The 102049-nt window shown below is 38.6% G+C and overlaps 5 protein-coding genes and 1 long non-coding RNA gene across 6 annotated transcripts; 3 read left to right on the forward strand and 3 right to left on the reverse strand.

Annotated features, from left to right (window-relative positions):
* The first annotated feature begins 18959 nt into the window (after positions 1–18959).
* On the forward strand, positions 18960–46011 carry LOC145768408 (sodium/myo-inositol cotransporter-like). The gene is made up of 17 exons (XM_082579893.1): positions 18960–19043; positions 21893–21964; positions 23016–23120; positions 23361–23420; positions 23946–24050; positions 24227–24413; positions 25360–25446; positions 25715–25839; positions 26384–26519; positions 27108–27215; positions 28154–28223; positions 28408–28531; positions 29402–29530; positions 39934–40040; positions 40588–40714; positions 44065–44176; positions 45327–46011. Exons 1-17 carry the CDS (start codon positions 18960–18962, stop codon positions 45542–45544), a joined length of 1956 nt encoding a protein of 651 aa, XP_082436019.1. The 3' UTR covers positions 45545–46011.
* A 4281-nt stretch (positions 46012–50292) lies between these two features.
* Positions 50293–51962, forward strand: LOC145768164 (uncharacterized). Its single transcript, XR_014288917.1, has 4 exons — positions 50293–50458; positions 51056–51245; positions 51471–51591; positions 51876–51962. It is a non-coding gene; the product is annotated as an uncharacterized LOC145768164 (long non-coding RNA).
* Positions 51963–65557: 13595 nt separating this feature from the next.
* On the forward strand, positions 65558–74220 carry LOC145768410 (neuronal calcium sensor 1-like). Its single transcript, XM_082579896.1, has 6 exons — positions 65558–65662; positions 66857–66966; positions 67181–67313; positions 68165–68253; positions 68957–69034; positions 70429–74220. Exons 1-6 carry the CDS (start codon positions 65599–65601, stop codon positions 70525–70527), a joined length of 573 nt encoding a protein of 190 aa, XP_082436022.1. The 5' UTR covers positions 65558–65598; the 3' UTR covers positions 70528–74220.
* A 1034-nt stretch (positions 74221–75254) lies between these two features.
* LOC145768409 (growth hormone secretagogue receptor type 1-like) lies at positions 75255–89956 on the reverse strand. Its single transcript, XM_082579894.1, has 9 exons — positions 89744–89956; positions 87737–87865; positions 86169–86298; positions 83349–83477; positions 82471–82610; positions 81705–81841; positions 79658–79780; positions 76252–76387; positions 75255–75893 (listed from the first exon to the last, which is right to left on the reverse strand). The coding sequence occupies exons 1-9, from the start codon at positions 89773–89775 to the stop codon at positions 75785–75787; spliced, it is 1065 nt and encodes a 354-aa protein (XP_082436020.1). The 5' UTR covers positions 89776–89956; the 3' UTR covers positions 75255–75784.
* A 2534-nt stretch (positions 89957–92490) lies between these two features.
* Positions 92491–93756, reverse strand: LOC145768854 (uncharacterized). The gene has a single exon (XM_082580459.1). The coding sequence runs from the start codon at positions 93754–93756 to the stop codon at positions 92491–92493; it is 1266 nt and encodes a 421-aa protein (XP_082436585.1).
* Positions 93757–94089: 333 nt separating this feature from the next.
* LOC145768855 (uncharacterized) lies at positions 94090–95601 on the reverse strand. Its single transcript, XM_082580461.1, has one exon. It carries the CDS (start codon positions 95599–95601, stop codon positions 94090–94092), a length of 1512 nt encoding a protein of 503 aa, XP_082436587.1.
* Positions 95602–102049: the final 6448 nt, after the last annotated feature.

The following is a 102049-nucleotide window of genomic DNA, read 5'->3' on the forward strand; positions in this document are numbered from 1 at the left end:
GTATAAAAGAGTGACGCAAAATTAGGTCAGCGAGTCATAATCGCCCTGTTGCATTGTGCGGGGATATTTGTTATTAATTGAATAATGAATATATCCATCTGCGATCACCAGCGCTGTAAGTCTTGTTTGTAATTTTCGACGTTTATTTTAACAAAGTCTTAATCCAAAGTGCTAATTTACATCGGCTGGTATAATATTGTCGCTTTTATGTCGATTCGATGTTGTCGGACATTGAATCGTTGTTAAAAAGGAGAACTAGGTTAGTTGACGTCCAAGGAGAAAACATTTTTTGATCATATTTTGCAAAAATTATGCTTCTTTTAGTAATGTCCTTCACATCATTGAAATACTTATTTTATTACCTTGCCGTCATCGTCAACACAATCATGTCGAGCGTTGTTTTTCGTTGCTAAAAAGAATTCTAGGGGAGTGGCGAACTTCTTTAAAATCAGCCACATTGGATACACTCGTGCGAGTGTCGTTAGATGGTCCCGCAGTACTGGATTACAATCCCGATAAAGCAGTTATTACGTGGTGCAACGATTCTATTGTAGGACGTCGCCCAGACCCAGACTTCAACAACGCTAAGTAATCATTTTAGCATTGTTGCAAGTTTAATTCTATTTACTTGTGCTATCGTTATTTTTATTTTGTATTTTGGCCTCAAAGCACACAGATTTGGCCGCCGAGAAGGAGCTCCCGAAAAAAAAAACGAGTTTTAAGGCCTGTAGGCTACTGTGTTGCAAAATTTTCTGCCGTAAATATTATTTTAAGGCAAAAATGAAAGATTATTATTAGGCTAAAAGCGAATAGCAGAAATTGTTATATTGCAAAATGTGCAGTTGCTTACATGACTTTAAAAGGGCACCATTGCCCCCCTGCCCCTCCATCTGCAGAACAATTGAGGGCAGATTACAGAGTACTTTTGTATCATTCTGAGGTACGTTGGTTATCTAGAGAAGTTTTAAAACGACTGCAGCAGCTAAAAAAAAATGGAGTATCAACTCTTTTGAAAGCAAAAGGGAGTCTCCTCTTAAAATTGTTCGAGAGTAAAATTTTTCTATACGGCATGGCCTACTTAGCCGATATTTTCGGTCATATTAACAATGTTAATCGTGGCATTCAAGAACCAGGTGTGACAATAATTAAAGGGCTTAGTGCAAAAGGGAGGTATGTCAATTTTTACCAAATTTGAGTTAACCACGTCAGGAAGTTCACGAGCCTGCTGCGCGTCTTGTGCAAAAAGGCCGTATGTGTACCTTGAGAAATGAAGGAGATAGGCGAAGAAAAAAGGGGATATGTCACATAATTTTTTTATCATTTTAGCGCAAAAAAGATATATGTTTGACATACCATACACCCTTTTTGCGCTGAAATGATAAAAAAATTGTCTGACATATATCCTTACTGCAAGCAACAGATTGCAACAATTGAACATATAACCTGCAAACCCTAGCTTATCTTCCATTTAAACTTCAAGCAAAGCATTCTCGAAATGATTTGTTCTTTTATTGGAAACACTATCTCGTGCTTAATGAAGTGTTGCAAGCAGCTCATCTTTCAGCAATCCGGAATCGTTTTTATAAGTTTTGACCTACAACAAGCAATGCCTCTCTCAAAAATATCTACATCTGTTGCATTTTATTTGAGACAACTTTGGATGTATAACTTCGGAGTTTATTTGATCCGAAAATATGATGATTCGAGTAATGTGGAAGAAAACGGATTCATGCGCTCTTGGGTAGAGAAGAAGGAGGCAGAGGGTCGAACGAGATCATCTCATCTCTCTATGCTTTTATGTTAGAAGCTAAGGTACACGGTGACACGCTAATAGCTTGGTCGGATTCCTGTGAAGGTCAGCACAAATACTTCTATATGATGGCTTTCTGGCACTTTCTTGTTCAAACGGGGAGATTCAAAAAAGTTTTTCATAAATTTCCGATTGTTGGGCATAGCTATATGGACTGCGACAGAGACTTTGGTCTCATTGAGAAGCAGCTAAGAAAATATCAGCACATGTACTTGCCAGAGCATTATAGAACTGCCATACGGGACACAAAACATCAAAACGAATTCCGTGTCTATGACATGGCAAACAGTTTTTATGACTTTAAACTGCTGCCTGAACAACTGGGACTACTTAAAAGGAGCAAGAATACCTGTAAGGAAGAATTCTCCATTCAGAAAGTTAGTGTGATGTTTATCAAGGAATTCGGCACAACTTGCTATAAAAACGATTTTGAGGATGAAGAATGGAAAGCTTTGGATATTAAGCATAAAAGAAAAATTGTTGATTTCAACATTGATTCCCTTAGGTTGCACCAAAACTATTCACGTGAAACTTCCAGCAAAAAATTTGAAGATATCCAGAAGCAAATTCCTTTTGTTCCTCACCAATATCACTGGTTTTACCAGCGTCTCGTACAACGTGGTGCAGAAAACCTTGAAGAATAGGATGGCCGCACAAGATTCAAACAACTTAAACGAACTTTTTTAAAACAGCTTTAAGCAAGAAATAAATTGTCTCTTTGCTTTGTTGTTGAAATCCTGATCTTGAGTGTGACATATCTCCTTTCATTTGAATAAATTGTTGTGCAAAAAGGTGGTATGTCATTTCTTGCGCAAAGTAAAAACACGCAACTTATTTTCAAACAACAATAAACTGTACTGGCACACTTCAACAACCATTTACGAACTGACACATAACCATGAAATTTGGTATAATGCCAAGAAAAGAGCAGGGTACAACGATATACTTTAACGTTCATTTTCTCAAAAGTGCGATTTCAAATTGATTCAAATTGATGCAGCTGAAAAACTGAAAGCGTTTTTAGCCAAGTTGCCGGTTTAGAAACGCAGATTGGAAGCAGGTAATTACGCTAACTTTCCAATGTTGGAAGATCTTATCTTGATGGTGAAACTCAAAGAGAATGGACTCTTTTGATCTCTATGAGAGAAAAATTTTGCGCACACTCCAAGCCCTGCAAATCTCATTTCAACATTATTTTAATTTAGAACACCTGCCGAACGAAGTTGAAACATGGATTCGAAATCCTTTTCTTTTTGACTTGAACAACATTAGCGATGACGATCTCGGTAAAGATGACCTAATTGATTTGAAATGAAAAGAGTTATTACGCATTGAGTTTCATTCAAAAACTGTGGAAGAATTTTGGTGCTCACAACTGCAAACCTACCCATTCTTGGCAATGCAAGCGATTATTGTTTTGTTACCATTCATAACCCTTAACCTTTGCGAGGCAGGATTCTCACCTCTTGTTACAATAAAAACAACATCGAAATCGCCTGGACATTGGACGTTGAAGATGACATGCGTGTTGCATTGTCAAAAACTCAACTGCAGTTCAGTCGTTTAGTTCAGGAAAGGCAACAACAACCATCTCATTAAATTCGCTTTCGTTGAAAAAGTTTCGGCATGGCACTTTGGGTCACCTTAATATTCAAATACTGCTCACAATTCTTGAACAATCCATTCATTTTCTTATTTGAGCAACTGTTTAACGTGATATTTGCCACAGGAGTCACAGTGGCAATGCAATATGACACCGTACAGTAGTGAGTAGCATAATTATTACAATAGTCAACAGTAGCCTACTGTGATTGAACTGATTCGTGTGAAAATAAATTTCTTTGCAATAGTAAATAGTATGTTAATTGAGTTTCAAACAAAATTTAGGTAGGGGTGCGCAGAATTAATAATTTGTCTAAAGTGGTCCGTGACAACAAAAAGGTTGGGAACCACTGTTGTAGAGGCTCTTGACGCAGGGTCGGTTACCGAGATTGACAGAGTGAAGTTTTCCGATTGTTGAAGTGTTCTTGCCGGGGAATTATTCCATTCACTAGGTGCCGCTGAATGGAGAACAGTCGTAAAATGCGTTGCTCAAGCGCACACCCCGAGAGTCGAACTTGCGGCGCTTGATCTTGAGCTTTTTTTTTCTTGAGCCGGGCGCGTAACCACTGAGCTAACGGGGCGGACTGAATAGAAAGAAGGTACACTCAATTGCGCGCGCAGGATTCGTCATAATTGCTCATGGCTCTTATTTCCCTTTTAACCATTTTCTAAATTTCAACCTTGTTTCAATTGTAATTAACTGTTTTATCGATGCAGATTTTAAACCTTTTGGTTTTGTCATCTTTTCCTTTTGTTGGTGTCAAATTCGTGTGCTTATCGTTCTCTACGTGTTTGCGCCAGCAACGAAAAATAAAATTGAATTGAATTGAAACATGGTATACTGCTATTTTGCATTGAAACACTAACGATTTACCGAGTGTCAAAGTTTCGAATCAGTGATGCGTGCAAATTCTTCGTGCAAAAGTCCGCTGTGAAACCAACTGAGCTACCGAAGTGAACACCAGCGAGTTGACCATACACTAGGGTGCATCATCTGCCCCTCATTTTTTTGTTTGGTTTTCTGTAGTGGATTAAAATGTTCCTTTTCATGATTGTTGAAGATGTGCAACTTTTCAGAAGGATTCATTAACATCTAGGGGTACCACAATTGGATTAAATTATGTCATTTTTTGTTATTTTGGGGTCATTTCATGGCTACTGGTACAGTTGTGGAACCATATGTCGCAGATTTTTATGAAATTTCATATTTAGAATCTTCGTGCAATTCTGAAAAAGTGATACCAATTTTACCACAGTCGGCCCAGTACTTTTTGAGATATCGGCGATTGAAAATTGGCCTTTTTCGTGATCGCTCATGCGTAAAAATTAACTGCAAATTTTTTTGTTTGTTTTTATATCATTACAGGCCACCTAGTCGTTAGTTTCACACATGACTATTTGTGATCAGTCATGCATAACAAAACTTTGATCGCTTACAGCAAAAAACACTCTACTTTGATTTTTCTGCCACTTGGCTTAAATGAAAGGTAATTTTCTTGGCTTTCTAGCTTCCAAATACGAAGTGGGATATTTGAGTAGAAATGAGGTAGTTTGCTGTAGTAAGTGTAGCCTACCATGTATTTTTTAAAGTGAAGGAAGGATGGGTAGCACAGTTTAAACAACCGACTGAGGGGAGACGTTAAAACCAATTCCGTGACCGGATACAACGTCTTATACAACGGTTACAACGTTAAATTGGGATTCTCATGAATTAGACAAACACAAACTGAATGGGTTCCGGAAGCTCCTGCCAAAACGCACCATTTTGGCCTTAATGTGCAAAATTTAGGCAAACCAATCTTCATATCTGGTTGTCTCTTTAAACTCAGGACTGATACAACTCATTTTGTGTCACCAAAACCAATCTTCCAAAACCTCAACCACGTCAACAAAGGGCTTTCCCTCAAGAGATTATTGATTCTGTGTTGAAGTTCTATGAAGATGATGAATTTAGTAGGTTACTTACAGGTCAAAAGGATAAAGAGTCTATGGGCAAAAAATGCTATCAACAAAAAAGATTGATTTTGAAAGATTTCAACAAAAAAGATTTCATAGAAACGTTGATTGAGAAGCTGGTCTAACTTTTTCCACATAGTTATGTGTCCAAAGCACAATCAAATTATTACAAGTCCAGAAAAGAAAATTTGCAAGAAGGTGAAGTTTTGATTGCAATGGACTTTTCAGAGAATTATTCCTTTCATGTGCAAAATGAAATCCTGGGCTTTCACTGGACACACGCCCAAGCAACTGTGCATCCAGTACTTTGCTATTACAAAAACACCGAGTCTGACATGGTTGAACACTTATCCCTTTGCTTTCTATCAGACATACTGGTTCATGACGTGCAAATGGTGTATTACATTCAAATTGCAAAGTTTAAACGTCTTGTCAAATTTATCTTGTCAGGCTATGGCTGGTAGTGCCTGGTACTGGTTTTTAGCACCGTGCCAAGTCAATGCACCAACAAACGACTTACGCTTTATTGAAGTAACACCAATACAAAGAAGAAGACAAGCTGGTAGCAGAGGTAGCGCTCAAGTATTTCATGCTACACACATGGTACTTGTCTGGGGAACTTGCTCCCTTTGCCCTTTTCAGCACCAAGACACTGCCAGATGAGAAAGCAGCAATGGCAAGAGTAATACTAAAGAAAATGAAAAGTTTCAGACAGCCATTAAAAAGATTTGTAGAAGGTTTTGGAAAACCAAGGTTGATTCCAGTGTTGCCAGCCACCAAGTTGGCTGATCTAATAAATGAAGATTCCTGGTTCCTTTTTGCAGCACTAAAGCTTGACCATTGTACAAGTTTCATGGACGAAGATGTTCTTCAGTGAGACAGCTGTCCTTCATATGCAGCTTGCTGCACAGTTGTAAGGCAGGATGCAGCTGAACGGGGTGTCAAAGCTTGGATGCGACTATCTTTCATCGGCAAAGTCTGAACAGAGATTCCAAACTGTTCTGCAGACTGTTGAAGGCAGCTATCGGCAGTGTCCGAATTTATGGAAGAAGGAAATGAACAACAATGTTCAATGGATACTGATAATTAGTTGAGCAAGAAACTGTGCCTTTTGTAACTGTGTTATTTCAATTCGGAAAATACAGAATTTTGCAAATTTGGTAACACAATGTGGATTTATTGGTGTTTTGTGACCAAAACAGTGAATGTTAAAGTTTAGATAAAGTTCAGGGAATATTTTTTTGCAATAAAATTATCAAAAGGTGTGCAGTTTAGAGAGAAAAACCCTAAAATGAATGATTTAACGCTTTTGGACTAACGGTAGGCTACATATGTGTACCACAGACATGCCATCTGAAACTAGGCTTTTCGCTCGACGTTGATATGTCAAAAATTCATTCGCGATGTGGTACCCCTAGATCCAAATCATTTCGCATAAAAATTCACAGGTGTGTTTACTTCGACAAAAGGAACACTTCTGACAACTGCAGAACAAAATTTAAACAAAAAAGGGCAGATGATGCACCCTACCATACACCCAGTGCTGTATTCGTAAAAAAAGCACAGGGTATACTGTCAGATTTGCCAAAATGATAAATAATACACAACTTGCAAAATACTAATCTTTATTCTACCATAACATGAATTATCAACATCAAAATTGGACAAGAGGTACAAAATTGTTTATTTTTCTATGAATACATTCCAAACAACCTGCCGAAAGGAATCTAACTTACATCTTTATCCTCTTTACAAATTTGGAGTCTAATATCCTTAACTGATCGGTGGTTTAGCAGCCAGGATCTTACATATTTTAGGGGTAAATTGAACCACAAGTGGTTTATTGCAATTAATAAACATCAAACAGCTCACATTATCAATGAGCAAAGATGCTTTTAAACCTGTGATAATATTGTTCATTAAACTGAAACCACGTTCACATTCTGCTGTCGAACAAAGTAAAGTTGAAATAGCTGTCAAGAAAGGCTTCAACTTTTTCACTAAACTCTCTTAATCCTTGGATTGACTGTATTTCATCAATGTCAAAGCGTGTACAAATTCTTCTCACCTCTGCTTCTCCATGACGCAAATTTCCTTTTATCATTTTCGCAGGTTGCAAGTTAGCAATATCAACCAGTAGCTGACCATTGTCAGTGTTATGTATTTTAGTTTATATGCATTGAAACGATGTACTTTGTTTTTGTTTCCCCCAGGTCTTCTCTTTTGCTTTGTATTCATCCGCATCTTTTTGTTAATTGGCACTTCTCGTTTTGGGTAGGGTTGCCAGATTGGGCGCTTTTTCGCCCAATTGGGCTACTTTGGATTTCTCCAGGCGCTAAAAATTCGCGATGGGCGCGCTTTTTTGGCTGGCGCCCAATTAGGCTTCCTTTTTTTTTTAAATACAATATACCTTTTTATGTAAAAATTGTATCATGTTTAAGATTTTTACCTAATTCGTAGTTATTTCATTGAGGAGCAGCGTTTTTGGAGGCCTCGGTCAGGCAGGGTTACCAATTTGGTATAAAGACGCCAATTTTAAAAAATGTGCATGTTTAGGCTTTAATATCTGGCAATCCTGGCAACTTAAGTGATCCAGGTTTTCATGAAAATGCAGTGGACATCAGTTCAGTTTGTTTTTATTTCTGACCATCACAACGAAAAACAATATATGTCAAACATAGCAAGGGTCTAAAAAAGTAGAAGCGACAAAACACGGACGCTATACATAGTATATAATAACGTGCATGAAGCCAAAGCAGGACAATCAGTTATGGCATGGTCGCAACATCTTAATAAAGTTTTTACAAATGTAGAAAGATGAGAAAAAAAGGCTAGTGAATATTTTTTTTAACAATTTATATGAGTAAAAAAAGAAAAAAAAACAAGACAAAAAGACGGTTTCTACGTTGATCGACCTTGGTGGGTTATCAAAACTGTTGATGGGCTTGAGGGGAACACTCTTGATGCGTTAGCTCATCACGAAAAGCAATTAAACCAGTTTTTGTGTTTAGCTACCGGTACTTGTTTGTAGTTGTTTTGACAAACAGTTGAGTGAATGCATGGTTGAAAGATGTGAATCTGTCTGAAACATGTAAAGAACTGGAAAAACACTTATAATTTGGGACTGATGATCAAGCGCTCTGGAAGAATTTTGTATAATAGCCTATCTCTTTGCTTGGGCTCCATTTTAGAACCCCAAAAAAATTGGGATACGTTTGGGCTACTTTTTCCATAAGCTTGGGCTCTTTTTTATATTAACTTCTGGCAACCCTAGTTTTGGGCTTACTTAATGCAGGTTTCACACTATATCTTGGTTGTGCAATTTTATAATAAAAGAGAATTCCAGTATAACTCTGATTGAATCAGCTAAGAACACAACAGTCAGTGTCGGCATTAGCGCAAAATCTCATTTGCATTCTGCTAACAATGCTCTGAATGAATTGATTCGCGTTAATTGGCACCATTTTAGAATTCTGTATCAGAGCAATAATTCTGAACATTAAATTATCGTTTGCTGCTAAAGCCAACTGTGTATTTTCTCCCGGATTTTCCTTGAATTTCTCAATAATTCGTATTGTCCTTTTTAAACCAGAGGCTATACTATTAGTTGCTCGAAAAAGCAGAGAGTATACTGCGTATACCGCCGTATACCCTCGAATACAGCACTGCATACACCCAGTAGCCTACCCAGTAACTGGGCGTGTGGTCATTGGTCAGGTATAGGCTATAAATAGCAGTGAGGTATAGGCTATAAATAGGTTGCGAGCCAGGTGGGCAGCCTCCGCAGTCCCCCCCTGTTGTGAAAAAAACGCCGCACATTCGGGCAAAATTGAACAAATATTTGGCAAACTATGTTACATAAAAAGTTTTTGGCCTAAACTGTCTTCTTGATCCTTTTATAAAACTAATTTTAGGGGTCCGCGACCTTTCAAGGACCTTGTATAGGCCTACAACTTGAACAATCTACAGCATATTCTTGGAATATAGGCTACTGCGTTATTGGAAGTGTTTTTGTCAGAAGATTTGGGGCCGGAGAATCTCATTAGTACCGGACTCAAATTATCTTCTCCACGGGCCTGGCCCTGTGCGTCATTTAGATTTTAGTCTTTTTAGACAATAGGCTGTGTTGCTAAAGATCTAGCTGCCCTGCTAAAAGCCTTCGCTCCTGGCTTTCCTCCTTGGCTGAGACAGCATGATTTATTGCGAAATGTACAGTAGAATTTGCCTATAGAGACACCTGCAGGGACCGCGGAAAAAGTGTCACTATAAGCGAAGTGTCACTATAGACGAATGATGACGTCGTTGATAACTTCAATTTTGCAGTATCTGTGCATGCGCATCCCATGTTGGTTTAATTCAAACCCAGTCAGCAAATCAATCCTTTATGGTTCAACCTCTGCATACGGTACTTTAAATCAATGTAAAAAGATGGATTTGCTGGCTGGGAATGTTGATAAGGACAAAATATGATTCCAACTTAAACAGGAAATACACCGTAAAGTGTCCTTAAACAGAAATTTTTGAGCCCAAGGTACAGAAATGTGGTGTCACTGTAAGCAAAGTGTTCTTATACACGAAGTCACTATAGGCGAAGTCATTTCTATGCAAAACACAGGGGCGTATCCTCAATGGAAGCAAGGGAAGCATTGCTTCCCCTGTCAAAATTGAAAAAAGAGAAGCTGATATTTTTCAGTAAAACGATTTCGTAATTTCTTTACCTAAATGCGATTTAGAACGGTTTTTAACTCATGCCCCCGGTATGATTTTGAACTCGGTTTTAATTTTAAAAAAGTTGGAAGCCAACGGAAGCGAAGATTCTATATTGCTCTCGTTTTTGCAATAAGAAGAAACAAGTTTGAAAGAAAGGAAAAAAGCAGCGCAAAGTTTTCGCAATTTACGTTTCTTTTAACTAATCGCTGGAAGCGATTTAAAAATTGCTTCCAGTCGCGGGGTTGCCAGATTAACCAAATTTTGCGAATTAGTTTTTTTTTAAATAACTTTTCAAAATGCATAATAATCAATATTTCTCTAATATTGTAACCTTACCAGATGAAACCATATTCAACACTGTTCAATACATGTTCTATACTTGTTTAATACTCGTAATGTGGCGGATCAAAACTCATCCGCTACTTTTATAGGCTAACTTGCTATTTTTTTGGCTACTTTCAGAATTATTTTTGCTTCAATTTATTAAAATCCACTACAAGTTATAAAATATATATGTAAATTTTATTATTTTTGATAAAAACAGGTAAATATATCCATTTGGTCTTTTTTGTCTAATATTTTCTTTGTTTTGGCCTTTTCTTTGTATTATTTTGGCTTTAAGACTTTTTCATAGTCTGGCAACTCTGCTCTGTTGGATGTTGTGCCAGTAAGCTATGTAATGAGAAAATCTAGGGCACTGTTATGGTTATAATATCGGCCTTGTAAGCAAAAGTTTGAGCCAAATGTTGGCTTTACACTGTTATCCTGGCTGGATAGACTTTGGAATAAGACAGGATATGTGAGGTCTAAGCTAGACTTGACTTTGTAGCTGAGTTTTTGGTGTTCTCTAATTATAGTCGCATTTTTGCCCGTTCGTGTGTAAGAGCTACCTTTAATAAGTTAATAGCTGTTTATTTGCTAATAAATTTCATACAAAAATTACCCTAAAAGTGTTTCCAGAAAGCAGTATAATTCATTATTTGAGTGTAATTTTGCAAAAATTTTCCGGGGGAGCATGCCCCCGGACCCCCCTAGAAAACACGTGCCTTCGGCACGCTCTATTCCCCCACGAGTTTTATTGCTTCCCTTGCTCAACCAACCAGGATACGCCACTGGCAAAACATATGGTTTGCAAACGGACTTTGCAACAGGTGTCACTATAGGTGAAGTGTCACTATAGCCAAAGTTACTATAGGCGAATTCTACTGTATGAGCTTGCTTCGGGTCAACTTAGAATCATACTTAGCAGTTTACATAAAAGCAACTTCTTTGAATTGCCTGAACAACTCGGTTTCACATAATATGCCTACGCTTTATATAAACTGTGACAATGGTACACGACAGGAGTAAAATATGAAAAGAAATGGGTAACCCTTCGTCAAGTTAAAGAACATTTAACAAAGAAAACGAATCGTTTTCTTAAATCAATTAACGATAGTGGTAAAATAACCTAGTAGCTAGTATAGGCTACTTACGTAGGGAGTTTTATATTTTTATTAAACATTGACTAGGAGTCAGTCTTGGACAACCAGATTTTTTAGCTTTTTGAAATTATAGTTTCGGGAGAGAGTTTGCTTTTTTATACCAAAGACAGGCAAGACACAACAATACCACAGGGTTGAGCATTACAACAGTATATTTTTACATATTTACAAATAGTTTAACATTTTCGGCTTAACTTAAGCCCTCATCAGGAATCTGCAAATATTTATAAAATACAATAAATTTCAACTTCTTGAAAGTAACTATCGTAACTAACTAACTAACTATAAACAACTAACTATAAACATCAAGAAACACGCAACGATTAAAAGCAATACTGTGGAAAACATACAGACAGACGGAAAACAAATTACATTAGGAAAAAGGCAACTGCATGACTAAGTTGCAAAAGAATTTGCACCACGGGCAGTGACGTTCGGTGGCTTAAACCATTGGGAAAGCAACTTGGAAATATGCTGCAGCAAGGTAGTAGGCACAAAGGGCGTAACCGTCGGGCGAAGCCCGAAGGCGTGTTGCCGAAGGCAACACTTCCAGCGGGGGGTCTGGGGGGCCTCCCCCAGAAAATTTTGAAAAACTCTTCCAATTTGGTGCGCTCTGAGAGCATTTCCAAAACAAAATCTTCGGCCGAGGATAAAGATTTAATCAATCAATCAAACTGGGACTAGTCTAGAATGTTGGCTGCGTTTTTAGACTGAGCACAAAAACTTATTGTCAATGTCATCTGTAAGCATTTAAGACATGCATTGGACTGGTGCACTACCGGTAGTAAAGAGCAAATAATAATTAGCCTATAAATTAAGCTAGTCCATTCTTGAAGAACACAAGTAAATTTGCTCTGAACTTGTGATGTCAGTCTATTGACCCAAAAGAATTAAAAAAACACTTGTGCTGTTTCAGTAGCCTACTGGTTGGTTAATGCAGTGCTCTTCAACCTTTTTGTCCGTGGTACACCTTTTTTCAATTTTTAATAACTTCGTATACCTCACAAATAGCGATGTTTAATTGTGCACAGAAAGCAAAAAAAATATAAGTCATTAATTGTTTGTTAAAGTGATTATAGTAGTCTTGAACTGGGCACAAGAAACTACGCATGCAAAAGTGTAAAAAACGTCAAAATTGAAGTTGATTTAATGGCTAGCTTGTTGTTGCATTGTTTCGGCAAGTTGGACATAAAGTGGTGTTAGCTTTTTCTCTATTCCTCCCCGCAGAATCAATGTCAAATATCGAGTTTCGTTTGTTTGACTTGATTTCAGCAAGACTGGAAAATCCTTCTTCACACAAATAAGTGGTAGGCATCTGCACCAAGACATCAATGGCTTTTTGCGCGAGATTTTTGTATTCGGGAAATTCAAGAAGAGAAACCCAACATTCTGCTTCCAGACATTGGTCGTTATCTTCAGGAAAATACGTAGTCAAATTGTCAGCAAGTAATTCCAGGTGACCAACAATAAGGGCAGACAAGTTATCTTCAATAAAAACGTCCTCAAACTCCTAGCTAGACTCTTTCATGTATTGACTTACCGGTAATACAGAAAAGTCATTGAAGTTCCTCGACAAAGCATTCTCTTTCCAGAGTGCAATTTTCATCTTCAGCGCATTGATCTTGCTAGTTGACCGAAATATATCACCCCCTCTTCCTTGAAGTCTGATGTTCACTTGGTTCAAACGATCAAAAATCTAAGCCAAGTATGCCAATTTTGCAATCCAGAATATTTCACGAAACTTGGAAGCCCTTGGGTCTCCGTGTTCAGTGTAAAATGCCCCTAATTGTTCGCGAAGTTCAAACACACGAGAAAGAACTTTCCCTTGCGATAGCCACCGTACCTCTGTTGTGACTTCCACTATCACAGATCTAAGCTGTATACCCTTCGTATACCCTTCTCCAGCTGTATACCCTAGTTTTGATCTGGTATACACTTGGGTATACAGTATACCCGGTTGAAGAGCACTGGGTTAATGTAGCCTACCCTTTGGAATTGCAGGTTTTATTGTAGAATCTATGTTTTTTTTTGGTAAGAGAACCAGCTTTATTTTCAGCGTACTCAGTAGCCTATAGTTGCAAGCGCGCAAATCACTCTGCGTAGAGGTTGTATTCCTTTCGTCTGAAACCAAAAGCAGCCGCTATGAGATACGCATGACGTCACTGGGAAAGCACAACTAACCATACCTAGGGTTGCCAGATTTTTTTCCTCAAAATATTGAACATTTTGAAAGCGCACGACCGTATCCTGAAAGTTCTCAAAGCAGTGTGGTAGCCAGGAATTGTGAAAGGGGGGTTGACGGCCGGCGGGCCAAGCCCGCCGGCGTCTTCGTCAAAGGCGACACCCAGTGGCGGGGGGTCTGGGGAGCCTCCCCCAGAAATTTTTGAAAAATTACTTTGAATTTGGTGCATTCTGAGAGCATTTTCAACAAAAATGTGGGTATAAATATTCCTGTAAAATGGTGTTGTATTCAGGCCCGGATTTAGGGGGGGCAGGTGTCCCGGGCCCCCCAACGTTTGAAAGGCCCCCTACGTGGAAAAAATGTGATTTTATGTTATTTTTTCTTCCTTTCAGCCTTTGAAGTTTCTGCAAAATGCTGTGCAGTGCTGGATTGATGCTACTGTAGACGCAGAGGTGTTTTTTTTTTTTGCAGGGGGCCCCCTGATCTAAAAGTGCCCCGGGCCCCCCATCAGTTAAATCCGGCCTTGGTTGTATTTCTGTAAAATGGTGTTTTGGGGGGTTGTAACCCCCACCCCCCCCCCCTTGGCTACGCCACTGCGCTCATCTGTCCATATGTTACCCATAACACTGAAAATTCTCTCAACATTGGCATTAGATACAGGGATAGACAATAGACATTGCATACTGGACAAATTTTAACAATTTAGGTGAAGTTTCTTTCTGAAAGAAGTTAGTCCACTTTTCCAGCGATGATCTTAACTTATTAGCCACATCACACATGATTGAGTAGCTGACCTACACAGTCTATAAACAAACAGTTAAATGGCCAAACTTCTAGGCTGTTAGTTGCTCAGTCTAGTGGCTTTCAGTTTGTCAGCTACCTAGGCTGTACAGTGTACACTCCACTGTTGGAATTCGTGCTGGCACCAGACTCATGTGCTTTTACTCTCTAAGCAGCAGAAGTGTATAGTCACTGGTTAATCCATTGCTATTGGCTAAAATATATTGACAGAATTGTAGACAAAAATTAATTGTCAAAATAGTAAACATGTTTACTATCACTATTAACAAAATAATTTACAGTGAACATTTTCTTAAAATAGTGATTTGTTCACTAAAATAGTGAACATCTGGCAACCCTAACCATACCATAACCATAACACATCTGATTGGCTAAGCAGCTGGTGACGTTTTGCAAAACGATTGAGGATTGGATAAAACGAAGGCGTTTTTTGACATTTTTGAACTTGGGAAAGCAACTTTGAAAGTTGATTTCCCTGGAGCTTCAGTGATGGTTTCTGACAAAAGCGTTTGCGTTAATTGGCATTTATAGGCAAGACATGCGGTTTGGTGAGGACTTAGACTACTCACAAGCGTTACGAGTAATTCTAGTCACGAACACAGTAATTTTCAAGTTAAAATAGACTTGATAAAAATAAGAAGTTAAACCTAGAATTCAGTCATTATATTTTGCATGGTTTTCGCTCAGGTAAGCGCTGCTTTCCTTGCTTTCCCTCACCGATCGTCACTGACCACGGGGTATGTGATACAACTAGTGAATGTTAAGGAGAACGGAGGCGCCTCCCGCAAATAATTGTTTGTTTAAATTTGGGTTGTAGCGTTTGATTAACAGCGCTTCCTGAATTTTTGTGTCAAATTGGGATTTGCCTTTGCGTAAAATTTTAAATGAGGCAGTAGAAAATTCTCGATCTGTGCAAAAAGAACAATCCATGATATGGTCTCTAATGGCACTTTTCTTTAAGTCCCTAAAGTTAGATGAGAATTGTAATTACAGCTATTCAAGTTTTCATAAATTAGACTAGAATTAGAGCTCCTCAAGATTTCACAAATTAGATTACAATTTAAACTATAGATTTAGTTAGACGCAGTTGTCACATATTTTTCTTCTACATCATAATGCACATTGTGACGCAGACGAATTAATAAATTAATCGAGTTTTTAATGACTTCGCCGCGCGATGATATGACAGCATAGCACTTTGATCTTGATCGTTTTGTTGCATTTTTCTTGCATGAGGTTAATAAGAGCGCAGTTTCCTTTCATAAGCTGAAAAACACTGTTCGTCAAACTAGAATTTTGGCAAAACTGGAAATTAGATTACATCCAGGGGCGCCGGAACGATTTTTGACTGGGGGAGCAAGATCACGAAAAAAGGGCACTTTTGTTTACTAAAAGGCCAATTTTTTTTCAAGTTTTAAGATAAAATATAGCGATAATGATAATCCGGTATACAAAGAAGGGCACCATGCTATGTTATAATGATGTAACCTACTGTCAAGCCTTAAAGTAGTGCTTGAATGAACCACCGGTGCTACCTCCTCAATCGGCCAAGTTTGGCCGCCGGTCTCTTCTAGCCAATTATTTAATTTCGCAATAGAATAATCGTGGATTAACTGTCGAAAATATGTAGTATCAAAGAGTGACGCAAAATTAGGTCAACGCGTCATAATCGCCACTGTTACATTGTGCGGGGAATATTTGTTATTGATGGAATATATCCATCTGCTGCGATCGCCAGCGCTGTGAGTCTTGTTTGTAATTCCCGACGTATATTTTAACAAAGTCTTAATGCGAAGTGCTAATTTACATCGGCTGGCAATTTTGTCGTTTTTATGTCGATTCGATGTTGTCGGACATTGAACCGTTGTTAAAAAGGAGAACTAAGTTAGTTGACATCAATGGGGAAAACATTTTTTTTATCATATTTTGCAAAAATTATGCTTCTTTTAGTAATGTCTTTTAGTAATGTACATCATTGAAATAGCTAAAACCTCAATTGCTAAGGCAACAGGGATCAGATGTCAGTAGATGTAACAGAAAAAATATTTCGCACTTGCTAGTGCATCGTCAGTTCTGATAAAGGGCAATTAAAGCCTACAAGTAATGTTTTAATCATTAAAATACTTATTGTATTACCTTGCCATCATCGTCAACACATGTCGAACGTTGTTTTTCGTTGTTAAAAAGAATTCTAGGAGAATGGCGAACTTCTATAAAATCAGCCACATTGGATACACTCGTGCGAGTGTCGTTTGAACAGTACTGGATTACAATCCCGATAAAGCAGTTATTGCGTGGTGCAACGATTCTATTGTAGGACGTCGCCCAGGCCCAGACTTCACAACGCTAAGTGATCATTTTAGCATTGTTGCAAGTTTAACTCTATTTACTTGTGCTATCGTTATTTTTATTTTGTATTTTGGCCTCCAAACTCGCAGATTTGGCCGCCGAAAAGAAGCTCCCGGTAGGCTACGATGGCTGCCGAAAAAAAACGAGTTTTAAGGCCTGTATACTGTGTTGCAAAATTTTGTGCCGTAAATATTATTTTGAGGCAAAAATGAAAGATTATAATTAGGCTAAAAGCGAATAGCAGAAATTGTTATATTGCAAAATGTGCAGTAGCTTACATGACTTTAAAAGGGCACCATTGCCCCTCCATCTGCAGAAATTTTGAGGGCAGGGGGGGCATTCGCCCCCCCTGCCTCCCCGCTTCCGGCGCCCCTGATTACATCTACAACTAAAGTAAATAAGATTTCACTAAATTAGATTAGAATTACCGACATTTCGCTCTAAATCATCAAATTGGACAACTAAAATTATCCGAGGATACTGTCCTCCGAGGATACTTTAAAATGCTCAAATGTTCTTTTTAGCATTTTTAATTTTCTTGATTGGTTGTGTAGGCTACAACTTCAATCATATCTCGTGTAAGAAATTTTAAGATCTCGTCAAAGCTGATTATTCATTATTGAAAAAAGTTAAGTGAACAGCAAAAATTTGTGGGCTTGTCGTCGTCGTGTGAGCCTCTGGGGCCGAGGGTCTATCCTTTTACCACCCCAGATTTACGATCTTCCCGGACTACACTGGAAGGCTACTAGAGAGCAGCCAGTCTTTGGTTTCATCATCCATGACACGCAGACCTTCAACATTTGTGGGCTGAATCTAAAAAATAAATCTTTTTTGTTTTAGCTGTAAATTTTGTTGCATAGCCTGGGCCTACTGTTTAATTATATCCAAGAAGATGTAAAAATCTGTTCCAACATAAAAATGCAGTTGCACTGGCCTATACTTGCTTACGAAACATGTCCTCTTTTTGGCGATGAAAATATGGTAGGCCTAAAAATGTAAACATAAATCTCACAAAATTCTTGTTATTTGACATAAAATTGCCTGAACATGTCTAAATCAAATCAATGAAGATCTATTGTCCTATGGAAGGGTGAAGTGGATTTATTACGTTTGCTTGTTTATGACGTTAAAGTGTGAGAACCATTGTCGCTTGAGTTTTAATTGTTTGCTCACAAACCAAGTGAGATGTTTTCATGTTCGAAGTATTACGTTCCATCAAGTTTGAAGGTGGCTCTTTGAAGAACTTTTTTTGCATGTAGCCTACGATCCAGCCAACTTTGTGAATTGTCGCCTCCACGCATGGTAAATTTTTGATATGCAGGTTTTTTTAGCCCAAACAAGCTGGAGGTCAATTTATACTGTCGTTCGAAACCCCTGCTAGGTAGGCTATCTAGTTGGTTGTTGCTTAATTTTAAGCCAATAAGGCGATGATAATTCATAATAGATTTTCGTTGTGGCTAAAACAAATTATGAGTTCATTGTACCGAATAAGCCTAAATGTAGGCTGTTCACAAGGTGGATTAGCCTACGGAGTAAAGACTATAGTGCTTCAGGTCTAGAAATTACGCTTTTAAAAGATAAAACCGCCTATGGTAAACTTGTGGTACTTTTTGAAACAAAAATATTTTAAAAATTCGAAGTATTTTGTTTTATATCTAAAGCTTTTTCTGTGGTTTCGTTTTAAATAAAAAGAACTTTCGATTTGTCTTGAATTTAAAACAAAACGATGTGGTCTACCTCTAGGCTCTACCAGCTACAGACTTAGCCCACGATCCAACTGTGTCAAAATATTTCGTCGTGTATTTGTCACAATAACAAAAAAATTGTTTTTGGTTTGATTTCGAAGAAATTTGTTCGTGAAAAACTTCATTGCATTTAATAAAAAAAGTTTTTTTCAAATTCAACTGTAAAAAATCCATTTTTTTCGAATATCCCATAAGCTCATCAACTTGCGCTTTTTCAGATTTATTAACTTTTCGTATAATATTTTGTTCTAACATAAAAAATGGATGAATCTACACAGTACGAAGATTTGACAACCTCTTCGGCAACATCCCCAGTCAACATGTCAAGTAGATTGCGTTTGGATGTTTGGGACATAGTTACTGTCGTGCTTTATTTTGTACTGGTGATTGGAGTTGGACTATTTGTAAGTGTTGAAAACAACCTTTTTTTTTACTTATATAGCCTAGCTTGAAATATAGTTATGAAAAAGCCTACTTTTGTTATAAAAAAACTTTAGTTGATGGGACTCTAAAAATATCATCATCATCATCATTTCAGCTTGTGGTTGCTTACTGCTGAGAAGGCCTTCCATTTTTCTTGCCAGTCCAGTCAATCGTGTTTTTTTGTATACCGTACTAGTTTTGTTGCCAAAAAATACTCTCAAATACTTGCAAGCTGTGCATTACTGCAACTTACGCATTAAGATAGGTGCTCAATGCATCATAATTTGACATTTTCGGGCACTTGACACTTTCTGGCACATTTTGGCACCTTCTTCCGCTTGATCCAATTAGCGTGGCGTCAAACACGTTATAAAGGGTGCCCCCATGCTATCTTGTAAGCCTGTGGTGCCCCTATGCAGCTTGCGATTTGAATTCATGTCTTTTTTGGTATTTTACAAATATACTGTTAATGTTTAAAAAATGATGTGTCTAGTATTCTAGTTATATGGCAATAAAAACTTTTTCCAAATTTTTATTCTTGAAATGTTTTCTACCAACTTTAATCGAGATTTTATTGATCTTATGGTACCATCCTGTGAAAAGAATCTCATTTGTGCCCGGCCTTTGTTCAAAGTTTCAACTTCAAATTGAAACTGTAAAAAAAAACAATCATTGATTTGTGACAAGAATATAGTTCAAGCATATTCAATGGCGATTAACTTTTCAAAAATTTACAACACAAGAACCTTTGAAAATAAATTAGATTATGCTGTGTAAAATATATATTTTTTATTTATTAAACAAAACTAATCAAAGCTAAAATGTAAACATGTAAACATAAACATGTAAAATGTAAACAAAACTAAACGTTAGCTTACATTGTAGTTAAATAGAGCATCAAGTGCGTAACAGAATCGTTGGTAGGGCACTTGGGCCCTGTAATAATGATATTCACAGAGCCCCAAAACCAAAATAAATCAAGTCTAAGAAAACAAACAGGATGCCTCATAAGATAATAATTAAACAAAAAAAAAAACACGAAAATGTTGGTATGTAAGTATCGATGATTAAGGTAGTTTCTCTACCTTAGGTAGGTTGCAAGGTAGGTAGGCTGGTAGGTAGTAAGGTAGGTTGCAAGGTAGGTAGGTTGGTAGGTTGTAAGGTAGGTTGCAATACAACAAACGGATGCACGACGTTTCTTCAAGTAACCAGGTCATCCACGAAAGTTTTGTTTTTCTCAAATCTTTAATAATCTTGCAACTTGAAAAGGGTTAACAGTGATACCCTACCTTGTTGAGGTTTTTGCAAAGTCGGGTGTTTGACAAGCAAAAACAGGTCACTTCAAGTCCAATACCACCACAAAGAATAAACAAAAAGCGGAAGACTAGAAGTATGTTAATAGAGCTTTAGTAGAGATAGTAGTCTTGCTGAACTATAGAGATACGAAGCCAAGTAGCTTAATTAGATGTAACAATGTAACATACTTCAGTTTAGTATAATAACATTTATAGAAATTTGTTTTATATGAGCGTTATTATAGTAGCCTAAACTGAAATATGGTAAATCCGATTAAGATACTTGGCTTCGTATGCCTATAGTTCAACAAGTTTGTTAATCTTCAGGAAAGTTTCATTGCTTTGTTCCTTTGCAGGCAACGTATAATGAATAGTCCTATCAGCTATAATGTCAACAAGATAATATTCCAGAAGCTTTAATGCAGTCAATTGGTCAAAGATACTAAACAGGCTCTAGCGTTTGTTACGACCAGCCGATATTTGTTTAGTGCTTTGAAGAATATTGACCAAATAATAGAAATCCAAACCCTTATGTTTGCCAACTGAAAGAATATTTGCTGTTAATGCACTTAGTTTGTCTTGTCAAAGCCTTTAGCTTATTGTAAAGACTAAAGACAACTACTTGAATTTAAATATTTTCAATATCTTTTTGGATCTTTTTAAACAACCAAAATTAAATAGAGTTGAAAAACTTTCATGAAGCCTGCAAACATGTACTCGTAAAAGATCTTTTATGCAACTGACCACTCATGTTGGTGCCTTTAGTTTCTGTCTTTGTTTATGATGTTTGCACAATTGCCCACATTGCTTGCTTTCTCTGCATTGCTTGCTACCACATTGCTTGGTACCAATTTTCTACTCTCGCTAGTGCATACTGCATATCTCTTCATCATTGAATGTTTGAAATCAAGTATGGGAACCATCTTTATCTTACATGAGTTCAATAACCAAACAAACTGACAAGAATTTTTCTATGATATTATTATACAATAGCCAAATGAAACCTAACAACCAGACGGCATTTAACATAATAACATGGAAATAAACTAACAATTATAAACGTTTTCGGCCATACTCATGTTAGCTCTTTTCAAGTAACAAAAAAAATCACCTTTCTACCAAAATTATTATACAGACATTTCAATACCTTTCATCATCATGAAAGTAAAAAGATATTGTCATCAAAATCATTGTAAAGTGGCGCTCTAGTTTTGGTTTAGGTTTTGTTGTTTTAAAAATTGTTTTGTATATTGTTCATGTTTAAAATGTCTAACAAATTTAAATGTTTTTATAACTCTGTTTTTACGTTATTTTTCATCTTTCATTTTTTTAAATAATTTTTGCTTGCCGCTTGTGGAAGCCCAGTCAGCAAATCAATGCAAAAAAGTGATTGATTTGCTGGCTGGGAAGTCGTTTTATTATTTTGATAGTGCTATACTTCACAACGCCATCAAAGAAATAAAGAGACTCATAGAAGCACAAACTAGAGCAATGTTTTTCGATTAAAACTAACATGGATAATATATCCACTCCAGGCTATGTGTCGATCGAACCGAGGTACAGTGAGTGGGTATTTTCTGGCCGGGAGATCCATGCTTTGGCTTCCGGTGAGTTTACTTGTGGTGGCGATTTGGCTTGCAAGTTGTACTATTAAACTGTACTTATTATTACGTAGCATTTACTGAAGCAGATATTTCCTACTTCAAGTCTACGGAGCAGTACGAATGCTTTGATTTTTGAAAAAATAGCGATGGTCATATATTCAAACATACTTTTGAAAAACAGTCAAATTTTTTTTGAAGCTTAGTAGCCTTCACTTCTCAGGCTTGATGTTTTTTTGAAAGGGGTCACAACTATCATAATAAATAGGGTTTACAATCACTGCACTGATGCGCGTTTTTACGTCATTGTAATCTAATACATTTACGATCACGGCTATGTAAGCTACAATAAAAACAACTTTAGCTGCTATTTAATTTTAACATAGGCTATATTTACCAGCAACAGGTAGGCCTACCTTAACTTGCATTTCTAGATTTCTTTAAAAACTGACATTGAAAGTTGTCTTCAATGGTCTTCTACAAGGGTATTAAGGGTATTGGTAATCAATACAAATAAAACAACATAATGTGTAACAACGAGCTTTCTACTAATAGCAATCATCTTATTAGGCTACTTATAAAAGCCACAACTGAAGAGCTAGTAGGTCTATTGCAGGTCAATTCAATTAAATTTTGAAGCTGAATTTTACACTTCATAGCTTACATTGGTAATCATTGTGGTTGATGTGTTGAAACTGTTGTATGCCACGCGGCCTGTCCAAAAGCTTCTATGGTGTTGCGACCGTGCCATATTTTAAACTGATTGACCTGCTTTGGTATCATGCACGCTGTAAAGTCCACGTTTTGTTGCTTCTACCTTTTTCTAGACCTCTGCTATGTTTGTCATAGCCTATATTGTTTTTTTATTGTGATGGCCAGAAATCAAAACAAACTGAACTGATCTGATCTAAATGAACGTTCGAGAACAACTGAAACCTATTACTAAAACACACCTAAAGAACAGCCCTACCATGAAATAAAGGGTTTTGTTATTTTGTATCCTGTTATTGTATAGCATTTTATTTTTCTGATTTATCTAGTTTCATTGTTATCACAGGTCGGGGCGTCGTTGTTCGTGAGCAATATCGGTAGCGAGCACTTCATTGGCTTAGCTGGGTCTGGAGCTGCAATCGGGTTTGCTGTCGGGAGTTGGGAAGTAAATGTAAATCTTGCAAACTATATTTTTGCATGTTATCAAGGCCGAACTAACCCAATGGTCAAACTAAGAACGGTGGCAAGTCTGAGTAGTAGGCTAATAATGGTATAGAATTTTGAACCTACCCTAAAGTGATCTTCAAGATCAAGGTCACGCCCATTTCTGAATAGGTGGAACTGCGTAACATCTTTTACAGAAACAGAAAATGTAGCATCGAGCAATTCATATTTTTTACTATATTTTCAGGCTTTAATCGTGCTTCAATTGCTTGGATTTCTATTTGTTCCCATCTATATAACAAGTGGGGTAAGCGAGTGAGAAAATGTTCTTCAGAGAGCATTATAATATCTCTTTTGCGTAGCCTAGTGTTTACGTAGCCTATAGGCTACTAGTGAATGGTAGACTGTACCCATCCTAATGGAAAATATATGTAAGCTGTGAAATCTACAAAGGTTGAAAAATTGACATTATTAAACGTTTCGCAAGTCGCAACCACAAAATGGTGAAACAAAATACCTTTTTGAATTTTAAACAGAAATTACCAATTCCAACAAGCTGATTTACCGAATTAACACCAATAACAATAGTTACTGATAAAAATTCATTTTGCTTCGAACTCAGAACGGCGCTAGTTCTTCTTTCGTATTGGCGCGTTATAATTATTAAACTGAAATATAAGGGCATTCGTCAGTTAATTGTTGCCTGGTACCTCTGCCAATGGAGATTTAGCCTCTACACTTATACAGTATATAAATTGAATAATTTATGTACTGCAGTAAATGTAATTAAGTTGGTTTTTTAAACAGTCTCATCAATTTTTATGTTGCACAGGTAGTTACAATGCCTGAGTATCTATCCAAACGGTTTGGCGGAAAACGACTTCGAGTATCAATAGCTGTTCTGTCTCTGCTATTGTACATCTTCACAAAAGTTTCCGTAAGTTACATGAGTGATACACGAAACCTGCTTGAGAAGTTTTATTACTGCTACCTATTTTCGTGATGCCTATAATTGTGTAATTAAATACACTGTAATTACTGTGATGGTGATCAGAAATAAAAGAAAGCAATCTAACATTGACCGATTATCACTACTTTTGCGTTTTTTTTTAGGTAAACTTGTACTCGGGAGGTCTCTTCATTCAGCAGTCGCTTGGTTGGAACATATACTTGTCTATGACCGGGTTGATTGTCATCACAGCATTGCTGACAATCACTGGCGGCCTTGCTGCTGTCATATACACGGACACACTTCAAGCAATTCTCATGGTTTCAGGAGCAGCAACTCTAACTATTCTAAGTGCGATTTTACTTGGTTTAGGGCTTGGATGCATCAACAGCAGATGTTTAAAGCATTGATCAAGCTAGTCGTATGTTTAGTTAACCGAGGATCAGTTCGCACAAATTTCATCTGTGGATTATTAATCGGTGGTTCTAATCAGCTGGTTGCGTTGGTGCACAAGAAAAAAATATACCGCGGAACAAGCTGCTTGATCGGCGGATTAGATAAATCAATGAATGATCCGCTGTTCGTGCATCCAACCCTCAATGTGAGAGAAAGCTTGATAATAATTCATCTTAGAGTAGTTCGTTGTTTATGTTGTCTGAATGCGAATACGTTTTGATGAAGATAATGTGTGTAGCTTATGCTTGTATGGAGTCAAGCTCTGACGTAGAACCAAAGAGACCCATCTTCAAATCAACGATTTTGTACGAATTTTATTTGAAAATACTTCCAATTTTCCTTTCGTAACTCTTAATAATCATTCGCTATCTCCGCTTGCAGCAGATTGCGCATCAACATGGATTACTTAACAATATTCCATGTGATTTTATGAGCCGCACTGCTTCCATGCTGGCTCAAGGCAGATTGGAAGAGGGTGATATGTCACCAGATTATTACCCGATTTATACTCACTGCGTTATGCAAGAAAGAACACAATCGGTAGCCTACCCTTTTTAAAGACTTTGGTATGACCCGACCTGAAATCGAACCCAGGGCTACCAGCACCAGAGCCGAAGGCGATAACCACTGAGCCACGGGTGCTGGTAACTCTTACTGGCTTACTTACTCGTAACTCTTACCGGCTTCGAACTCACGCCTGAGACTTCACCGTCTTGGTTGTGTGGCTTGTATTTTAGATAAACTCTCGTAATTAATTTCTGTTCCAACACAATTTACTTCATTGTGGAGAAGTAGTAAAATAACTTGATTGAATACAACTTAACACTACTATGTGTTATAGGTCTCATTCAAGTTGGAGGATTTGAAGCAATGAAGGAGAAATACATGAAAGCGATTCCAAACATTACGCGTCCTGATCTCGACCCAGGTGTAGAGACTTTAAACAAATTATGTACCGTAGTTTGTTTTTGATACTTTTATGGTCCATGAGTTCATATAGTCTACACTGATTGAGTTCTTTAGTTGTTACTACCTTTCATCATTATCATCATTAAGTTCTTTCCTCTTGTCGAAGGTTGGAAGCAATAAAGCGCCAAGTTTGTTGTGAGATTTTTCTTTTGCAGTTTGCAATCAAGTTCTCACCAGTATTCAACATCATTAGTCCAATAATTTTCTACTGCGTTTCTGTTTGCTAGAATGCGGCCTGCCTTTAAATGACTCCTTTGTGATGCTGCGAGAGCCAACTGACCCGGATGTTCCTTGGCCTGGCTTTGTACTAGGACAAACATGGGCATCCATATGGTATTGGTGTACTGACCAGGTAAATCATTTGGTTGAAGTGAATTCAAAATTTGGTCGACAATCATTCAAATATCGTTTCTAGCACTAGTTGCAAAGTTCATCTGATAAAAGTAAAAGCAATAACAAACAGGTTGATTTATTGCTTCACTGACGTTTTGTGCATCATGACAATGCGCATCCTCAGAGCGAATAACATACAAATTAAAATTTACAAAGTTATATACGGCAGTGCGGTTGAAGGCAAGAAAAAATGAAACACCAAACTATTTGGGAGAACCTGCATTGCCTTGCACGTATGATTAAATTTAAGATGACCATATTCTTTTTCTATCGTTTTTAAACAGTTGACGTAAGAGCGAACCTTTCTGAATACGTTATTTCCATGATCTTTTCTAATTAAACAGAATACTGAAAAGATTGGGTGTTCATCAGGGAAATTATTGTTTCTAGCACTAGCAAATTATTAGTTCATCTGATGAAAGGGAAAGTAAAAGCAAAAACAAACAGATTGATTTATTGCTTCACTGGCGTTTTGCGCATGATGACAATGCGCATCTATACAGGTCATAGTGCAAAGGGCTTTAGCAGCAAAAAGTTTATCTCACGCTCAAGGGGCCACCATTCTTGCTGGCTTCATAAAGATCTTACCATTCTTTATCATGGTTATCCCAGGGTTGATCAGCAGAGTGTTATTTACAGGTATATTTACAAGTTTTATGATTTATAAGTCTATAAACATGTTGTTTTTTTTATATCGTAACCAGGCTTGCGTAGTTGAAGATTTAAATTGTGGCTTGAAAAGCAAGGAAGCCAATCTTTGTATCCACCTTCTAGTGGACTTCATGTCGTGTTTTGCCAAAGACACAGCCACGTGCTTTTGAGCAGTGTCGAACCGGTGTCCTTCCGAACATTGCACAGAAGCTCTCACCAGTAGGCTATGTCTTGGATTCATTTTATATTTTAGAACTATTTAAAAGTTAACCTAAATTTAAGCTATACAGTAATCGTCTGCCGAATGTGCTATTGAAAACGTTGTTGATCAGTTGTTTCGTTCTTTTAAGTTCCACTCGCGGTTCCACTAAATCTGTGTTTTCTCAACAAACCTTTTACAAAAATGAAACGTTGAATATTTAGGAAATCCTTTTCCTGTTTCTATCTGTATTATCACTAACAAAAAGAAACTGACTCGTTTCATTAAGGATTGAAGCAGTTATGCTTTGCATTGTCTATGATGGTAAAATGTTTAATCATCATTAACTTATGATTTAAACAATTGTCAACTTACAGATGAAGTTGCTTGCGTCGATCCAGCGGTATGCCAAGAAGTTTGTCAAAGTGCTTCAGGCTGCACCAACATAGCATTTCCTCGTCTTGTTTTGGGAGTCATGCCGACCGGTAGGTTTTACTGTCAACCATCTTCAAACAACTGCTATAGGACTTAGTTATGTGATAAAAAATTGGTAGTAGTAGTAGTCTAATGTTGCTCTGTGAAATAGAAATCCAAATATAGCCACAGCACAGTATTTTCTATTATAATGAAATAAATTCTCGCAAGCATTTTCGGCTATTGTACACATAGGCATTGTCAATTTTTTGAAAGTTGATTTGCATTGCATTGAAATCAGAAGTAGGCTAAATTACCCTGACACAAAGAACAAAGACACAAAAAATTTGATATTCTAAAGTCTAAATTAAAACAAGTGACTCTTTCAAAATAGCCTTATAATGTATAACTGACCATTGAACTCTTGAATTCCAAACTGACCATTGAATTCCAAACTTTAACAAGTTGAATTTCACGACTTGATTGATTAAATGTATCTTCGGACTGAGAAAGCTTCTTTGAGAGCCTAGTCCCTGCGGTTTCGCATACTTATAAAGACTTTGGACCACTGACTCATCAGACCGGTCACCGAATTTTGACAAAGTGCTGTTTACAATTGTTGGTGTGTTGTTGTCTGTGAATGCTGTCTTTATACGTCTTTACTTGTTGTTGTCTTTATCTGTCCGCTCAGCGATTACGCGCCCGACTCCAGATCAAGCGGCGCTGGTTCGACTCTTGGGGTGTGCGCTTGAGCAAAGCATTTCAGGACTGCTCTCCATTCAGCGGCACCTAGTGAATGGAAAAATTCCTTGGCAACAAGACTTCAACAATCGAAAACTTCAGTCTGTCAATCTCGGTAACCGGCTCTGCGTCAAGAGCCTCTACATTCTACAAGTATGCGAAACTATCAGGAATAACCTATCAAGGCTTTTTTAGTCCGACCGAGGATAAACATTCAAAACCAATAACCAACCAATATCTGTTGAGTTAAGTTATGTAATATTCTCAGGTGCTCGAGGCCTGATGATGTCGGTCATGATTGCTGCATTGATGAGCGACTTGGATTCCATTTTCAACAGGTTTGTTAATTCTAAATGTTTTACATTGTTTAATGTTTATGCTAGTTATGGAGTTTTAGTTTTGATCAGTCATCAAATAATTCCATAAAATTAGTCATTTACAGTACCGTAACTCCATAACTGAATCCAGTTTGTTCTGAAAGATTATTTGGTAAACTCAGTTCTTCAAACTGATTCATGATAGCTCCAGCACCATCTTCACACTTGACATCTGGAAGCGAGTCATCCGCCCCTCCTCCAGTGTCCGGGAGCTGATGATTGTCGGGAGAGTCTGGGTGTTGGTCATGGTCTGCTTGAGTATTGCTTGGGTGAGTTGACGTTCTTGCATTATCTCTTTTAGTGACGTGTTGACGAGTTGACGTGTTGACGAGTTGACGTTGTTGACGAGTTGACGTTGTTGACGAGTTGACGTTGTTGACGAGTTGACGTTGTTGACGAGTTGACGTTGTTGACGAGTTGACGTTGTTGACGAGTTGACGTTGTTGACGAGTTGACGTTGTTGACGAGTTGACGTTGTTGACGAGTTGACGTTGTTGACGAGTTGACGTTGTTGACGAGTTGACGTTGTTGACGAGTTGACGTTGTTGACGAGTTGACGTTGTTGACGAGTTGACGTTGTTGACGAGTTGACGTTGTTGACGAGTTGACGTTGTTGACGAGTTGACGTTGTTGACGAGTTGACGTTATTGACGAGTTGACGTTGTTGACGAGTTGACGTTGTTGACGAGTTGACGTTGTTGACGAGTTGACGTTGTTGACGAGTTGACGTTGTTGACGAGTTGACGTTGTTGACGAGTTGACGTTGTTGACGAGTTGACGTTGCTGTTGAGTTGACGTTGTTGACAAGTTGACGTTCTTGCATATCTCTTCTGTTCTTTTGGTCAGTTTATCACTAAATTTGATGTTTTTCAACAACCCATTCGTGTATATGAAAGCATCAAAGACTTATTATTATTATTAATAAAAGTGATCTAGTTACTGATAATGCTGCTGAATTATTCATTGTCAGATATCCGTGGTCAATCTCTGTGAAATATCTTCTACTGGTCAGACAACAACAATCTGTTTCCTTTCAACAATTTCAAAGAATCATTGTGATAACACTATTTATATACAAGAGCAAGAAAAATCACTGTTATCCATCTAGACATAGGCTACATACCTTGTTTTGTTTTCAGGTACCAGTCATGCTGCTTTTGCAAGGGGGACAACTCTTTCTGTCTATTCAGGAAGTTAGTGGGTATCTGTCACCCCCAATCACAGCCGTATTTTTGATCGGAATGTTATGGACTCGATGTAATGAAAAGGTACGTCTGCGTTCAGTACCGGTCTTAGGGTATTGCGGGCCCTGTGCGGAATATGTTTTGCGGGCCCCAAGGACAGTGATCCAATTCAGTAACGTATTTAGAAACGGGAGGGGAGTGTTGACGGCCGGCAGGCGAAGCCTGAGGGCGTGCTCGTGGAAGGCGACACCCAGTGACGGGGGGTCTGGGGGGCCTTCCCCAGAAAATTTTGAAAAATTACTTTGAATTTGGTGCATTCTGAGAGCATGTTCAACAAAAATTTGGGTATGAATATTACTGTAAAATGGTGCTGTCCGGTGGCATAGCAAAAGGATAAGATCATGTTTTCTTGGGCATTTTTCAGAAATAAAGCCAAGTCTCTATGTTTTCTTGTTGCTAATTCCTGGCTGAGATATTTGAATGTTTGGTAACTAGCTCTTTTAATGTAGTTTCATTTAAAATTAGGCAAACTTTGTTTTAGAGACATAGGTTGATCGCTTTTTTGCCAGATTATTACAGTTTTATTATTGATTAATTTTGTCCTTGGTTGATCAAAAAACGATCTTATTCCGGTAAGCCACCAAGTTTTATGCTTTAAAGTTAACCCAAAGTTTAGAAAATGTAAACAGACGCCATACATCTCGATGAGTATCAGACAAAAAGCTTTAAGACAGCGAACTTACTTCATTTCTGATATATTCAAGTTTTGTATAACGAACCACTGTAATCAGCTACCGTATATATAAAAGATCAGTGCAATTTTTCACAGCTGTGGATATTGCAGTGTTTCCATGGACTGTACGAGTTAGCTGCAGACTACTATGGATACTAAACAGCTGTAGAGCATTATAGATCCTATACCATACTAATTTAGTGTTGATTAGAAAGCACAAAAGACTGAAAGCATAATTTTCAATATCGTGACATCACACGCGTTCCAAGGGGGGGGGGGGGGGTGTAACTCCCAAACTCTCACTTGGCTACGCTACTGATCCAATTTGATTTAAGAAAATCGGTTTACTTTTACTTGGTTGCATAAATATGCATACAAAGCATGAATGAAAATACATCAAAAACACAATGCTCAACTTTCATGAAATGTGGGCATATTGTTTTATGGGAATATTTAAGCATGAAATATAACAATGCAAAAGAAACAAACCCAACCAAATGTACCTGTGCAGCAACCAGCAAGGACTCCTTATTATGCTTAAATTGGTCGGAATCGATCTGAACTCAGAAGTAGGTACCTAGATTGAAGTTGTTTGAAATGCTTGCAAAATGTCCAGCAGGTTCACTTCAGAAAAAGTTTTTACTAAAACTGCTGGCTGCCAAACTCAAAGTAACCCTACAACTGAAGATGGGCAATATTCTCTGTCAGAGTCAGTTTCTAGGCTATACAGTGGCAGAACAGCATTTAATTAAATTGTTTGCCTCATTCCTGCAAATGCAAGTTAAAACATAATCAAGCAGGCTAGAAATGGATTCGTACATGAAACTAAGCCACAACAGGCAAGACAACAAGGGGAAATTTTGAAGACGAGTGAAGGTGTTATTATTGAAGACATCATGCATCAAGTACGTAAACCATGCAATCATGCATCTTAATACTTTGCGGTGAAATACCTCATGTTATACAAACATATTGAAAAATAAATACAGCTACTCAATCCAAGAAAAAAAGCACATTGAGATGTATATCTCAATAAGTGTTCCAGACGGTTGTTCGCCTGGTCAAACGTCATGTAGAAACCGTTCGGGTCTACTGAATATTACGTCATGGAAATTCCTAAAACATGAGCCAAAATTGCACCATCGTCCGTAAGACTCGTGTCAAACCTGTTGAAACCGGTTTAAACACTGTGCCTTTGAGTTATCACAAATTTTTCTGATTCATTCTCGAAGTTGTTTGTTGGAAGTCGGTCGCACATTTAACTGGTTTATTTGGTGCTTGCTAGCTGGACAAATTCTCCGTCTTTTATCCAAGTAATCTGTATCGTAGTGACAGTTTTGAGGTGTAAGGCGTTGCACCAGTCATTTCGATAGCCGCGGGCTAATTTTACAGAAATACACTGTTTGAAAAGAAGTTCAAGTGTGTGTTTCTTCGGTCATTATATACAGACGAACGGATTCGGGAACTTTATGTTAAAATTTTCCCACGAAGAGATTATGGTTTACCGCTGTGACCATAAAAAATAAAAGACGATTTTTGTCAGTTGGTAGGTCAAGAAGAAATTAAAGCAAAAAAAAATAAAAAATAAAAGACGATTTTTGTCAGTTGGTAGGTCAAGAAGAAATTAAAGCAAGAAAAATAAACGACGAATTTGTTAGCTGGTAGGCCAAGAAGCACTTGAAGGCATAAAATTAAACGACGTGTTTGTTGTCAGCTAGTGCAGAAGAACTAATTAGAAGTACAAGAAATAATAAAAGAAGATTTGTTGGTTGGTAGTCTACACTCTTACAGAAGCAAAGAAAAGTAAAGACATTTCTTCTCAGTTTGGTACAGAAGAAAAATAACTTTGACAATCATTGGCAAGAAAGAAGATTAAAAGACAATCCATCTGTGCTTGTAGATTCAAGTGGAAGAATCCAAGCAAGTTTGTGGACTTTAGGACTTCATACTCGTACAGCTACGGTATCGTGCATTTAAATTCTTTTTTGTATTTTTACGGTCTTTGCAGTTAAGTTTTTTATAACTACTGTAGCCTAATAATTTTGTGTGTTTGTGTAACTTAATTTTTTTAATTGTTAAATTTAGCCCCAACATTTAATATGTCTACACTCGGTGGCGACAAGGACTCGACCGCCGTAGACTCGACTGAGTTTAAGCCTGATGATGTTCTTTGCGGTCGGGCAGGCCATTCTGGGGAGGGATCCAGTAACGATGAGGCTAAGTCAGTTCGAGAGGCCCGGCATCTTAGACGGGATATTTTGACTGAAATTGGGGAACTTTCTGTAGCCCTAGGTTCTTTGAGTGATAAGCAGGAACTGTTAATTTTTAGATCTAAGTTATCTACTTTAGAAGAGGAATTACGGCATTTCCATGCTCTTTTGACTAAAATCTTTAACTCTGCAATCTTGGCAGAACTTCGTGATAGGGTAGATCCCGAATTTAACTCGTTAAAAAATAACTTTGAACAAAAAGAAAGTGAGTTCTCAGATATGTTGGATGCTGACATACATCCTGAGGATAGCGCCTCAAATGTAAGCACTAGGATGTCTAGGACTTCGTCTCGGATAGTGGCACAAATTAACCTGCAGCTAAGACGAGAGGAGCTCCAGATACAAGCTGAGGCCGAAGCGAGAGCTGCTGAGGCTGCCGCGAGAGCTGAGGCCGAAGCGAGAGCTGCTGAGGCTGCCGCGAGAGCTGAGGCCATACGAACTGAGGCTGCCGCGAGAGCTGAGGCCATTCGAGCTGAGGCTGCCGCGAGAGCTGAGGCCGAAGCGAGAGCAGCTGAGGCCGCCGCGAGAGCTGCTGAGTTCGCACTCAAAGACGCTCAGTTGAGGGCTGAACAACGAAAAGAGGTAGTTTTAGCTGAATATCGATCAGAGGCGGGCTCCCGGCGTAGCTCTAAGAAGAGCTCTTCTAGGCATTCCAGAAATGAACATCAATCGCAGTTTAATTTACATAACCTTTTCCAAACGCCCGTTCAACCTGTGAGTGGACCAGGGCAATCCACACGTTTTCCAGCTGTTTCAGGAGGTCTCGGGGCCGCGGCTAAGGGTCTTCTGAATGCTGTAGAGCCAAGGTCTGCGAATTACAACCGAACTCCTCCCCCAGAGCGTACAGGTCACGGGGCCGCCATTAGTAGTAATGCTTTGCCCCCTTCACAGTTTTCTGCGCCGCTAGGTTTTGATCGCCCAGCTACACGTAATTTGGGTGGTTGTGAAAGGCGTATCGCGTCTCCTGATTTTAACGTGTGTGAGGATCGTGATCGGGCTGTGCACGTGACTGAGCCCACTCAGCCCCTTAAGGGATATTGCTTGTCTTCTCCCGCTAAATCGAGTTCTCAACAGCAGGATTGCTTTTTTGAATACCAAAATAGTAGGACGTTTTTCGATAAGGCGGCCTTGATTGGTTACGATGGTAATAATATGCCATTTATCTTCTTTAAAAATCGTGTTACGGCCTTAATGGCAGCTTCGCCCTTTAAGGGGACTTGTTTGACTTTGTTACAAGCAGCTTGTGTTAGAACAGCTGCGCAAACGATTGCTAATTTGGTTTCTGACACCCCTGGCTTGTCAGAGGAAGACAGGATAGAAATGTCGTTAGCTCGCTTGTCCCAGCGTTTTGGGGTTCGTGGAGGTCTTTTTGCAGAACCGGAAATTAGAAAGTATCGCTATGGTAGCAAATTGACTTCGACCTCTTCCAGTGATCTGAAAGAGTTTAAAGATGAATTATCGCAGTGTTTGCTTTACGCGCAAGCTTATGGTCAGCGTGATAAATTAGAAGGACGTTTTGTTTTGGATTTGGCTAAGCGACTCCCGTTTGACGCTAAGCAGCGTTATCTTGACTTTTTAGGTGATCAGTATGGTGGCACTAATGAGCCTACTTTTCAGAGTTTGTTCGATTTTGTTGTACGAGAGGAAACGCGTAAGTCGACTGATTTTAGCATTATGCTAATGGGCGATTCTGGTGAGTCGCAGCAATTTAAAAAGTTTGGCAAAGGAAAATTGCCTTCATGTCCGGTTAGGCAGACGTCCGTAAAACCCCACGATGATGTGATGTCAGGGAGTTCGCAGTACTCGACTGTTGTTGGCGCACCGCGTGGTGGTGAAGCCAGACGTAAAAACCTACCGGCATGCATTTGTTGTTCGTCACGTGGTCAAGTTGAATATCATTTTTTGTCTAATTGTAAAGAATTTTTGCGCTTGACACCTAAAGATCGGAGAGATGTCATTGTGAAAGCTGGCAAATGCTTGAATTGTTTGCGCCAGCATATGGTTAGGGATTGCGTTCATGCAAATAACTGTCGTAAGTGTGGGCCTAACAACGATAGGAAACACTATTTTCTTCTGCATGATTTTTATGTGACGTCACATGATTCTCTGGATTCTGTTGAGAAAGATGATGCTCGTGCCAGAGTTCCTGTGCGTAATGTTAAGATTGGAAATGTTAAAGCAGCCTTTAACCGCGTTACTGCTGCTCGTGTTTTGAATCCAATGACTGGCAAATCGAAGTTGGTGTATTGTCAGCATGATCCTGGTTCGCAGTTGACGTTTGTTTCGAGTGACTTGGTGTGTGAACTTGATCTTAAACCGTACGATAAAGCGTCGTTTAAAATGGATACCCTGGCTGGTCAGAAAGCTACTTGTGCTGACCTTGTCAAACTCAACATCCAGTCGTTAGAGACAGATGAACTGTTTTGTGATATAACTTCGGTGGTTAACCCAGCTTGGGCTGACGATGTTAAAACTTTACCGCATAAACAAGATTTAAATGGTTTCCGTCATTTTCATGACGTGAATATGTTTCATTTGAATGATTGTAGTACTGTAGATGTACTGATTGGCAACGACAACGCTTATTTGATGTGGGCAAAAGAAGAACGTGTTGGTGAAAATCGTAGTGAACCGCATGCTTTGCTCACTCCTCTCGGTTGGTTGGCTTGTTGTGGTAAGTCACCCTTAGAGGAAAGCGTTGCTAAAGTGTGCAGAGTGCAGACGTCTTCAGAGTCGGATGTCATCTCTGGCTTTCAGCGTAAAATTGAGTCTCGTGATATGGAAATAGCAGACCTGAATAAAGTCATTCAGGATTTGACGTTGCAAAATGAAACCTGTGAATTGTCTCGCAATGATAAGTTGGCTAGAGAACTTGTTGAACCGAATATTGAGTTGAAAGATGGTCGATTTGAGATACCTGTTCCGTTGAAGGAAGATATTGATCTACCTAACAAATTTGTGTTGGCGTCAGATAGAGTTGCTGCTTTAAGGAAGAAGGCTTTAAAACAACCTGAACTTCGTGATTTCCTTACTGACACCATGAAAGATCTTAAATCAAATGGCTATATTGAGCGTACTGGTGAAGCAGGAAATGTCAAGGGATTTGAATGGTATTTACTATACTTTGTTACGTCACAATTAAAAAAGCGCATTGTTTACGATGGCAAGTCTGAATTTCGAGGAACTTGTGTTAATGATGTAATGTTTTCGGGTCCTGACTTGTTAAACCCTCTGATAGATGTCTTGGCTAGATTTCGGCTTGGTAGATTTGGTCTCATGGCTGATGTGACTAAATGCTTCTTTCAAATAAAGTTACCTGAGTCGCAAAGGGATTTGTTTCGTATATTGTGGTTTGAAGATGATGACCTTGAAAATGGTAGGATGGTACCATTTCGTTTTTGTGTACACCCTTGGGGAATAAAGAGTAGTCCGTATATCGCTTGCTTGGCTATAAAGAAAATGATCGAGCAGAATCCCAGCAGTGCTGGTGAATTGACTCTCTGCAATATTGCAAATAATATGTACATGGATGATTTTATATTTTCGGCTGATAGCTTAGAGGAAGCTCAGCAAATCACTCATGAATCAATTGCTTTGTTTGATAGCCGTGGGTTTAAACTTGGTAAGTGGAGTGCTAACAAGGAGGCTATGATTGTCTTGTCAAATTTGGATAATGAGATGCTTTCACCTTTGATTCGTGACATTGACTTTCAGACTGAAAATATGACTTTGCCATCAGCGAAGACATTGGGTTGTGTGTGGCAAACCGAGTCTGACGAGATGCGTATCGCATGTTCCTTAAAGCCCTTAGCTAAACACACGCGCCGAAGTATGCTCAGTCAGCTTGGACAAAATTTTGATCCGCTAGGCTTTGGAGCGCCATTTTTTCTAAAAGCACGCCTTATACTTCAGCAATTGGCGATAGACAAGTTTGATTGGGTCACCGAGGTCCCTGATAGCTTTGTTAAAGAGTGGGAGTCGTGGCTTCGCTCTTTGGACCTGCTTAAGGATTTTTTGTTACCGAGATGGTATTTTGCAAACTCTGGCAGTGCCGTTCGGATCGTGAACGAACGCCCTTTGGTACCTTTGAGTGACGACCCTAGGGAATTTACTGTCATCACCCCTGCCTCACTTTTGACCCCATACTTAGACCCATACTGTGCTGTTGGGCAACCACATGATCGTGACCAACTAAGAAGGGATTATCGGTTCAATTTGTCACTTTCTCATCAGTTTTGGAGTAAATGGATCGATTTTTACTTGCCAGGTCTTCAGGGCCGGAAAAAATGGCTAAAAATGGCCGAGAATTTGGAGCCTGGTCAACTTGTAGTGGTAGGTTCTCTCCAGGACATTGGTAAACGTGGGAAGTATCAACTTGGGAGGGTGCATGAGGTAGTTCCACAAATTAGGAAAGGGAAGCCTGTGGTTCGTAGAGCTAAAGTTGCCGTCTGCAACTATGATGAGAGTACGGGGAAAGTGAAAGTAGACTATGTGTTGAGGGATATTTCGTGCCTCGCCCCCGTAAAGAACACCTAAGTGTTAGGGTTTGAGCCTGGTTTTGTCTGCGGTGGCCGACACTTGTCTGAGCCCAGAACAGTCGGTTATTATCGCAATCATTGTATATAGCATCATTTTTGCGTGTACCTAATACCTATGGTACCAATTTCATGTATCGTCGTGTTCTTATTGCTGTTCATTCTTCGCATGCCCTTTGTATTTGCGTATTAACTTAAACGTGAGTGATTCAAACAATTTGTGTATCATGTGTTTTTATTCATTGGCTCACAATTGTCGTCAATTCTTTTTTAGTTATGCCATGTCAGACTGTCATAACTAGGGGCCGCTATGTTCCAGACGGTTGTTCGCCTGGTCAAACGTCATGTAGAAACCGTTCGGGTCTACTGAATATTACGTCATGGAAATTCCTAAAACATGAGCCAAAATTGCACCATCGTCCGTAAGACTCGTGTCAAACCTGTTGAAACCGGTTTAAACATTGTGCCTTTGAGTTATCACAAATTTTTCTGATTCATTCTCGAAGTTGTTTGTTGGAAGTCGGTCGCACATTTAACTGGTTTATTTGGTGCTTGCTAGCTGGACAAATTCTCCGTCTTTTATCCAAGTAATCTGTATCGTAGTGACAGTTTTGAGGTGTAAGGCGTTGCACCAGTCATTTCGATAGCCGCGGGCTAATTTTACAGAAATACACTGTTTGAAAAGAAGTTCAAGTGTGTGTTTCTTCGGTCATTATATACAGACGAACGGATTCGGGAACTTTATGTTAAAATTTTCCCACGAAGAGATTATGGTTTACCGCTGTGACCAATAAGTTAAATATGAAGTATCATATATAACATAATAAAAAAATGAAAACCACTGCACTTGCTATTTGCATGCAACATCTAGTAGCTCAGAGTAAAGACATGTTGTAAAACAATTTTAAGGTTATGGTATAGCGCACACTAAGCATGCCATGTAGTTCATTAGGGCTATATAGTGAATGATGTAAAATACATGCAAAAATGCTATGGCCAGGGCCGTTTGAGAAAATATTTATCTGGGATTTCTTATCATCAACACCAAATTTAACTGAATAGACATTTTGTACGCACACTAGCTCTTCGAGCAAAGACTTGGCGTTTAGGTCATTTGGGTAAAAATTAGCCAGCACATCACATTTAGAGGAAATCGAGCATTTCTGCTATTGATCTAACATCATTGCAAGCAGCTGGAGTTTGAATAAGGCAAAGCTGACCTCAGAATTTAGTGGAATTAATCTGTTACCACCAGTAGTGACATCATTTAAGATGTTGTCAAAGAAGTAGATTCACTGGTGTCATTACTGCATTTACTGCAACTAGTATATTTTAAAAACTTAGAAATTGAAGAATGCTTTGTATAATTGCTCAACAACTCTTTTTTTAAATCCTTTTTTTCTTTGCTCCACTTTTACAATGATTAGGTATAGCTAATGGATAAATCACTAATGGTAGCCTACTCTATTATTGAGTTAAACAACCTTTGCTGGTACAAAAATTACATTGGTATATCATCAATCTTCTTCTTCTTGCTTATGAGGCAGCAATTCAGGTAACATCTCCCAATTGTTGCAACCAAAGCAGTGTCTTCATATATCATCAATCAATCACAGTCCGGATTATACTACTATTCAGTGAAAAAAATCCAAGCAATGAATAAGTGTACAATGTAGCCTACTGCACAAACTGTACATATCTAAATACAATAACAAGTAGCCTATATTAAGATTTAAAAATTGTTTAGGTTGGGTAGTGGGTACTACAGAGTAATCAACTTGAAATTTTCAATCCATGGAATAACAATGGCATTTTAGTATCGTACTGTACTGGAAGTAACATGTATCTAAACACAGTTGCCACAAGGCTGAAAATTTTGGTTTCTGTTGTCACTGAGCAATGTTAAACATTTGGTAGCCTACATGGCGTTTTGAAAAAACCTGGGTCCCTCAATATTAGATTTTAAAAATTACATGCATAGGGCATAATAATGATAGTTTAATACTGGAAGTAACATGCATTTAAATTTTCACAAGAGTGAAGTTTCCTGAATTCATAGAATATTAAGTGATTTGATACATGGCATTTTAAAAATCCGGGCCCTTTAAATGATTAGTTTTAAAACTACTAACATGTATTCTATTTAAATGCAATTGTCACAAAACGAAATTCTGTTGTCACACTGCCATGTTAACTATTTGGCACATGGTGAAATGTCGTGGGGGGCCTAAAAGCATGTAAAGGTGGCCCGACGCGACAATTTCAGCACTTGCCTCAACCTAAAGCCGCAACTGACTTCAAGGATACCGGTACTTGCTTGGGAATCGAATTGAATTTTTTCCATTGGACATGACAAAAATTACTGCATTTTCTGAGTAAATTGCAGGCCCCCTAATTTGCGGGCCCTGTGCGATCGCACGGTTCGCACACCCCAAAGACCGGCACTGCTGCGTTACATTAACGTCAATAAATTGCAAAAGTTTCAACTTGTTGAACAGCAATATTTCCCATAGCACATAGTCTGGGTTAAATTGATGGTAACCTACGGATCACGAGATAATTTATCTACAAAAAATAAAAGACATACGAAGCCGAGCAACGTTATCAAGTTTAACATATTCAAGTTTATTATATTTACAGAAACACAAAACTACGCAACAAATTAAACATCCAACGTTTCGACATCACAAGATGTCCTCTTCAGTCCTTCTTCAGTAAATAAATAAAACCTATCAAGTCAAATAAACGTCAACTTTCTCGTCTTTGTAAGAGTCTTTAGGATACAAGGGTACATCTTTTTACCACTCCAGGGTTCATCCTTTCACTTCCAGGACTTCACCGAGATGCCATTACAGAACAAACAGAACTTAATAGTTGAGTTTTAAAAATAACTTCAAGCTTTGCGTTTGGAATCTATTTGTCTGCTCACTTTATAACTATTTTACTTAGGGGGCTTTTTGGGGCCTAATGGCGGGGTTTGTGGTTGGAATCATACGCATGATCATCGTTTTTTCATTTCAAGGAAGTGCAGGAAATTGCGTCATCCCTGATACCAGGTGGGGTAATAAAAAAAATACTGCTTTGTTTGAAGGGTTGAACAATATGAGGGTCAAAAGAGTTGAACGTCCGCCCCGATAGCTCAATTTGTTAACGCGTGACTTTGTGAACGAAGATGCTTCGGGATCAAGAGGCGCTGGTTCGACTCTCGGAGTGTGCGCTTGGGCAACGTATTCAGGACTGCTCTCCATTCAGCGGCACCTTATGGATGGAATAATTCCTCGACAACAACACTTTAACAATCGGAAACTTCCCTTTGGCAATCTCGGTAACCAGTCCTGTATCAAAAGTCTCTACAAGTTTGCAAAACTTTTAGAAATAACTTATCAAGGCTTTGTCAGTCCGAGGATAAATTTAGAGGCTATACGTGTAGCTGCAGCATCTCTTATTTCAAACTTATCTCTGTTTTAGTTTAATTTTTATTAATTCGTCAAAGAAAAACACAAACATGTTAGACTATTGCGGAACCCAAAGCTTTTTGCTCAAGCTAACCTGAAGTTATCGATTTCAAAATTAATTTATTTTTACTTTTCATTTGTGTTGCAGACCGGAATGGTATCACATATTGATAGGGAAAGTCCACTTCATGTATTTCGCTCTCTTAATTTTTGTTATCACCATCCTTGTTGCTATAGTTGTCAGCTTGTGCACTGAGCCCCCATCAAAAGAACAGGTTTGAATACTCATTTTATCAAATGTTTGTTTACTGGGATTTCCAACAATAGACTTGATACAGAACGTTGTTTCTAATACAAAGTAGCAGTTGCTCAGATTGCGTCACAATCTAACCTACTGTTGCATGATGTATTGTTTTGACGATTTTGTTCACTCCATTTGTTTGTCATCTGGCGCTATAGAAACAAATAAATTGACTTGACTTGCTACCATGATGTAAATGTATTTTCTGTCAATGTAGGCTACAGCAGCTCTCGTTTGGCAAACATGAGCGTTGTGTGAATAATAGCGGGACGAAGTCCTTTATTCCCAAACTAAATAACCCAGTTTTAGCGTCATATATTGGCCAGAATTTCAAATTAGCTTGTTATATTAATTTGATATCAGTAATTAACATAATGTGGCCGACTACCTGGGGTATTGTGATGAGATGGTCTGTTTCAGTGCCGGTCTTAGGGTATTTCAGGCCCTGTGCGGAATATGCTTTGCGGCCCCAATGACAATGATCCAATTCAGTAGTGTAAGTAGGCATTTTGAAAGGGGAGGGGGTTGGTTTGACGGTCGGCGGGCGAAGCCTGACGGCGTGATCGCCGAAGGCGACACCCAGCGGCTGGGGGTCTCCCCCAGAAAATTGTGAAAAATTAATTTGGATTTGGGCATTCTGAGAGCATGTTCAACAAAAATTTAGGTATGAATATTACTGTAAAATGGTGCTGTCCGGTGGCATAGAAAAAGGATCATGCTTACTTTGGCATTTTTCGGAAATAAAGCTATGTCTCTATGTTGAGTCTGGATGCAACCTATTTCGTTCCCTGAAAACATCGAGAGAAATTTTGAAAGGTTTGCGGCAACTCCGATCAGCTCCTTCGGCTCTGTTGTTTTTTTTTCTCGATCTTTTTCAGGGTACGAAATAGGTTGCACCTGTTGAGTCTGTATGTTTTCTTGTTGCTAACTCCTTTGTTGAATTCGCTTGTTGAATTTTTCCATTGGAAATGACAAAATTACTGCATTTTCTGAGTAAATTGCGGGCCTCCTAATTTGCGGGCCCTGTGCGATCGCACGGTTTGCACACCCCAAAGACCGGCACTGGTCTGTTTGATGTTAGAAAGAACATTGATTCAAACAGTGGCCTTGACAGGGGGTCCAGGGAATACTTTTAAACCCCGCTCCAGATCAGTTTAGAGACCCGCAACCTTTCCACGATGCTTTGATTCTGTTTTGATTTGGGGGCTACGCTCTCATTGGCACCGGGGCCAAATTATCCTTTCAATGGCCCTGGATTCAACGCCTATACAAAGCAAAACTATCTACATGCCAACCTGACTTGCCGAAGGTTGAGGATGTCCTACGATTCAATAAAGCATACCGTTTGTGTCTTGTGAAGTTATTTAATGAGAAGCTCGATGTGGACACGAAAATTTTGTCCGTTGCTTTCCAGTATGCTTAATCTAGTGCACTGTTTCTCAAACTTTTTTAGTCCATCGCCCCCTTTTCGTTATTGAAATAAAATTTCGCCCGCCTAATTCTGTCAAGTAAAATAAACATTGATAATAATAGAGTGATAGACAAATTTAGTTTTGGGAATTTAATCAACGAAATTGACAGTAACATGAATAGCCTACATCATAATGTTCAGTGTTCAATGGGATGGATGAGCTTGGCGACTTTTACAAAGTTTTGAAATGTTTGGCGACATCTTCGTAAGATAGAGTCGAAGATCATCCCGTTTATGAACTAGCAAGCGATTCTTTGCTTTGAAATCATCAATGCCACAGCCGAAAACCCCTTTTCAACCATATATGAAGTAGGAAACGACAAAATCCACATTCTAGCTTCTTTACAGAGAAGCTCATATTTGCCAGCAACCTGGCACCAAAACAAATCGTATCGATCATTTCTGAATTTCACTCTTGACTCATCATCTGTTTGCATATCAATGAACTGCTCTTGAAGTTCCAATTCTACAGTATATCTGTAGGTTCGGTAGAAAATGGTTGTAGGCCTACCACCCAGTTTGGAACATGGAGGTCCACGAGATCTGGAAAGCGAAGTTTCATGTCTTTATGAAGCATGTCTAAATGTGAGCAGTATTTTTGCCGTTGTTCTTCTATAATAACATTCTCGCTCAAATTGGAAAACTGAGTTAAGACATTTTGACCTGCGATTTTATCTTGTTGACTCATTTTATCACAGTATTCAGTGATTCATGCAGTTCAGGACTGAGCTTACGGGCAACTAAATGCTGACGGTGAATTACACAATACACAATGTATTGCAATAAGTCCAGGAATTGCTCTTTTCATCAGTGCAATGAATCCTCGATGCTTTCCAACCATTGCCCGAGCACCATCAGTTATGCATTGTAGAATAGTCTTCAGTGGAATCCCCTTCTCTTCGTAGAAGTTTTTCACTGCATTAAAGATGCTTGATGCCCGAATATCTGTAGGAAGACTGAGCGCAAAAATCATTTCATCTTGTTCTCATATTATGAACAAGACGCACATATCCAAGCAGCAGCAGCGATACATTGTCGGTCAAGGTGGAATCATCTATTTGCAGTAGGCTAAATGGTTTGCGCGTTGGACTGTTGTTAGCGCGTTGGACTGTTATTGGTGGTTTGATAAATTCGCTCCCTTCGAGTGTTTTCGCCCCCCGATCGCCCCCTTTGATTTTTTCGCCCCCCTGGCGCTCAAAATCGCCCCCAGGGGGGCGATTTCGCCCACTTTGAGAAACGCTGAATTCTAGTGTAAGACTTCAGTCACCATTTCTTGTTTTGCTCTGCTGGGCGGCTCATGGTTGGTTGGTTTCATTGATTTTGAATCTTTATCCTCGGACTGACAAAGCCTTGATAGGTTATTCCTGGTAGTTTCGCATACTTGTAGAGGCTCTTGACCTTGGCCGGTTATCGAGATTGACAGAGTGAAGTTTTCGATTGTTGAAATGTTGTTGCCGGGGAATTATTCCATTTACTAGAAACTAGGTGCCGCTGAATGGAGAGCAGTCCTGAAATGCGTTGCTCAAGCTCACACCCCGAGAGTCGAACCAGCGCCGCGTGATTTTGAGCCGGGCACGTAATCACTGAGCTAACGGGCGGACAACCACTGAGCTAACTGGGCGGGCATGGGAGATCGCATTTCCTCTGACTGATCATCGGAGAATGAAGACTAATTAGACAAATTTTTTAGCAATGGACGTTAATTAAGTGTAAATCTATTACAACCTTGTCTAAAATGTTCACAAGGGGACCATGTTTTTCTTATACGGCGTTATAATAGATGGCACTTTTGTTGCTGCGTTGATACTATGTTGAATGTTGATGCTTCGTTGATACTATTGCATGTTTGTTAGATATGCAGAACCACTTGGTGGACAAAACATTGGAAACGTTTGAGAAGTGATCATTTGGAAAAGGAGTTGGAAGAGATGGATGAAAAAAGCACGAAAAAGAGTGATAGCTCAGGTGACCAGGCCCGGATTTAGGGGAGGGGCAGAGGGTGCAGGTGCCCCGGGCCTCCAACTTTTAAAGGGCCCCCCTACGTGGAAAAATGTCATTTTGTGTTATTTGTTTTTCTTTCAGCCTTTGAAGTTTCTGCAAAATGCTGTGCAGTTCTGGATTAATGCTGCTGCAGACGTAGAGGTAGTCTTTTTTTTAAATATTTTTGCACAGAGACCCCCCGATCTAAAAGTGCCCTGGCCCTCTCATCAGCTAAATCGGGCCCTGCAGGTGACAATCGTAACACAACGTTGTACTGTAAAGCATGCTGCAACAAAGCTAACAGGTCATGCAGCTAAACTGCAGCCAAAACATGACAATGAGTAATTTATCTGTGTCAAAAGCCTCCATTGCGTAGGCTACCTGGTCAAAATGCCCAAATTAACAGTAACTCTAAAAAATCAAGAAAAGCATTCTTACCCTTTGGATTTCACCCATTTGGCTTATTTTATTCAGAAATTACCCTAATAAGGAAATGTTATATAACAACGATAAGGAGTGGTTTAAAGAACACCAGGTTTGTCCTTCACTGTAGCAAGTTTTGACATGGATGGTTTGTTTACTGTAGGATAAGCATACGCCTATTATAGCATCAGAATTACTACCACCTAAACTATCGAAGAGATTATGAAATAGGCTATTAGACATAGCTGAGGCCCAACTTAAGCTTAGCCTAGCCCTAGGCTATATCAATAGCATCTTGTCCAGTTTTGTCGCTTCTACATTTTTTCTCTACCTCTGCTATGTTGGCAATGACACGTTGGTTGGTTTTGAATCTTTATCCCCGGACTGACAAAGCCTTGATAGGTTATTCCTGGTATAGTTTCGCATACTTGTAGAGGCTCTTGACGCAGGGCCGGTAACCGAGATTGGCAGAGTGAAGTTTTCGATTGTTGAAGTGTTGCTGCCGGGAATTATTCCATTCACTAAGTGCCACTAAATGGAGAGCAGTCGTGAAATGCGTTGCTCAAGCGCACACCTCGAGAGTCGAACAAGCGCCGCGTGATCTTGAGCCTGGCGCGTAACCGCTGAACTAACGGGACGGACAAATTTTGCTTCGCTATAATGATGAGAATAAAAAACAGCAATAGCTGAACCTCAAAACATTTACCTGCAGATGTCAGTTTTGTGGAACCGCAAAGCATGTGCAGAAGAGGTTACGATTGGTTTTGTGGGTACAATGTTACAGAAAATATTTCAGATGAAGAAAAAAAGGTCAAGCAATACAAAGCTACCAGCATCGAACAGAGCGAATCTGCCAAGCTAATGCTTCACTGTCTATTAGTCTTTATTTTGGGTGCTGGTGTTTTTATGTTGGCATATTTTACTGCTTAAAAATCTCATTGATCTCTATAGCCTACATGCCTATTGCGTAATTGCTACTAAAAATAAGAAAAAAAGTGAAATTTAAGTTTTGTTGAATTGTAGTCTTGCATGGCAGGGTGCGTATGACAGTCAAAAATCACACTAGCCTACTGCTACATCTAAAATTGTAGGCTACCAACTTCTGTATTCATCAAAGGTGTTTACACATGCAGATTAAAAAAAAATTAATTCAAAAGCAATCCATCTGGCAACCATAAAAGTAAAATCAAACCTTTTATTTAAAAATAACATCACCGGTATTTTAAAATACACACTAGGCCACAACAAATTGTGTGCAAATGATTTACACGCCACATCTTGGTTCGCATCTTCAAGCCTGTAATTGTCTTGCCAGACACAGGTGCTGCCGAATAGACTCCCGTTCAGGTACCGTGGAAACACCAGGTGGCTACGTATTCAATAACAACTTTATTGCTGCGAAATCCTAGAGTTCGATTCCTAATTGCAAATGGGCGTATGGGCAAGCAAATTCATGAAACACAAAAAGTAACTAAAAAGTAACTTATCCAGTTAATGACAATCGTATTTTTCTTCTTCTCATGAATTGCGATACCGATACAACAAACAATTAAATAACGAACAGAAAATACAAACGTTTTCACCCGTAACCTATGGCCTATAAGTTATATCTAGCCTACCAAGCATTAGCTCAGGGTTATTCAACTGGCGGACCGCGGTCCGAATCCGGACCTTCTGGGTATTGAAGGTGGACCTCGGGCTTATGGAAGAATAACCTCATTACCACATTTTAGGGCCTCTTAAACAGATTTTCATTAGGATAAAGCAGTTTTTGTGATTATCCAAAGAGCTGGGGGCTTCGCCCCCAGACCACCCAACGCTTTGCCGTCTTATCTGATGTGCGATCCACACAGCTACACTACAAAGAAACACAATACATTTTTTCCTTTTTTATTTCTTTGTTTGTGTCAGACAAAAATCCAAGTCGTGTTACATCTTTTTTTTGAATCTTTATATTCGGACTGGGAAAGCTTCTTGCAGAGCTTAATCCTGGCAGTTTCGCACCTACTTGTAGCCTAGAGGCTTTGAATCACTGACGCAGCGACGCAATTCTACGTCGCTGCGACGCAATTCTACCTTAAACATAGGTCACTGAGATTGGCAGAGTGCAGTTTCCGATTCTTGAAGTCTTGTCGCTAGTGAACTATTCCATCCATTGCATGCCGCTGAATAGAGAGCAGTTCTTAACCTATGTGAGCAGTTCTTAACGTGCGTTGCTCAAGCGCACACCCCGAGAGTCGAACCAGCGCCGCTTAATCTTGAAGCTTATTCGTTCCAGAAGTCACGCGCTAACCAACTGAGCTATCTGAAAAGTGTTTCGGTGCTCGTAGGCTACCGGTCGTTTAGTTTTCGTGGTTGCATATCAAATATTCACCGGACGGCAAAAATATTCAACTTTGTCAAAATGGACCTTTGCTAACATTGGTTGAGTAGCCCTGCATTAGCTCTGGAATAGATGACGTAGGCCGTAGTAGTAGACATTTATTTGCCGGTGGTAGGCCTGATCTGTAGGCTACCTACTTCTCACCTACTCAATTAGTTAAGCTATTGTGGTGTGCTAATATGGTAGGCCTCCCAGCAAACATTGATTGCTGGGCCAGCATTGGCTATATGCTGGGTATGTTGGCACAAGGTCGGCAATTTCGTCCAACATTTTGCCAACATTGCCAACAATACGCCAACAATGTCAATACTTCTTATTGAGCGTTGAAAAAGGTCTCAAAGATTTTATTTCAGGTTTATTTGTTTTAAACTTGAAAAATACTAACACAAACCTCTTTTCATGTGGTATTGCTGCAAAACACAGTTGTGTGATTGGTTAACATCGGTCAGAAGCATTGCCAACGTTCTGCCAATTCATAACAATTTTGGCGTTTTCTTTCAAATTATGCAAATGTATGCCATCATTTTGCGACAATTTTAAATTTTAATAATAGGCGATCAATGCTGTTATTATTTTCTGATACCGTACAAGTATATTATGAATATTTAAGACCAGCGTTGGTCAGAAGAGTAGCCAATGCTTTGCCAACAAAGTAGTTTTATTTCAGTTTGTTTATGCCAAACTGAGCAGAGATCTAGAAAAAGGTAGGAGCAACAAAACGCGAACGAGATAACGTGCTTGACCGAAACAGTTTAAAGTTTCCATTAGCCTACACGTTTCTACAAAATAAACAATTGCAACGTTGGCTATATGCTGGATGTGAGGGCACAAGGTCGGCAATTTTGTCCAACCTTGCCAACAATATGCCAACAATTTCAATACTTCTTATTAAGCGTTCAAAATGGTCTCGAAGATTTTATTTCAGGTTTATTTGTTTCAAACTTGAAAAATACTAACACAAACCTCTTTTCACGTGGTATTGCTTCAAAACACAGTTGTGTGATTGGCTAACATCGGTCAGAAGCATTGCCAACGTTCTGCCAATTCATAACAATTTCAGTGTTTTCTTTCAAATTATGCAAATGTATGCCGTCATTTTGCTACAATTTTAAATTTTAATAATAGGCTATCAATGCTGTTATTATTTTCTGATACCGTACAAGTATATTATGAATATTTAAGACCAGCGTTGGTCAGAAGAGTAGCCAATGCTTTGCCAACAAAGTATAGTTTCATTTCAGTTTGTTTATGCCAAACTGAGCAGAGGTCAAGAAAAAGGTAGGAGCAACAAAACGCGAACGAGATAACGTGCTTGACCGAAACAGTTTTACAGTTTCCATTAGCCTACACGTTTCCACAAAATAAACAATTGCAACGTTGGCTATATGCTGGATGTGAGGGCACAAGGTCGGCAATTTCGTCCAACATTGCCAACAATTTCAATACTTCTTATTAAGCGTTCAAAAAGGTCTCAAAGATTTTATTTCAGGTTTATTTGTTTTAAACTTGAAAAATACTAACACAAACCTCTTTTCACGTGGTATTGCTGCAAACCACAGTTGTGTGATTGGCTAACATCGGTCAGAAGCATTGCCAACGTTCTGCCAATTCATAACAATTTCAGTGTTTTCTTTCAAATTAAGCAAATGTATGCCATCATTTTGCTACAATTTTAAATTTTAATAATAGGCGATCAATGCTGTTATTATTTTCTGATACCGTACAAGTAGGCTATATTATGAATATTTAAGACCAGCGTTGGTCAGAAGAGTAGCCAATGCTTTGCCAACAAAGTAGTTTCATTTCAGTTTGTTTATGCCAAACTGAGCAGAGGTCTAGAAAAAGGTAGGAGCAACAAAACGCGAAAGCCATAACGTGCTTGATACCGAAACAGTTTAAAGTTTCCATCAGCCTACACGTTTCTACAAAATAAACAATTGCAACGTTGGCTATATGCTGGATGTGAGGGCACAAGGTCGGCAATTTCGTCCAACATTGCCAACAATATGCCAACAATTTCAATACTTCTTATTAAGCGTTCAAAATGGTCTCAAAGATTTTATTTCAGGTTTATTTGTTTTAAACTTGAAAAATACTAACACAAACCTTTTTCATGTGGTATTGCTGCAAAACACTGTTGTGTGATTGGCCAACCTCGGTCAGAAGCATTGCCAACGTTGTGCCAATTCATAACAATTTTGGTGTTTTCTTTCAAATTAAGCAAATGTATACCATCATTTTGCTATGATTGTAATAATAGGCTATCAATGCTGTTATTCTTTTTATGATACCGTACAAATATAACTTACCGGTACTATGAATATTTAGGACCAGCGTTTTAGTTGGTTTATGTCAAACGAAGCAGAGATCTTGAAAATGGTAGGAGCAACAAAACGCGAGCGTGATAACGTGCTTGATGCCGAAACAGTTTAAAGTTTCCATTAGCCTACACGTTTCCACAAAATAAACAATTGTAAGGTTGGTTATTATATGCTTGATGTGTTAGCACTTCATTTCAGCACTTGTTTTATAATTTAAAAATACCAATAGCCTAAATGACTCTTTCATGTGGTTTAGTAGAAAAACATAGTTTCTCCAGCATATTCTGGCACCAACAACATTATGATATTATAAATCGTTTGTTCATATTCAATTGCTTCAGATAATTTAGTGCAAGAGATGTCTTGTGATTCAGAGGGCACTTCCAGGAAGTTTACGCTTTGGCGCCACCAATATATTGTTAGCAACAGCTAACAAATAATAAAAATAAAAACGTGGTTGCAAATTCAAGTTGCCAGGTCTTCATTTTTTTTCCTGGAGTCAACAACAGCTTTATTAACTTTCACGTTTAACAATACTATAATGTGTTTTAATATTTTGTCAGGAGCAGTCATGTTGCGTCGAAATCTCTCCTCAATTTCTTGAAGCGAGATTTCACAAAACGATCGCTACTTTTACTTTCAACGATCCGGCAAATCGTTTTTTCTTCTCCCGCGTTGCATAGAACAATACTGCAGGCACAATAATTGTTGTGAAAACTCCATTATGACGTCACTACTTAAACTTTGACTGGGCAATATGACGCGTTGAAGTGAAATAGGCAACAAAGCTTTAGAATGCGGCGATGTGTTATATCAACGTGAGGAGACGCAATTTAGAAGAAGAACTTGTTTTTTTTTATGAAGGAAGACAAAGGCCACGACTTAATCCTTTGCTAAAGGGATTATGACGTCACTCGATTCACTTCGACTGTTCAAGCATGGCGGTTGTGCGCAATACACAATTACGTGGAGAGCCGAAAGCACAATGTTTATGTGAACAGCGCTAAGAGGAATTTTCGCTTCTTGCATCGAAAATATAAAAAAATCGAATTCAATTGAGATATTACGGCCGAAAGGAGTTTTAGAAATAATCAAAATGAAACTATAGGAATGACTTACTACAATGTTTATGAAAACCTGGTAAGTGAATGTCTTTTATTCATTGAACCTGAAATAATTGTGTAAAGTCGTTTTTGTCACTAGGCTACGTTTACTCAATTTAAAGAAAGTTATAAAACTCAATGACCAATGGAAAACTTTCATATGAAATATTCTCGTGACAAATTTAGTGCCAGTGCTCTTAGATGAGTGCTAAGAACATATCAGCAAAGTAGCAGAGCTTGTGATGCCCCACAACATGTGTAGGGTTTTACTCAATCTTTGATTTTGCTGCTCCGGCGGTGTTTGCCTGACTGCTTGAATGTGTTCGTATTTTTATGTCGTGTGGATAGGTTTGTGATGGTTGTAGAGTATTTGCAAATGTAGCTTTCATTGCAGTCAGCTGAATAATAATAATAATAATAATATGTTTTATTTTGCGCCCATTGCGACAACATATAGACTACAGTAGCCTACACTGCGACCTACATACGCAACACAACAGACGACTGGAATCCCAAAATAAACTTTAAACGTTGGTTGTCATTTGTAACAGTCGAAAATGTCTGTAACAAGTGCTGAAGCTTTTTAATATGATGGATGAAACCCCTGTCATTACATTCGATTTACATTTTGCAGGTCGCAAATTTAAGTCAAGTTGTTGGCAAAAATGCAAGCGATTGTATCAGTGAACTTATGTCAACTATTATTATCTAACACAACACAGTTCAAGTCATGTCGAGAACAAAGAAAGAAAAGAAAAAAAACATCGTGAAGTCTAAGCACTCGTTTGATTGTTTAAAAAAGAATCTGAAAAAAGTTGTTCTTGGTGAGTACGGATAAATGTTTCTACTACGACTAAATGATTATGTCATAACTATGCCATTTTGCTCTTTTGATTAATGTATGATGTAATTGTGAAGAGTATTGAGTAATGTATGAAAATGTTTTAGTGGTGTACTCGCATTGATGTGAACAACGAACATGGTGGTTAGTAGGCTATGTCGGCATTTATATACTGATTTAACACTTCTTTTTTTATTTTCATGATTAGACATGGTGATGGCGCACGACAAAGCTGCTGCCGTGCAGCAAATTGATGAAGAGTTTCAGAGTGATTTCGAAATTGGAAGGACATGCAATTGGTGGCCGAAAAGGGCAAAAACTAACTTTTGGTGAGCTTGTTATATGTTTGAAAGACAACAGCGAATGTGTTGCTTTAGTTGTTGAATAACTACTGTAGCCTACACGCAATTAGAATGTATTGGAACTTGATTATTGCTCTGCGTGGCGCAGAATCGAATGATAAGTTTTTTGTCACGCACGTTGGAGAGAGGGATATTACATTGATATTGCAGATTGTCAATTAACTTCGCATTATCCTGGACGACAACTGATCAAAATCCTACACTGTTGCCAAACAGCCCTCTTGAATTAAATATTTTTGTTTCATTTGCAGGAATTCAGAATGATAAAGATGTGCAATGAATCTCCATCTATCAATACGATTTGATGTGGCTTGTTTCTAATAAATGTGAAAATATACGAAGCTCGGTTGTTACTTTGCTTTGTCACAAAGGGAGTAGTGTTGCTTATAAATCCGTGTTGCTGCTGTTCTTTCGCCCAAGGATTAGCTAGGTTCAACAATAAACTTTTGGTGATGAGCGAGGTTTAGGTACAGAGACGTTTGGCAAATGTAGATGCCAATGCTGTTCAGATGTTTTATGCACCAGCTTGCTTCGCATGGCCAACCTTGGTCAAAGCGCGGGCATCACAATAGTCAATAGGTCAGAAGCAGCATCATGATGCATAAAAGTCAACCAGAATTTAGGCGCCAGATGAAGCAAAATGGTGTACAAGCCATCTTGCCAACGTTGGCCAGACACAGATGCCAACGTTGGCAAGATGAAGCAAAATGGTGCATAAAACATTTTGCCAACGTTGGCAAGATACAGAAGCCAACGTTGGCTAGATGCAGAAGTCGACGTTGGCTAAATGCAGACGCCAACGGTGGCAAGATGCAGAAGCCAACGTTGGCAAGATGCAGTAGCCAGCGTTGGCAAGATGCAGACGCCAACGCTGGCCAGATGCATCCAAATGGTGCATAAAACATTTTGCCAATGTTGGCAAGATGCAGAAGCCAACGTTGGCAAGATGCATAATCCAATGTTGGCAAGATGCAGAAGCCAACGGCGGCAAGATGCAGACGCCAACGCTGGCCAGATGCATCCAAATGGTGCATAAAACATCTTGCCAACGTTGGCGTCTGCATCTTGCCAATGTTGCGGCCAACTTCTTGCCAATGTTGCCCCAACAATCAATGTTTACTGGGCTATGTATAATTTTGGTATTGTAGTTATTCTATCATGCAGCAGTATTTTAGTACTTTGCCTCGACATGGCACATTTTTTTAATGCATTTTGAAGCTGATCAACGGTTACCGTGCTGAAATATGCAGGCTATGGTAGCCTATTTAGCAAAATCTTGAGCAAATAGATTATGCTACTAGACAGGTTTGGACAAAGTTTTGTCTGCAAAAAACGTCACATCGATACAAATAGGCTGCATGGTTTTGCGTCCGTTATTCGTTGCACACTTTGTTAGGCTACATGCCGCATTGGAATCAATGTGTTGTGGCTACACGCTCTGCAGTCTGCAGTGATGTTTTAAACCTGTAGCGGACGCTGCTTTCAGCATATCCACCCATAGGCTACACAGCCATCAGTGGGATGGCAACATTCCTGGGCGAAGTCGGCAAGGAATGATAGGACACGAGGTCGACTACGCTGCTGTATTGTTGCTAATTCAAACTCAGAAGATCAATGCTTGCTCACAACGTAATTGTTTATAGTTTTAATCTTCGATCCAGCAATACAGAAAGTAAAGGAAAACACCAGAATCAATCATTAAAGCTCCACCACCAACAACTGGATACGAAATGTTGTCGCTGCTACATTATTAACAATAAACTGATCCAAACGTCATCCTAGCAGTGCCAAAAATATAGAAACAGTAGCAACAACGAAACTGATATATTGCTTAGAATTACCAAGACTGATTTCTTGATATTAGTTTTAAGTTCTGACTTTTGACATTACATTCAACTGATTTTCATATTGAAAGAAACGACTTTTCATATCGAGCAAAGACTCAACAAACTGATTTTACATATTGCAAAACTCGACAAAAGACTGATTTTCACATAGCAAAAGACTGATAACTCTGATTTTTCATAGCGCAAAACTTAACACACCCTGATTTAGAATCATGAGCTAAACTTCGCTTGAAGAAGGTTCTAGCGTGGGTTCTAGCGTGGGATTGCGAGTTTGACATGCGATCACACAACGCAACACGACTGCAAATCTACATAACGATGAACCAAGGTAGGAATTCGACATAGTGAAGTTGACTACTGAAGTTGCATTCCCGATTACTGGATTGAATTCCCGAGACGTGCAGTTATGCGCTCAAGGCGGAGCCTTCTGGACAAATCTAGTGACGTGTACGTGTGACGTCAGAGACGACAGAGCTCTCTAGCGCTACAAACCTTTCAAGGTTTTGCCACCTTTTCCCGTTCGTTAACGTGCTGGTAGGTTTGTATCGATTTTTGTAGTTAGTATCTTTTTCGTCCCGGACGCGTTAATGACGAAAAATAAAATGATTGATTGATTGATTGATGTAGGCTACGCGCATACAAAAAATATTGACGCCGTCAGCGTAAAAGCAAACGTTCGAAAAACCATTCGCCGTATGCGTCAACGACCAACGTAACTTGTAAAAAAAGTTGGCAGCGTCAGCGCATACACTAGCGTAAACTCATTTTGTTTGCTAGGTGCCAAACATTCACACGGTATAAACCACTCGAAACAAACAAATTTTATTTTAAATCTCCACGAAGAAACACAAGCATCTGAAAGTGTTCATCTGACATTTTGCTGCGTTTTGGTTTCAATAATCAATATGTCTTTGCCCATTGAAAACATTCTTTCAACTGCAGCGCTGGAAGGTAGGCCTATTGGCTTGTTGTAGCGAAAAAAAGTTTGATAAAAAAGATCGCAGTTTCATAAAAAAAATGCAAACAACAGCTAAGACATTAAAGTATGCGTTGACGCTATACGCCAAAAAAACGCGAAAACTTTACGGCGTAGCCTCAAGCGACAACTATCCAAAAAAATGTGACCGTAGGCCTAAGCGTTAGCGTAAACAAAAAGTCTACGGCGTAGAATTTGGGGCGTATACGTACATCTCTGACGCTCTGAGCCAGTGGCGCGGGAACTATTTTTCTCTAGGGGGGGCTGAAGCTGCCGTAGTGTTGTCAGCTTCTGGGGGGCTTTGCCCCCCAGACCCCCCTTATGTGGGTGAACATTGAAAAGCTGGTACGGTAGTAAGCATTCGGTCCCCTCCTGTGTCAGAAACGACGCCAAGTCACACACTTTGTAAATTGTAACAAATGAAGAACGGCAACAAAAAAGCAGCTGTTTTCAAAATGAAAACGAACAAATTAGAAAGTGATATGAAAACGACAGTTTGTGGAAATGAGCTCTCACACGCTTCCGAAGCTTGTTTTTCGCTCAGGTGTTTTCTCTATAACCTGTGTCATAAGTTCTTTGACATCGACAGTGTTTTGGTGGACATGTATCAACGCAAGATGAGTAGCCTAAGTCTTTTGTGTCATTGAGCTTCTCAAGCATGTTTTCAGGCGTCTTAGAGCAGAAAAAGAACGTTCTGATGATGCAGCTAAAACCGGGAGGCAAAGGCAGAGCTCCACGAATTTTCGCGTTTTTTTGAAAAGATCTAGTGTTTGAGGGGTTAGTTGCGATAGTATCTCAGCAACCTTTTGAACGGAGTTTGCGGTTTTTCCACTTACAACATCGCTGAGCAAGGTAAGTTCCGTTTTTAGGCGATCTTTCTGACGGCATCGGGTAAGATGATCTCCAGTATCAGATCTTTCCTCACCGTTTACACAGCTCAGAAGGGCCTTCTCCTTGTTGGCTGCTGTAAGCAGATCCGCCTGGTCGAATCTTCGATCAAGCTCAGCTTGAACCAAATTAAGGGCTTCGGTGTATTGCCGTTTCCACGTTCTTTCTCCCGCAGACGACAAAGCATCCGATTCTTCTGTGTTTCAAAATCTTACTGGAGTTTTGCACTCTCGGGGATCCTTTGGCGTCTTTAGGTTATAGGCAGGCGTAAAGACGTTCGCTGCTTCCGTAAGCTTAGAAATGGATTCATTTTTTCTGAGATTTTTGATCCGTTTGTGGAGAATGGTGATGGATTCTAAAGCTGTAGAAGCAGAGATCTTCTTGTTTTGAAGGTATCTTGCGACGGCTTCTGCAAGCTGAAAAACTTCACCGGCCACTGCACTTAATCGAAAAATAAAGTCGCATCGTGCGTGCTTGTTTTACGAAGCCGAATATCTTTGTACGTGCGCTCCTCTCATTGCACTATCTTCTGTCATGTCGGTCAGACATTGCAACAGGGTAAGGTAGCACTTAACAACACGAGCGAGGGTAGAAGCACGAACGCACCAACGAGTAGGACAGAAACCCAGCAAATTGCAGGCAATTTAATCAGAACCAAAAAGCAACATGAATAAAGATTTACGTTTAGACTATTCACCAATTGCAACTGCAACTCTTTGAACGAAGTAGGCATCGACAATAAGCCTCACCTCCTTTACAACGTCATGTAGGCTACCTTAAATTGTCAGAACTTTCTAGGGGGGGGCTGAAGCAATAATCGAAAATTCCAGGGGGGGCTGAATTGGCTCTAGAGGGGGCTGCAGCCCCTTGAGCACCCCTACTTCCCGTGCCCCTGCTCTGAGCCATAGGCCTAAATCTTGAATCAAGACGGATTTCTCTTACGCTGAAGCGATCAGCGCTTAATATCAGTAAGCTGTAGGCTACCAGTAGGCCTAGTCTAGGCTATATAGCCTACCGATTTATACTATCCCTGTGTGGGCCCATAGTGAATTTAATTGAATTATTGTGGAATTTCTAAAACTTTGCAAGTGGCGTCTTAGAAAGTGAAGATCTTTCTTTTTTTCTTTTTAAAGATCATCATTCAGAAATAGATAAAAAATAATTTAAAAGCAAAAAATGGGTGAAGGCCTTTCAGTAATTTTCTTTGAACGTAAAAGGAGAACTCTTGAAGTCGATTTGTAGTGAAAAAGTGTTGGTGAAAAAAGTTGCTTTTGTTGAATTTGCAAAGCAGCTGCCAGAGGTGTAGCCTAAGGAGTTAGGTTTTTTAGACTCTTCCTCCACTCTGACTCAGAAGTACGCGACTCCGAATCCACTCCTGCTCCAAATATTTGGAAAATATTCACTCCAGACCTTAAACATAGGTTTTTTTATAGCCTACTACAGATAACAATTATACCTTCTTTAGGGATAGTAGATTACCGGGATTGTTAACTACATCCGCTTTTTCGTTCATCCGCAACATTAGAAGGGTAATTTTTTTTTTTTATTTACAAAATAATGTATTTTTTATGGGTTATATAAAAAGAGTGAAGTTGGTTTTGAAGTAATTTAAAGTTTTTAGTTGAAAGCAAGCCAGCAGCAAAGCGTGAAAAAAATATCAAATTGGCAATTTACCCTTCTAATGTTGGCGGAACAACGGAGTTGCTCGTCCCGGTAATCTACTGTCCCTAACCTTCTTTAACCCTTGTCATGAAAATAAAAACATATTTTTAAAAGAAAAAATCACTGAAGGTGTTGCGACCGTGCCAAATTTTTTTTCTACTCAATAACTTACTGTTGATCACAAGCACGTTTTAACGTTCGCGTTTTGTCGCTTCTACCTTTTTCTTGACCTTTGCTATGTTGACGTGTATTGTTTTGATATGATGGTCAGAAATAAAAAAACAACTGAACTGAACTGTGTAAAAAATAAAACCAAACAATTAAACAAAAATAACAGCCGCACCAAGGTAGGCTACAGCGTAAATATTTGTACACTAAAAGAATCAGCTGGAAAAAAAATCTACTCTTGCTCCAATCCGGCTTCTATTTTTGACAAAAATTTCAGACTCCGGCTTGGGTCAAATACCGAGAAACCGGCTCCTAAATACTCCAAAATCCCGGCTCATGTGGGCTACATCTGCGTCAGCTAAAGGGAAATTCATTTGGCGCCGTTTGGTAACACTGGCAGCTGGCTTATTTTTTCTTCAGTTGACAGATTGTTCTTGATGGTTGTTACCAGCTCAGTGGTCGAGTGGTTTCGCCTTCGACTGTGGTGCTGGTAGATCTGAGATCGATTCCAGGTCGGGTCAAACCGAAGACTTTAAAAACGGTACCGATTGTGTTCTATCCTGCATAGCGCAGTGAGAATGAGTCGGGTAATAATGTGATAACATCGTAAACCTGATATAAAAATAAACATGAGCCCTGTCGCTAAAAGACCTTAGCTGTTGTAGAGCGACAATAAATAAAACCATAACATTATTATTATTGATGGTTGTTGTGAGTGACAACTGGCTATTCGTGTTAGTGAATGCGGCAAGTTTTCTAAGTTCAGCAGGCCAGGTGTTTGAAAGCTAGGTCAAGGTGGCCTCACCTACTGCAAGATGGGACACTCAAAAGTAACTTCGTCAATAAATTGCCACTTGTTCATAGTTCTGTTTTAGCCTATATCTGAACTATGTGAGCATGTTGTGTTTTTCCAGTTTAATGACTACCAGTAGCTCACAAGTAATTACCATCAATTTCTGGTTTTAAACCTATGCATAGCACAGGTATGTCTATTTTTTTTACTTGAGCAGGCTATGTTTTACTGTACAGAAAGCTTTGAAGTCTTGTCATATCTTTATTTATTGGCAGTGGCTATTTGACCGGCTCCGGTCTTTGAATCTGAAACACTATTTGACCGGTCATGACGTCACTACATAAGCACTTTTTTCTTTTTCAAAGCAAAAGACGAGAAACACCGATATAAGTTCTAAATTCAACACGTTTTCTTCAACTCAGTCCGTGGCGCGTAGGTTACGTCTCCGACTGCCATTCTAGAGGGGATGAGTTTGATACTATCCGGAAGCAAATTTTTTTTTATCTAAAAAAAATGGTAATAAAACCATTTTTTAAAGAAGTATTGTATATAACTAACTTGAGGGCAAAAATGTAATTGGTCGTTCGGCAAACACGGTCACTTATAACGATCGGAAAATTACCAAGAGAAATTCTCAAATTCCAGCAAATTAAAAAAACTCTAACTTTATTACTCACATTTGAAAAGACATAAAAAAATGGGCTGTAGGCTACTCAAATTAAAAATTGACCACAAAAATGCGCTTCGGGTCAAAATTGAGATAAAAAAAAATGAAAAACAGGGATGCTTCCGGGTAGTATCGAACTCATCCCCTCTAGAATGGCAGTCGGAGACGTAACCTCCGCGCCACGGACTGAGTTGAAGAAAACGTGTTGAATTTAGAACTTATATCGGCGTTTCTCGTCTTTTGCTTTGAAAGAGAAAAAGAAAAAAGCGCTTATGTAGTGACGTCATGACCGGTCAAATAGTGTTTCAGATTCAAAGACCGGAGCCGGTCAAATAGCCACTGCCTTACTTATTTATCCAAAAGTGTAAATGTAATTTTAAACAGATGAGAAAGAAACTTGGGTTAAAGCACTCTTTTGTTACATTAGGCTACTAACTTGAAGCAGTGACAGCTATGGAAGATTTAGTTAGGTAAAGTTTTAACTAGTATATTGATATTGAATGTTTTTGTTTCTGGAAGCAACTCATTGCTTTGCAACACAAATTATCCGCCCCATTAGCTCAGTGGTTACGCGCCTGGCTCAAGATCACGCGGCTCAAGTTCGACTCTCGGGGTGTGCGCTTGAGCAATGCACATTAAGGACTGCTCGGGTGCAACCTAATTCGTACCATGAACAATTCGTACCGTCAGTTCGTACCTTGAAAAGATCGAGAGAAAAAAATTAAAAAAAGCCGAAGTCGCTAATCGCAGTTTCCGCAAGGTTAGGGTATCGGTTAGGTATCGGTAGTTAGGGTATCGGAGTATCAGTTAGGTATTGGTATCGTATCCGCAAACAAACAAACTGAAAAGTTCGAGAGAAAAAAATAGAACATCGCTGATCGCAGTTTCCGCAACATTTTAAAAGGGTTAGGGTTGATCGGGGTGCAACCTAGTTCGTACCTTGAACCATTCGTACAGTCGGTTCGTACCATGAAAAGATCGAGAGAAAAAATTAAAAAAAGCCGAAGTCGCTGATCGCAGTTTATAACACAACGCCGAAGTCGCTGATCAGAGTTTCCCCAAACAATTTGAAACAAACTCGAGGGTTAGGGTTAGCGGAAATGGCAGAAAAATGTTTGCGGAAACTGCGATCAGCGATGGTTAGGGTTAGAGCATAGATTACTCTATGGTTAGAGTTAGGGTAAGCCATGGATCACTGAATTAGATTTTTAATTCTTTTAATTAGATTTTTATTCTTATTTTTAATTTTTATTAATTTCTAATTCCGTGATCCATAGGTAAACGGAAACTGCGTTTAACGGAAACTGCGTTCAGCGAGGGTTAGGGTTAGAGCATAGATTAGATTACTCTATGGCAGGGTTGGTTGATTTAAATCAAATGATTTAAATCATTGATTTAAATCATGATTTAAATCAAACAATAAAAATCAAAAAAATCAATTAAAAAAATCAAATGATTTTTTATTTGCTAAAATAAAAATAAGTACATCAACAAACGTTTCACTGCTTCTCTGTAATACAAAAGTTATATTTAAATACTTAAGGCTATAGGCTATGCATGCTTTAAAAGGCAACTTAGTTTACTTGGCAGTTCACAAACGGTGTTGTTCACTAAACATAGTTTTTTGAGCGAGTTTTTTCCACTTTTGGTCTGGTTCAATCAGAAGTTCGAAATCGATTGGGCACTGCAAAGGCTGGCGAGCTTGTATTTATGTACAAACTTCTCAATGCAAAATAAACTGCAATTTTGTGTCATCTGAACTTTTATTGTTTTGGTATGGTACGTCGGTAACATAATTATATTACACCGGTAAACTTTCTTTGCGAAAAGTCTGGTTGTAGGCTATGCATCAGTTGAGCAAAAAAGCAAAGTGATGTGTGCTCAAACGTAAGGAAAGATCTTAGTGCAGTGAGATGACAGTCTGAGACGTACCTCAATCTCGATATGCACATTATGATTTAGTATAAAGCAACATATCACACCCATGTGCAATAGACAGGCTCGGAATGGCCCGTTTCGGTGAGTCCGATTCGGTGAGTCCGATTCGGTGAGTCTGACCCCTTAACGGGTGATTTTTTCAATTTTTTTTTTAATTATTGGGTACCGTAGCCTATTTATCATTGCCGTTTTAGGGTTAGGGGTTAGAGATTAGGGTTAGGGGTTAGAGGTTAGGAACTCACCGAATCGGACTAACCGAATCGGACTCACTGAATAGTAGCAGACCCAGACAGGCTGGCCTACAATATGATAATAACAATGATTAAACACTTGCAAAGCAAAGCCTTTCAATCAATCAAGGGGTTAAAAATAATTCTGCTATCTTACTAAAATGATCTCTTCCCCCAAGTAGACTCGACGCTTTTTTATATAGAAAAAAATCAAAAAACTCTGATTTAAATCAAAAAAATCCGATTTAAATCAAAAAAATCCGATTTTTTTGATTTTTTTATAAAAATCATGATTTTTTCCAACCCTGCTCTATGGTTAGGGTAAAGGTTAGCGGAAACTGCGGAAAAATGTTTACGGAAACTGCGATCAGCGAGGGTTAGGGTTAGAGCATAGATTACTCTATGGTTAGAATTAGGGTAGCCTAAGGGTTTGCAGAAACTGCGGAAAAATGTTTGCGGAAACTGCGATCAGCGAAGGTTAGGGTTAGAGCATAGATTACTCTATGGTTAGGGTTAGCGGAAACTGCGGAAAAATGTTTGCGGAAACTGCGATCAGCGGACTTCGGGTTTGAGCTAATTTTTCTCACGATCTTTTCAGGGGGAAAATTTTAAAATGATTGCGGAAACTGCGATCAGCGACTTTGGCTTTTTTAATTTTTTCTCTCGATCTTTTCAAGGTACGAACTGAGGGTACGAACTGTTCATGGTACGAACTAGGTTGCATCCGGGTTGATCGGAGTTACCACAACCATTTCAAAAGGGTTTAGGGTGTTTCCGCAAACAAAAAAACTGAAAAGATCGAGAGAAAAAAATAGAACAAAGCCGAAGTCGCTGATCGCAGTTTCCGTTTTTCCGCAGTTTCCGCAAACATTTTAAAATTTCTGGTAATGATCCTGAGAGTTTGCCGAAGTCACTGATCGCAGTTTCCCCAAACATTTTAAAAGGGTTAGGGTTGATCGGAGTTTCCGCAAACATTTAAAAATTTCTGGTAATGATCCTAAGAGTTTTTGTTTGTTTGCGGAAAACTTTAAAATGTTTGCGTAAACTGCGATTAGCGACTTCAGCTTTTTTAAATTTTTTCTCTCGATCTTTTCAAGGTACGAACTGACAGTACGAATTGTTCATGGTACGAATTAGGTTGCATCCGGACTGCTCTCCATTCAGCGGCACCTAGTGAATGGAATAATTCCCCTGTGTAATGGTCCAGGAGTGACGGCAGTACAAGAGTTACCAGGGTTGCCAAATATATATTTTTTTTATGAAAATAACTGAAATTTGTATGCCTCAAAAAGTTACATTGACAATTTGAAGCATTGATTAATCTTAAATGAATAGATTTGCATTAGTTTGAAAGGGGTGCAACCTAGTTCGTACCTTGAACCATTCGTACAGTCAGTTCGTACCCTGAAAAGATCGAGTGAAAAAATTAATAAAGCCGAAGTCGCTGATTGCAGTTTAATAGCACAAAGCCGAAGTCGTTGATCGTAGTTTCTCCAAACAATTTGAAACAAACTCGAGGGTTAGGGTTAGCGGAAACTGCGGAAAAATGTTTGCGAAAACTGCGATCAGCGAGGGTTAGGGTTAGAGCATAGATTACTCAATGGTTATAGTTAGGGTAAGCGGAAACTGCGGAAAAATGTTTGCGGAAACTGCGATCAGCGAGGGTTAGGGTTAGAGCATAGATTACTCTATAGTTAGGGTAAAGGTTAGCGGAAACTGCGGAAAAATGTTTGTGGAAACTGCGATCAGCGAGGGTTAGGGTTAGAGCATAGATTACTCTATGGTTAGAATTAGGGATAGCGGAAACTGCGGAAAAATGTTTGCGGAAACTGCGATCAGCGGACTTCGGTTTTAAGCTATTTTTTCTCTCGATCTTTTCAGGGGGAAATTTTTAAAATGATTGCGGAAACTGCAATCAGCGACTTCGGCTTTTTTTAATTTTTTCCCTCGATCTTTTCAAGGTACGAACTGACGGTCCGAATTGTTCATGGTACGAACTAGGTTGCATCCGTTTGAAAGCAACTACTCAATTAAACTTAGTTGTTAAATTTTTGTTTTTGCATCACTTTCAGAAGCACCAGGCAGCTCTGGTCATTTGTGGACTGATGTCATTTCTAGACTGCCGCGCAGCGGCAGCACTGTAACTTTTGGACCACAGTAACTCCTGGACCGTTACACCGGCAACAACACTTCAACAATCGGAAAACTTCACTCTACCAATCTCGGTAACCGGCCCTGCGTCAAGAGCCTCTACAAGTATGCGAAACTACCTGAACCAATCAAGGCTTTGTCAGTCTGAGGATAAAGGTTGAAAACCGACCAACAAATTCAATAATGATCATCTAGGCCAGGGGTTCCCAACCTGTGGTACGTGTACCACTAGTGGTACGCAAAGGTTTTTCAGGTGGTACACGGATAGCTTCCATTTTTTTCACTAAAACCTGGTTTCACAAATTTTTAGTTTGTTTATCTGGTTTTGCTTACATTTTTTTTTCTACGAAGCCTATACTTATTGTTACGTAACTAGTAACTACTCTTGTTGTTTGTACGTACGTACGTACGTAATTATTCTTGTTGCAAAATACAGGTCATGTCAAATGTCAACACTGAGCACAGTTGCTTTGGAAAGCCGTACAACGCTGTGGGACAGTGGGCATTAATTATGTCAAATGATTACTCTCGATGAATATCATCTACTGTTTTATAGCTTAAGCTACAAATAGTGTTCAATAATGCTAGTTGTAAGCTAAAAATAGATCGGAATAAAATGTTCAATAACAGCTACAAGGAATGTTCTCCAATAAACTTCTTGCTCAGTATGGCCTCTTCATATTCGGGTCTGCTACTATTCGGTGAGTCCGATTCGGTGAGTTCCTAACCTCTATCCCCTAACCCTAAAACGGCAATGATAATTAGGCTACGGTACCCGATAATTTAAAAAAAAAAATTGAAAAAGTCTCCCGTTAAGGGATCGGACTCACCGAAACGGGCCATTCTGTCATATTCACCACTGGCTTCCCATGCTGTTCCACAGCTACCGATACTCATTTTCCCTTCCAATGGCAGCAGGAATTGGGAATGCCAGCAGGAATTTTCAGTCATGATGAACAAAAAGTCAAAACCGACTAAATGACTTTCGATGCGCTATTAGCAAATTTACACCGCGAATCGACCAATTGGTGGACAGTAAATAAAAATCTCATTAAATTTAGTTGTGGTGCTTTAGTGTTATTTTAGTACGCCAATATTATTCTTCTGAATAAAATATGATTCGACCAAATTAGTTGTTCTGCAAGAAGTGGTACGCTTGGCAGTAGGCTACAGAGTGTCCAAGTGGTACAAGATCGTAAAAAGGTTGGGAACCCCTGATCTAGGCCCTAATGTATTTTTCACATAAACTTATAATTATTACACTATAATCGCTTTTTGATAGACTTCATGTAGGCATAGTTCACAGCATGATGCTTCTCCTGATATCAAAATCCATCATTTTTACAGTGATTAAAAGGTAGTGGTCTAACAGTCTTTGATTACCGTGTTTTGATTAGTTTTGATTTTGATTAGTAAGTGGCAGCAACAATTAGAGCTGATTGGATGGAAAGATGTCCTTTGCCTGCAGAAAAAGATCTGAAGAAGAAAGGTCAGGGGTCACATGCTTATAAAATTGACGCCATCTTTGGAATTACCGCAACAAAGTGGTTTGACCACAAATGTGTTCAGTTGGCTTCTACCTATTGTGATCCAGATTCTGTCAGTGTTGTGAAGCGGTGGAACGGAAGTGAAAAAAAAAATGTTGAGATAAACTGTTCAACAGTTGTACAGGGATACAATAAAAACATGGGAGGGTCGGGGGTTGACCTGTGTGGTCTGATATGTTAATTTCTTTATATCGCACCACTATCAAAATAAAGCGGTGGTACCGGTACTTAAAAGTTTTTATTTCATTGTGTTGACATATCAAAAGTGAATGCATGGTTGTTGTATCGGAGACATTACCAACAACTTGAAATTCCAAAAAACAGGCAACTCAGTTTGCTTAAATTTACGATAGCTATCGCATCAGCATTGATTCATGAGCATTTGATTGTGAATTCGGTAGGTTGTCCTCCCAAACAAATAGCAAACGCAAGTGCCAGTAAAAGCTCAAATTCATCTTCTGATCTTCTCTCATTGCTGAAATTCGATTTGATCAAATTACCACTGGCCTGAATGCAAACCAATCAAGCCAAAATGCAAGTTCTGCAAAATTGGTCAAAGCAGGGTTTATTCTGTGAAATGTCAAGTCTATGCTTGAGTAATGATCGAAATTGCTTTCTTTCTTACCATAGCAAATAGTTTCACAAGAAAAACTCCTAGATTGTTATTCAGTGCGCATCTGCATCTTCTACATTTAACTTTAGTTACTGAATGAGCTGGCAGAATATAATTATCGCAGTCATATTGAGCATAATGTTACTTGTCCAAATCTTCTTGCTTCTACTTTTTCCAAGTTGCATGTATTTTTTGTGAAAATAGTTACCTTACAAAAGCAGTTTGTGTTTTTTGTGATGAAAAAATAAAGGAAGATAACTAAAAATGGTAGCAAGTTTATCATATGCTTTATCGCAGCCAAAAAGCAACTTCTGTACACGTGTCTTACAAAATAAAATATTATTTTCTTGTTGTTCGTTGTTAATTGGGCCATTGGTAAAGCTACTTGTACTTAATAGCCTACGTGTATTAATGAAAGGCTTTTGGCTTGGTGTATATTTCTTTTAGGTCAAAGTCTTATATTTTTTATTTGCCTATTAGTCTTTTTACTGAAAATGGGAAACCGAAAAAGTCGACTTAATTCAGAAGTTCTAGACAGGTTGACAAAAGAGACTAAATGTAAGTGCTGTATCTTTATTAATTCATTAACACTTTTTACTGTATCCTAAATCCACCTTGATCGTTCAGTTGATAAGTTCATGACTTTAAAAACACAGAAATGGCAAGATCAAGCTACAATATATCATATGTGCAATGACGCTACATACTTCAAGGACTGCTCTCCATTCCATGAATGATAAATGAAGTAATTCTCAACAAACAAGCAATAACTTCAAACTGTAAACTTTGCTGGAACCTATGTTAATAATTTCAAAATACAGTATTACAACTACGACATGATACAAAACTTCAAGAATTAAACTTTCAATAAATCTTTCTCATTGCTAAAATAAAAAATTTTCTTTATTAACTAATATTTGTATGCAATACTACATAAAAATTTATTATTCTGGCAAATTGTATATATGATAAGGGATTGATTTTTTTCAACACTTTTACATGCATTTCCAATTCTTCTAAAAAAATTCTTTTTAAATTCAGTTTATTGATACTATTGACAAAAACAAGATATTGTTTTTAATATGATTGCTTATTTGCTATTAGCCCCCTTTATTAACTACATATGTAGCTGATTTTCAGAGGTTGGCAGTAGTGGTACTTTTGTAGCGGCGCTACAATATTGAAATATGGCATGGCCCATTTCGGAGACCCTGATTCAGAAATATCTCAATTCTGACTTTAGAAATAGCCTTTTAAGAGAAATAGCCTGTTCTGGAAATTTTGGACAAATAACCGAAAATTCTCAATGAAAAAACAGCTGTCAAACAGCTTTTGTGACATCAACGATTATAGATTCTAAGGTTAATTTCCTAACCTATAAAATAATCGTTGCTAGATATACCCACAAGATATCAGTTAATTTACATCTGCCTCATTTTAACTGTTTTGCTTGCGTGGGTATGGGGAGGTAAATACAAAAACCGCCTTCCTAAATAAACCCTACAAATCTTTAAATGAACAGAAGCCGTCGTTAATTTTCAAGAGATCACTGAATCGGTTGTCTCCAAAAAAGGCTATGTCCAAATTGGAATATTTCTAAATCAGAGTCAGTGTTATGAACATTCCATTGTAATGGACAAAATTCTGTTGATTAGTGTCGTTCGCAATAGCATTAAAAATTAATGTAGTATATACACTTGTGAGTGGGAGCCATAAAAAATGAATTTTTGTTAAAAGCTTGACTTTTTTCAGTTTCTGAAGCAGAGTTGCACCAGTGGCACAAAGGTTTTCTCCATGATTGCCCCACTGGTAAACTATCCTATGAAGAGTTTCAGGGAATTTACAAGCAGTTTTTTCCACAGGTATTTTCAAACAGGGTGGTTGATATGTTAGTTCGCATTATTTGGTTTGGAGTGATCATAAAAATTGTTTGCCTGTTTCAAAGTATAAGTGTTTCACTTAGTCTTGTCACCTGTATTTGTGTCAATTAACTTGAAAATGGTGTTGGCCTGTCTTGATGTGGGTTACTAAATGTATTTACTGAAGATCATACTAAAATCTTTTTATTTTGCTCAGGGTAATTCAGCAAAGTTTGCCAAGTTTGTGTTTGCGACATTTGATGACAATAAAGATGGAACAGTTGAATTTGAAGAGTTCATCATGGCATTGAGTGTGACATCACGCGGTACTTTGGATGAAAAGCTTAATTGTATGTATCGCTGATGAATGATAGTTCAATGCAAATTAATTGAGCAATTAAACTATTCCTCAACATTAGCATTACTGAGAAATGTGCAGAATAAATTAGTTTTTGAAGAATCAAGAAAATGAAATATCTTCTGACAGGTGTCAAACCCACAACAATGCTTGATATGAACGACTCGGTTACATGTCTTGTAATACAAACGAATTTATTTTCACACGAGTCAGTTCAATCATAAACAGTCAAATATCGATTTCAATCAGCTAGCAGCTAGATCATCTTCAGTTAAGCTTATTCAAATAGAAGTGTATATATATACCATAGAAGTATAGTTTTTGAAGAATAAGCCACTTGGTCAGTCAAATAACTTATTTGTACCAGAAGAAACAAATATGCCTCAAAAGGGCCAACCTCCACCATCCAGTTTTTAACAGACACAAATTATAAACAAAAATGGCTTTGTGCATTTTCAGAAGAAGTTGCCCTACAATCAGACACATCTTTGCAAGGCCAAATATCTTTGGATAAATTTTTAATTATGAGTTCTAATTTATCATTTTGAAAACACTGTGTTGAAATGTAGTTACACAAGCGATTTCTATAATGCAAGATTAATAAAAAGACCTGCCACAGCATTATTCTCTTTCTAAAGTGAGAAATCCATATTTTATATTATTGCTACATTTATTGATGGTTCTTTAATAAAGTGTAAATAGTTTAGTGTGCAATTTTGGGAGAGAAGTTGTTTATCCATAGAGCAAACAGATAAAATACCGGTATACTACATTCTACATATATTAATTGTATTGAATAGCATAGGCTATGTACTTTGTTGATGCTTGGCCGATATTTCCCAGGGGCTTTCCACCTGTACGACTTGGATAATGATGGATACATCACCAAAGAAGAAATGCTAAACATAGTGGAGGCTATATTTGCCATGGTGGTAAGTTGAAGTTAGTCTATCTGGTTGAAAGTATGACAAGTCTTTACGATTGCAATCAGTTAATTCAAATGCGGTGACCTTGCCACGTTAGTTTTTCTGTTTCTTGGCGCTTGTCATACACTTTCTACGTTTACTCTATGTCTCTCACGCATAAACAACATGGCATAACGAGAAGTACTGTTTGTTGAAGACATTTCATTTTTGTCGTTACTTCAAATTGTCGTCTTTGTCGTCATAATGAGTTCTAAAAAAATTAAAAATCAGCAGTATTAGTCACGTGTTTACAGACGTCGAATCGATATCATTGCATGGCAGTGACAGGGTAAGTCATTTTACTTCTCAATGATGTCTGGAATATTCCACAATGAAAACTCATCAATATTGATTTCGTTTCAAAACGTTTTTACAATGTGGAGACCAACTCACATAGAATTAATTAATAGAAATAAAGAAAGTATTTTCTATTCTCAGTTTTTTCTTTTTCTGGTTTGTAAGTGGCATAGATTGAGTAATACCACCCATCATTATTGCATATATGAATATAGGCTATATAGCACAAAGGAAAATATCGAATAAAAGTAGAAATGCATACTTGATTATTATATTAGAGCAGTCTTAATCATAAGCATGAAAGTTTGTAAACTGGTTGATTTTAGCTTTTGTAGAAAAATAAAATTCGTAAACTGTAAACTTCTTCACCCAGGGTGATGCTGTCAATTTACCTGAGGAAGAGAACACGCCTCAAAAGCGAGTGGAAAAAATATTCAAACACATGGATAAGGTATTGTATACTGTATAGTTTAATATTGCACTAGCAAACACATCTGGGGTTTGGTTATCTCTTAAGTGTTATACATTTCCTGCCTCGTTGCAGAAAAAACTTTTTAAATAAAGGCCAGGTCCAGGCTACCCCACTGGTGGGACAAACCGAAATTAAACGATGCTGTGTGTTGAACTTGTTGATTAGAATATATATATGTTATTGATTTTTTACTGCCATTTCAGTTATATACTAAAAAACTTATACCGTAGCCTACTGGAAATCTTTTGAATGTGAACTAAAAACGTGCAAATTATTTCGGCGTGGGCAATTTTTGAAGCAGAGTATGCGCCTTCCACAACGTCGATATAAATGATATAAATGACCTTTTATCAAGATAGTCAAAACTTGGTGTCCCGACACGTGGCTACCGATAGCACTCATCACACCAGTCATTCGTTTTTGGTGAGATTCGAAATAGAGTTATAACTATGACAGGGCGAGGCCAATCTAAAATCAGTCCTTTTACATTGCTTTAACATCCGCAGAGCTTAGCGCTAAAAAGAAGCAAAAGACGTTGTCGAAGTGTATCTGAATTTATTACGCTTTCACTGGACGTGATGCTCAGGTTTTTTTGTGATCTGTATCTTCATAGTCAGGGTTACTTAGGTGATGTCTTGAAGAAAATCATGTCCAGAATGCCTCTCTCTCGCAAACAACCAGTTATCGTCCTTACAAACGCTAATCAAATAAATCAGTATCGAAAAATGGCACCACTGTTGATTCAGCCTCAGACAACAAAATCCTTAGTTTTTGCATTGATTCAACGTCTGCAGACGTTCAATCAATATAAAAATGGCGGGTTTGCAGTCTGGGGCGCTACCCAGTATGCCATTACCATCATGCCGATTATAAATATCTGCCTCATGCTTGCTATGTCTTCAACCATAACGCTTATTACCGTTCTAACTTCATTCCACGTATTACCTGCCAATTGCCACATACACAGTGCTTCTGTTATAGAGAGTATATTTTCATTTGAGGTTGAGCACTGAAAAAACAGTTTTGTTTTCGAAACTTATCTTGAATCTTGTGCTTAGTTGTGGGTTTTGATTCATACTGTCCATGCGTATAGTGGTAGCCTACATCTTTGCATGATTTCTTTTGATTTAGTTTACGTCAAAATGTTTGCAGTAACAGACATTACCGAATGCTAAGGTAGATTAAAAATGAGCACAGCATAAATTATACGATGAGTAATTGAGTATTGAATGTGTGCGGCTATGCGCATGCACTAATAAATCAACTTAAATGTTATTGATTTTGCGCATACAGAAAAATAAGAATAAATACCGAAACCACTTTCGTGGCATGGATATTATACATTGTGCAATTTATAACATATATGTTTCTAGAACAAGGACGGTCGCTTGACTTTAGAAGAGTTTTTAGTCGGAGCAAAAGGGGACCCGTCAATCGTGCAAGCACTTTCCATCTACGACGGCTTAGTATAATTATTGTGACTGGTTGCAGTCGGGAACTTTCGACTTTTTTTTCCTTATACTTTTGACTTTTTGTTTCGATGCACTCTATATTCTCGTTTAATCAGTGACCAATTGCACTCAATAGCTTGCTCCCAGACAGCAAAATCCGTCATTTTTGCATTGATTGAACGTCTGCAGACATTGAATCAATGTAAAAATGATACATTTTGTTGTCGATATGATTCTGCGCAAATATAATCTCTGCTTTTAAGGTTTTAATTCCGTTTGATGTAATTTCATTTTATGCAATTATTTGATGCGCCTACACATCGAATGGAATTCTCCAGGCAGCGAAATACGTCATTTATGCATTGATTCAACGTCTGCAGACGTAATCAATCTATCGAATTAATGTAAAAATGACGGATTTTAATGTCTGGGTCCCTGGAGTAATTCTGGAATGTGTCAGTCGAGCACACAAATGTTCATTTTCGTCTACTTTTCACATGCTACCTTGTCACTGACATTATTTGTCAGATTACCTTGTCAAATGACATTATTTCAGTCTTTTTTACCAATTTAATGTCTACCGATTTGAGTCGGAGATGACGACTGATGATGATTTGACGTCTGCAAACGTTGAATCAATGTAAAAAAGGATTGAGTTTTCTGACTCGGGTTTTAGCCAGCACTTGGTTGGGTTTTCGCATTTGATTTCGTTGATGAAGCCTGCTGCCCCTTCAATGCACTTTCACTATGCTTCATTACGTAAGATTATTTTTAGATGTTTGTCTCCATCTCTTTCCATTTTGCTTCAAAGAAGCCTTTATCCCGAAACTTCAGGGTCCACCAGTTGTCTGCAACGACTCCTCCACTTCTCTCTGTCGTTGACGTGATTTTCAACATCTTTTGTATCTCTTTTAATCACTCGGATGTGAGCAGGCTGGAAGAAAAAAAATGTGAACACCAACAACTGCCGGGACACCTTTTCAGAAACGCTTCCCAGCTTTCAAAAGTTATTTTTTTGCATAGCTTCAACGTTTTCAGATGTGAAGGTTATACAAAATGGCAGTTTATGTTAGGTGGAACAGTTCAATAGCCAAGTATTTGAAAATGTGTATTTCCTAACCCGAATATCATTGCAAACATCAGGCGAGCTCGAAATTTAGTTATCCACTTGCCAGCTCTACATGAACCCATAAATACAATGTGCTGCTTTGCATGTGCGACAGAAAGGACATTTGCATCCCACTGACAACATGTTGTCTAATAGGCAAATGCACAAAACAGATAGCTTAATTCTTGAGCACGTGGCCCTTAGCGACCAATTGTCTCTTTGTATCTAATCTCCCTGTTGAGCAAATCATGAATAATTGAACTTCTCCCAGAGTCAGAAAATCGTTAAGTGTTGATGGATCTCCAGCACCCGATCAAGCGTTGTACATCAAGACAACATCAATTGACGTCAAACTAATGCAATGTGGCGATTGCTTCGAGCTTTTGGTCTTTTACATGACGCGCCTGCTATGGAGCTCATCCATTTTTAATGTTAAGTAATGGTTTGTGTTGAGACACATCATTGCACGGCGCAATCGTTCTGGACGTGTACATGTATGGTTAATTGTGTGTTGAGATACGTTTAAACAACGTCTTATGATGGTTGCTTTTCCAAATCAAAAACTCTGCTGTATATTAATGCACTGAAGGCAAAAAGTCTCCACTTTGAAGTAAGCAGTTTGTTTCCATAATGGAACGTAATTAGGAATAGGTCATGAATGGACTATGCCGCCACACGTGTAACTCAAAGCCTATTCAGTCCCTTTTACATTGATGTAACATACAAGAGACGTTGCAGATTTCTTAGCTCGGTATCAACATTATTCGGGATTTTAGGTTCGTCCACCTGACAACATGGATTCTCTGTTTGCTTACATGTTGCTAGTACTTGAGCAGCCGATGATGTATTCTTTGAAGTTGTGATGAAGAGATATATCGGTTAATATATTCCAAGATACATTCCTATTCGGTGCAAGTAGGCTAATAGATTTTTCTTCATGTTTCTTGCATCTAATCAAGATTGTACCCACCCGCAGTGTTTTTCAAGTCACGCAAAAAGAGCAACATTTCATAACTGGGTGAGACAAAAGGTTTCCCAGATAGCAAAATGACTTGATTTTGTTGTCTGTGTAATGACCCGGTTCTTTCTAGACCTAGAGGTACATTTCGGTGCAAAAAAAATCATTTCCAAAGTCCAGTGTACGGCGTATAAGAGCCAACACGATTTAAAATTTTTATTACAAAACTGTCCAGTGTACACAAGCCCAGTGTACGATGTATAAGATATAAGAACCCAACACGATTTAAAAGTTTTTATCACAAAACTTGCAATGCTTTTAGCCCACAAATTATGTACCTTTTACCCTCTTGTTGTACACCCGTGACGTATTCTGGCTTTATCAATTTATTTTGCTGAATTACGTCGATATCTTGACATATATTTTTGCATGGCAGAGCTTTTTCAGACAGAAAATTAGTCGTTTTTTACATTGATTCAACGTCTGCAGCCGTTGAATCAATGTAAAAAACGACTGATTTGATAATGAATACAAAGAGTTCAAGCAAAAACATGTCGTACTTGTTTTGTGACATTGTTCCAACGTAATTAGACGCTACATTGATGCAAAGTTTCAGACAACAAACCAGTCAACGACAATCAACTTCTTTTTGACTTCAGACTAAACTTGCAGCCAACTGTCTGCAACGTTGAATCAATGTCAAAAAGAAGTTGATTTGTTGACAGAGTCATTATTTTGTATCAAAACAACCTAACTAGAAAATCGGTCATTATATATATTGGTTCAGACGTTGAATCTAAGCGAAAAAAGCTGATTTGCTAGCTGAAAATAGCTTATATTACGATTGCCACATTTACGGTTGGTATTCAAAAAACTTATAAAAGTCAATGTCTGGATAATCAATACAGTACAATTCGAATCTTCGACCTTTTTTATTTCGTAATGGTTTTGTTGTAAAGTTTGTCAAATTAAACTACTTAGTGGTAGACATAACTGTTTTTCATTAGTGAACTAATTCCCTAATAACATTGCTATTAATTCATCGTTGCTTTTTTTGCACAACTTTACAATTCGCTGTAAATTTAATACTTTTGCATCGTTTCAACATTGTAGAGAAGTTAATCAAAAAATGTTAAATTTTACTTGTTCTCTATCAAGGTACGACTGCGCTGGTGGTGGCATACAGCTGTAACTGGGCAGAGGGTTTCAACTTTTCCCCAACCCTTTTGTGCCTCTGTATTTTTCCGAAGTTTTTTTTTTATTTCTAATACTTGCCTTGCATCCTCCTGCAGGGTTGCCCCTCAACATATCGAATATCTCTTGTTGGAATCTCCTGCTTTGGAATAAATTGTCGAATAAAGTAAATTGTGAGCTTTTCTGCGGCCAAACGTTTTGTGTATAATTGCCGTGTTTTGTGTTTCCAATGCCACTTTATGTCGTGCTTATAATTACGAATTGTCTCGTGACCATAAAGCTGCTTGATTTTAAACCAGTTTAAAAATATAGAAGTTCAACATACATTCCTATCCGAATGAATTATGCATTTTGATAATCACTGATCTGTGAAATCCATCTTTTAACAGCAACTGTTTTCACAGCCTGTCACAATCCTGTACAAAAACCGCAATAATACAAAGTTTGTTTTCCGTCTCAGTCTCGGTGGTTAGACACAAAAAGAAAAGTTTGTTGAGATATCAGCTTCAAAAGATAATTTAAGAGCGATGTGATGTGAAGTCCTGATAGCTCAGTTGGTTTTCACAATTGCTTCTTAAACCAGCAAACGTGTGACAAGCTTACTCCGCTGCGAAAGCTCGGTTGGTTAAACGTCCTACTTTGCGAACAACGATAGACAAGACCAAGAAATAATGGAAACTAGAAGAGATATTAAGTCAACGGTGTTCCTCATGCATGCCAAACAACTTTTGCTCATATCTGCTTTGTGTCATAGGTACATGGTCGAATGGTTAGAGCACTGGTACTGCTAAAAGGGTACCGGTTCGGCACCCATCACGAGTAGCCTATATGGGGATGTGTCTTTGGCAAGACACTTAATGGCATGTCTGAAGGTAGTCACAAGACGCTTTCTTGCCTTTTTGTCCACTTAATTTAAGTCTTCAGCCATGGGGCGTAAGCCTGAATAGGTTAAATTCTTCCAAGTCCGCCTAGATAGCTCAGTTTGTTAGCGCGTGACTTCATGAGCTAAGAAGCTACAAGATCAAGCGGCGCTGGTTTGAGTTTTTGGGTGTGTGCTTGAGCAAAGCATTTTAAAGACTGCTCTTCATTTAGCGACACCTAATGACAGGAATAATTTGTGACAACTCCACTTCAACAATCGAAAAAAAACTTCTCTGTCAATCTCGGTAACCAGCTCTCCGTCAAGAGCCTCTACAGACTACAAGTATGCAAATGACAGACTACAAGTATGCCTATGCGAAACTTCCAGTAATAACCTATCAAGGCTTTGACAGTCCGAGAATAAAGATTTAACACCAAAATTGATCTTCGAAGCTCGAGAACAGAGCAGATCGTTCAAATAAAAAATGAAACCGCAATGCACAGACACGAGCAAGCGTCGAAAACGTAGCCTAACTTATTAAAATAATAGGTTAGCCCATATGGACAAAAGAGAAAAACTGCAAGTGTGCTACAAACTGATTTGATCATATTCAATAGTGTATTGCACAATAATAATAGCATAATTAAAAATCAACTCAAACGTTTTCGACACGTGGGCTATGTCCTCATCAGGAATTACTTAGCCTAAATCTGCAATAAGTAATTCCTGATGAGGACACACACACACGTACGTGTCGAAAACGTTTGGGTTGATTTTTAATTATATTATAGTTCAACATGTCATCAAAAAGAAAACACGTGGTCATCTTCAGAAGATGATGACCGATGTATATTAATGTAGCTATAAGTTAGAACACCTGATTTTTTACGTTTTTATTAAAGTATAGCAAAATAAGCAAAAATTTATGCAATCACATGAAGACAATAACGAATAGGCTGCTTAAGCAATCTTATTTTCCAACTGGAGCTTATAATCTCAAACCCGAAATTTAGGTTGCTTTTCTGAAACACTTATCACAATAGATCTATCTAACGCATTGTTAGTAACCTGGGAATCGCTATTCAAGTGATGCAGTAGCCTGCATTTAGCAATCGAGCTTGCATTTGAGTAACAATAACGAAAGTTTCACTTTTCCTTATAGGCCTAACTGAGTTGACGTAGCTGTGACGTGTTTGACATCATCAACTTGCTTACATTTTGAACAAATCATCTGCATTGTCGCCTTTGTCTCTTCTCTCATCTTCCTACAAACAAAAAAATACTTTCAGATACTGCCATTACTGGTTCCTTATTTTTCGAACCGGGACTTCGGATAGGTAGCCTATTGGTGTTGTGTGTTGTAAATGAAGTCAACAGATTTGATTTGTTTTTAAAATGCGTTGCTCAAACGCACGCCCCAAGAGTCGAACCAGCTTATTACTTGATCTTTTCGCTTCTTCCCATACAAAGTCAAGCGCTTCATTCACTGGACTATCGGGGCGGAATTGATTAGTTCTAGTCACAAAATTAGCCTCTATAAAATTATTTAGTTTAGTTTTAGCTGGGCATGCATGTAGGCTACTGCGTTGATTAGGCTATTGATAATAATACTATTATTATCACCTTGACGATATGTTGTAGAATATCGGGTTGAGACACTCGCTGATCCTTAAAGTCAGATATTCACAAACGGAAAACCACCAATTAATAACAGCTTGCGATTGACTTGCAGGAACAGTAACAGCATGGAAATGGAAAGCTGAAACACAATAGCAATAGATCGATTAAGATATCAATGTTAGGTGTTTATTGTCTATCACAAAAAGCAAATTTGTCTCCATTTCTGAGAAACTGTCATTTGGATGACGCCTTCGTAGGCCTACTCGACTACTGTAGATTGACTATTCTTTGAAATATTTTAAAGACCTCTGCATTAGTGCATTGTAACGATAACTTTTTAATTTTGCACTCTTTGGGACAACATGCAATAGACGGCGAATCACAGAGGAAACACAACGTCAACAGATAGTTCCAAGCAGCAGCGAAGGGCATGCGGTCATCGAGTCTGTTCCCAACTATTTTGATGCAGGATCAAGTGTCTTACAGAATCACTCTGGAGCGGCATCTACCGGACGAACGTTGCGCGATCCCACCCACCACTCGTCCTCGCATTTGTTTTACATTGACTTGCAATCATGGCTGTGGTGTCAAACCTGAACCATCTTGTTTCAATTATGCGCAGCAACGTTGACAAGGAGGTCCGGGGAGTAGGCTACGTTTGGACCGGAGATGATTTTTGGAGGCCATAATCTTTCCAAAGGAGATCGACAACTTGAAAAAAACCACTGCGTATTCTTTCGATATTATACATTTTTTTAAATCTGTTGATTTGTGGGCCCGAGGATTTTATTTTATCATATTTACTTATTTTATTTTTATATTATTTTATTATTTATTGGTACCGCGCCCAAATTGTCGTCACAACTACCAGATTTATTCGATTTCTTTCACTTTGTTAGTTCCGTTAGCTCAGTCCGCCCCGTTAGCTCGGCCCCTTTAGCTCAGTGGTTACGCGCACGGCTCAATATCACGCCGCGCTGGTTCGACTCTCGGGGTGTGCGCTTGAGCAACTCACTTTTAGGACTGCTCTCCATTCAGCGGCACTTGGTGAATGGAATAATTCTCCGGCAACAACACTTCAACAATCGGAAAACTTCACTTTGTCAATCTCGGTAACCGACCTGCGTCAAGACCCTCTAGTCTACAAGTATGCGAAACTACCAGGAATAACCTATCAAGGCTTTGTCAGTCCTAGCAGTGGCGGCTCGTGCCATGGGGCTGCAGGGCTGCAACCCTACCTGAAAGAACGAGAAGAGGGAAAATATGCTTTCTTTTGTGTTTGTCCGACCCGGTTACTTTTTTCACTTACGAATTGCTTGTCGAAAATTAAAATATTAAAAGTTTAATTTAAATATTAATAGCGGTGTTTGACAACACCGCTATTGGGCAAACTGCTCGGTAGGCACTTTTACATCACCCACTCGTCAAAGAGTGCCTGCTTTTCAATGTGAAATTGCTTTGTGTTTTAGTCACAATTTCGACTTGTTAAAGTGGCTACCATTAAGATCCTTCTTGCACTCAGTTCAGTTGCAGAAAAAAAAATAGTATTAGCAGAGGGTGGGAATCGAACCCACGAAATCAAAATTACTACTCCTCTGCCCTAACCATTAGGCAACGGCAGGCCTGCAACCAGCAAATATTTTCGGGGGGGGCATTTAATTTTTATCAAAGAACAAACATTAAAATGATGCACTGTGACATTTTTATGTTAATGTCCACGCTATTGATAGAGTGTGTGGCACTACCAATCTACCATATTACGGTTCAGTGGTCATAACTTATGTCAATCACGTTTTTGTTTAGTACAGCATTAAAGGAAACTAGCCTTTGTAACCTTTTCTCAATTAGCTATGACTACCCAAGGAAGAAAATTACGATAATACAGTAATGTGTTCAGTCGATTACAAATAAAATACAACATCTGTAGTCTACAAATTGCATTGGCACGACTGGAGTCATAAATTAATCAATAACATATATTTACATCAACATAAACAAACAGATACATATGAATATTCATAGTACATTTCATATTGCATAGAACGCTTAAAAATTTTTCAAAAAATTTTGGGGGGGGCAAATGCCCCCAATGCCCCCCCTGGTTGCGGGCTTGGGCAACGGTGGTTGTGGTGAAGCATTCAGTTAAACTTCTTTGTATTAAAATTTTTCGATCAGAATATCACGTGTCGAGTCACATGACTGAAATCAGCTGAATCGCGAATGAACATGTCACGCATGATTGCGTACCTTTTCGACGAGTGGGTAATGTTAAAGTGCCTACCAAACTGCTCTGCAGCCCGAGATTCTGGATTTCAAGCGCTCTGATTGGCTAAAAATTATCTTTGAAGCTCCACCTCTTTTGGTATTTTACAGCAATTTTTGAATCTGTTGAGGCTGCATGAAAAACAGCCCCACCTAACCGAATAAGGGAACGTTCAAATATTACGTAACGCCTTCGAGGGGGAGGGGAGGGTTTATGCAAAACGTTACGTTAGCGTCACATTGGGGGGAGGGGGTTCAAACAAAACGTTACGTAACGCTTTCGAGTACGGAATGGTAGTTTTTTGTGCTGAATTCGTACTGAAAAAGCGTTACATGAGGGAGGGAGGATTGAAAAAAGCGTTACGTTGGCGTTACATGGGGGAGGGGGGGGGTCAAAAATTCGGAAAAAAAGCGTTACGTAATATTTGAACGTTCCCTAACTTTACAGACTTTTTAAAGTTAGTTTTTATTTCGCAGAGTAGCGATGAATCTGCAATATTTTATGGATCAACATCTAAAATAAATGCAACTTTAACTTCACACCTACTGGCAATGTTTTTAGGCTTGGTGAGAAAAAAATTTCCTATTTCAAATAATTGCTTTTTAAGAACAGGTTATAGGCTATTGGCAGAGTAGAGTCAAAGCAATTAAAAAGGCAAACGGTGAATCATTTTCCTTTCCGGAGAGCAGAGTATAAAAATAGGATTTAGGCTAGCCTAGCTTACTCTTTTTATATACCTACCGTACGTCAAAGACATGGCATTTATATCTAGCATTTGATCATTGGCCTTTTTGAATTATGTTGTCATCTGGCATCAACGTGAAGTTATACGTCAACAACTAGTAGGCTACACTCAGTAGCGCTAACAGGGAGATCTAAGAGGTGCTTTTGTATCCGGGATCGAAATTATTTAAGGTGCCCGGAACCTTGAAGGAATTAGCCTACCTCGTATACTTTGGATATAGGCCTAGTGCGTTTGTTTGATTTGGGACCTGGGGATCACATTGATACCGGCCCAAATAACCCTCTTAACAGCCCTGGCTATAGGCTACTACTGCCGCTTAACCAACTTAAAGTTTAGAATTGATGTAGCCTATTAGCCTAACACAAACTAGGCCTATTATTGAATTATAGTTTTGATCATACCCGTTCTTGGGATGTATCCGACTAAAAATGAGCCAACAATCAAAGAAAGTTGAAGGATCATTTGTCTTTCCTTGACACGTCTTTTTGCTTCAGTCGAATCAGGATTGTTCTTGAAATGTTTACCTAAAATTCAAACTATTATTTTTGTTTTCAACAATTTACGCTAACAAATAAATAGTTTCAAACCAAAGACTGTAACTTTACATCAAGAAGCAAGCATAGGCTATTTTTTAGGAGCCAGCATGTTTATGCTTTGGTGTAACAGTTAGAGAAGATGTTAAAAAGAAGAGAGAAAAGAATCCACAACCATACCTTCGAAACTCTTCAATGGTTGGCTCCTCTCTATGTTTAGCCTATGTGCTAATTTCTATTGACCCGGTGTGCTGCTTAATTTTCAGTTATCAGTTTGTGTGAGCTAGTTAAGCAAGTTTCTCAAATGTTTAGATTTGTCCATATTCTTGTTGTGATAGTGTATTATTCTTTAGTATTTCTTATAAAAATATTTTTCTTATAGGCTTGAAAAAGGGCTGTAGGCTATGACTAGCCGAAAACGTTAGCTTATTGTTTTTTTGTTTTTATAATGTTAAATTAAATGCAGTGTTGTTGCTAGGTTATGTCTGTTTATGGTTTAAAAAAGTTACCTCTCTATCCAAATTGTATTAAAAAAATAAATTATTGAAATGCTTCGGTAGTAGTGAATGATTTTTGTTAAAATGGTAAGCTAAATTTTGAATTTTTAAACTAAACCTTCCACCCCAATTTTAATTTGATAAATTTGGTTACAAACAAAGCGATCTATGGTTACATACAAAGTGTGCATCTTGATGAAAAAAAGAAAAACATTATTGCACCATAATGCCTAAAAAGTGACCAAAATAAAATTATATTGATCAAAATTTTCCGGGGGCCAAGCTCCCCTCACCCCTATCTGACTTTGCTTTTTAGGACATTACATTTTGCATTGTCTGTTTAATTTGTAAATCTTAGCTTTGTTAAAATTCTGGTCCTTCTCCAACGTTTTTCCAGATCTGCTACTGCATTGCCGGCTAGATTGTTTACTCTTTGCTGAAATGATGAATGTGAATTTTTCACAATATAAAATGAATTTGCGTCTTGGTCAAAAGAGTAGGAGCTTAATGCTTACCTACAATCCCCCTTAAACCTTCATCCTGTCAAAACCATAACTTGCAGTCTTTTAATTACTGTAGGCTATGTTAATTTATTTAGTCTGAAGTGGGGAAAAAGACTATACACACTTATGAACTTCAAAATGGTTAAACTCAAATTCAAAGTACAGTAGCACACACATCTCATAATGGCGCCCTGGTATTCTCTCTTGCTTGTTCTACCAATACTAAATTTTACACAAAAAGGTAAGGGGCCTCTCCAAACACAACGACTCCAGGCACGTGGCAGAAGCAATAATTACGAGTAAAACGTCGCCGTCCGCAGGTAGGCCATGTCACGGAGAACAAAGAAGAAACAATGCAAACTCAATACCAGCACAATTACAAATCAAGAGGGGGCAATTAAGAAACCGGAACACGGCGATAACCTAACGCTTTCTTGTCCTATTTTTAAGGGCAATTACTAAACATAGGAGCCCACTAGTAGATTTCGGGGGAGGTGGAGGCAAGATGTTGCTCACACGGCCCGGGGTAAAGGCGAGAACTTCCTATAGTAGACTGACTGGCAATACAGACAACAATAAATAAGTACCTACTTTTCAGATTTGAGGTTAGCTATAGCACAGAATAATTACAGTAGGTGAAGCTTATTTTCACAATCAATTTCCAAATTGTTGATACGATTGTAAATAAATTCTCTTGTTCCATTTTTGTCCATTAAACTTATTTTTGCAAGGTTGCCTTGTAATCCACGTTAACTTTATTCACAATTGCAATAAAGAAGACATCGTATGTAAGCTAATGCAATTGCACCAGCATTGAACAATTGAACATGTCGCAAGTCCTGAATGTTAATGAAACATCTTTTGAATAGGTTCCCTAATAAACTCATATTAAAAGCTTCAATCTTTTTTGCTTACCTCTGAGTTGTTCCCTTTCTCTTCGCAAAAGGAACAACTTTACGCCGATTCCAAGGGACAAGATGATAACCAGGATGATAGGAATGTAGAATAAGATAGAGTAAGCGATCTTGGGGTAAATTGTAAACTCAAAAATTCTGCGTGGTCAAAGAATAAGTTGATCAGCCACAATAGCAGTTTGTAGCAGTTAGCTTTGTAATTATTGTTAAGTTCATCTGTAATATGTCATTGTAAGTGTAACAATTATACTAATATGATCCTTTTGGGTCAGTTTGTATGGGTTATAGATGGGCTGTAGATGGGCTACCTAGTAATGTCATACAAAAATCCAATACAAACCAGCTAAATTTTGTTTCTGCGTTGTAGGCCATCACAGTGTGAAGAATGAAGATACCGGGCTATGTTGCTCTGTTGGCAACGTACGTCTGCGATAGTTATAGCGCTATATTGAGAAAGCTGTCTTGGAGGAAACCTAGCCTCCTGTAGTCCCAAACAGCAAAATCTGTCATTTTACATTGATTCAAGCTGCAGACGTTGAATCAATGTAAAACTGTCTGGGGTAGACTACAGGTACTTTGATATTTGAACATTTATGACTACAGAATCATGTTATCATTTATGCAGCGTAACGCTGAAGACTAAAAGCCGCTAATAGCTGCAGGAATGAATCTTGCACAATACTTTACAGTTTCATATGTTTGCTGCTGTACAATTAGTTTTTAATTTAAGGCAACACAAAACTTAAAAGATGTTTTGAGTAGACTACCGATCAACATCTAAGGAACAAGATGGCCAGTTTGATCCAAGTACGCCATTCATCCTCATCCTTTTAAACGCTCCGAACCAGATAGCATAAGGAATGAAACCGATTCCAAATGTCACAACCCAAACTATTACGATAGCTATCTGAAAAGAATGTTAATGTCAGTGTCAGTCACGTTGACAGGGGGTCCAGGGGGTACTTTTAGACTCGTGCCTGGGATGATTTTAAAGACCCTTAACCTTTTCTAAGTTGCCAGGGAACTTGAAGAAGCCATCGCGTATTTACAGGATATAGTGCGTTTTTATTAAGAATGTCTTGATTTGGAGCCCTAGAATCTCATTGGTATCGGCCCAAAATATCCTCTCAACGGCCCTGGTCATTCCATTATTGGTTACCTTATCAATTTTAAGCCCACGATTCTCATGTTGTATAAGAGTTTGAAAGTTATTTCCTACTAAAGTTGGTATGGGACAACTTAAGTCAATTGTATTCTAAGTTACCACCGCATCACATGAGGGTTTAAAGCCAATGGCCTGTCCTTTTGCTACCTCGGATCGGCGATGTCTCATTCTTTATTTCACGTGTATAAACTTGAGTCTCAAGCGACTGGCAGTAACATAGTGTTGCGGCTACAACCGCAAGGTTTTTGAGTTTACGCGCACCTAGTACAAAGTGCCCATGAAATCTTTAAACTTTTCACAAGTCTTAAGAACGTCTGCGCAACCTTTGAAGGTAGTTCACAGTAGGCTGCCGCTGTAGGTCAACATTTTAACACACTTTTAGTGTTTAATTAAAGTGGACACTTAAAATGTATTGACATACGATTAGCCACTCCTGACGTAGGCTATAGGCTATAGTACGTCACGTCACAAAAATATCACCTTAGTTCTGAAGAGAGTGAACGAGTTGAAGCGATGTGGCCAGAAGACAGAGATGAATCTAAGGAAGGCAAACATCAAGATATGTATGGCAGTGACATAAGATGTCCATAGATCGGCTCCCCAAAAGATCTGGAAAACATTCCAAGCAAAACGTTCCTGAAAGCTAATAACGTAACGTTGTACGTTCGAATGTAAGTTGGTCTAGGGGTAACAAAGTTTCTTGTTGTTAACTTAAGCAGTAAATGTCAAACTACAGGAATTCATAACTTTTTCAGGGCTACCCACGAAACAATGAAGAGTATCGATGAGAAAATAGCAATCAATTGTGCTTGTTTCTGTCAAACCTTCTCTCTTTATCATCTTTTTTTTCTACATTTTTACAAAGATTATTTACGCAAAAGTTATATAAATTTGAAGGCCTGATGGATTAAACTGGATTAAGTAATGTTACTGGTTTGATAAGTAAATATGTTGTCATGTTAGTTTTTTTTCAATGCAAGTTTACAAATCTTTAGACCAGGGGTTCTTAAACTGTGGTCCGTGAATCCCCAAGGGGTACGCGGACCAGTTTTAGGGGGTCCATGAAGGCCCAATGGAAATCTTAGTGTATAATTTTAAAAATGGAATAAATTTTTCAAAAGAAAAAAAGATTAAGTTCAAACAACTAGGATATCCTATCAAACACAAAGCCACAACTTCATGTTCTTGTTGAAGACAAACAGCAGCATTCTAAACATTAATGAAATTAAATCAAAGATATTGAAAAACACTCTGCATTTGCTATTTCTTAAATTTAATAAAACCAAATTTTAATTTTATTGCGTTATGTACAATTCTTGCTGATCAAAAAAGTTTCTCGGACTAGGCTACAAAGGGGGTCCACGCAAACCAATTTTTTTTAAGGGGTCCGCGTTAAAAAAGTCTAAGAACCCCTGCTTTAGACTATATTCATATTGAAAAGATTGAGCTACTTTTTATTGGCTTTTTATTGAAGTTGGGCTGAAGATTTAAAAATAATGTGGCGACATGGATATTAGCAATTGTTATCCAGTTATTGCTGAAATCTCAGTTTAAATTGTTGTTGAATTCAGTTAGGCTTAATATATATATTTTTTGTGCTACCCAATGTTTCAATTTGATGATTTGGGACACTGACAGGTCTATGAATGCAGATTAAAGTTAATTCAGCCTTGTTTTGCCGTTATACGTTTTGTTGCCTGTGTTTTCGTACACGGCCAAGTTGATCACTATAGAGTTATTAGACTGTACTACCTTAGAGATTGTGAGTAATTTTATATTTTTAAAAATATATACGACAAAAGATGGGCAAATTTTGAAAAATTTGGGAAAATTTCGTTCGCTCCCCCAAAATGTTTTACTCTCCCACGGTTACGCTTATTTTGTTTGCAATTCTATTAGAAAACATCTGCTGATCACTCTATAAGCGAGAAGCTTAAGGTTGCATTTAATATTTCATAGTCCCAAATTTATTTATCTTAGGTCTATAACTTACTGTATATCATATCATAATCAAATATAGTTATTACTCTCTAAAACCTCTTCAGCCGGTTTCACCCTAAAAAGGGGATCATCAGAAGATCCTTAATCGAATAGAATCATTCCTATTATTTTAAAAATAGAATCAAAAGATTCTATTTGAATAAGAACCTTCTGATGATCCCCCTGTTTGGGTGAAACAGGCTGAAGAGGTTTTATAGAGTAGGGGAAGGTGGGGCAAGCAGGGACAAAAATATTTAAATAGCCATATTTTAGGTAATTCTCAATGGATCCCGACTGTTTTTTTATACACAGGCGTGCAACAACTCATGAATGTTCCAACTCAAACTTTATCAAAAAATTCTGAGCAATGGCTGAGTTATAGCAATTTTTTATTTTTTGAAAATTGTCCCTCTTTGCCCCCCATCCGGGGCAAAGAGGGACAGTTTCTTTTTTTCCCTGAGGTTTAAATTTTTGAATATTGAGGGCTCAAAACCAAGAAATTTGTTAGAATAGATCAAAATCAAATCCTACAAATATAAGTTGTTTAATGATTATTAATAAGCTAAACCCATGGTCTAGGCTTAGGCTACAAGCATTGGAATCACTATCCAACAGCAACCAAGCCATTAAATATCCACTTCACTGCTTCAGTACATTTATTTATTCATAGGCCTAAGTATTGCCACAGGCAAGATTGACTTTGGGTCTATATTAAAACATTAATGGAAATATACATACACCTCCACTGTCCCTGCTTGCCCCATTCTGCATGTCCCTCTTTGCCCCAAGCTAGTCCATTAAGAAAAATTAACTTAGCTTGCTTTGTCTCAAACCCATGACCTAACAACACAAACCCATGTAATAACTGGCCATTGTCATTTGAAACATTTCGCCCCGTAACACTTCATAAAACTCAAAGAGTTTTGTTTCAACTTTTTAAAATTTAGGTGCAAAACCGACTATCAACAACCGCTGTCACCTCAAATCATTTTTTATAAATCAATTACATCTGGTGCCAGTCATTCAAACAAAGTTTCCGATGAAAACTTTTTATTTTTATTTTATTTTGTATTTCAGGAGAAATTTGAATGTCCCTCTTTGCCCCGCGTCCCTCTTTGCCCCACCTTCCCTAATAACTATATTTGATTATTTGCTCTGCTTGACTTCTTGCTTGGCATTGAGCACTTTTTGTAATATTAATAGTATTCATTGCTTATATGACATCATATGTATCATATCGTATTATCTCACATATGGGCTAAATTTAACCTACATATTGTTAGGCTTAAACAAGATAGATTACAGCACTCTTTTGCTCACCTTACACAAACCATCCGTCCACTGCCAGTCTTCATAGCCCCAAGTGCGTCGATACACAAAAAGAGGACTAATCAAAGCCGATATCAGATCCGATACGGACAAGCTCATCATGATGTAATAAAAGCTTGACCTAACCAGAAATTACGTTTTTTATTTATAAACTTTTCAAAACACTAGTCTGTAAATGCCATAAGCTCCTGATCTACGAGAAAGATGCACGTGTTTTGGCCGCGTTGTGCTTGGTGAGACCATCTAAGAGGCTGCTTAGTCATCACAAACGTATTGCTGATTACATATTATACACAAGGAAGCTTCCAGACGTTTTTGGTTTCACACTTCAGCTAATTTGCAATAAAACAAAGTTAGGCGAACTTTTTATTGTAAGAAACAAGATATGAATCAAATCAACGCAAAAATACTGCCAAGAAAAAAAAATTTTCGCACTATAGTTTTTAAAGTTAGGCCTACTTTAGAAGACACATGCCCAAGGAGTCGTATTAACACAAAAGCGAGTTTAATGTTGCATTGGCGGGGACTTTTTTTATTAAAACTATAATTTTTCCGTAGGCTATACAGTCGTGAAAACAATCAGTGAAGCTGATTTTACGTTGACTGTTTACGAGTTGAATGCAAATATCTATTTGGAACTTTTATTATGTTTTGTAGTAGCCTATCTATAAACTTGTGTCTTGTAGTTCAACATTTACGTGGGCTGAAAAGAAGAACATCAGTCTTTGCGTCACCTTCAAGCATGTCGTTAAATGCTCCACCAAGACACGATAGCGTGTCGTGCCAATAGAGTCTTTTCAGGTCTCTAACACATTTTGTCACATACCATCAGTAGCAAAAAACACAATAAAGCATTTTTTCCTTGATGTGCACCGGTAAGGCTGTTATTGTCTTTGATACGATACAATTTCGTTTTAGTACGCTATGATCGTAGTTTAGCCGATTAAGGTTGTAAATTAAACAAATAGGCTACACTTTATGGGGTAAACTTTAATCACATCTGTGAATAATTGAAACTACATCTCCATTTGGGGTTTGGCATAAGTTGTTATGGTCTGAGGACCGAGTTTGAGACCACAACCAGCTGGTCAGGAAAGCTACACGCACCAGTTAGCAGGTAGGCTATATGTTAGGCTACTAAAGTCGTGAAAAAGTTGGTTGGATGGTTTGAATCTTTATCTTCGGACTGACAAAGCCTTGATAGGTTTATTCCTGGTAGTTTCGCATACATTGTAGAGGCTTTTGACGCAGGGCCGGTTACCGAGATTGACAGAGTGAAGTTTTCCGATTATTGAAGTGTTGTTGCCGGGGGATTACTCCATTCACCAAGTGCCGCTGAATGGAGAGAAGTCCTTATTATGCGTTGCTCAAGCGCACACCACGAGAGTCGAACCAGCGCGGCGTGATCTTTGAGCCAGGGCGCGTAACCACTGAGTCAACGGGGCGGACTAAATCGTAAAACAAATAAACTAAATAAACAAATAAAACAAAAAATAAACAGACACACTTTTTCCAACCACTTAACGTGATTCAATAATTTTGTAAATTGACAAACTTACTTCAGTCTTGAGGATGTCAAGACCACCACTATGGTGAGAATATTTGCAACAGTTCCAAAGATGCACAATGGAAATAATGTAGCTGCTGCAAATATAGCTCCACTTTGGCTGTATGGTGTTGCAAAGGGCCTGAGACAAAACAAAGTTTAAGGTACTTGTGCTTTCTTTAAACAAATTTGTTTTGCCTTTTTCCCGTTAGATTTTGCGTTATAGCTTATAGTGGTTTTATTTTCACATGTTTGTCCTGATCAGGCATAGAGGAACCACGTGGGCATCGGCCCACCTACTTTATTTTCTGGGTGGGCCTGGCTCACCCACTTTTGAAAGCCAAATTTCATTAAAAAGGTAGCAAAAACGGCAAATCAGAGGGGGGTTCCAAAAAAAGTCTTCACTCATTTGATAGACACTACTTTGATTATCTTTGATAGCTTAATGATGAAATCCAATCTTTAAACTTTTCTGTTGAGCCCACTATTGATGGACAGCACGTGTGGGTGTGGTTGCGTGTGATTGGTGGAGCAATCTATCAACCAATATAATTATTCTCTATGGTCGCTATGGTTTAATTTAAACAATGATATCATTACATATGCATGTGCTGTATAATGCTGCAGATTATTACTCCCACGTGTGTATTGTTGCCTTCTTATTGGTGTGTACATCGCCATATTCTGTACAGCGCTATAAAGTAATTTAACAATTTTGTAAATTATTATGCCAATTAAATGAAATAAAACATAGTAACTTTAGCGGGTTTAGCATACTTTATTTCACACAAAATATAACATAATTAAAATAAAATAAACTCAAACGTTTTTGACACCTAGGTGTGTCCTCATCAGGAATTAAATCTGCAATACATAAAATGAAAAATCGTAAGATAAATTTGACTATGCACTGTAACTGTAACGACACTCTGGACCAAACGCACAAACTGAACAAATGATACGAGAATGGTTGCGAGTAAATTATGCGGTGGGAAACAGATCACATGAGGTGTAGACTACAGGCATTGGACAAACAATTAGAACACACACAAAAGGAATGATGAGCTACAGGCGAATAACTGCTGATTGAGAGATGGATTGTTACGTTTGATTCGGCTTCCATGATCTTAGTCTGAAAATCAGATCTGCCTCGAGAGATGATTTTAAATTGGTCGATTGAGACATTGCCAGTGCAGGTTTCACAAGAGGCGATGTGCTCTTTAGTTGCACTTTTAGTTGTTAGGTTTGGGTTTAAGTGCTCCCCGGCCCTTGTCAACAAATGTCTGGTTGACATACCAATGTATGTCTGGTTTGCGTCACGCAAACAACTAAATTTATACACAACATTCGAAGAAAGAGCATAAGCTATAAAAGTTTTATAGCCTACACAGGATGAATGTCACATGAAAATTTCTTTTTTATCAGTTTAGCTACGTTTTTCGCAAAACTTGTTGAATCTTTTCCTAGAAAGGGTATACTAATAAAATTATTAAAATCTACTTCTTCAGGCGTGTCTTTTGGTTCATCAGCCATGAAGGTGTTTTTAAGACTTTATTGAAAAAGTGAGAAGGATATCCATTTAAATAAAACATGTTTTTTAATTTCTTGATTTCTTTCTGAAACAACTGATCATCAGAACACACCAAACGAGCACGAGATAACAGACACAAGATTAAACCAGATTTCCATTTGCTAGGGCATAGAGCGTTATAATTTAAAAGCAAACCATTGTTGGTAGGTTTTCGCCAGATCCAGGTGTCAAAAGCATTGTGTTTAATTTCAATATCTAAAAAAGCAATGGTATCATTGGATTTTGCAAGTGTAAATTTGGTATTTTTATGTTGCAAACTAAAAAGGTTTAAAAATTTTGAGCACGATCATGGTTCAACAAAGCAAACTCTCTACCAAAGCTGTATTACACAACAAATCAACAATGCAAACTAGTTGTTATTTGTGTTTAGCCTACTGTTTTTCTGACAAATAAACTGAACTACTGCCAAGAATACAAAGTTAAACTTACATTTTCGTAGTGTTGGTTTCGATTGAGTTCATCTTGATTTCAAGGAAAGAAAACCAAATTAAGTCCTTCTAATTTAGTACTCACATTGAACCACTGAAAGCTCTTATGACTTGTGTGTCTTTTAAGACAGCAAAACGGAAATAGAGTAGGTGATGCTATTTTATTCATTTACAAACTTTTAATAACTTAGTCATCACAAACGTAGTGCTGAATAAGCATTTTACTCGACACAAGGAAGTACCCACACATTTCTGGTTTCACACTTTAGCTAATCTGTAATAAAACAAAGCCAGACGAACTTTTTATTATAAGGGGAAACAACGCCATATAGTTATAGTTAATTCAACCAGTAATACAGTTAATGCAACCAAAAAAAAAAAAAACAACTGGGAAATTTCATCTCACTAATTTTTTTCTAAAAATCCATGTCAACCATGTCAAGTCAGTCCATGTCAACGGTACTTTTAAAAAAAAATTCCTTTTCTAATTTTAGTTGTGTCGCCTGCCCATATAAAGATGATTCTCAACAATAAGACAAAATGCACTACAAAGATCACACTTCCGTTGGCATTCTCCTTTAGCCTACAGTGCTTCCCTACCAGGGCTCCTTTAACCCTCAAAGAATCCAGGTTAAGCTTTCAACAGATAAATATGAGAATAGGCATATTTGTTTATGTGGGTTAGTTTGGAGCAGTTGGTGAAGTCGTAAATTTTCTGTAAAAAGATTTTTTAGAAAAGTGTTTCTATTTCAAATAATTCTTACAAAGTAATAAATTAATATCCTACTGAAATTGTGTAATTAAACTAGAAATACAGCATGTTATTTTTGCGTAACTATTGGTCTAACGACTGAAATTTTTTATTTTGTTACATTAGTGGTCCCAACCTTTTTTGGCTGCTACCCTAATCTCCATCCTGAAGTGAGCCAATTACCCCCACGACCAATTTTCAAAAACAAAAGTGTTTATTGCTATGTATTTCAAAGAACTAACTATGACAATCAAAATGCTATACAATACTGAATACAAGATAACAATGTGTGGTAAACATTCAATGCGAAGGTTGGGCCTGGACTTCAGCCGCCAGCTTTGTGATCCTGAGCTTTGTGGTACTGAGGGCGATTCTTGCGTCGCTTTTGACATCCAGGCGATTGCGCTTCTTTGTCTTCATTCTCAAGACAGTTGAAAATCCTTGTTCACAGCGATAGGCCCTATGTTGTTGAAAAAGATGTCAGGATATTTAATGCCTATGTGTCGCTAATGTTGGTGCGTCCTGGAGTCTGCTATACCAGAAGGGTTCTAACTTCTAAGCCTTTCCCCTTGAAATCAAGTTTCAACGCTTCGTTCATTCGGAGTGATAAATTTTTCATTGGCCGGAAAGTCGTCATCATCCACCTGGCTGTCATCACATGTGAAGGGATCAGTGCACCATTGGAGACTAGCCGACTGTAACCGTGTCCAAATTCGGAAAGTAGTTGTCCATCTTCTTGGCTAGCTGGCCTAAATGGTCAGGTATGTCCTCCTTCAACGCCTCTGTCAACTCAAGTCCATTGCCTCCGAGATACATGTCAAGCGTCTGAAACTGCGCCACTGTGCCTCTTCCAATTCGCTTGTTCCACAATTTAACCGTTGCGATAACTTAAATGCTGCTGTTGTGTTGAAAATGAATTCTTAGTTCCGCCCGTGAACTCACACCCATAGATGAGAAGTATAAAACAAATGATAACTTTAATGTACAAACGATACCACCCAGTATATCGTGGACGCGTGAAAATAGCAAGACAGTCCGACCCTCGTGTCGTTATCTTCTATCGTTGATCACGGTCTTTCGAAATTTTGTCGGGCGATCCTTATAACTACTAAATCGATTCTCAACAGAATTGGTACGTTCATGTACTGTAGTTAACTAATGTAACATTAAAATTATGAATTTCGCTAAGAACAGACTTCATATATAGTACGAAAAGAGAAGAGAAATGATTCGAATGATAGCGTCATACTCAAAAAGATACAAGCTGCCTTTGCCGGCGCAAACTTCTAACTACGTTGGTTCAACGTCAAGATACACAGAGTAGACAAAATGTAAGATTTTGCTGACGCTCAAATAAACCGCTAAACGAAGCAGCATTCACAATAACAACACATTGGGCATTACGTAGCGGGTTTAGCATCAAAACAAACCAGTCAGTTGAGGTCAGTTGCCTAAAAAACTCTATTTGTGGCACAAATTATCAACGGGGTTATCAATCAGTGGGGACATTCTCTTTAAATGCTCGAAACAAAGGAAATAATTTGTTTTTCTTGTTATGACCCAAAGTTACTTAGACATCAACTTCCGATTTCGAAACTAAAAAACAATGATGTAATAAGGGTGCGAACAGTGAACGTAACACTCCCCCCTAAAATATGGAGTTGACAAACAACATATTTTAAAATACAAAAACGTTCACGTGACAACAAACACAGGCATCTTGTGATCGATGCAAACATAATGAATCCTAATGTTCGTGTTTGTGGTGCATCCGGTCGTAGATTTGCAGTTTTCTTCTTTCATCAGATGAACGTCAAACATTGTTCGCATGAGCATTGAGCAAGGCTCGTTTATTGTTTATAAAGTTCATATGCATCAAGCATGTCAGACTGTTTTATGTGCAATTCTATTTGTTGTCTTGTTTTCTGCCGGCTAGGGGTCGACGTCCTATTACCGTCGAACAGAAAACAGAGGACTGTTACTCGTGTCTATCTGATTCACAGATTAGACAGAGCTTGGTAACTAGCCGTAGCATGCTTACTGACGGTTGAACACTGGACTGCCGCAACGCTTTTTTCTTCCAGCGGCTTGAATTCATCTGGAATCTCAGAATGCTTTGCTTCAGGTGCCGTCGGCCAACAATCTTCCGGTTCCCACAGAAACTTAGGTCCGACAAGCCAACGGGATTGAACCAACTGATTTGCAGTTAATCCTCTCGATGCCGCATCAGCCGAATTGACTTTGCTTGGAACGTGTCTCCATTGGTCCGGCTCGGTGTGACGATGGATCTTAGCGAGCCTGTTAGCTACAAAGATTTTAAATCGCTTACGTTCATTAGCAATGCTGCGTCTGACAGCACACGAGTCTGTCCAGAATACAGACTTGAGACGACTTGGCAACTCTAGTTGTTCGCTCAACCATTTGTCTGTTATCGTCGCTAAAACCGCGGCAATTAATTCCAGGCGTGGAATACTTTCAGACTTTGGGGGTGTTACCCTTGCCTTTCCACACATAAAAGTACAATAAACTTGATCAGACTCGCTGACCAACCTGAGGTATGATGCCGTTCCATATCCTGTAATCGAGGCATCACAAAAATGGTGCAATTGGTAACTAATTACCTTTCCAAAATCTGGAGGAACAATGCACCTACGTAAACGCAATTTTGACAGATGTGGCAGTTGTGAAAACCACCCTTGCCATTCGGCACACTCGTGTTGTGCAAGTTTATCGTCCCATCCCAGCTGCTGCTGGACAATTTTTTGGTGCATTATGCGAGCAGTTAAAATGAAGGGAGCGGCCAAGCCCAAAGGGTCGTAAATAGAGTTAATGTGCGATAAAATAGCTCGCCGAGTAAACTCTTTATTGTCGATTGGGATGGAGAAATTAAAGCCAAACTCGTCTTGTTTTACATCCCAATATACTCCCAAAACCTTTTCACTTACTGTTTCTTCTAGCATTACATTATTAGCAGTTTGGGATCTTTTTTCTTCGGGAATTGTGTCCAGGACCTCACTGCTTGTCGATATCCATTTCGTCAAGTTGAAACCTCCCTTCTGCAACAACTGGTTAAGGCCTAATACGGTAGATTTTGCTTCTTCGATGGTTTCGACACAAGTTAGTAAATCGTCGACATAAAAATCATTTTCGACGATATCAAAGATATTTGGACCTTGTCCAGAATTAAAATCATTGGCGGTCCTTTTAAGGCAATATGTTGCAATACACGGGGATGAAGTTGCTCCAAATATATGAACGAGCATTCGATGGGTGGTTGGTGCTTGGTTAAAGTCACCGCCGGGTCACCATAGAAACTTCAAGGCATTACAGTCGTCAGGCTTTACTTTAACCTGGTGAAACATAGCTTGCACATCAGCGACCAGTGCAATAGGATTCCGGCGGAAACGCGATAAAACACCAACCAATGGGTTAACCAAGTCGGGACCTTGCATTAAGGCATCATTTAAGCATGTGCCGTAGTGTTTAGCAGCACAGTCAAACACAACCCTCACCTTATTGGGCTTCCGAGGGTTAAGCACAGGGTGATGAGGAAGATGCCACTCTGGCCCTTGGCATATAGTGTCGGCTGGCATTTCTTAGGCGTATCCCTCATCTAAGTAAGACTGAATTTGATCGACGTACTTCTGCTTAAGTACGTCATTTCTTTCTAAGCGCCTTTTCAAAGAACACAATCGTTTGGAAGCCATATGTCGGCTTCCGTCAGGCAAGACAACATCCTTTCTCCAAGGCAGTGGTGAACAGTACTGACCTTGGGTGTGGGTAACTTCATCTTCTAGCAATTTGAAGACATGCCTGTCTTCTTTGGACGTGGGACGTAGCGCATTATCCGGCTCGAAGTCCCGAAACCATGACCTTTGTATTGCTTTATCGACGTGATCGTCCATTTGAATAAAATAGGACTGCAATCCGTCCTTTCGATCGCTTTCTAAAGCGGGGCCCAGCAAAGACCGACCAAACGGTGTGAGAACGGCGTTTGGTTGTTTTCCATCGCCCACTTTCATTTCCAGAATCCTGTGAGCGTTTGGACAGTCAAGCCCGATTAGCATAGAAACCCGATTTTTATTAATTTCTGGAAACTTTAAATTGTGAAGATGAGGCAGTTTCTCCAAGTCAGCTTTGCTTAACGTTTCGTTAGGTTGAATAGGCAATTGTTTTACACAAATTATGTTGTTTAGATGAAACTTTGACGTTTCACTTGCAATCTCTTCCACGGTCATGTCTACATTAAACCGTTTTAGTGGAGATAGTTCTTTTGTTAATGTCGAAACGCTGACTTTTACTGGTTCGCCACATATGCCAAGTTGGCGTATTAGCTGCTCATCGCAAAACGATGCTTCAGACCCATTATCCAGAAAAGCATAAGTCTCGATTACCTTTTTTCCAGCCGCTACTTTCACAGGTACAACGGTTCGAAACCCTCTTGACGCTTGTTTAGAACAATAGAAGCTTGTGGTGTCTTGCTCCTTCTTCTTTGAAGAGACCTCATCGAAATTGCCTTCCTTGATGGGTTGAGACCTGTGTAAAATACGGCTGTGGCGTTTGCCGCAGTTTGTTACAGTGCATAAATAGTCACTTTTGCAGTTACTGCTAAAGTGAGGGCCGAGACATACAAAGCATAATCTTTTTCTTTTGACAAATTCCATTCTTTCTTGGACAGGCAATTTGCCAAGATCTCTGCACTTGTATGTAACGTGTCCCTTTGAGCAATACTCACACTGTAAACGTCGTGGGAAATCATTAAGCGAGGATTTCCTATGAGCTTGCTGCTTTGCGTCGCTAACATGCGGGTTACCAACAGAGACTGTCGCACATAGCTTTCGCTTCGAGAAGTCATTGTCACTCCGTCCCTTGCTTGAGGCTGAATTTAAAAAGGTAAACTCTTCCGGGTACGCTTGAAGAAGTTTAGATTTTTCCTCTACGAAAACAACAAAATCTTTAAAGTTTGGCTTACGCTCCTCGTTGTTGTAAATGGTTGCATACCTAACTTTCCACTGTTCAAACATCGAAGAGGGTAACTTTTCCGCCAATTTTTGCAGGCAATCGATGCTGCTGAGGTCGGTGTAGTCGCCTAACCCTTCCAACGTCATTAGACATCGCTTCAACCGATTAGAGAAATTTGAAATGTCTAATTTATTCGCTTTCCTAATATTTGGCGCTTTCATCAGACTATGCTGAAATGCCTCAGCGATCACTCTTGGTTTGCCAAGCCGTTCGCACAACACTTTGCGCGCTTCTTGGTAGCCCCTTTCGGACAATATTGAACTACAGTGTGCAACTGCTTCTTTGGCCGCACCCTCGGTGTGTTGCAGAAGCATGGCTAACCTTTACTGATAGCTGTAGTTTTTACCGTCTACGTTTTCAGTAAAGAACCTCACAAAGGCACAATATGATTCTGGGTCCCCATGAAAGGTGGGACATTCCAATTTGGGCATTACCATTAGTTCAGCAAATGTTGAGAGTAGATCGACGCTGTTTTGAGGGCGCAAATTTTGAGTTTGTGTCAACTGACCTGGCAAATTGTCTCCATTCCCATACCTTGAATTATCCATGTATGGTTGACGTTCCTCCGTGTCTTGTTGCCGGTAGGCTAGTAGTTGTCGTGATCATCAACATTGACGGGCGGGGAGAATCTTTGTCCTTGGTTTGAAGAAGTCACAAATGTCTGAGCAACTTGAAAGGGTTCACCAGACATATGAAATGTATTAGACCTATTAATGTAGTTTATAGACGGTGGATCCGTCTTTGAAAGCGACACTTTCGGCAAAGTTTCCCTTCGCGGGGCTTCAACAATGGCGCTTTGTTTCACATAACTTGACCCTTTTCTTGCAAGTTTACCTGAACTACCCGAGGGGTATGTCGGCGGAGCCAAGAACGTGTCGGAAACGCTAAGATCGCTGCCAACTGAGGGCGCAACGTTCATAGGACTAGTGAAAGGAACAGGCTCACCAGGCGACCGTGAAAACAAAGAAACAGGTGCAGTGATTATAGGTGGGGATAGAAATTCTCCCCCCGATTTAATTTCAGGCTCGTGTTCATTTAACGAATCAGGCTGGAAAATGTCAGGACCGTTAATTACTCTGTCTGCTGCTTCTGCCTTTCGAAGAGCAGATAAAGCTTCTAATCTCTTTTTTTGGCTATCCAAAAGCTGCATCTGGAAATGCTGCTTTTCTTCCAATGCGGCTTTCTCTTGTCGCAATTGGGCTTTCTTTTGGGACACTTCGAGGTCAAATTTATTTTGACTATCTATCGACAATAGATTAGCCAGCGCAAGCTCTCTATCTAATTTAGCTTGACGACGTACCCTTTCGGAAGCTGTCGTTGACGCAACCGATCGAACAGAAGGAGTGTAGATGAGAAGTATAAAACAAATGATAACTTTAATGTACAAACGATACCACCCAGTACATCGTGGACGCGTGAAAATAGCAAGACAGTCCGACCCTCGTGTCGTTATCTTCTATCGTTGATCACGGTCTTTCGAAATTTTGTCGGGCGATCCTTATAACTACTAAATCGATTCTCAACAGAATTGGTACGTTCATGTACTGTAGTTAAACTAATGTAACATTAAAATTATGAATTTTGCTAAGAACAGACTTCATATATAGTACGAAAAGAGAAGAGAAATGATTCGAATGATAGCGTCATACTCAAAAAGATACAAGCTGCCTTTGCCGGCGCAAACTTCTAACTACGTTGGTTCAACGTCAAGATACACAGAGTAGACAAAATGTAAGATTTTGCTGACGCTCAAATAAACCGCTAAACGAAGCAGCATTCACAATAACAACACATTGGGCATTACGTAGCGGGTTTAGCATCAAAACAAACCAGTCAGTTGAGGTCAGTTGCCTAAAAAACTCTATTTGTGGCACAAATTATCAACGGGGGTTATCAATCAGTGGGGACATTCTCTTTAAATGCTCAAAACAAAGGAAATATTATAATTTGTTTTTCTTGTTATGACCCAAAGTTACTTAGATATCAACTTCCGATTTCGAAACTAAAAAACAATGATGTAATCAGAGATGGGCGTGATCTTGATCTTGAAGATCACAAGTGATCTTGAAGATCAAGATCGTGATCTTCAAGATCACTTTTTTTTTTGGTGATCTTGATCTAAGATCACTTTTTTTGTGTGATCTTGATCTTGAAGAACAATAAGATCAAGATCACTTTAAAATTGAATTTTACTTCCTACATAGAGGCATTTTTTTAGAACTCGTACTGTACAAAGTAGGTAGTGGCAACTACTAACATTAAGCCACTGTTAATATGATATGTGCCCAACAAAAGACGATTTAAAGTATCCATCTAATCTGGTCAGTGTTGCCATTTCAAAATTGAAAAAGTTTTCTGTGTTGGTCATAATAAAGAAGTCAACTTCCGTGTACTTTATGTTGACGTATAATGAAAAATGATTAAATGTGAATTTTAAAGAAATGTTTGCTTTTATTGACCCAATTTTAGATGTTTCAAAAGTCTAGAATGGCGGTGTTAAAAAATCTGGATTCTAGCCGACTTTGGTCATGTAAAGTGGTCTATTGCAGCAAATCAATCAGACCAAGACTTGTTTAGGGTCTGAGTGTGGAGCGGTTTGTCAGACCGCAAACCTCTGAACTTTTATAATAGCAGACAACAGTATCAAAGTTGCCAGGTGGGTAAATGGTGCAATAAACATTTACATAATGCAGTGAAAGTTAAAACTACTTAGTAACACGAATAAAAACTCCCACATGAACCATACAAAAATTTGGTAAAAATGATGCGGTTCAAAGTTTATTTTTATTTATTTATTATAAATAAAAAGTATAAAACTAATTGCAAATTTTGCGACTTTTCAGAACTTAACCTCGGCCTTGGGGGTGACGTTGCGATTCTAAGCAAACTACGTCAACAATTGATAGGCCTATAATAGCAACAGTCACTAACTTATTACAATTCTTAAGCCAGCGATCGAGTAGTTAAAAATAAAAGTTAGCAATACCAACTATATACCTTTACCCAGATTGCTTATAGTTATTATTTTTTGCAACATCATTGATCAAAAACTTCATTTTTTTTCAAGTAGGCTACACAAAAAGTGATCTTGAAAGTGATCTTGATCTTAAAGATCACGATCTTGATCAGGGTTGCGATTTTTGCCTTTTTCGGTGACGAGGTCACTCGACACGCGCCATCACTATTCGACAAACGCTGTGCCTTACGAAAAAAAAAAGGAAAAAAAAAAACTGAGAGAGGAGTAAACGTCGTCAGGTCGAGAAACAATCGGGGGGGGGCATCACGTGATGCAATCATAAGAGTGCTAACTTACGTAAACTTTCTTGCGCCAGGTACTTCAAAGCAAGGTCTAAAAGCGACGCTTCACACGAGAAACTCCCAAGGCGTCAGCGCCGCCATTTTGAACACTGCGGGAGAATGGTTTGATCGAAGTTTCAACGCCTGGCATCAAACATTTCGCCACACACGTTTTGTGCTATTCGACACAACGGGTTTCTTTTATAGATAAAATAACCGAAGTAGGCTACTTTAATTGTCAACGTGTTTGCCAGTTTGTATTTATGTCTGACTTATGCACTTGTTGTACCAAGATTGCAGAAATGTTTTGCAATGTGAATAAAGAATAGTAGACAGATAAACACGGTTGCAACTCGGCTTCCTTCCACTAAAAGAGTTTCTGTGATTGCGTAATGGGCGATTTTGCATTTGCATTCACAAAAGCACACAACCCAGCTTGCAAAACCCGTCGTTTTTACATTGATTCAACGTCTGCAGACGTTGAATCGAAAAAACGAGAAGCGAAAAATATACTAGAGTAGTCTATCACGAGTCACGACCGCACTGTTTGATTTGTAGTGATGCAATAATACCAAAAGTAGCGATACGCACGCTGTTACGTTAAATAACTCAGGGGGAAAAGTAAGTTAATTTTGGGTTGATTCAACGTTCGAGTCAGCACAAATCTATTTAATTTTCCTGGTGGGTTACATTGCGTACCCAGACAGCAAAAATCATCATTTTTACATTGATTCAACGTCTACAGACGTGAAGTCAATGCAAAAATAACGAATTTTGCTGCCTGCGTAACAATGCCCAAGAAGAAATTTACGTTTGTTTTACATTAATTCGACATCTAGCGACTTTGAATTATCATAAAACAACGTTAATTGTTCAACCAGGTACCGGTAACAAATTAATATCTCACTGCGAGATGATTGCCTCGATTTACGTTTACACTAACATAATTTCAGCACAATTGAGATACTGCGGGCAAACACGAGTCTGTTTGATAAAGAACTAGCTGTCAGAATCGGAATCATAAGACGCTGTACGGGAGGATGAAGCTGTCACATCGTCACTGGAATACTTGAAGACACAAAACTGCCCGTTCATGAACGCTCAATGCCATATGATCAGAAGCATTATTTTTCTTTTCTGCCGAAGAACCGTTTATCCAATTTTGTACTACTTTTTTAACTTGACCCCGTAGCTTTTCTAATTCCGATTTGTTTCCGTCATAAAATTCTTTACAAATTTTGCAAAATACCACACTAACTTTTCCTTCTGTTTGATAATCTATGGCAGGTAAATTCCACTTTTAAACTGTATCTTCTTTCACGATGATTTATATTCGCAACGACACCGGTAAACATTAAGCATTCGATGAAAGAATAACTTTTGCGTAACAATAAGCCGGTATTTAAAAGGTTGCAAACTTTTTACAGTTCACAAGAGCATTGTCAGCGCATAAAATAGCTTGCGTGATGCTCTGGGCTACCGCCGTGTGACACGCGATGAAGAAGCGCATAAAATTTCGTTTGATTAAACATTAAAGCACACAGCAATTGTCGCAGCAATCCAAGGAGTGTTGATTTGGCGACGGCAATGTTTTTGCCGTCGTAGATGGAATCACTCAACCAGCGTGCGATTAAAAACTTAAAGTAAGTGACTCTGATACCACACAAATTGTGCGGTAACTCGTGGCCAAATGCTTATAATCTGATTCTTGTGACGTCATATTACTATTCGACAAACAACCGTAGAATTTTTGGTCGTTCGACAAGAAAGAAAAAATCGCAGCCCTGATCTTGATCTTCAAGATCACATAGTTTGGTGATCTTGATCTTCAAGATCACCTATTCTTGGTGATCTTGATCTTCAAGATTACCAATACTGGTGATCTTGCCCATCTCTGGATGTAATAAGGGTGCGAACAGTGAACGTAACAGCTGCTATACGGCTACTTTGGTGTCGATCACAGTTACATTCTTGCCTTGAATTAACAGATTGCCTTTGTTCAATTTACCAAAGATATCAGCCAGGTAGCACAGCTAGGAGATCCACTGTTGGTTAGAGAAGTATTCAGCCAAGTCGGACTTCTTTTCTATCAGAAAAACATGGACAGCCTCACGAAGTTCGGCCAGTCGGGTTATCACTTTGCCAAGAGACAGCCAGCGTACTTCTGTGTGGTACAGTAATGCTTCGGAAATTTCGCCCAACTTCTTGCACAGTTCCTTGAAAAGACAGCTGTTCAATTCCTTCGCTTTTAATTTTATAAAGTTCACAACCTTCACTGTTTCTAAATCGGGTCTCGTTACCCCCCAAAAACAGGCAAATCACCCCCCGGGGTAATTTACCCCCAGGTTGGGAACCACTGTGTTACATGAATATTACACAATTAAATTGATTTTACGTCTAAACGGCTGATGTTGAAATGCATATCATTTTTCTAACTTGTGTAAACTGTCTTTTGGCAGCATTTCACTTAAATATCTAGGCTACCGTATACCAAAACATAAAAATCATAGTAAATAGTTGTTGGGTTAAAGTCAAGTCACATGTAGACCTAATAAAAGCGCTACAGTAAAAAAGAATGTTCAATTGAAAACATAGGCCTAAGTAGCCCTGGTGGAAATATTAACTGATTTTAACATGCCAAACAAAACTGATTTAGCGTGAAATGTGGTCATAATAAAATCGGCTTGGTAACTATGACAGCGTTACTATAGTGTCAATATTCAATGACCAGGAAGGAAGATGTAGTCCACTTCTGTAAGTAGACAATGAATACTGCATACCAATAGTCAGTATGCGAGACCATGAGCGTAGACAGAGATTGGTTGGTTGGTTGTGAATCTTTATCATCGGACTGACAAAGCCTTGATTGGTTATTCGGTTATTCCTGGTAGTTTCGCATACTTTTAGAAGCTCTTGACATAGGGCCGGTCACCGAGATTGGCAGAGGGAAGTTTTCCAATTGTTGAAGTGTTGTTGCCGGGGACATATTCCATCCCTTAGGTGCCGCTGAATGGAGAGCAGTCCTGAAATGCGTTGCTCAAGCGCACACCCCGAGAGTCGAACTTGCGCCGCGTAGTTTTGAGCCTGGCGCGTAACCACTGAGCTAACGGGGTAGGTGTTTACGAGATGAGATGTGTCAAGGATTGTTTTCAATTTGTGATGCCATCTTTAAAACAGTGTTTTCACTTTCTTGATCTTTGTTTCAACTAATATACGGTAACACGTTTTACCACAAAA

Source organism: Aplidium turbinatum, chromosome 4, assembly GCF_918807975.1.
Source record: "Aplidium turbinatum chromosome 4, kaAplTurb1.1, whole genome shotgun sequence".
NCBI classification, from domain to species: Eukaryota; Metazoa; Chordata; class Ascidiacea; order Aplousobranchia; family Polyclinidae; genus Aplidium; species Aplidium turbinatum.

Bases quoted from the DNA above. Each gene is read 5' to 3' on its own strand.
- LOC145768854 (XM_082580459.1), bottom strand. From the start codon at position 93,756: ATGCTCGTTCATATATTTGGAGCAACTTCATCCCCGTGTATTGCAACA.
- LOC145768855 (XM_082580461.1), bottom strand. From the start codon at position 95,601: ATGACGTTGGAAGGGTTAGGCGACTACACCGACCTCAGCAGCATCGAT.
- LOC145768409 (XM_082579894.1), bottom strand. From the start codon at position 89,775: ATGAACTCAATCGAAACCAACACTACGAAAAT. The intron at 86,299-87,736 runs GTAAGTTTGTCA...ATTTCTGGTTAG, and splicing joins TTGACATCCTCAAGACTGAA to GTCAAGCTTTTATTACATCA. The intron at 82,611-83,348 runs GTGATATTTTTG...CATTCTTTTCAG, and splicing joins TCACTCTCTTCAGAACTAAG to ATAGCTATCGTAATAGTTTG.
- LOC145768410 (XM_082579896.1), top strand. From the start codon at position 65,599: ATGGGAAACCGAAAAAGTCGACTTAATTCAGAAGTTCTAGACAGGTTG. The intron at 67,314-68,164 runs GTATGTATCGCT...GATATTTCCCAG, and splicing joins TTTGGATGAAAAGCTTAATT to GGGCTTTCCACCTGTACGAC. The intron at 69,035-70,428 runs GTATTGTATACT...ATATGTTTCTAG, and splicing joins TATTCAAACACATGGATAAG to AACAAGGACGGTCGCTTGAC.
- LOC145768408 (XM_082579893.1), top strand. From the start codon at position 18,960: ATGTCAAGTAGATTGCGTTTGGATGTTTGGGACATAGTTACTGTCGTG. The intron at 24,051-24,226 runs GTAAGTTACATG...GTTTTTTTTTAG, and splicing joins ACATCTTCACAAAAGTTTCC to GTAAACTTGTACTCGGGAGG. The intron at 24,414-25,359 runs GTGCGATTTTAC...TATGTGTTATAG, and splicing joins AGCAACTCTAACTATTCTAA to GTCTCATTCAAGTTGGAGGA.